Source organism: Leopardus geoffroyi, chromosome B2 (assembly GCF_018350155.1).
Source record: "Leopardus geoffroyi isolate Oge1 chromosome B2, O.geoffroyi_Oge1_pat1.0, whole genome shotgun sequence".
Lineage (NCBI taxonomy): Eukaryota > Metazoa > Chordata > Mammalia > Carnivora > Felidae > Leopardus > Leopardus geoffroyi.
This window is the reverse complement of record NC_059332.1, coordinates 144,195,407-144,314,578: the sequence shown is the minus strand read 5'-3', so window position 1 is coordinate 144,314,578 and position 119,172 is coordinate 144,195,407. Positions and strand designations below refer to the sequence as shown.

The following is a 119,172-nucleotide window of genomic DNA, read 5'->3' as shown; positions in this document are numbered from 1 at the left end:
GGCTGGCTAACCGCACTCCACACTCGCCCCTCTGGGGCCCTGCGTGCCGGGCTGACCTCTGAGGCCAGGCTCAAGCAGCAGCTCCCTTAGCCCGTCCGCCTGGCCTGCGTGCCAGCCCCAGGGCTGCTCTGGGGGCAGGGGCGGGTAGGGGGGGCAGCCTGTGGTGGCCGGGCCCCCCCAGGCCCTCATCTTGGCCCCCTTGCCCTCCACGGGGGAACAGGCTAACCAGACCTTTAAAAGCCTGGGGCACACGGACCGACCAGGGTGGTGGGAGAGCCAAGCTCCCCAAACAAACCCACTTCCCCATCTCCCCGCCCCAACACAGGCAGTTTCCCAGCACCCCATGGGACTCCACCCGGCACCATCACCTGACCAGGGCGGGCTCCCAGCTGCTCGGTTGTAAAACAACCTGACACGCAGGGAACGGGGTCAAGGGGGCTGTCTGGGCGCAGGGCGGGACCCCGGGAGTCCCGGCCAGAACTGCTGACGGAGGACAGCGAAATGCTACCAGACAGGAAACGCCTCCCCCACCCCCCCATGTCAGCCTTGGGAGGGCACAGACATCCAGGGCGGGTCCCTGCATTTGCACACGGGAGAGGCCCTTTTGTTTCTGGGACTCTCCTCTCTCTGCTCCACGGGCACTGGGCGCTGGCTGGTTTGGTAAAATACGGCCCCCCTCCCGGGGGTTGTAGCTCTTGAACCCCCGGCCCCCCGCCCCGCCCCGCCCCGGGCTGCTGCCAGAGGGCTGAGTGCTCACTGGAAGGGCAGGAAGGAAGAAGGCCAGAGGCAAACGTCCCCCAAAGGCAGGACAGTCACACACTCCAAGCTGAAAGCAGTTCTTTCTGGCGGCGTGAGATCGTAGGACACGTGTCCGGGGCTCTGCCCCCAGTTCCTGGCACGGAGCTCCTGAAACCCTTGTAATTTCCTGGGTGGTAGGAGTAGCCTGTGTTCTGATGAGGGGACTCTGGAGGGCTCCCGGTCATGGGAAAGGCCAGGCCATGATCAGAAGCTTGGCACTTTCGGCCCAACCCGCATTCTCTCGAGAAGGGAGAAGGGCTGAAAACGGAGTTCATGATCCATTGAGCCTACACGAGGAAGCCCCTGTGAGAATCCCAAAAGAATGCGGTTTGGAGAGCTTCCTGGCTGGTGAACAAACCCACCTCAGTGGGGATCACACACCCCAGCTCCACGGGGACAGAAGCTCCCTATGCCTGGGACCCTCCCAGACCTCGCCCCATGTACGTCTTCATCTGGCTGCTCGTCTGTGTCCTTTAGTAAACTGGTAAAAATAGGAGTGTTTCCCGGAGTGCTGTGAGCTGCTCGAGCAAATCAATTGGATCCAAAGGGGAAGAGGTCACAGAAGTCCCCCGACTTTGTAGCCAAGTCGGACAGAACTATGGGTAACCTGGGGACCTACTACTTGCCGTTGGCATCTGAAGTGGGGGGCAGTCTTACGGGACTGAGCCCCTAGCTGGGGTTGGCGGGGGGGGGGTTCTGATGCTACCTACAGGTGGACCACCTCAGAACTGAGTTCAATTATAGGACTCCCCGACTGGTGCTCCAACGAATTGCTTGGCGTGGGGCAAAGCCCCCACATCTGGTGACCAGAAGTGAAATGTTCTGGGTGAGCAGCAAGGGAGATACACAGAAGGGAGAGCTGGGTTTTCCCCACCACACGGGAGGAAGACAAGTGGCTTTTTCTAACACAAGCGTGCTGGCCCCAAACGTCCTGGGTGCCCTCTACCTCTACCTGGGAAGCAGCCAGGGAGCAAAGGTCCTGCTTTCGACACATCCTGGGGAGAAAGCAAGGCCCCTCCCTGCCCCCAATTCCCCCAGGGCGGTGCAGGGGCTGGGGGTGGGAAGGCAGCCAGCCAGGCCTCACGCCCCCTGCTCTTTTCTTGCTGGAGAAAGCAATCTCCCTGGCTCTGGGCAAAGGCTTCCCTCCCCACTCCCCAGCGGGCTGGCGCTCACTCTTTCTTTCGCTCAGACAGGCCACTCTGTTCCCATCGCCCAATCCCTGCTTCAGGTGCAAGGACCGGACACCTCGGGTCATCAGAATTGCAAAGGGGAGAAGCGACAGAGTATTGTGGCCAACTGCCCCCCGCCCATCCCCGCCACCATGGGCGCCCCTCCTCCAGCTGCACTCAGGCCTCCTCACCAGCCCTGGGGTTGCTGTCTCCCTCTGTGTGCCGTCAGGAGACCACCGTGGTGGAGGCAGACCTCTCCTCACAGACCTCAACCCCCAGCACCGCCTCCAAAACGGCACCTTCTTTTAAGGTCCTTAAGGGGCGGTTTTAAATTGCACTGAGGAGCGTGGAAACTACCAGAAATGAGGACCCAGCGTGGGAGCCACGGCGAGGCTCCACTCGGTCATCAAAGGTGCTGCCTTCCTTGAGGACCCAGGCTGTTCTCCACACCACGGTCCCCTCCCCGATGTCGGGGCCTCTCTGATGACTCCGTTTGCCCTACATCAAAGCCCCTGACAAGGAAGGCCGCTGGGCAGGCCTCTTCCCCCAGAGCCCGGCCAGAGGATAAGACAGGGGCCTTCTGTCTCCAAACCCCCCGGCACTGGGACCAACCGGACCCAGTGACCTTGTCTGCCCAGCTTGCCCAGGACAATCTTCTTGTCCCCATCCGTTCCAGCAGACACATGACATGGAAGCTACGCATTAAATTCCTCCCTACCCTCCCGGCCTCCAGAGCTCAGAAGGCTGAGTGCACACAGACGTCACCACCGGGGCGAGAGGTCCCCAGGACTAGGGGCCAGTCAGGCACACGGGACAGTGGCCAGGAGCCGAGGGCATCACCTGGCCCCTATTCTCAGTTCTGGATGCCAGAGCCAAGTCTCAGGCAGCCTGCTTCCACATCCTCGAGGTATCATTGTCAAAGCCGGCTCAGCTCTCAATGACCCACCCACCCCGTTCCCACAAAGGAACCCACGAAACCACCTGTGGTTCACTCAAAATCATCGGCCACTCAGTCATCCCTCGATGGGCATGGAGGCAACGACAGGTCACAGTGGGGCAGCCTAGACGAGGCTCCTCGAGCCTCCGCACACAGCCATGGGTCACTCTCGCTGTGTCTGATGACCGCCTGGGCCCTCTAGGAGAGCGACCGGGCCTCTGCTCCCCGGACTCGTGTCTCAGGGCTGCCGGAACAAAGTAGCACGGACGGTCTGGGAGGCTGAAGTCGCAGACATTTATTGTCTCGTGGTTCTGGAAGCTGGAACTCCAAAACCAAGGGGTGGGCAGGGAGGGAAGGCCTCTCTCCTCAGCTTGCAGACGTCCGTCTCCTCCCTGTGTCTTCACATCATGAATTTCCCCTGTTCATAAGGACACCAGTCACAGTGGACTAGGGCCCACCCCCCGACCTTGCTTGAACTTGATCACGTCTATAAAGATCCAGTCTCTGAATAAGGTCACATTCTGGGGTGCTAGGGGTGAGCGCTCCAACACAGGAGTTTTGGGGGACACGATTCGACCCCTGATCATCTCAACACGCCAGCGCTCACGCGTGGAGAGTAACAGGCAACGGGTCAGAAGCGCCACGCCAATGGCCGCAGAACCTGGTCACCGTCAGCTTCCTGGGGAATTGGACCCGATGTGGGGAGCAGTGTTGGGGGGCGCAAATGGCTGGGGCGGGGCCATGGGGAGGGCGCGGGGGGCTTCCCTGGGGAGGGAAGGTTCTGAAGTAGTGTGCACCCGTCTCTTGGGCCCTCACCATTCTTGTACAGAGAACACCACAACTGTTCCGTGCGACCCTCAGGACAACTGTGTGCCACGGTGACAGCATTTCCCAGGGGACGGGCCACTGGCCACCAGGCTCCCCAAGGGGACACAGGCCAACATGTGGAAAGCACTTCATACTGTACCTTCTTGGGAGACCCACCAGCCACATTTTTTTGTGATCTGAGCCGGATCTCAGAGAGGTCTCACAGCAAGGAAGCCTGTCTTCTCGGCATCCTCCTGACCTACTTGGGCACAGACCCTTTCCAGTTTCCGTAGCACATCGACCAAATCAGACGGGGCAAGTGTTCCACGGGGCATCCTTTGGGAAACGCCACTCTATGGCAAGACTTTCTAGTTTAAGTATGATTCTGTTCAACCTGAGGTCCGTCCCCCATGCTTTCCTGAAAAGGAGTCCTAAAACCGCGACACGGGGCAGAGCAGAACAGGGATCCTCCAGTGGGGGGGGGGGGGTGGCCGAGGGGCCTCAGGGTGTCAGACCCCGAGGCGAGGAGGGCAACCTCACGTGTCAAGGCCACGAAACCACAAAGATTGAGGAACTTTCTGGGCTGAAGTGAAACTGAAAGACAGCGAGGTACAACACAGGATTCAGAATGGGGTCCTATTCCTAAAAAGGGCATTGCCGTGACCAGCAGGGACACCCGAGCAGGATCTGAGGCTTAGCTGTTAGGAATGGGCCCACCACCGTGTTCTCGGTGGACGCATCGTGCTCCCGCGGGATGACAACCTGAAGTGTCCAGAGAAGGTGAGGCGTCAGGAAGGCAGCTCACTCTCAAGCGGTTCAAGAAAGTTCCTCGTCCTGTTGGTTCAAAATCTCCGTATGTTCTGATTATCTCAAAATTAAAAAAAAAAGAAACAGAAGCCTGAAGCCGAAGGTCACAAGGTTGGTCTGGGACCTGGCCCTCTGCTCTTTCCAGGGTGCCTTCTGGGGCGCTGCACCCCGTCGTGTGGCTCTCCAGCTCCCCACTCTGTCTTCCAGGACAGTGGCGAGAGCGGCCGTCAGGTCTCCCCAACTTGGCCGCGAGCCCATCCGGGGGCTCCGCGGTCTCGCCCCGTCCAGGGGGAATGACGGACGGGCCATTTGTGCAATCTCGTTTTCCTCTGACACTGTATCAAAATAACATTAGAGGTAATTTTTTACCGAATTTGATTTGCAACCTGGTCAAAACACAAAACGGAACAAGAGGTGAAGAAATGGGAGTGGCCGTTCACCAGCCTAACTTTGGTCCGTCCCCCTCTCTTTAAGAACACAGGGCGTTTCCCCCAGGGCCCCCTCCTTCCGGGCTGGCAGCCTGAGGCCTTCCAGGGTCTCCGCACCCGCCTCCTGAGCCTCCGCGCGTCTTCTTCCTTTCTCCCACCGACGCGGGCCCTTCCACAGCACACGGCTCCTTACTGTGTCGTCCACTTGACACGTTGAGTCACAGGCCTGCTTCGGCCTCGCCTCTGCCATCCGCCCGATCGCCGTCCCTCGGCCTGCATGACCCGGACACGGCGGCCAGCCCGGCACCCACAGTGGCCCCCACCCCGACGCTTCCTGTGGGGAGGGGATCACACACTCAGCCGGCTCTCCCGGGGCGCACGGCTTGCAAGGCTAGCCCGAGGGCGAGGCTCACCCCAACTCAGTGACGCGCACTTGGAGAAATAAGGTGTGTGAAGGCACCTGAGTCGTGGGGGAAGGGGATTTATTTAAATCGAACTTCATCCGTAACCCGCGCCCCCGACACGCTCCCTCCCCCCTGTGACTGTAGGACCTGCATGCCCATCGGTTCTGTGACTCACACAAAGGATCAGGTTCCCCAAAGTACGGTTTTGTTATTTTCTTATTCTGTTTCACTTTATTTCAGTATTTTTACCAACAGCAAAAACAGTCTTACCTTTAGGTGGAATTTTGCATTTATATTAAAAATCTTGTGTGCCGGGGACCTGGGCGGCTCAGTCAATTAAGCGTCCGACTTCGGCTCAGGTCATGATCTCTCGGTTCGTGGGTTCGAGCCCCACATCAGGCTCTGTGCTGACAGCTCGGAGCCTGGAGCCTGCTTCAGATTCCAGGTCTCCCTCTCTCTCTACCCCTCCCTTGCTCGTGCTCTATCTCTCAAAAATAAATGTTAAAAAAAAACAATTCTTATGTGCCAATTAGGAATTTGAAACACTTTTTTAAGTTTATTTATTTTGAGAGAGAGAGAGAGAGAGAGAGAATCCCAAGCAGACCCCGAGCTGTCGGCACTGAGCCCGACATGGGGCTTGAACTCACGAACTGTGAGATCTCGACCTGAGCCGAAATTTAGAATCTGACACTCAACTGAACGAGTCACCCAGGTGCCCCCCTGCCCGCCCCCCACCAGAGTACTGTTTTAAACGCCCAGGTAAAGTCAGCCTTCCTGCAGGGTCGTCGTGTGTGCTGTATGATCTCAGTGGTCGGCGGAGGAGAGCTGGTTTCAACTGTTTTTAAACGTTCCGAGTAAGAACAGACTTCTAGACCATGGATTTTCCTCGACACAAGGTTTGCCTACATCGTGCTCATCCCCCACTTACTCCACTTCTCTGCCATCCTTGGACAGTCTCCAAAGGGCACAGAAAAGTTGGCTGAAAGGACACTGAGTATCAGGGCTGTACTCTTATCAATAAAGTCACTTCTGAAGACATCATAGTTCCTATCTGCCATCAGGGCGCGTTTTCCCGCAACTACGTGCCACGGCAAGGACGGGGACTGTCTTCTGAGCCCAGGGCTAGCTCTAGTCCAGGTTCCTAAGGGTCAGAGCGAATGCCGTCACACACACGGGGCCACCTGTCACCCTCCACCTGCCGGCCACAAGCCACGTGCTCGGCAGGCAGCCAGAGGTACAAAGACCCCTGCGGTCAAGTTCACCAACAGGGCCAGCGCATGACTGCAAGTGGCCTTCCTGACCTCCTGCCCCCTGCCTGAAGTGGGCTTCCTGTGTCTTAGAGGGAGGGGGTGCTGGGAGAACAGCCCTCCGGACACAGTGCCCAAGCACCCGTGACTCCTGGGCGGTAACGCACACTTTTGTAAGACCCAAGCGTCGGTGGCAGAAGAAACGACGTCGATGAACAAATGAGGGGAAGGGAGGGAGGGACAGACGCTGACTCCGAGAAGTCTACTTGCCGCTGCAACTTTCTGCTTTGTCCGCTTTCCCACTAGCGTCTAGGAAGCTCTCGTCTAGTCGGGGTGACGACTGACCAAAGAGAAGCCACCCCCCCACCCCCCCCCGCAACACACAGGGAGGCCCACCCCCGTGCCTGCCTGCAGTGCCGGAAACTGCACTCCCACGTGCTCGCTCCGGGAACCTGGGACTAGCCGGAGGTGCGCTTTCTCGCAAGGAAGGAGGAAATGAGACCTGCCCACCGGAAGGACGCCAGCGAGCGCCCGGTGGTGCTGCACACGAAGGGCCGGGGGGGGGGGGGGGCCCGCGGCAGGAGCCCAAACGCGGGCATCTTCCCCAACGGCACAGAAGAACAGACGGGCAGCCAGGCTCGGCAACGCGCTGGGCAACTTGTAAGGAGAACGCAGTAACACCCGACTAATAATTTATCTTTTATTGAAATTGTTGAATACTTTATATTACAGTAAATTTGATTGAAAAAAAATGAGGAAAGAAATCAATTTTAAAAAATACACTCATGTTGAAATCAAATTAGCCAGCCAAACGGAGTACAAACCAAGGAACCACCACAGGGTGGTCTTCTCAGTACATGAATACCACTGAGTCTATGTACAATTCTAGAATTCGAGAAAAGTCATTCATTAAACACTTCGAGAAAGGTGCCAACAGCGAGGGAAGGACTGCGGCCCCGCCCTCCAGTCCCGCAGCACCGAGAGGCCGACCCAGCACCCCCAGAGCGGGATCCCCAAGTGCAACGCTAGGGCGAGATGCTGGCCCATCGGCTTTCATGCGATTTCCGTAAGTCACGCACTGTGCAAATTAAGGCTTCTTATAGGTCGGATGGTTGATAAACACTTTTTTTTTTTTTTTCTTAAAAAAATAAGCACAGTAAAGGTGGTATCATGAGAACCTGAAGAGGTGAGACCTATCCCCCAAATCTGGAGGAAAGTTCTTTTCTCTGACATCTCAACTCCATCCTCACACACACACAAAAATAATCTTTGGGTGGGTTGTTTGAATTCACCAGCCGGCGAAAGAAATACTGATGAGTGTGCTCTGTGCATCTAGGATTGGAGATGTCATGCAAAACGCTGCAGCCGTTACTAAGGGCAGAGAGCAGGCGAACCCTCCAAAGCCTAGGCACTCGGGGACCCTGCACATGCGTGTGCGCGTGCACGTGTGTGTGTGCGCGCACGTGCGCGTTCCCTTAAGAAACAGGAAGCAAAAAGGAAGGGACAGATTGGAGCATTCTAACTTACAGGCTACATTATTGACCAGTTCAAAATCTCATATGGACTTTCCTAGCACACCGACAGCTTCCCCCTCCGACCGGGGATGAACCACGGTCACCCCCGCTGTCACGAAGAAACTGTTGGGTTGTTTGTTTTTTTTGTTTTGTTTTTTGTTTTTTGTGTTTTTTTTTTTTCGTTTTTCCTTTTTTGCAAACCTGAGTAATTGTCAAAGTCAATAAATAGGAGGAGAGAATTAAATGCTAAAATATAATGGTCAAATACCCCACAGGGCCTAAAGCAGCAAGGGTTTTTCTCGAATACACAGCCCTCTGTTCCAAGATGCGTCTGGCCCGGGCGCACGTTACGAAGCGCACGGCAGCCATGCTTCTGAGGACTGGGGACAAAACCCGGGGCCCTGCACCGCCCCCACGACAGGGGCAGAGCCACGTTCTGAGGACCGTAAACCTGACCTCCTCACCCTCTCCCCCATCACAAAAACTCTTCCCTTTTGAGACAGTTCTTGTTAAAGGCAAAAATGATAGAAGCATCATCGAACTGAAGTCTTATTTGGTTGGAGGTGCTCGGCGACGCCACGGACCCGCGTCCCCTGTAGGCGCCAGGAGACTAGATGTGTAAGAGGTCCTCGTCGCTGTCGTCGTGGAAGGACGCCAGGCTGCCGGGCTGTGCGGGCTTCTGCTGTGCGGGCCTGGGCCTCCCTCTGCGGGCCCTGTCCCCTCTCACCAGCACCCCCGCGCCATCCGCGCTCTCCCGAAGCCCCTTCCTCTGCGCGTTCCTCCCGTGCTGCACGCTCGCTGCCCCGGTCCCCCTGCCCGCCTGCACTTTCACCTCCGGGATGGTCAGGACTTCGTCCTCGCTGTCCTGGTCGTCCCCGTGCAGGGAGGTGAGGGCTTCGGCCTTCACGGACTTCGTGGTAATGTGGCCGTTTTCCTGCCCTTCCTTCCCGGGCCTTGGGGTCACCTGGATCTCTTCCATCAACCACTCGGTTTCGTTCTCATCCGCCTCCTCCTCCTTGTTCACCTGCCAGGGACAAGGCCAGGCCCTGGAGCCCCTCTGAGGCCCCAGGCCACGCCGCTCCTCTGTGACCCTCCCTTCCGTGATCTGCCTGAGTTGGGGAACCCCTTCCCTGCTTCCCCACCCGGAGAGGAAGGGAAGGCTGGCGACCGTCGGCTCCCGCTTGGACCCCACGAGGCAGCTGGGGTCAGGCTGGCAGGTCAGCGGCACCCGGGGGACGGGAGGGGCCGTGCGGTACGAGAAGCCGCAGGGGCTGGACGTGACTGTGTCTGAGCGAAACCTTTGAGGACGCAATCTGGCTGGAGGACCGAGGGCCACGAGCACGCGTGTGCCCGTTACCCGAACAACACCTGTCCGGGGGAAGTTTATCTGAAGGGACTCATCCAGGTGCCAGATGCACAGACACGTTCATTATTTATTTAGTTTTTAGAATAGCCCCCAAAGTAGAAGCAACTGAAATATTAAACGTTCTGAGAAAACCAGCCGCAGCCACGATGATAAAACCTGAAGGCAGAAAGGACACGGAGTGCGCTCGGGTTCAGAGCGACGGCTGACCTTTCCCTTCTCTCCTTCAAAAGGCCTGTGGTGGCGTCTTCCTCGTCATGGGCTGACACCATCAGGGCACAGACAGCTCAACAGTGGGGCGGGGGCGACGGGGGTGATGGGACGTTACCTTCGAGTATTTGTAGGACACGCTGGCACTCCTCCTGCAGCAGCTGCTCAGCCTGCTAACCACCGTCTCCCTGCGGGGCGAGCGGTCACTGCGGGCGGGACCAGCCGGGCAGGAGAACCGGCCGGCCGGCCTTCCCCGCCCCCTCCGCAGCCCTGGCATCTCGCGTGCCAGTCCTCCCGGCCCCAACCCCTCGCAAACCCGCCCCTCCACAGTCCTGGCACCTTGCGCATCTGCTCACAGAGAAGCCTGCAGCCCCCACAGGCACATCCCTCCATGGCATGGGCACGCTAAACCCACAGCAGCTAGGTTATACACGAGTTCAGTGAAAAGAACACTTTGGAACCAGACGGAAGTGGATTCGAAACCTGCTTCCTCTCTCAGTGGTCTAGCAAAGGCAAGTGCAAGCTACCCACCGTGGGCTTCTGCTTTGTCCTGTGTGACTATGACAAGAGCACATATTCCTCCCACCCCAGGACTGCACGGAGACGTGCGCCAAAACTCATGCCCAGACCCTCGGCCCGGATTCTTCGTTCCAGTACCTGCCTCTCCGGGCCGGGACGGCCGCACTCAGGACTTCTGGACGCCCTCTCCCACCTGCCAGGGAGGACCACGCACAGGGCTCATGGGCCCTGTGCCTCATTCACACACCACACGGAAATGTGGTGACAAGCCCTTTTACCCAGAAACCGTGAGCCAAGAAGACAGCGTCACGCCTGGCACATGGTAGGCATCTAGTAAATGGGAGGAAGGGGCAAGGGGAGGACCGTGTAGAGGGGTCAGCTGATCAGAAGGAAGCCTGCTCTTAAAAGGTGCTCATCTGCTGTCTCTTTGGACACATTCAGAGACCAACATCCTAGAAACAGGCCAGGCTTAGTGCCTGCGCGGCATCTCCTACACGACAGGACCACCAGGGCCTGACTCGCACGCCTGGGAGTCAGACGGTCACCTCGTCCCAGAAACGCGTACGTTTACGTGACTTCGGAGACCGTTTCCGTGGTTGCAACACACACACAAACACACACACACACACACACACACAGATCCCAGGACTCGACCTTGAAGCACTGGCCTCGGGGCACACCTGCTCCCCTCTCCTTACCTCCTTTCCTTCTTGTAAAGCAGCAGCGTCAGCAGACAGCCAGTGAGCGCCACGAGCAGCAGGCTCAGCACAGCCCCGACCGCCTGGCTTCTCTCCGACAGCCCCTTGTGCTCCTGTGTGTCCTCACCCGCACCGTCACCATCAAGGCCCACCCTGAAAGGAAGCCACGTCCTTTGGCGGCATGCCATGGCAGCCATAGCCGGAGCAGTTCCCAGCCCGGGGTGTGGAGAACAGCAGGACGGGGTCCTCAACGACGCGGTGGCGGGACCGGAGAACAGGTGGAAGGCACTGCCCGGAGCCGCGCGGGCAGCTCTTACGGAGGAGCGTGGCCTACTCCGTGGCGGCCAGCCCCCCCTCCCTGGATGGCTGCAGGGCACAGAGGCACCTGGGAGGCCACAGCAGGGATAAGCCGGCAACACTCATCTTCCCAGGACCACAGCTCCCCTCCCTGGGGACAAGCAGTCACCGCCGGGGGCAGGCTTCTGTCCCCTCCACCTCGTCTCAGGACACACCGTCGGTGCCTCACGAGGGCTGAGGGAACACGCACGGGACACGGCTGGACACGGCACAGACGCTCCATCCGGGCTGCCGCGTCCGGGAGGCACGTCCCTGGACCAACACGACCGCCCCTCAAGCAGCTAGGATGGCAGGAGTCCCGCCCACGTGTGGGAAAGAGCGGCGTATTTCTATGACCTTAAACGCTCAAGGAAAGTAGTACAAATTGACAAACACAAAGCTAGAAAAACCACGACGGACCTTCTGCTCAGAGAACCAGATGTCCATGTAGTGACTGGACACTTCCGACCCTTCGTGCCTGCACTCAGGGCACCCACAGTAACAGAATCCGCTAACAAAGTTCTTCCCGCCCTGGGAAGGCAGAGAGGCAGGCTACAGGGGCTGTATGGGCTGCTCGGGAGGAGAGAGGGCAACTGATGGGCCACACCCGTGATGAACTGGAGGCTACAGGTGCAGATACGGTTCAGAAAACTTCTTGATTCAGACTGGGTCGGAGGGCAACCGACGGCTCAACTGCGTGAGGACAACTGCACCCATCAGCATTCAGCCTGAGCCAAATAATCCGGTTCCAAACCGGACGATGACCTCAGTGTTCTATTCCAGCGTGGAGGCACTGGTTGCTGTGTGCTCGAGCGGGGACGCCCCCACACCTGCTCTACGGACCCCGAGGGACAGGAGTTCGTTCAGGAGCACCTGGGACGCACCTCCGCGTCCCAATGGGAGAGGCGCATCGTCACTCACTTCTAGGCCTGTCCTCACTGCTACTTTTGGGTTCTCCTGGGAGCCAGGAATCATTTTCAAGCGTGTTTTAGTTTGCAAATGTATTTCTATTTTTCAGTTAATTTCTCATTACTGGTTCTTCACTGTGTGTTTTGCGTTTTAATTTTTTAATGTTTATTTCTGAGAGAGAGAGAGAGAGAGAGCGCGCGCGCGCGCATGAGTGGGGGAGGGGCAGACACAGAGAGGGAGGCACAGAATCTGAAGCAGGCTCCAGGCTCTGAGCTGTCAGCACAGAGCCAGATGCAGGGCTTGAACTCAAGAATCTCAAGATCACGACCTGAGCCGAAGTCAGATGCTTAACAACACAACTTTGTGTGTGTTGTTTATACGGCACCAACATCTAGAAATTTAAGACTTGCCTTGCGTTCACGTTCCTGGAAAACTTCAGACATAGCTGACTCTTTTTCAAAATGAAAACTCATTTAAGATCTAACAGATGTGATCTGGGACTCCTCCCACTGTTCCTACCACGGTTTCTAGGGACTGCAGAGAAACATTCCTTCAGGACATAAAGGAAACCAGTGCATGGCAAGAACTCCTTTTTCTCTTGATTGTAGTCTCAGACAGAGACTGAAAACGCTTCTGTAAGAGAAGGACCTGGATGAAATGGGAAGAAAACAAATCCAAGAGGAAAGCAAGCTGTAGCACTTTGTTCCAGATGAAGGTCTCTAAACCTGACAGTGAACTGGGCAGAGGAGCAAAGGCCCTGGGGCACAAGAAGAGAGAGTTCCCTGAGGCCACACAGAGGCCAAGATCACCCTTCCCTCGGCACAGAAATGCACGTTCCCACATGCGCACGCAAAACCTGGGCTATGCCTGATCTTCAAACTCTGTAGAACAAGTCTTCCTTCGTCCAAACATAAACACTACCTCGCTCAAGGTAAAGCCACCTTTACCATATAATAATCTGCACTGGAACCCAAGGAAAAATGCGCTAGGAACACAAAGACGAGGCTCAGCATCGGCCTGCCGTGAGGCAGCATGGGGGAGGCCGGAAAGAAAGCGGGCGCACTCGGGCCTCGTGCGTGCCTGCCGGCAGACGGGGGTGCCCTGGGAATGGTGGGCGGTGGCGGTGGGGGAGCAGACGAGGGGCGACGCTTGGACAGCCAGTGAGGCCGCGTGCTGGCCGCGTGGGGCTTGCCTCTCCGGTGTTTGTGCACGCTTGAATATCCCCACACCAGGTGGGGCAGAACACACACAAATACGTGCTCGAGCTGAGTCAGGGGAGAGCGGGTCGGCGTGCGGCTGGTGAGCGTGCAGAAAGGGGAAAGTGGCCCGGCCCGCGCACTCACCCTAGGGGACACACGGCAGAGGTGTACCAAGAGAAGAGATACTGGCAGTCGGCGGTCTCGTGGCTGAACTCGGGGATCCCGTCCTTCACCAGAGGGTCGCAGTGGAAGAAGATGGTGGAAGACACAGACTTCGTCTTGTCTTTTCCGCACTTAGAGGACGAGGCAAACACCACATCTAGATCCCCGTCTGTCAGAAAGGAAGTAGGACACAACCACACAACGTTACCATCGACGTTTCAATAACGTCCTCGTGGTCTGTAAAACGCCCGCACAGACTTAAGATCTCACGTAAAGGGCCTTCTTCAAGGTCTCACATGTGCGTGTTCTCACAGGCCACCTCACGCTCCTTACAGGGCCCCCCGCCTGAAGTCCGGGAGCAGGAAAGACTTGAACCTTGACCCCAGGAGAGGTCCGGCCTTTGTCCTCAGTTCACAGTCGGATGCAGAATGGGGACTGGCCACGTGGTACCCGCTCATCCGGAGACCGAGATGGGGAACCAAGCAACCGGCGGGCCAACCAAACGAGCCTCTGTGACGGAACCGCAATAAAACCCCTGGACACGGAGACGCGAGCTTCCCTGGTTGGCGACACTCTGTGCGTACAGTCGCAGCCTGATCCCACAGGAAGCGGGCGACGGAAGCATCTGGCTCCCTCCTGGATGTCACCCTGTGTGCTTCTCCCCTCCACCAACTGTCATCCTTAACGGTGGCAGTAATAGCTCTCAGCGAGTTCTGAGTCCCAGCGAAGGACCAGACCTGAGGGTGGCGGGGGAAGCCCCCCAAAACTCCCACTTGGTGTCAGAGGTGAGGGAGCCTTGTGCGGACGCTGCCCTCCCCAAACGTTGCAGGTGGCTCAAACTTCACAGCGAGCCACCGCTGGAGAGCCACCGAGTTCCGTGTGCAAGGCAGTCACGTCCACGCACAGGGAGCCCTGAGCCCCACATGTTCTCACGCATAACTGGCTGAGGCAAGGCCTGAACGGACCGTCCCACGAGGCCGGCACGCGGGCCCATGTCCACAAGCTGATGGGGGAGCCCGTGGCAACTTCCTACTCTTGCCGTCTCGAATGGATGAAGACTTGGGAAGAGATTCAATCTGCACGTCTTCATGCAACACAACGAGTGGTCTTAAAACCAAACTTCCTTTCTAGCGCTGGTGAACGCAGAAAGCGACAAGGTCTAAAAGGGGTTCAATTAACCCCGAGTAAGTAAATGCGCACGACGCGCACAGGTACGAGTAAATCCAACCCAGAATTGCTAGAAAAGAGAACCGCGGGGGTTACTGCTCCTTGGTGTGGAATCACGAAAGCAAATCAGGCTGACGTGACGGGTACCTCTGCCTTGCCCGTCGGGCACGGCCAAGTGCAGTGACGCGTGCACTCAGCGTCCGAGCGCAGAAACATGCCCTTGACCTTTTAAAGAGTGTTTATCCTTTCTTTTCATCCTTCTGACAAATGTAAAATTTCTCATCCTTGTGTAATAGCATCTGAAATTGCGAGGTAAAGAACATGACTAAAACCACATCAAAGGCAGTTCTGGATGCGCACACTTCACCTTCTACACCCCCACCTCACGCCCCCTGGCGCAGACCAAGTCTAAGGTGAATTTTACCTACAGTGAAACGTTCATCTTACACCTGTTCGATCCGTCTTGATGAACACGTATCAAGACACAGAATCAGACCAGGGCTTCTGCTTTAAAATGTGGCATTTCAACGGAAGGGTGTTAGTTCAGGGAAAGCGTTAATGGAAACGTTTATTTCCAAGGAAGCGGGACACGGAACGTTAATGGAAAGCAATTACCTTGAACATAGTATTTGGTTTTATCAGAAGTTCCAACTTTCCTGCTGAAGTGTTGGTCATTTGGTTTAACCTGGCAGATGTTGGCCCCAGAGCACGCCGGGTTTTTGGAGCTCGTGATGGAGGAAAGCTGGATTTCATACAGGTACTTGTCCCCATTTGTCCTCATGTCCCCAGAGGCACTGAACAGCCTGAAGAAATGGAAAAGACAGCAATGGCTCCAGTCCTTCAAGAAACCCATTTACTAGAGACCCAGACGCCTGTGAACAAGCACAGGGCCGCAGGACACTGCCCTTCTCCACCTTGGCCAGCCTGGGAGCCCACGAAGACCCCCGAGGGCACCAACTTGCCTCCCGCCCTGTGCTCTGAGCACCGGTGCGCCCTCCTCAAAATGCGCTGTTCCCACAGCACACCTGCTTCGCTTGCCACAGGTGCAGCCAGCACATACGGCCACCTGACCTCAGGAACGGCTCCGGGGACACTGCTGGGACACTCTATTTTCACAAACCAGTAAGCCCAGGGATTCCTGATCAAAAACTCTTTCGGGTTTCAGCTTTACCCCCTGGGCTTATCATGAAGTGAAGGAGAAGGGATGACTTTATTTTTACACTCAACAGAATTCACCACCTTTGGTGTTAAAACTTCATAGTTGAGTAATGCTGTCCCCCAGTTTTAAGCAAAATAGGACATCTACCTAGCAACAGTAACTAACACACGCAGGCCCATTTATCTTGCAGCTCCCCTCCTCCACTCTCCCCCCCACCCCCCGCACCAGGAAAGATCTAAATTGGTTTAATTTTGAATACAGTTCAGTGCTCAAAAGGAAAACGTTTCACTTACTTAAAATAAATATCTCCGAGGCTGAAGCTCTTGCCATTTCTAGGGTTGGTGATGGTCCCGTTCACCATCCGCACCTCCTGGGGCTTCACGGCACAGGCAGCCCGAGAGTCCCAGCTGAAGTAGTAAGTGCAACTGTCCAAGTCGAACCTGGAAGGAGGGAGCACGGGCTGCGGTCACGCCCAGCCACACGCGGGGGCGGCTGCGACACCAGGCCTCTCGTGCCGGGAAGAGGCTCACTGGCTTTCAGGGGTCCGGTCAGTCCTGAGCCCTGGGTCCCTGCAGAAGCACCCCGCCACCGAGCCCTCGCCGCCCCCACGATGGGTGCAGGCAGCTCTGGGCTAGCGAGGCTCGCAGGACTTTTCTCAGCAGCCTCACAGGAAAGATCCGGGAATACCAGCCTAGTGAGGAAGATGTTGTGTGGCCCTTTGGCAACGTGACAATGTTGGGCACCGTTCAGCACGTTTTTTTGGTGTTGTTAAATTCAGAAACTGTAAAACATCCAAAAACTGGAAAAATTTGCTCGTAAATTTCTGAACTTTACTTTGCAAGCTTTTTCAACTCATACGTTGATTCAATCCTCATACGATTCCTAGGTCCTGCCTTTTTCAAGCCCAGCTTCCGGAAGAATCATTTGTTCACAAACAGCAGCTCATATGCTCCCTCTGTTGGCCAACTCCTCCTAATGCTAGTTGCAGAGTTGCCTGGAAAATATTAGTGTCATCCAAGAGCATCCCCTGTGCCAGTCCCACGTGCCTGGGGATCTCAGACAGGCCACCCGGACAGCTGGACTTAAGGTGGCGCCAATCGCTGCCCCTCTGGTCCTATGACGATGCTCAGGGTGGAGGCCGGATGCCACCTTACTTTGTGGCTTTAGTCAAGTGACCGTGTGCCCCAGCCCCCTTTCCAGGAAATCCCTCCTGGTGCAGAACAGCCCCGCACGCTACAGGACATCGAACAGCCCCCTCCCCACCGTGGCCACCCAAACACCCTCTCCCTGCACGCACGTTTGCACACCTGCAAGTGAAAACCATGGGGAAAGATGCTGATAGGCCCCCAGTGCACTCTCTGCACAGCTCCCCCGTGAGGCCCCGACCCTCTCTCTCACCTCTTGAACGAAGGTCTGCCCACTGTCTTTGCACAGGTCAACTCGATGACGGCAGAGGCGGTCTTATTCTCCCCACACTGATAACCTTTTGAATAAGTTACGATGACTTTGTCACCTGAAACACACAAATAACAGAAGTGGCGTCATTCCTGGTTATAAAGAACGAACGTCCGGCTTTCTGAAGACTCCTGAGTCCTCCACCCCGGGTTCCCAGCTCCGCCAAGCTCGGTGACCGCCTCCCGGCTCACAACACACCTTGTGTGGCTAGAGATGACCTGGGTCCAAACCCCAGCCTTCCTGCTCACTGGCTGCCTGACTCCGGGCTGCTGAGCCTCTGAGCCTGTCTCCTCACCTGCGCCACGGGAACACCTTCCAACGAGCAGCCGGGTGCCCGGCGCCAGCTGCTCACAGAGCAGGACCCCAGGGGCAGCGTTCGCCACTGCTCCAGTTCTGTACCACTGCAGGGCTGTTCTAGGCGCCTTCCCGACACATCCCCCCGTCTCGGCACCCCAGTGGTAACGGGGCAGGTGCCGGACCGACAAGCACAACGAGGAAAACCAGACCCAGAACAACTCTGTTCTTCTCGGGTCTTCCGGCTCTGTGTCCAATCTTTCGACTGCTGAAAGGATCGCGGATAAAGAAAGTGACGAGACCTTGACGAGCAGGGTCTAAGAGGAAAGCGAGCGCTTGCATTCGGCTGCCAGTCGCACAGAAGGCAGCGTGGCCGCCAGTCCAAGTCCCATGCTGCTGCCAGCTACCACGTGTGGCTGCCCAGGGCAGCTCAGGGTGGCGCCCGAGCCCAGCCTGGCTCGGCAGGCAGACTGTGGCTCAGGGGAACCATACACGCTGTACCCCGGACCCTCACCCACGCGAGGCAGGGGACACGGAGGAAACGTGGACCTCGGCACCAGCTTCCCCCCCCCCCCCCCCCGCTCTTCCACACGCAGGGGCCCAATCACTCGGCCAAAAGCCCAGGGCCCTCAGCCCTGCCCCGATTCAGAGCTGTTACTGGATGGACTTGTATTAAACACTGAGCTTCTGTGCTAAATAGTGGGCTCCTGTGTAAAATTTTGGAAGAAAGAGTACTGCTTTAAAGAGAAATTTTTTTTCTTTCTCAATTTTTTTATTTGAGAAAGAGAGAAAAAAAAAATAACACGAGAGTGCACACGCACGCAAGCGGGGCGGGGCGGGGGGGATGCGGTGGAGACAGCAAGCAAGCGAGCCCTAAGCAGGTTCCACGCTCAGCACAGAGCCCAACACAGGGCTCGATCCTACAACCCTGGGATCTTGACCTGAGCTGAAATCAAGAGTCAGATGCTTAGCTGAGATGCCCAGGCGCCCCTTGAAGAGACATTCTTAAACTGCCGGAGCATGAGGCCAAACAAATGCACATCTTACTGTAGACACCCCACACTACTGGGCGGTACGCTTGACCTCCCACACCTCATTGCCCAACTGGTGACACGAACTCTAACCCCAACCCCACAAAGCTGCTGAGAACTACACCTGCAGACAGCACAGTTGTAGGTAACTGTTAGCTCCTGGGACAGACGGCCCATCTCCCCGCCCCAGATGGGTGCAGCCCCTAAATGAGGGTGGCAATCACTGTGTCTGCCCTTGGACAGCTATCCTGTTGGGACCAAAAGGGAAGGTCTTACCTGGCGGGCTGGGGACCAGGACATGTCTACTAGCTGAACCTTCAGTGAGGGCTTAACTATTCAAACCTGTCAGCCAGCTGCGGGAAACTCAGGCGAAGGCTGCTCCGATATCCGCGTACAACCGCGAGACCACAGAGCAATGAGCCACCCTCGGCCCCCTTAGGGAGCCGTGGGGAAACAGCAGTGAGTCATGGGACGGCTGGCCACTCCAGGGGACTCCACCAACCTGCAGAATCTGGTTTGCTTCTAAGACTCACAGTGGCTCCCGCAGAATTCCCTGCCTCTTTTTCAACAGCTCACACAAACTCGAGTCACCCTGTGATTTAATCAGGACAACCCGGGGACCCCTCTCTAGTCCAACAAGATAAAGGTATTTTTCTTTACTGGTCCCCCTAATACACCCCAACTGACCCCAACTGTATCTACCTAAGACAAATCTACCTTCTCCTTTTATTTTTATTTAAACGTTGATTTATTTAGAGAACACACACGTGCACCCGTGGGGGAGGGGCAGAGAGAGAGAGAGAAAGAGAGAGTCCCAAGGAGACTCTGCATTTTCAGCACAGGGCCCCCCACGTGCGGCCCAATCCCCACAAACCCACAACTGTGAGGTCATACCTGAGCTGAAATCAAGAGTCGGATGCTTGACCAACTGAGCCACCCAGGCGGCCCTACCTTCCTCTTTTAAATTTTTTTTTTTAATGTTTATTTATTATTGAAAGTCAATGAGAGAGTCAGAGCGTGAGCAGGGGAGGGACAGAGGGAGAGGGAGACACAGAATCCGAAGCAGGCTCCAGGCTCTGAGCTGCCAGCACAGAGCCCAAAGCAGGGCTCGAATTCACAAACCACAAGATCATGACCTGAGCCGAAGTCGGACGCTTAACCCACTGAGCCACCCAGGCACCCCAGCTACCTTCCTCTTTTAAATAACGAAAGGTAGAATCTTTCACTAAACAACCAGTTGCAAGATGAATTTTCTAGAAACACTATTTTAAAAAGCTTCATTATTATTTGTTATTACTTTTCTAAACTGTTAAGACATTACAAAAACGTACCCCTGAATTATCTTTGCCAAGTTCTTGTGTAACCGTTCAGCTCTTCCGAATAAATGCTTGCACGTGTTTATGCAGACTCTGTGCTCAGCCCAGAACTGGAGCAGGGATTCAGCAGAACCTTAACCACTGTGACCCTCTTGGGTGGGGAAGGATGTTCGCAAGAGAGCCGAACCCTCTTGAACACACCTGCCAGGACGTGCCACCTCAGAGAATGCAAAGCGGTGCTTACTCTTATGTTCCAGCAGTTACTGGAACGCTGGACAACCATTGGGAATTCTACCTGGCAGTTTCAACTGAAGCCCGTGCTGAGCCTCCTGGCCTACGAGGATGCCTTTTCCTTCCCAATTCTGAGGAGACACCTGTAACCATGCACAAGGACCCAGGGCCTTACCTATGACATCCAGCTTCTGTGTGTGAACGAGCCCCAAGACCTGGACGACACCAGATGCACTCTTTTTGCAGATGCTGGCTCTGTCCGAGCAGTCGAGGGGCCCTTTATATATTTTCTGGCACAGATTGATATAGTACCTGTAGAACAACACAAAGGGATGGGGGAGGGGCGCAAGGTTAGTCTGCCCTGGCACACTGGGGTGCAGCTCCGTCCGTCACTTTCAGAAACGGTAATCGTTGTGATAACCAGGTATGCCAGAGCACCTCTGAAGACGGCACTGAGACAGAGACTATCCGGTTACTGAAAACGGGAGCGTGTCAACCAGGCCAGTGGGGGTGGACCCTGAGACGGTGCGGTTTAGAAGGGCTTTCGGGTCGGGACCAGCTGCGGCCCAAGTCCACGCCCCCGCCCCAGGCTGAGGACTTCCTGATCTGGGGGTGCCGGGCAGAGTGGGGGCCGTGCACAGAGCAGCCACCACGGCGCACGAACCCCGAACCACACAGCCCAAGGGGTTCGTGCCAAAGAGTTGAGAAAATCAATGCACCCCCGCCCCCCCCCCCCCCACACACACACCCCCAGCAGCAGACAGAAGCCCCTTCCAAACATGATGCCAATCGAGACTCTGTGTCCGCCCAACTGCTGATCGCCAGCTTCTGGTTCCAAAGGCTCCCTTTCTGTCCTCCTCTGCCTTCCAAAGCAGCCACGCACGTTAGGCCAGATACCAGCGGGCTGCTCCCTAGAGCCCAGGGGCATTCAAGCCACCACAAGCACCGGATTTCCATGACAGCCCCAGCTCTGGGGGGACACGAAGGTGGACTGCCATGTGCCCATCGCCATCAGGCCCAAGAGAAGGTCACGGCTGACAAGAGGTGGCAGGTACTCACGAGACTCCTTCGTGGACAAAGAACCAGGAGCCGGTGAGCGAGGACAGCAGCCTTAAGTCATAGGTTTTGTGCTTCTGGATGAACTTGCACTCCATCTTCTTTGGGGGGCACACAACTTTCGTTTTCCACTCAAATGTCACCTCACAGCCACGAACTTCACTGAAGACCTGTGGCCTCCCGATATCAGCGTCCTCGTCACACTTGAAGATGATCGCGGACGTCCGGTGGCTGTTTGCTGGGGGCGCAGCATGCGGGAAAAGTCAGACCGTGGCCTGGTCCTGCATCGGCTCCTCCCCTCCTCCCCCCTCAGCTGCGTTGGCCGGCCGCTGCCCACACGCCAGGGGCAGAGCCCGTCCTGTTTCGTTCACCCAGATCCTAACCCGAAACAGACCAAGACCCCTCGAGGCACAGGGTCCCTTCCTGGGCTTCGTGACCCCGCGGCCCAAGCTCAATTCCTCGTGGACGGACGCTCCACATTCGATCACACGTGGGTGAGAACAACAAATTAAAACAGCAACAAGATACCTCTAATCACCTAAAAACGTGTCATCCAACAGACCAGGAGAAAGATCCTGTTGCAACAAGCCTCCGAACAAAACTGTTATCAGTCCCCTCATGAATTTAACACTTAACGCTCTCTGTGTAGCATCTTGTCCCTGATCACTCACGACAACTGATTTTTTATGCATTTTCTCATCACTTCCTTTGAGAGATCACATCTGTGCCACACACGTGAGCAGGGTTCCCACATCCCTGGTCTCCAAGCATCACCAGAGCAAGGCTGCGATGTCCGGCTCATGCTGAACCCCCCGCCCCTGTCCTGAGCCTGCCCCCACCCCCAGCAGACAGCCAGTGGAGGATCCCCACCCCCCGCCCTTTCTGATTACTGCCACCCTGCAGACCTGTGACAGTGGGATTCTAATAAGCACGAATGTGCATCATCAGTGCTGAGACCTGGTCCACGGACACAGATCCCTGGAGCGAGCGGGCCTCAGTGGCCCCCGACACCTGCACGTCAACTGTGCTCTACTGAGGTCCACATGCACGGTCACGTAACATGCCCCTGGAGCAATGAGACACGTCCTTTCTCTATGGGAAATAGACCCGATGTGGAAAAACTACACGCAACAAAATTTCTGCATTAACTTGGACACCCACAAAGGCGCAGGCACGACGCGAGCCTGGGAAGGACACTGGCTACGGGGCAGCCTGGGCCCAGATGCGTGCTCCACTACGTACAATGTCTGCAGAAGCCCCACTCGTGGTCTCTGTCGTAGTCCGCGGTGGTGGAGCACCAGAGCTTCGCCCTGCCCTCCAGAACGCACTCGTCGTAGCTCTTCCCGTTGAATATGAAGGGGAACACACAGGGGTCACCTTCCTCGGTTTCTGGAACAAAGAACACCTGTGAGACCCTGATGACCGGCACGACCTCGGCTCCGCTCTCCTCGCTGGGCACGATCACCTGGGGATGCTCAAAAGGATCTCTGACGGGAGCAGTCACCCTAAACCAACACGAGGACCACAAGGTGACAAGCGGCTCGCAGGCCAGAGTGTGTTCAGAGCCCAAGCGCTCACACCCAGGGCTGCCCGGGTGGAACACTGCGTGGTCCAGGCCAGGGGTCAGCATTCACAGCATCTGGAGCTTCGTGCCTCAGTTTCCTCCTGCTGCCAGGTCTAACACCACATCTCCCAGGACCGTCAAATGCATCCCGCTACGAAGATTTACCTGGAGGACAATTATCTCCATTGGCGTAACTTAAAATGACAGCTTCGTCCTGGTGCCTATAATCCAGTCTCATCGACGCCAGCCGTCCAAAAGATGCCCCCTTGGTCCCAGAAAGCAGGCAGACACCTCCGTCCTTACAGCCTCCTTGCTCCGGGCCCGCCGCCGCGGTGCATACCCCCACGCTGTAGGTGCGTGAGTCCCGAGTCACCTGGACAGACAACACCACGTGTGGCTATCAGTGGCTCTCAAGACAGAGAGGAGCCATCGCTGCGGGGAGGTGCACTCGTGCAAGAAAGCAGGGGCTGCCTGTGGGCTCTGCATGGGTGCCTCAGTGCTAACCTTCCTTCTCTCCAATCCTGACCTCCCCGCACAGGGCAATGCCTTACCCGCTGTCTGGACGTTTCCCTCCAGCCACTGGAAGGACCCACATCTCCCTCCACTCCCAGGCCCAGCCTTCCTCCTCCTCCCGCACACGGCTGGCTGTGCTCCGCAGCCGGGCCTCTGGCAGGGAGCCATCCAGAAGACCGCGGGGCTGCTCATCCTCTTCCCGAAGCCCCAGCTCCCTGCCCGCAACGCGGGAACGGTGAGGACTGAGTTGATGGTCACTAAGTGGACACGGCGTAATTAAATATGTATCTTGCCTTCCCCGCCTGGCCCCCACCTGCACACCTGTCACACCTGTGTAAGGTCTCCATTACAGGAGCCAGGGCCCTGGGCTCACTGCTCACCAGCGACCATCCACCGCCTGGGAGGTGCTGGGATTTGGTCGGCATAGCCGTCAGTGTATGACTCGGTAACATCTAGATCACAGGCCTAGAGATGCACGGTCCTCCAAACACCAGTGATCCAAGATGCCCATGGCCCCGTCAACATCAGGCCCACGACACACAGGCCAAGAGTAAGATAAGCCACCCCCTCCCCCACCCACGCAAATGCATCTAAATCAGGGGGACATCCTAGCTCCCTCCGTCCATTACCTCTGCCATCAGTGAAATAGCTGCCTCTTTATCTTGAAGCCAGGTTGCAGGGAGACACGAGGGAAATTCCACGTGGCCTCTGCCAGGTACACTACACCTGGCCCCGGCCCTGGCCCTTATGGGGCACGTGGTCACACGCCCATCCCCAAGCAGCCTCCTGATCTCCGTTGTGTCCTTTCATCTTGACAAAGCCGTAAGGAATGAAACTCTGAACCATGGAGCACAACTCAAGCGTTAGCCGTGACTGGTTCGCTACACGATCCGGAATCCCCGACAGGCTAATCCTGTGCATCCACGAGCGGCGCTGAGCCCACTACCCACCCCCGCCCCCCAACACACTGTGCCTCGGTGGTCACAGGTGTCCTGTTACTTAAAACACAAGTGGCTGTCGGAAAGAACCCCGGCCGCCATGTCCCCAGGGCCGCCGGGCTCTGGCTGAGCCGCCTCACCTTGAAGGGCACCTTGGAAAGGCTGGACAGGTTGAAGCTGTAATGCAGCTGCTCGTCCGTCAGGGAGCAGCCGTCCACCCGCACTTCGTCGGGACAGACCAGTGGGGTCTCCCACCCAAACACAAAGTCACAGTCACTGGTCCTCAGCAGCATGGGAACTCCCTGTTCAAAAGGAACGCCACCAGAGTTAAGTACAGCATCCCCCACACGGCTCTGTGCCCCAGCCAGCGCCAGAGAGAGACTCCTGCTTCCGGGGGCTGCAGGCACCACCCCTGCCCCCCACCCCAGCCGCAGACGCGGCCGTGAGGCCACTGGGTGCTCTCGGTGACCCACAGGGGCTTCGCTCCAGGGGGGAGGGACAGTCGCCACCACCAGCTGCAAGGGACCACGACTCTGCCCTCACAGCACCACCGGGCAGCCGTGCCCACACACCCAGGCCCCCTCGCGACCTCCAGTCGCCCCGCACTTGGAGACAGTCTCCGTGTCCCCACTAGCAGTTCTTCCGATGTCACGGCAGAGGAGGGTGTGAAACAGACCCTGCCTGCGCAGAGGAGGCCGGGAGGCGCTCCAGTTCGCTCGCGAGCAGGGTCTCTGCTCCGTGTGTAGCAACTGACAGTTTTCATCCTGAGGGCCACACGCAACTCGGCCCGACTTTCCACAGGCCAAGTGTCCTGAACTGATGTGTCTATGCCCTCCCTCGCTCAGCAACAGCCACAAAAACACAGATGGGGCAGCTGGTCAGGAATCCCGGTTTTAGTTGCTGCCGAGCATCTGTTTTTCTATGAACATAAGTGGAGAAAATATTCCCGTGAAAGATAAAAACCACGGGGGAAGAAAATCTCTTAAAGATCTTTCCAAAATCGAATGCACATTTCGTGTGAGATGCCTTGTTTCTAAAACCCAGTAAACACTGCTCACTTTCAACCCGCTGCTGTTCTGAGAATCGGAGAGACCCCCGTGTGTGCACTGGACCACGTGCATGCAGCTTCAGCACTTAGCCGTCACACGTTCTCTACGTGGCGTGTGAGATAACCAGGGCTCCTCAGGAGAGGTGGATCTTCAAAAGACCAATCCCCTCTGAAGAATGAAATACCAAAACTGGAAGCCTTTCTACAGAGTAAGCCACACTGCCTTCATGGCAGGTGCCTGTTGAGACACGCCCACACACCCTTGTAAACGCACACAGTATGAAGAGATAAGAAGGCTTTGTTGATCAGAGCGCCGCCCTGCCTTGAGAACTCAGGATTACCCTGACAGTCGAGGGACAATCTGTGAACACTGACGTGTCCCAGGGCCCCACAGTGCTTTGCGGCACCACATGGAGACGGCCCAGGAGGCAAGGTTTGCTTCTTCTCTCTCAGTTACCACACTGTCCCTCCTCATCAGGCATTCAGGCCCCGGCCACGTCACTTCCTACCGCTGTCAAAATACCTATGTGGCAGCCAGAGCTCTCTTTCCCTTACAAACCTGCGACAGGCTGAGAAATCAGAAAGGTATCCTACTGAATTTACAAGACGCATTCCAGAACCATAATCCATTACCTGAGCTGCTCGGGGCAGATGAGCTTTATAATTCATCGGCTTCAAGATGTTAAAAAGCGATTTCAGACCTTTGTTTCTATTACCTACCCCCCACACATACACACAGAGTACTAGAATCAAGCACATGAATATTTCTGCAGCAAAATGTATGAATATTCTCCTTATGTGGACAAATACCACAAGTAGCCTCCCCCCTTCACGTGAGAGGATTGGGAATTTTCTGAGCTCTACAGACTTCAGAAGCACAGATAAGGGGCTGTGAGGCCGGGCTGCCTACAGCAAAGAGCTCTCCACCTGAGCAGAAGGCGGGGGTCCCAGCGGCCACTGCAGGGCTGCGGGAGTCAGGCAGCTCTGAGTCACTATGATGGAGCCATGATCCATCCATTTATCTCCTATTCGCAGGTAGAAGTCAAGGGTAAATGTATGCAAAAACCCTGTGCAACAAAATGGTACTCGGGGTGGAAGCCAGTCTCATTTTTAAATGCATGTAAAACAAATCAATAACCTCCTTAGAAGTAACACCTACAACTCTGTTACAGCTGTTGTGATTCCGGAGATCTTATGTTTGCTAACTTCTAAATTTGGGGTCGTGTCCTGAATGATTACAGCCACTAAAAGTCTGTCTGACTTCCCAATGAGAACAAAATCACTAATGTTACAGTTTTTAAGAAGGAAAAAGAAGCTGACACTTTTACACGCTGGTGGGCCAAGTTGAATGCCACACATGCACTTCATGTTTTTACATCACAGTGAGCTCGCTGGGCAGTCTGCCCCGTTCATTCAGGATGGGCTTACTCACTGTTAAATTAACGGTTTTAAATTATTCAAGGCACCACTGACTAACCTATGACAGCACCCATTTTCAGTAGGGACATCCTTAGCTCTGCAGCACGCTTTCGGGACTTGCAGCTCTGGTTCACTGGTCCAAGCTTCAGCCCCCAAATTGTGAACAGGTGCACACTTACCATGCTTACGCCTCTCTTACAGTGAAATGCGATCAGGGAGGTGTAGTTGAAATGCTTGTCTGCTAGGCAGGGAGTACTACTTTCAAAATTCAAGTAAACTTCATTAGCTATGGGGTTGAGTATCGGAGGTCCTGTGACTCGACCAATATCCTAAGCAAAGAAAAAAAAGCAAACAACATTTCAGGAAATTGTTCCCCGTGTTAGCGGAATAAGAGCTAATACAGAACTGCAAATATACAAGCTCATCTGTTTTGAAACCGAGTAGCATCTAAAGAAACTCAGTTAACGGCAACTCACTTGACAAGTCTTGATAATAAGCTGCTTGGCAGAAACTTCAGTTGGCCAGCGGTTATCAGTTTCCATCCTATAGTTTATAACATGATTCTATTTCTTCTTTTTTTTTTTTAAATGTTTTATTTTTGAGAGAGAAAGAGAAAGACAGTGCCAGCAGGGGAGGGACAGAGAGAGAGGGAGACACAGACTTCGAAGCAGGCTCCAAGTTCCGAGCTGTCCGCACACAGCCCGATGTGGGGCTCGAACCCACGAATCACGACATGACCTGAGCTGAAGTCAGACACCCAAGCAACGGAGCCACCCAGGTGCACCACAACGATTCTACTTCTAATCACGGTCAATTTTCAAAGACTCCAGGCAACAAGAATTTCTCTCTCCAGTCAAATCAAGAATGCTGCACCGTCTTCTATCACCTGATGGTGTAAGGCAGAAACCCACATCTCTGCCCCCAGCTGGCTCATCTCATGCCCACCACTGCACTGGGATTGCCCGTTTCCTCGGCAGTGCCCCTCGGTACGTCCTCAGGGAGGGCACAGGAGTGTGCCTCATGACACGATACTGCTTAGCACAGCATCTGACACACACTGGCTGCTCAATAAATAGTTCTGAGCAAATAAACACATGAACGAAGGAAAGCCGAACAGCCAGGAACGGTGTGTATGTGCGTGATGAGTGTGTGAGCGAGCCGCGATGCTCTCGTTGACCACCATGGAGCACATTCAGGCCACAACTCCTGCTCCACGTACAGAACTTACTACAATTTTTAATATCTGAAAAAGGGTAGCCAAGCAGGAAAACACAGCAGATCCGACCTCTCAGAAAGTGATTCACACAAGGGTACCGATCTGTACCGATCTAAGATTTGGTTCACCCAGGCCCAACGTTTGTCACAGAGCTATGGACTTTGTGTTAAATTCGTATCACGGCCAATTTCCCCCACCTGCTCCCGACATTTCTTCCCAAGTGCTGCAGATACCATCCATTTTTAAAAGGACATTTATGTATCTTACAACAGGACTATGTAAAGCATACAGATAAAAGTATAGAAATTGACCCTTTTGAGATGCATCTCAAATAAAAAAAAATATATAGCAATAAGGGCTCCTGGGTGGCTCAGTCGAGGGTTTGACTCTTGATTTTGGCTCAGGTCATGATCTTACAGTTGGTGAGTTTGAGCCCCGTGTCGGGCTCTGTGCTGACAGCACGGAGCCTGCTTGGGATTCTCTGTCTCCCTCTCTCTCTACCCATCTCCCACTTGTTCTCTCTCAAAAATAAACAAGCACCAAAAAAGGTAGCAAGGATTTGATAAAACCTGAAGATAATTCATGCAAGTAATTTTTAAAAAGCCAAAGCAATACTAAAAAGGGCTAGTTTGAGACCAAAACTTTCAAGGCAGGGTGGTATCCAGCAATTAGCAAACCTGCTCTTGCCCTGAATAATTCATTTTCCAAAAAAAGCACTCACAGGTCATAAGCATGTTCTTCACACAAGACGTGCACTTCAAAGAAAGAAGCCACGCCTTCTCCATGTTCTTTCTTGCCACTTTACATAAAAGTTTCTCGACCAGGGTCAACCCGGAGACTCCCAACACGATATGAGCAGCCCGTGTATCCCCATGTTCACGCTGTCTTCCACAGCTCAGAGACTCTCTGGCCGCGGTCAGCAGCCGCCAGCTCAGTGCCCAAATCCTGACATCACTCTTCCCCTGCTGGTCCCAGAACACACACAGCCCCAGCTCATCTCTCCATTCTTTCTGCGTAACCCTCCACTGAACACAAGAAACACGACACGGCAGTTACGGTTAAAACTCTCGCAAAGCTTGTCTCCACCTTGAGTTTCCCATACTCACTATGGGGGCACCGTCAACGGGAACCTTGCACACAGCTGCCCCGGCAGGACAAGGCACCCCGTGCATGGGGTTCAGAGGCTGGCAGATGTTGATGTAGAAATCGGGGCCGGTGTCAGAGGTGTCGTCCTCGCTCTCGTCATACGCCTCGTAGCCCCCCGTACGGTGGATGAGTGGGGATAGGTCAATAATGGAGCTTCCGTTCCTCACAGAACATTCCGTCTGTCACACAGGGAAGACCTCGCTGGAGTCTACAGTGACATTCTCCTAACCTCCACTCAGTTACCCACGGGAATTTAAAAACTGAACAGAAAAAGCATGAAAGATGGATCGATGTCCCCGAATTCTCGGTTATAGAACACTGGGCACCTTCAACTGTTCACTGTCACGACGACCACGGCTGGATAAAAGATGCTGGGTACCCACGGGGGGGGAGGGGGGGGGGCCGGGGGGCGGTGAGCCGCAGTGGAACTCGTGACAGAACCGGGGTCCCCCGGGCTGCAGGCAGCCCCAGGCATCAGGCAGGCACTTCTCAGAGGCCACACGTGCCCAGTCCCAGACTCACCACCTGCTCGCAGGCCAGAGGCGTGTGCCAGGAAAAGAAGAGCGTGCACGTCTGCTTGTCGAGAGAGATAAGCATGGGCCGGTTGGTGGGCCCGGCCTCAGGCCTGCACACGAAGCTGATGACGCTCTTGTAGGTGAGGCTGGATTTGGACGGACAGGGCGACCCGTCCTCGTACACCAGCTGTAAGACCTGGTCCACGTACGTCAGCCTCTTGTTCGCCTTGCCCACGCTGATCCTGGTCTGCCCAAAGCAGGCCCCTGACCCAGACGCAGAGGGGGAGGAAAAACACACCATTAGGGATTCAGATGACCGGCCTTCCGAGGACCGCTTTCTGCGAATGCAGATGCTTAAATCGGAGCTAACGCTCAGAATTCTGAGCGTCCAATGTGGTTTCGACAGGTGTCACGTCTCTAACATGCTGTCACGTGGCCACGCGTTTCCCCCACGTGAGCGGACTGTTACGGCAGAGAAGGTGATCGACCTTCGGATCTACTCCTCTCTTCCGGCACAGGAGTGTGGAGGTCGGGACAACCTCCGGGCAGGGACAGCCGGGCCACAGTGGGAGGCCGCAGCACTTACCCACGCCAGGAGAGCAGTTCTCGTTCTCCCCGCACACGCTGATGTACACGAGCCCCTTCTCGCTGTATGCGGCCGTGTACCCGGATTTGCCACTTAAAGAGCTCAGGTCAAACAGATGTCCTACGAGGGAGAGAGGGGACGGACGCGGTGACGCCAGGTCGCGTGGACTCAGGAGGCCCGCTGCCAGCTTCCTCACACACACATCACGGTGGCCATCGGGGCTTCTGACGTCTCTCCAGGAGTCCCCTCCGCCCCCCTCCTCAATCACAGACGTGGCCCTAAAAGTGCCCCTGGCCAGCTAGGCTGGATCATGAGGCTGCAGTCCCCAAGTTTATGGGATGGCTCCTCTTGACCCGGAAGACAGCAGCTCCATAGCCTCCCCCTCCTCCCCCCGGGCTGGGCCACAGCAGCCAGTAGGGTTGTGGTGGGATGTGGGGGGACCTGATGGCACCCCTCCCGCTGCCAATGAACCCACACCTCTCTGGGGCCCAGGCACGGACATTCAGTCGAGGTCTCCTAGCTATCCCCACGTTACCACTGGAAGGTTAACAAGGAGACCGACTCTGACAAATCCGCAAGCCTACAGCTGGTGTGACTGGCACCCTGGGAAACAGGAGTCACGGACCGCAGCACGGCTCTCAGGGAGAGGGGCTGATCTCCTCACCGAAGGAGAGCTCCGAGTAGACCCAAGGGGGGGAGCCCAGACGCCAACGGGTACGCACACGACAGAATGCGGCTGCCCAAGGCTGTCTGGCTCCCTGGCTTCAGGTTGGGTCCCCCACTATGGGGCACTGGTGACTGGCAGTGTCCCTCCCTGTGTGGGTGGGTGACTGACGGGCGGCGTCCCTCCCTGTGGGGGTAGGTGGCTGATGGGCGGCATCCCTCCCTGTGGGGGCAGGTGACTGACGGGTGGTGCCCCTCCCTGTGGGGGGGTTGGTGACTAGCGGTGTCTCTCCCTGTGGGGGTAGGTGACTGATGGGTGGTGTCCCTCCCGATGGGGGTAGGTGACAAGCGGCATCCCTCCCTGTAGGGGTAGGTGACTGACGGGCGGCGTCCCTCCCTGTGGGGGCAGGTGACCGAAGGGCGGCGTCCCTCCCTGTGGGGGCAGGTGACCAACGGGCGACGTCCCTCCCTGTGGGGGCAGGTGACCGACGGGCGGCGTCCCTCCCTGTGTGGGTAGGTGACCGACGGGTGGCGTCCCTCCCTGTGGGGGCAGGTGACCGATGGGCGGCGTCCCTCCCTGTGGGGGCAGGTGACCGACGGGCGGCGTCCCTCCCTGTGGGGGTAGGTGACCGACGGGCGGCGTCCCTCTCCCTCACTGTGGGGGTAGGTGACCGATGGGCGGCGTCCCTCTCTGTGGGGGCAGGTGGCCGACGGGCGGCCTCCCTCCCTGTGGGGGCAGGTGGCCGACGGGCGGCCTCCCTCCCTGTGGGGGCAGGTGGCCGACGGGCGGCCTCCCTCCCTGTGGGGGCAGGTGGCCGACGGGCGGCCTCCCTCCCTGTGGGGGCAGGTGGCCGACGGGCGGCCTCCCTCCCTGTGGGGGTAGGTGACCGAATGGCCGCGTCCCTCCCTGTGGGGGCAGGTGACCGACGGGCGGCGTCCCTCCCTGTGGGGGCAGGTGACCGACGGGCGGCCTCCCTCCCTGTGGGGGCAGGTGACCGACGGGCGGCATCCCTCCCTGTGGGGGCAGGTGGCCGACGGGCGGTGTCCCTCACCTGTGGCAGGGTTGGTGACCTGACAGTTGTCGTGCACATTGCTCCTCACAGGACAGGCGGCGGCTGTGGGCCAGGAGAAGGTGTACTCACAGTCCTCCACCGCGCTGATGAACATGGGCCTGGAGTTCTGCGAGCAAAGGACAGAGCGTTGCCAACAGGGCAGGTTTTCTACAGGACGTCAACCTACGCCAAGCAGCAGCTTCTCCGCAGCACCACGCAGGACGCGCGGCAGCGTCTGCGTGGGGTGAGGGCACATTTCGGAAAGCCAAGGGTGGAGACCCGTTCCTGGTGTTTCACCGGGGGCTTAACACGTGCAGAGCAGGTGAGACGGACCCAGGGCTGGAAATCTGCTAGGGCGCCCATGGACACTTCCCCACAGCTCGGGCTGGGAAGGAGGGGCAGAGGCCTCGGCGGGCGAGGAGGCCTGCAGGGCTCCGGTGCGTCAGGAGAGAGTAAATAGCTGATAACGTCGTGAAAAGCAAAGGACCTCAAAATCTGCTACTGGAGGCAAAAAAGCCCGCCAAAGAACGAGCCATTTATCTACTGACCCGCCGCGCATCCCAACACTTCTGCCGCCTGGCCACAGCCCACGCGCAGCACGGGGCACGGCCTGGGCCACCGCGTGCACAGCCCCTCGCGGGCCACCCCCGCGTCCCCACCCCGTGTCCATCGGCTCTCTTCTCTGCCCTGAGCCTCTGCCCGGTTACGGAGCTGAGAGTATCTATCAGGGCCCGGGGGGTCCAATCCCGGTGGCTCACGTGTCTGGTTTCCTGAGGAGGAAGCCTCGGCTGCTGCTCCCTTAAGAGGGCTGACCTCTGGCTCCTGGGGCTCCCTGGGCTCCTCCTATCGCTGCCGGCCAAACAGCTGAGAGAGTGGGCGCCCCGTCCTAACGCGGAGTGTGCTGGTCCCGCCTGTCCTTATTCCTAAACTGTCTACAACCCTAGTCTCACACAACAGCACACGGGGCTTCATCTTGAGCTCACGTGTGGAGACGTTCCCGTGGCAAGAAACAGTCCCAAGAAACCGTTCATTCAGCCCACACCTGCTTACCTACACACAGCAGCCCATCGGAGACGGGCACGGTCGGCAGAAACGAAGCCGGCCCCCCTCTGCCGTGCCCCTACCGCACCCCAGCAACGACGCGCGGCACCCTCTTACCTCCTCCAGCTCACTTCGGTTTGGCAAGATGGGAATAGCTCACGTTATTAATGGGTAAACAGCTTAGGATGGTTAAGTAATCAAGCAAGTTGCACAGGCAGGAAGCGGGCGAGCTGCCCTGAACAGAGTTTGTCCAACCTTCTGCTTCTCCTGAGCCACGTCCGTGAAGACACAGGGTGGGCTCTCGAATACTAGTTTTCTCCACAGCCTTTGGGGGACCTTTGGGGAACCACACTTGAAACAGAACCAACCAACTCTGAAACTAGAAATGCCAGGTCAGGCATGCCAGAAGCCAGAGGAGAGAGGTGCCCCACGAGCCGCAGGGCTAGGGCAGGGCTGCCGGCACCCACTGTTGTGCGGGGGCAGCCTGGGCCCTCTGCTCACATCCCAAGGGCAACAAGACAGTCTCACTGGCCCTTGGATTCACGCTGCCAGCAGAGCACCAGGGACTGAGAAAGCCGTGTCACTTACGACTTGGCTCTCACTGCAGGTGAATCGGATGGTGGTCGACTTCTTCCGAATCTGGTCTGGACACGAGTCCCCATCAACGTACTTCAGGATGGTGCTGCCGTCTTTCCACTGTGGCCCGTCCCTCACCCGGCCGAGGTTCACGGGCTTGGAGCTACCCAGAAGACACACGGCCGCTTCCGGAGGGCATGGCTCTGTGAGACAAGACACAGGTAAGAGTTACCTCCCGTGATTCTCCCGTCTAGAATTTATCAGGCAGGTAACGTCAGACACGCCACGTATTTGATGCTAACGGTGACTCCAGAATAGCTCTTTCTCTTTCACGTAAGTGACACAACAGCGGTATCACAGGACTTCTCAGTTAAATGCTGTTTTACCATAGATGGAATGGGGAGGCATGTGGTGCAGGGAGATTCCAAGGTTCAACAGCCTAAATTATTTCTGAACCCCAAATACGATGCAGCTGAACTATCTACATGAAGCCAACAGAACATTTTTGACAGCCAGCACTCATATACCATCTTTAAGAGTTACCAAGAACTCTGCCAATTTCCCGGTCCCCAAAATGTCTGTGCCATCTGCCCAGGTAAAGAACTAGTCCCACTTCCTGGACTGGGAGCCACACAAAGTGAGAAGGGGACCCATGGCCTTAGATGTAAGGACCACCCACCCACATTCCTCTCAAGAAACACAGAAAGCACACACCCGATCTCTGTTTCACACCCTGTGTCTCCTACCCCGCTAGGAAATATCCGCCACCATGACCATCTCCACCTACCTCTAACCCTTCACGATCAAACAAAATTAGTGTTCCCAGCAGAGTCTCCAATGCTGATTTATCCTGGACCACCCCAGGGATCAGTCATTAGCCCTTAAATAATTCCTCCTGCCACCCCATGGCCAAAGCACTCGCGTGATGTCAAGGGGGATGCACTTTCAAAGATTCCTGCTCCCATTTGATCTTCCCCCAAACCGACCACAGGCCAACAGCCCACCAAGAGTCGTCTCTCACCCGAGCCAGCCTGGGGCGACAGAGACTTGCAAACGTTGATGAGGTAGTGCTCAGTGGCCCCTGTCCTCGTGACGGCTTCCCAGTTGTCACTGTACCTTGCCAGCGACGAGAGGTCGAAGGTGTTGCCAGCCCCGTCTCTGGAGGGAAGAGAGCACTGCCATTAGGCTCACGTGTATTCAGGGTGCGCACTGAGCACTCGGTCTGGAAAGGACCAAGGATCCAAGGTGCGGTCTATGGCTGACGTCCCAGGACTCCGATCTCACCCCGGGACAGAACTTCACCCTGGACCTCTCCCACCACCTCGTTCAGCAAAAGTCTGTATTCACCCAGAAAAGAGCAGAGACCAAGCCTGAGAAGTGCTCCCCACGCTCAAGCCAGTGAGAGGACAAGAGCAAAGAGCAGGCCACTCAGAGCTCCCTCGGGGCCAGCTACCTGCGGTTGGACCCCGAGGAGACCAACGGCCACTGAAATAAAAATGAACTGGTGTCGACACTTCTCGGGCTGAACGTTTACTTACTACACAAATCCCAAATAGAACCGTTACTGAGGGCCAGCCCCACACCGGTACAGTGTTAATGGTGAACAAGACACACGCTCTGTCCCTGGGACACACCAGGGCTGGGTGAAGACAGAGACGCGGTCACAGATGGCACTTGACGAGGACTCAGGAGGTAAGAGAACGGAAGCACTCATTCATTCGTTCAAAAGACAGGTGCTAAAACTGAGGGTACTGTACTGAGCAAAATGGATGAAAACCACCTGTCTTATGACACAGAAATTACCAGTAGAAGGAAAACACGATAAATTAAATTAGAATTTAAAAAAATTTTTTTTAAGTACACAGTATATCAGATGGCAATTAAAGCCGAAAAGAAAAATGAGGCAGGGAAGGGCGATGTGAGGTTTGGGGCCGGTGGCAGAGAAAGGCTGAGGTTTTAGACGGCACGGTCAGAGAAAACCTTATTGACAAGGTGACCTCCTTTTACACGTTTGCGCTCCTATAAATTCGTTACAATATGCACGTATAAACTTCCATTTTAACCGGCGATTCCATTTTCCTTTGATTTCATTAATTCTCTTAAAAATTGTGCATTGGGGCAGCAGGGTGGCTCAGCTGGTTGAGCGTCTGGCTCTTGGTTTCAGCTCAGGCCATGATCTCACGGTGCGTGGGACCAAGCCCCGCGTTGGGCTCTGCACTAACAATACAGAGCCTGCCTGGGATTCTCTCTCTCTCCCCCTCTCTTTGCCCCTCCCACGCTCAGGCACTCTCACTCTTTCGAAATAAACAAAAAAATAATTAAAATAAAAACTGAGCATAAAAATATTTGGTGGGAAAGGTTTCATGCACAAAAATAAGACTCTTTGTACACAAATCTCAGAAAGCAGAAGACAGTCTCCAGTGGCACAAAGAGAATAGCTGAATGAATTAGGCCTATCAGAAGGATAGTTCACGCCCATTAGAAATGAGAAATGCATTTGTTTCATGTGAAAATGCTTAAGAAACATTAGCTGGAAAAGTAACATTACAAAACAAATTCTGATTCAAAGTTGCTGAACAGGGGCGTCTGGGTGGCGCAGTCGGTTGAGCGTCCGACTTCAGCCAGGTCACGATCTCGCGGTCCGTGAGTTCGAGCCCCGCGTCAGGCTCTGGGCTAATGGCTCAGAGCCTGGAGCCTGTTTCCGATTCTGTGTCTCCCTCTCTCTCTGCCCCTCCCCCGTTCATGCTCTGTCTCTCTCTGTCCCAAAAATAAATAAACGTTGAAAAAAAAAAAAAATTTAAGGGGCGCCTGGGTGGCGCAGTCGGTTAAGCGTCCGACTTCAGCCAGGTCACGATCTCGCGGTCCGTGAGTTCGAGCCCCGCGTCGGGCTCTGGGCTGATGGCTCGGAGCCTGGAGCCTGTTTCTGATTCTGTGTCTCCCTCTCTCTCTGCCCCTCCCCCGTTCATGCTCTGTCTCTCTCTGTCCCAAAAATAAATAAACGTTGAAAAAAAAAAAAATTAAAAAAAAAAAAAGTCGCTGAACACATATTACTGAATGTATGCTTTCCCACATTACTAAAACTTAAAAAGTTGTCACTTTACCCAGATAAAAGGAGAGAACACAACAAAACAGGGAAGGAAAACATGGAAATGACTACACTTTCCCCTAGGGCTGGATGCTGTAAGTCTGTGACCCTTTTCAGGTGGATCATCACAGAGCAGAAGTGACAGCACGTCCCCCAACCGTTGAGAACCACAGATGAAACCTCCAGGGACGGGACACAAGATGCCTATTTTGCAATAGTTCCAAGGGCAACCGCTGAAATGCACACACAGTAGAGGTCTCTACTTCACCTCGGGAGCTGCCAGTCGCCCAGTCCCAGGAGCCACAGGCGACAGAGATCAAAAGAGCCACTGACAGCCCCTGAGAACCTGCAGTCTGGGCACCCCCGACTGTCTCCAACGCCCCGGCCTCTGCACCTCCGCCCTCGTCCTCTCCACGCCTTCTCCCCGCCACACAAGCAGCGTGCCAGGGTGGAGCACGGGCCAGGTGACGTCCCGCTCACTCTACTCCACTCACACCATGAATCATGCAAGGTTTTTCTTCTGTTCCAATCGCAATCACTTCCCTGTATGCATCTCAGCACAAAATAATCACCGAAACCCAAAGCTGTGAAGGGATCAGGAGTTGACCTGATCCAAGGACTTGTCTGAATATGAAGAGATGAAGGCTTGGAGGAACCACCTAAGCTAACACCCTGTCCCCTGACCACGAACTGTTAACACTGCGCGTTCACCAGCCCGTCCAAAGGGGTCAAGAGACACGCGGACTTACTTGAACGAACACTCGGTCACGTCAAAAGGCGCGCAGGCGTACTGTGTCCGCCACTCGAACACGTAGGAGCAATCCGAGGTCTCCCTGAGAAATACCGGCTGGAAAAGGGAAGAGCGACATATATGTCACGTGGGACACTTCACGTAGTTTATCACACTTTGAATCTTCAGAATGGAAATAGTAAAGAAGCTGATGTCCCTTAAAATCCATACATGCTGATCAAGGTTTCGACCCATCTTCCGTAACTACTGCATTTGCGGGCAGCTGACCAGGGGCCTCTGAAACGCCGGAGCAGAGGCATCTCTCGAAGAGCGGGGCAGCCACGCCCGTGGGCCGTGACCACACTCACCCTCTGCGTGCCACGGTCGCAGTAGAAGAAGATGGTTGTGGAGCGCTGGTACACCTTGTGGCAAGTGTCCCCCCCGGTGTAGTTCATTTTCAACAGGCCGTTCTCATAAGTCAACTTCTGAGTGAGGAGGCCTGTTCGGAAATGACCGGATTAAAACGAGGTTTGGGGCCCAAAGTCTCCCAGCCACGTCACGTCCCCCAAATAAATCGCCACAAGAGCACGTGTGTCTGGCCTCCCAGCACCGGAGCCTACTCCCTGCCCCACTGCCCCGCAGGAGGAATAAAACCCGGCCTCCTCTTGTCCACAGTTACAGTGTTCTGGTCTCATGGTGGGCACAAGCAGCACAGGGTCTCATCACTAAGAGGATGGCCCTAGGGGCTGCCCACGCACTCACCACCACGTCGCATACTTCTTTTTTTTTTTTTACGATTTGAGAGAGAGCGAGCGTGTAAGCAGAGGAGAGGCAGAGAGGGGGTGACAGAGGATATGAAGAGGCTGACAGAACAGAGCCCTATGTGGGGCTTGAACTCACAAGTGACACCATGATCTGAAGTCGGACATTCAACCGACTGAGCCACCCAGGCGCCCCAGCTACTCCTATTTAAACGTTCTCAAACTAGTATTACTTGCCCAGCTGCTGAGACGGCATCATGACCAACGGCCTACCCTGTAAGTTATAGCCACACCCTATACTAAATGCATCTCCGCTACCTTGATTCTAGAAAGCACTGGCTACTTCAGCGTGCCCCTGGGTTGCAATAAAGAATCGATAGCTGGAATTGCTAAGTAAGATCAAAATAAGCTCTAGCGACATCTGTCACGATGCACTCTGCTTAAGAAAATCAAGTGAAATCGGAAACGTGAATACTTCACCCAAAGGCAGCTTTCTTCCTAGTCTGGAAAGAAGAAACCTTCAGCATGAACCTTAATATGTGATTCCATTCTTGCACAAAAGCATAAGAAAAACCCACGGTACCTGCCACTTTGTGAAATCCCAGGGCTCCCCGCTTTTCCTGACACGATGAGATCACCTTGGACTTGTCATCCGTGGAGCAGACGTCTGACGACAGCTTTCCACAGACCCGGAAATAATAGGTGTACTCCCCAGCACTCACGACCGTGTCATTGACGGCCAGAGGCTTCAGGTCGTACAAGTTGCCATGCCTCGGGTCCTTCACCTCACAGTTGTCTCCTTCAAGAACACACGGGAAGCGAAGGACCATTGCAGTTCCACACGCACTCACTCTCTCGGGCAAAAAGTCTTACAATTTTTAATCACGTGAATACGGTCTTAAAATAAGCATTAAACGCCATTTCCACATCATCCCATCATGCTTGTAACATTACACAAACTGCCTGTCAAACAGCGTTCTAGAAAAGCCTGGGTCACAGGGTGAAGGTCCACTTAACCACACAAAACCTCAAGTTACGGTTCTCACAGATGAGAAGCCAATAAGCCGTCACTCTGAGTAGGTGAGGGAAGATGTCCCTGGTAAAGCTGGCAAGGCAGTGGAGTAAAAAACTCTAAGATAAGAAATTATCCATCTACTAACAAGCATCTCACGGCCGTGCGTGTGGCCATCACCACGGGGTTTTGTACCCAGATGCTGGTGGGAACGTCTGCCCCTTCATCCCTTTGCAGCATCAGTGAGCCGGGCCCCAGGTCTTACCTTCCACTCTGACGACAGGACAGGCTTCCACCGTTCTCCAGACGAACACGTACTCACAATCATCCAGAAGCTGAAATGTTGGTGATCCCTATAACAGAAACCAACAACTTCTGTTTTTATCTTTTTTTTAAGCCAAAGATAGCCACAATTAATATCCAACCTTCAATCTCCATGAGAAAAATACATGAGCCTTATTAAACGTGTTAAGACCCAGAGAAAAACAGTACGTTCTAGTCAAATGCTACTGAAGGCCTACAACCCATGAAAACACAGCCAAGGGTGAAATCAGAGAGAAGGTTCAGAGGCTGAAGGGAAACAGGAAATGGAGCCACTGACAAGCAGGCCCAGTCCTCACTGACGAGCTCACGCACCGAAGTCTGAGCACACTCGAACATTATCCTGGTCGAGAAGCGCTGGTTCCCACACCTGTCGCCATTGACGTAGACGATACTCAGAGACCCGTTGGCTGCGGCCTGAGGGCTGATCTGTACCACGCCCAAGTTCTGGCTGTTGTCTTCTGATACCAGGCAAGACCCCACTGCGCTGCCTGAAAGAGCCGGGAGTTCGTCCGTCTGGGGCGGGGGACAGCAGGAAGGCAGATGTGACTCGAGTCAAATGCTCACTACTCACCATGACATTCGGGAATATAAGGGAGGGGAGTGCAAACGCTCAAATAGAAAGTTCTCTTTCTTCCATCCGCAGAGGTGTCTACAGCCGCCCAGGGCTTCCTGACTTGGCTTAAGCCGCTCAGATCGTACTCGTTTCCAGCGAGGTCTGAAATACACGGAAACACACGAGCTACCCCCCCTGCTCTCTTGCCAGCGTTAGTACACCGGCACACTGAAGACCGATGATGCACGAACTTGACGTCGTTACTAAGGAATCAGAAGGGCCCCAGGAAGCTACGAGGCTTTTCCAAAGACACATACACTGGCTCTGGCCCTCGGAACTGCCCTTCACAACACAGTACCACTGACGTGGAGGTGCAGGGACCCTGCAGAGCAAGAGGCGTCCTGGGGACACTGCTCAGCTCACAGAGCTTTAATGCCTTTTAGGTCCTCAAGTAAGAAGCTCTGAATGTATTTTACTTTCTTCCCCTGCGTTTTCTTCTGTTCTTGAGCAGCTTCCGATTACAAAACGTAGCTTAAAACTCTTAATTATATACCCAGATTCTCTTTCAGAGAAACACCGCAAGTGTGGGTATCAAAGAAGCACAGAACACAAACATGCTGCCTATAAAACACACCACACACGCACACGTGATTACACTTACGCACACATACACACACCCTTGTTCCTGGTCCTCTCGGCCTTACCCGTGACCTGGCAATCCACTGGAGAAGGGACGCAGGCCAGTGCGGTCTCAAACTCAAAGAAAGTATCTCGGATTCCCCGGCCAGAGTCAATGTCCTGATGCAGGAACTTGGGGATTCCTGGGTAGGCATCATCGTTGCAAACAAAGCGGATGATAAAAGCATCAGCAGTCCCTGGGGAACAAGGGAGGCCAGGTTTTAAGAAACAGAGCAACAGGACAATGCCCCCACTGGGAACAAACCTCACAGCCACGCTCTCAAATGATGACATCACAGCACTGGGTCTGTCTCAAGGGGGCCTGATGTCAACTACACAGTGGCCGTGTTCACTGCCACAGTGACCCACACGACAATGGGTTTACAGGGTGAGCCTGACAGTCCTGCGGTCTCATATTCTAGAAAATAGGCACATGCAACATCCTTTCCTCAACCCCAACGCTAGCTAACATCACCGGCTTATTCAACACCACTCGCTAAGTTCCTTCCACACGCAGGAGTGAAAGAACCAGAAGCGATCCCTGCCCTCCCAGGAGCTTACACTCCAGCCCGGCGGCCCCAACACAAAGCACGTGGAATGCAGTCTAGGGCTCGCCAGACGGCGGGAAGTTGATGGAAGGAAACTGCAGCAGGCCCAGACATGAGAGACCCCCAGGTGGTGGGGCTTTTAAGGCGGGGGCTGGCCTCACTGGGAAAGGGACCCCTGAGCTTGATACCTGAAGAAGGTGAAGAAAGGGACCCCAGGGCCATCTTAAGGGGGCAGCACCTTGGGCAGGGGCAGGAGCAGAGACAGAAGCTCAGGAGGGGAGGGTGGGTGAGAGGGAGTCTCCATGGTTTCAGAAGCAGGAGGTCGGCAGGACTGAGCAAGGAGAGGGGATCCCGTCCCGCAGCCTCTGTGACAGCACTGGCCTCTAGTCCGGGCGCAAGTGGCTGGGAATGGCATGATCTAAACACTTGAACCATCACTCTGTTGAACACAGAGCGCTCGGGGGTGGAGGGCGGGCGAGGGAAAAAACAGGACGACCACCAAAGGGCTCCGGCAGCGAGGGGGACCGAGGAAGCGTGCAGGCCCAGCGGCCGCAATGGGTGAAGACCCCACAGCCACCAGCACGTCATCTCCTGCAGCCACCCACAGAGGTGGCAGGTAAGGTCATCATCCCCATCTGAGACAGGAGGAGACCGAAGCAAAGAGGCTACACGACAAGCCTGAGGTCACGCGGCTTTACATCCCAGAACCGCCAAGGGGCCTAACGTTAGGAGCCTGGGGTACGGACAGGCACAGGGACCGTCAACAGTGTGGTCCCGACACTTAACAGGATCACACGCGAGGGGCCTGGCAGAGCACAGAGGACTCGTGTGCGCGATGCCATGGCCCAGAGGCTGGAGGGCAGGGGAGGGCTGCATGGTCGCATACCCTACGCGCTCAGGAGGTTCACAGACACCCACAGAGCCACCAGGACACGCGTTAGTGGCAAAAATAACCTGGTTCTGAGCTCACCTGTGGAAGGGAAAAGAGGCCCCTTGTAGGTCAGAGTTATAAAGCCCTCGGTGGACAGCTGGAGGGTTTTCTCGAGTCCAACCTGCCTTTCTGGCTTCAGATCCTTCAGGTCTTTTGTCTCGGTTTCCGCCTCACAGCCAGAGGCTGGTTTTCCATCGAAGGTGCCACAGGCTGGCATTGTGCCACACACGTTGAACTGCAGGCCGGACAGCAAGAGCCACACGCGTTAACACAGGCCATGTAACTCAGCACAAACAAGAGCCCTAGCAAGTCAAACCCTGAGAGGCTAACTAGTTAGTATTCAAGTTGCCAATTTACACGTTTGGGCACTTAAATCCAGAAGTTAGTACGCAATGCAAAATTCAAAATCCAAATGGCAACATGCATAAACTGCTTCTAGGGAATAATAAACACATATTTATTTACACAGCCCCGTATCTCTAAATGCCAAAGATGCATTACACAGAACAATGCCCCATCTACAAGAGGGAACATATACGTAGAGCAGACTATGACACCATTTTCAATATTAGAGAAACTGTGTAGAGTTGAAATGTCAGTTACAAGGAACCAGGAGCAAACATCCCCTGTACTTCTTAAAGACACCGGTATCATTCTATCATGCAAATGAAGCTAAATATGTTCTGTGGTACGAAGATGCAGAAAGGAACGACTTCTCTACATCTGTTAAGTGTTCACGGACAACGTGCACAAAATCAAGGTCAGCTTTTCTTAAAAGACCAAAGCTTCCTACTCAGGAAACGGCCCATCGGGACTACAGCCAACGCAGGTGCTCAGCAGCCGTGTGGGCCGTGTGCGGGAGGCCGTGGTTAACGGAATTTGGATGTGGGTTCCCTTTGCTTTCCGTGGACTTGCCTGCAAGTGAACCACAGACCTGAGAGAAGCTTGGGCTTGCTCTGCCAGGCTGTGGGCACCGGCTGTCCTGCGGGCCTGCATCCGTAGGCCCCTCTGATCGGGGGTGTTCAGGCACCCTCGGAGATGTCGGCAGCTTCAGCAGCGTGTGGAGGCCGCTGGGCATATCCGGGGGCCACTGAGCCCAGGAGGACCGGGTGGCAAGGGGACAAAGCCGGGTAGGCGGCTGGTGGGTGGCGCTGGCCTAAGCAGATGGTTCTCCTGGTGGCACCCAGGAGCCCAGACACAGCTGGCACCACCCAATGCCCCTGCTAGCGCACACAAGGCAGAGGCTCTCTGGGCTGCTTCTAGAGTGTTCTTTATAAGGGTTACTATCTTCCAGCGTGTCCTCTATGTGGGTCGACAACGTTCTTGTCTGCTTCTCACACTTACAGGTGGCCACATATACTCACACCTATTACAAACCTATTATAAACCGAACTCTGTAGCAGCAGTTTGGGAACTGGGGGTGGGTAGATGACCAGCCCAAGTGCTGCTGAGGGACAAACCCTGTTCGGGTATCCCCCCAGCCTGTGGGATAAGCTGTACGCTCTTCTACACCGACAAATTCCCCTCTGTGTCAAATTCACGTAAGACATCCTTATCCCAACTTCCTGTTCTCAAAGGGTATTCTCTCCTTCCCATGTGGCTGTGCTGCAAAAATTTAAACACATATATCTACGTACATATATACATATACACAAGCTAACATATATACACGTGTATATACACACATACGTATACACATATGCACGTATATATATACACATACACGTGTGTTCTTTCTTTCCAGCAATGCTTAGTTCATAACAGAACAGCATTACGTGGGGCTTTTCCACCTTGCTGCTCCGGACAGAATAGCAGGGCTATCACTGAAGGAAGTGCTCTCAGAAGAATCCAGAACACAGCCACCCCAGGTTGTTTCCCTTTTATAGGGTAACGTAAGTACCATTTCCTCCTGACTGGTGGTTCTGACTCCAGTGGGCATCAGAATCACCTGGCAGCTGGTCAAAAGAAACTGATGAACCCACCCCACAAGAATTTATATTTCTAACAAATTCCGGGGTGACGCCAATGCTGCTGGCCCAGGACCACTGCTCTAGACACACAGCAACAGATTAAGAATTTCTTTTCTGAAAAATGTCACCCTCATGTCTGTACTACAGCAGTGAGTGGAAGTTTTACCTCCCTCTCCCCTCAAATCTGGATTCTTTCACCTCTTCCTGGGTAACGGCTGCCATCACACTGCCCTGGACCATTCCTAAAGACACCTGCCACCAGCATGCGCCAGCGGCAGATGACTTACACGCAGTTCTCCTTGTTTCAAAGTAAACTAGATATTCATCATGTAACTCTTACCACAAAAGTCTTTCCAATGCCTAAGAGCACGTATCCTTGGGTATTGTTCAGTGGGTTAAGATCAAACACAAACCCACTGTTCGGGTCCCTTATAGAACAGGCCTGCAGAAAACAACAGGGGAAGAGATACATTCAAACCAATCCCACAAGAACACGGCCAATATGGAGCGCCCTCGCAAACCTGTGTGTATGGACCTCACAAAACATGTGCTTCTCCACTGACCTGAAACCCCTGTCAGAAAAGCGGCCCCATGCATCCGTCTGCACCAGCCCCTTCAGATACGGCCCCTGCGGTCTGCCCAGGTGTGACACCAGGCTGACAAATATTAAACTTACCTGAAAGCCCTCAAGGCTACGATATTTACCTAAATAAGGAGACCATCGCTGACCCTCGAGGGAAAAGTTAGTTAGAAACCATACGTAACCCATAAATAATTTAAAAAAAGAAAAAGAAAAACTTTAGAAAGTTGGTTTAAGTGTTCCTTTTTCTATTTCAGGCATTCACTTAAAGACCACGATAACGGGAGGCACGATGAGGTACCTCACCATCCCTTCTCCTCTAGGAGACGTCATAAACCTTACCCTCCCCCCACGTCTTTCTTCTGCACAGTCCGCCAGTTCAGGGGAAGCATTGGTGGTCCCAACCCCAGAGAGCATGACCGAGGACGCAGGGCGGCATCCCACCATCCCTACCCTTCCCTGGCACCACAGGCCCAGGACCCTGTGGGAACCTTCGTTTAGGTGGGCCTGGGCTCTACTGTGAAAGCAGAGCTTTTAGAAGGGGAGGGAAAGGAGGAAGTCTGAGCACAAGGAACACAGCCAGCGCCGTGAAAACAACAGGTCACCAGCTCGCGGCTCTGCTCTGCGGCGGGGGCGGGGGGGGGGCCCACCCAAGGGCAAGAACACAGGCCAAGGCCAAAGAGCAGGATAAGCCAGGACGGCAACAGGCACGTAGAAGCAACGGCAGTAACAGGGCCGGGATCGGAGCTTGAAAACCGTGAGCATCACATTGAAACAGACAGGCCAGATCCTGAAGATGACGGGGCACTGGAACGTTTTAGGTGCTGCAGTGACAACCCCCCACATCTCTACGGTGATGGAGAACCCCCAGAGCCTGCTAGGGTGCCACCACAACACAGAAGGGACAGGGCAATGGAGAAAAAGGAAGGAATCTATAGTAATCGGGAGTAAAGCCCAGGGTCTGGTTCTCAGCCCAGCATCTGCGAGCCGGGGTCTCGGGGAGAGCAATGCGGGGGGACGCCCAGATGCCTGATGCCAAGGGGCGGGAAATGGAGAAGCCAGGAACAGGTTTGGAAGCACGAGGGAAGGGGTGGGCGCAGAGCGGGGGCACCGGGGTGGGCATATCCAGGAGCAGGGCAGCGAGACAACCCGGGACAGCACGCATACCTGTTTTGTGTCTGTCATGATTTGGATGGGACAGGCGGCCTCTGTGTTCCACAGGAAACTAACCACACACTCCCAACTGAGAGAAAATATGGGGTGGGTATTCTGAAAGGTTAAATGCAGAGTAACAGTCAGTATAAGGAGATGGAACTCGATCTCACCAAGGGACTACTAGCCTAGCACATACAAAGAGCTAAAGTCTAGTGAACTTAGTTTAATTATGCGTCAGCGACAGACTAGGTGCTCAGTGCGCACTCCCTAATTACAATTTCATGTCCTATTATTCCCACTAAGGACATACTACCTCTCGTGCTCAGATGTCAAGAAGTTTACCCGAGGTCACGTGGCAGTGAATGGCAGAATTGGGGTCCAGATCTGGGTTTAAGTCCACGCTGTTGAAAAACACTCCACACCAAGAGTACGGAACGTAAGAAAGACACAAAAGACCCCGGCGTGGGAGATTTTACTGACAGAAGCTCAGAACTGGGGACCGAGGGTACAGAGGAGCCTGGAACGGTCACAGGGAGCCTCGCGGGCGCTGTGAGCACTGCCACCGTGTGGGGTCTGGCTGCAAAGTCCTGCTCAACGCGTGAGGGTTCACCGGCTGCCGGTAACTTACAATGTGTGCACTGTCCTGGGTGTGTTTCAGCGAAATGTTGCCCAAACATGCGCCGCACCGCCTCCTGTGGGAGCTCTGCCTCGTTACAGGGAACAGCAGCTTGTGCTGAGAGAGCATTTACCACTGTGCTGTTTCATTAGCATTTCTCAACAGAACCTCATAATGACCTGGGAACCAGGTTCTGTAATCACCTACCATCTATACACAGGTGAGCAAACAGAGGCACAGAGTCAGGACACCTGCCCAGGCTCACAGGAGGACACATTGGGCACCTGACGGTGAGCCCACACCTTACCCACCAAGCACCCTCTGGCCTGGAAGTGCCCCCCCCTCCCTGCCCCCCTCAGCCTCAGCATCTCTAACAGTAAGATAAAAACACGTCTGTCCTGGGGCGCCTGGGTGGCTCAGGCGTTAAGCGTCTGACTCTCGATCTCACAGTTCGTGGGTTCGAGCCCCGCCTCAGGCTCTGTACTGACAGTGTGGAGTTTGCTTGGGATTCTCTCCCTGCCCCACCCTCTCAAAATAAATGAAGTTTTAAAAATCCTTAAACTGTGCCTTCTGCCCTACACTATGGTTGTGAAAAGGTGCTGCTTTAACAATGAAAGTTCTGAAAGTTCTGTGACTTGCAGAACTCTGCGACACGACCTCCGTTCATGGTCTCTGGGGCCCACAGTGTGTACCAAGCCCCACACAAGTACTCAGAGATACAGTGACGACGCAAAGCTGCTCTGAAGACTGCAGAACGCTGCCCGCATGAGGTGTCACAGGGAAGCTGAAAAACTAAGGATCCCAAAGAACCTCCTGGAATAGTCCAGTATCTCCGTGGGAACAAGAAACCGCAGTGAGAAGGGGAGGTGGGCAAGGCTCCAAGGAGGGGACACAGACATGCCCAGGAGGTGGCGAGGGCTGGGCTGGGCAGCCAGGAGTTCTTCCTGAGACTGAGGAAGGAAACAGCCAACCCATCCCCGGGCTACTCAAGGAGCACGCTTACAGTTCAGTCATGGAACACCTTGCACGACGTGGGCCCATGCTCGTCCAGCTAGGGATTTCATCCCCTTATCAGAGACCCCTCCTTGACCTCTGAAGAAATCGTCTCTCGGAAAAAATCACGTGTTGGCAAATGACACTGAGAACTTGGGGTCTGTGAGGCAACTGGAATGTATGTGACAAAGTCCAACAGACTGCTGAGGACTGAACACATTTTGCCGTTCGTTCCAAAGAAACTACAGGAAGCTGGAAAAGACCCTTAAAATGTGTACCTGACCCTTTATTTGATAACAAACGTGAATTCTGTTACCTCCACTGTGCATTCACCTAAGACTTTGAATAATTACTCAAAAAACACGTGACCCAGATATAAATGTAAAACTCCAGGTAAAAAAGCAATTGGATTTGGGATAGCCACGTTCTGGAAATGAGTGCCAGGGATGGCGCGTAACATCGTGCATGTATCTAATGCCACTGAACTGTATACCTAAAGGTGGTTTAAATGGTACCTTTTATGTTATATGCTTTAAATTTTTTTTAATGTTTATCCGTATTTTTGAGACAGAGAGAGAGCATGAGTGGAGGAGAGGCAGAGAGAGAGGGAGACACAGAATCCAAAGCAGGCTGCAGGCTCCAAGCTGTGAGCATGGAGCCTGATGCAGGGCTTGAACTCTTAAACCTGAGCCGAAGTCGGACGCTCCACCGACTGAGCCACCCAGGCGCCCCAATTATGTTATACATTTTTTACCAACTTTTTTTTTTAGAAAAACAATTGGGACGGTACATAAGCATCTTTATTTGGAGTTTCTCTTCTATTCTACCCTAAGGAACTCAGGGCCAAAAGCAATCTCTATCACTTTCTCTACTTCCTAGCCTTAATTTTTTATCCTTGATTGCCCACGTTTCACACATATGATCTTCATTTATCCGTGAATCAGAGCGGCATCGTGCCCCAGCTTCCTCATCTATGAATGCTGGGGTTTGGGTGAAATTGTCTCAAAGACCCTTCCTGCCGCCAGGATTCTCAGATCACTAGCTGACAAGAAGTAAGGGACAGAATGGAGTCCACACAAGCCAGAGACAAAACTCCACTCGAGACTCGCTCATCTCCACAAGAGACACGTCAGCTGGTTCTCGGTCACAAAAGACCCAAAGGAACCAAGGTCGTGGGCAACGCACAGCGCCTTACCAGGCTGCCCCTGGAACAGACGAGATGGATCCTGGTGGTGTAGGTGGTGAGCCTCCCGTCGCTGGTGGTGCACGCTGAGCCGTTCACGTACTCTAAAAGGAGGCTGCCGCTGTCCTCCACCATGGGACCCGTCTTTGCGACCCCCAAGTTGCTGATGGAGACAGTCTCAGAAAAGGAACCCTGCAAACAAATGTGCCTATTGGGTTTTCCCTCCAAAGAGAACACAGGACTTCACTACTGGTACATGTGATTCTCGTGTCTATAAAGTCACCACAGACGCTGAACCATCATTCCAAAGGGCAGGTTCTATTTTCCTTATTTTACAAAAAAGGGAAAGGAGGTTCAGACGTGCTAAGTGACTTGTCTGAGGCTGCCCGGCTAACAGGCATCCAAGGCAGGACTCAACCCTTGTCCACCTGGCCCAGAACCAGGAGCTTCTGGTGCTGCCCTTCCCACCAGCCCCCGCCCCTCGTGTCTCCGCTCCACTGTTGTCTCAGCAGGAGAGCCAACAGGAGACGGTGGACGTGTCCATGGATGACCAGAAGCACGGCCAGATTGGAGTGTGGGCCACAAATCCGTGCAGGCAAGTGAGTGAATCTCAAATACAGAACCCGTGAACGAGGAGGACCGACTATCTCCTGAAGTCACTGCTCCAACAAAGCGCGCACACACATATGCACACGTGTGAACACAGCAGGGAACTTCACTCTCGACCACCAGAGTGCGCTCCCAGCTTCCTGGAAAACCCCTCCAAGCGGCCATGTAACATGTGCCAGGAAAAGCCCATTCCTGACGTGCTATTTTTAAGGAAGCACACGTACATCTTTATTTCAAGATTCGCCATGTCCAAGGAGCACAGGGAAACGTACTGAAACTCTGGCAGTAACTGCATTCAATCGATGATGCAGCACAGCCTGGCGCCCCAAGTGAGAGCTCACGTGTGGATCTGTTCGGCCACGGCAGCTCTCCCAAGCCGGCTTCCCCCTCGTGAGCTTTTGGAAGCAAAACTATTCTTTACAGACATCTACTGGCCTCAAAGACACTTTTGAACTCAGGCTGGACATACCATTAGGAGCGTCCTCTGCCCTGTACGGAGATCAGAGGTCACCAGCACTGGGCATTTCGTGCAGTTCTAAATCTGAACAATGACTCAAGCACGACCACATCGGTGGGAGGTGGGGGCGGATGAGTTTACGCTGGGGCCCCACTCCTGCTCACAGGGCTTCACTTCAGCAGCCAGGCCTACTTTGATCTGGAAGTCCCAAAATAACCACCTCCGCCCACTGAGTCATGTGCTGGGGGCGGCGGGGAAAACGAGACTACTGGGGAGGGCAGGCTCACCTGATCGTTCTTGTATTTCATCTGGCAAGCCGACGCATATCGATCACAGCCCGGCACCGGGTTCAGGGGTCGACACACATTGATGTAGTATTTCCGCCACGTGCTGCGCTCGCCCGCATTGTCCATGGCATACCAGTTTCCTCCACGACCACCTTCGGATTTTGCTAGGCTAAAATTTCAAAGCAAAATGCACGCTTTTAATGCTAACGGATTTCAGCCTGACAATTCATTTCTAAGTGGTCGAGGACACACAGAATGAAACATGCCCTGCCATTCAAACTATGGAATTTAGCTCACCGTGACTCATAACACCCACGAGTATCTCGACTTTCACTGAAGTCAGTATTCAGCAGACCGTGCACTGCCCCCCTCCCCCGCACCTCTATACTGACAATCCCTGTTTCAAACCATGCAGCTGAAGACTGAGGCTTTGCTGTGGCAAGGAGCAGTGGATGTCACAAAGCCTACCACACCACTGTTAGAATTCTTTCTGTTTAAAACTCTCCATCTTGGTCCTGCACCCCCACAACCTACTTGACTCCCCGTTACCAACTCAGCTACGTGCTCACCAGCAAAGCCCAAGCCAGCTTAGCACTACGCTGGACCCGGGCCAGGGCCAAGGCCAAGGCCAGGCTGACCCTGGCCTCACCTGGAGAGATCATACTGCTCCAGCGTAGAGGGGTCGGTCACCACACACTCCAGGGGCTCCTCCGGGCAGGCGTAACTGGTGTACCACCGGAAGTTGTAGGTAGAGTTGTCTTCCTCCTGGTCACATGACAGGGAGAGACATGGGATGGCAAAGAAAAAAGGGAATGTTATTAAAGCCAGCATTTACAAAATGACGGGCATTTTCCGTCGGTAAGAACTATAGGAAAGACGGTCTACTTTGTCCATCTACGTCTGTCTTACTGACATGAAGATCTCCCAGGAATAAATTAAGATGGAAATCTACCCTCTGCCAAGTGGCACTGAGGGCTGATTTTTGATATGAGTTTTGTCCCCAAAGCCAACCGGGTGGTGGGTTACCATTGAGGTACACAGCCCACTGAACGAATAAACAGCTCAGAAAACGAATACTGCCTACGTACCCTGGTAAATCTAAAAGGATTAATTAAAATCACAGGAGATGATGATTTGGCCAGGACACCAGACTAATAATAGCTCTGCGTCTAAATAAAGGGCCCACGATAGGCTCCTGTGTAGGCATCAGGGAGCCAGACGACGTGATGGTTTATCCCCAGGAAAGCCCAGAGCTCACACCTCACCTGTGGTTAGAGCCTCATCCCACTCCAGGAAAGTCAGCAGCCCTGTCCCACCCACCGCCTTCTTTTCCCCCACCTCAACGGGACTGCCACTCTCTCCCTCTCGGCTCTCCTCAGCGATGGACGCCCACACACCGCACAGTTCCTACCTGATACTCAGGGAGACCGACTCCCACGTCCCGGTCACAAAGGAAGGTGATCAACGTGGCTCTCGGTGTATGCTTTTCGTTGTTATAGGGCGTGCCGTCTCTGTAGTTCAACTGGATCATCCCGTTGTAATAGGAAAGTTTAGCATTACTCAGTCCCAAGTTCCAAGCCTTGTTATCACTAAAACAAGCAAACAAACGTCTCTCAGAAAGGATACCAAGGCCAGAAGCATTGCAGTGCTGGAACACGGGCGAAACGGCCACCGAGCAGTGTGGTGGAGGCAATGTCCATGCTCCAGGGCTGCAGATCACCAGGGTCTGCGGTGGGGCAGAGGGCAGCCCCACCCCCATGCCAGGACCCAGGGCCACGCTCAGCACGCTTGGTTTAACGTATGACGCCTCACCTGAACCGATACCACGCCCAACGGAGAACCGTGTGCTAACTATCTCACAACCCAGAAATGCAAGCGACTCGGAAGGAATTATGTAAATTCCAAGGGCGTGGCCTGCTCCTCCTTATCCAGGATCTCAACCTCCTAGCATCCTCTGGTGTTTAGGTTTTTAGGCCAGGGCTTCTCAGTGTTTACTATTCCTTGCAAAGCAATGATGTCAGTAGAGAACACACCTGTCCCTGAATATTTGTTAGCGCAAGATACCTAAGGAAAACCCGGAACGAAAAATAGGTACACTTGCCTTTTTGAAACTTGACAGGCTCCGGAGTCCGGCTGGCAGAAACTCACAGACACCGCACCACAAACATTTATGTAAAAGTCGTACTTCTCGGTCTCAACTTTATAGGCACCATTTTTCTTCGTGAGAGGTGATAAATCAAAAGAAAACCCTAAGGAAGAGTAAAAACAATGCCAATATGTAAGGTCAGTTGGACCACAGTCAAGAAGGTCAGCTGGGGGGGCGTCTGGGTGGCTCAGTCGGTTAAGCGTCCGACGTCGGCTCAGGTCATGATCTCACGGTTCACGGGTTTGAGCCCCTCTGTGCTGACAGCTCAGAGCCTGGAGCCTGTTTCAGATTCTGTGTCTCCCTCTGTCTCTGCCCCTCCCCTGCTCGCACTCTCCCTCTGTCTCAAAAATAAATAAACATTAAAAAAAAATTTTTTTTTAAAAAAAGAAGGTCAGTTGGACCACAGGGGCCCCAAGTTGGGCCCCAAGCCCGCAGCTTCAAAGAAAGTCTCCCCAGGAACCCTCTGATGAGGGCAGGGAGATGCAAAATGGCAGAAAAGATGCTTTCCCCTCCAGGCCACCAGAGCTGCACCTACGGACATTTCCCCTGCCCATGGATTCACCACCACCAAGCCCCTTTTACTGCATTAACCTAAAAACCCAATTTGAAGCCCCTGGCTGGCCTCAAATGCTGGCCGAATAAACCACCAGTGTGTTCAAAGCTGTATGACCACAACACAGTGTGCCCTTCTTGAAAAGTCTAAGGTAGGTTTCTGGGTCACTAAACTTCTGCAAAAAGCCTTCACAAACACGGTTCTTTTCTTGGGATCTTCAAGTTTTGCATTCGGCAAACCTACCTGCACCATGATTTAAGAGGTAGGTTTTTCACGATCTCAACCTCAAATGTCCAATTTTCAAAATTTTCAGCATTAATGTAATCCTGAAGCAGGTTATCTCTAAAACTTTCCTAGGAAATATTTAAGGAAGGGGCGCCTGGGTGGCTCAGGCGGTTGAACGTCTGACTTTGGCTCAGGTCATGATCTCACGGTCTGTGAGTTCGAGCCCCGCGTCGGGCTCTGTGCTGACAGCTCAGAGCCCGGAACCTGCTTCAGATTCTGCGTCTTCCTCTCTCTCTGCCCCTCCTCCACTCACACTCTGTCTCTCTCTCTCTCTCTCTCTCTCTCTCTCAAAAATAAACTTTAAAAAAAAGAAAAAATATTTAAGTTAAAAAACGAACAAACAAAACCTAAGCGGTTCCAGGTGACACCAAACCACCAAAGGTATTACGTGGGCACACGCACCTGCCTGGGAATCAAAGACCGTGCAGTTCTCGCCCTCTGTCTTGGACAGTACACAGGCAGCAGCCGTGTGCCACTCAAACTCATAGAAGCAGCCGCCATCCCCAGAGGTTGTCAACACTGGAGCGCTTTCTAGATCACCTGTCAACGAGGAAGAAGAATGATATCGCTAATCATTCCTAGTCTAAAAACAGTCCCACAAACACCGTGATTCTGCTTCCTTGAGGTCCTGAGAGCGGTCAAACCTACAGAGGCAGAAAGAAGGGGGGTTACCAAGGGCTGGGGCAGGAGGGGGGGCATTAGTGTCCAGTGGGGGCAGAGTTCACTCAAGAAAATGAGAACGTTCTGGAGACGGACAATGGTGATGGCTGCACAACACTGAATGTCCTCCATGCCACTGGACTATATACACTTTAATAAATGTTAACGGGTGCCTGGGCAGCTCCATTGGTTCAGCGTCCGACTTCAGCTCAGGTCATGCTCTCACAGCTCATGAGTTCGAGCCCCACGTCAGGCTCTGTGCTGACAGCTTAGAGCCTGGAGCCTGCTTCAGATTCTGTGTCTCTCTCTCTCTCTCTCTCTCTCTCTCTCTCTGCCCCGCCCCCACTCACACGTGCTCACGCACTCTCTCTCTCTCAAAAAATAAATAAATGTTGGGGCGCCTGGGTGGCGCAGTCGGTTGAGCGTCCGACTTCAGCCAGGTCACGATCTCGCGGTCTGTGAGTTCGAGCCCTGCGTCAGGCTCTGGGCTGATGGCTCAGAGCCTGGAGCCTGTTTCCGATTCTGTGTCTCCCTCTCTCTCTGCCCCTCCCCCGTTCATGCTCTGTCTCTCTCTGTCCCAAAAATAAATAAACGTTGAAAAAAATAAATAAATAAATAAATAAATGTTAAAAAAATTTTTTTAAACTTTAAAAAAGTTGAATTTCACATCATGTATTTTACTATAGTTTCTTAAAAATGCTAAATTTCACATTATGTATATTCTACCACAATTTAAAAAACACTCAAAACCAAAAAATAGTCCTAGCCCTTGACCTTATCCCACAGCTGGGCATTTATCCAAAGAAAATATTGCAGCAGGAGGTAGACAGGGATACGCAACAGCACCATCACCCACACTGGAAACATGCAATTAACCCAACAATAGGGGAAATGCTTAAAAATAGTAAGACCAAACCATTATCAACGAGGGAGTCCCTAAAAATTAGTAATATAAACTGTGAGACACAGAAGAGCATTCACAAAATACACGTTTTGAGGAACATTTTCCAGAAACGCATGACTACATATAGATTTGACCCCGTAAAAACAATGTAAACCTATAAATACAGGCGGGCGAAGGAGAGCATTGTGTTTAGATGTGAGATCCTGGACAACACTTTTAAACCGCGTACGGTCCCCCGCCTATGGAAGAAGGTCAACAGCCAGCATGGCGACTCTCGGTATCAGTCCTCAGGAAGAGGAAGCTGAGCCGAGACCCATAACTCATTTGGAACGCTGCAACACAACTCTCTCGACACCATATGGTTTATCCATTTCTGGACTGGTTTGGGGTGGGGGTGGGGGATCAAATCCAAGAGACCACCACTAGAGGTTCTAGAACCTGAAACGCTCAGCACAACCCCTTTCTACCTCAACCTCTTGGCAGCGGCCCAAGAGAAACAAAGAACGCAGGCACACCTGTGGCAAAAGCCACTAAAACATCCCGCCTTTTCCCATTAAATGTTTTACCTGGCTTGCACACAAGTGTTATGTTGGTTGTTATTTTCTTATGGCCACAATCATCACCGTCTGAATACGAGAGTTGAATGTTTCCTTTCTCTTTTGTAGGAGAAGAAATAAATTTGCCTAGATTTTTAAATCCACTCTTATCTGGAAAAGAGGAACGGGGAAAAAAAAAACAAAAACAGGACACGTGATTAAAAATGATAATGATGCCGATGAAGAGGTATATAAAAATCAGCCAGGAACCACCAGCAGGGGCGCCGTGGTCCATTCCCCAACCGCATAACCTGGCCCCATGGTGGGTGGGTTTTTCTTGAGTGACAGGTTTGGCCAGGCAATGGCAGCCACACGGGGCCACCTCCGGGCTGAGTAGGAAAAGTGCAGCAACGATAAACAACGTCCTCCAGGGGCAGGCAAGGAGGACAGCAAGCTCTCGTGTCACACCATCCAATGAAGCAACACCGTTCCCCTATTTTCAGGGCCTCGGCTCCCCCCGAGACACAAGGCCTTTTGGAAGCACAGCCAAGAGACTAGAGTCTGTCCCATGACCAAAGCGGAAACTAACTGAACCCGTTCAGCAAGCCAGGCAGGGGACTATTTCATTCCTGGTTCAGTTGACTTTGACTAGGAAGCATTGAAATTGTCCCCCGTCCTTCTTAAACAGTGGCAGGGGCACACCCAGACCTGCTCCCAAGGACACATCACCAATTCTGGAAACTGGGGCAATCCCGAACACCCGACCTGAGTTCACAATTCCTTGTCTAAGGTTAGTAACAGATTTTGATCCCTCTCCCTGCCTCTCATCTTCAGGGCGAGTCTTAAGGGACAACGAACATGCTGAAGATCTGCATCACAGTGAGAAGTCTCCTCGGGAAAGCCGGACCAACAAAACTACTGCAAAAAGAACCCTCGGGTGGGGCGCCTGGGTGGCGTAGTCGGTTAAGCGTCCGACTTCAGCCAGGTCACGATCTCGCGGTCCGTGAGTTCGAGCCCCGCGTCAGGCTCTGGGCTGACGCTCAGAGCCTGGAGCCTGTTTCCGATTCTGTGTCTCCCTCTCTCTCTGCCCCTCCCCCGTTCATGCTCTGTCTCTCTCTCTGTCCCAAAAATAAATAAAACGTTGAAAAAAAAAAAAAAAAAAAAGAACCCTCGGGGATACAAGTACTCATATGAAGAGAACAATGAGAGCTCACTTGCCTTAAGGCCTAACTTACTAACAATTACAGGCAGTCAAGCTGTTAAATAAAAAAAAAAAGCCTCAAAATCAGTTTTACACAAGTACTGGCAAGGTTACTCTTCAAGCTGCAAAGTGAAGAGATAATCCAGTAACTCCCAGCGTGGTTCCTTCTGTTCCCGGCTATGGTGTCAGCCGACATCAGGAGGCTCTGGCCGACGTCAGGACACGGAAGTGCTACAGCTGCCAGGGCACAACGAGCAGTTACCTACATTTGAATCATCACCTCTTTTTATCACCCTGTGGACGCTGAACCGAGACAGAGGAGATCTGCATAAACCACAGGAAGATTTCCTAACTGGCTCCGAACTGGATGCCGCCGAGCTCCACACGCCTGCAGGGAAACCGCCACCGCGACCCCTGCTCTGGGCACACTCACCCACAGAGCACACGGCCGCGTCCTCGGGACAGCCTCTGGCCTGGCCTTCCTGCAGCACTTTGTGGCAGATGTTAATGAAGAAATGCTTCTTGTCCGTTTCTCTCTGGCTGCCATCCACGGCTTCCCAATTCCGTTCCAGTTCTGTAATTTAAAAAGAAAAAAAAGAATCTGCTTTTAGCCAAAGGCTAAAAGTCACACCGTAAATAGTGATTAAGCCAAAGGAAAAGGCCCAAAGCTCACCGGACATGAAACTCACGTTTCTGGACGCGGGCAGACGGAGACACAGAGACTCACCGAGATTCTCAGGCTTCTCACTTAATGTGACGGAAACAAACCTCCTCGGAAGAGCAGGCTCAACAGAAGTAGGCAGAGAGTGTGAAATCAGAAACGGAGAGCAGGGGCACCTGGGTGGCTCAGTCGGTTGGGCGTCCGACTTTGGCTCAGGTCGTGATCTCAGGGTTTGTGGGTTCAAGCCCCGCATCAAGCTCTGTGGTGATAGCTCAGAGCCTGGAGCCTGTTTCGGATTCTGGGTCTCCCTCTCGCTCTGTCCCTCCCCAACTCACATTCTGGTCTGTCTCCCTCTCTCTCTCTCAAAAATAAACACACACACACACACACACACACACATACACACACAAAAGCAAATCAGGACGGCAGACCGTGCTTGTAAGGCAGAACACCATGCCACTGGTAACATGCCCTCCTCCGGCCCCCAGGAAGGCTCAAGAAAGCTGCCACGTCTCCCACACCAGCGGACCGAGTGTGGGGCATGCTTGCCTTCTGGGAGATCACAGGACACCAAGGTCCCTGAGCTCAAACAGCTCGTGATGTGCTCCTTTATGAGCAGGATCAGGACTCCATGGAAGGTCGAGGGAGCACACGTGAGTGCTGAGAGCAAGCCCACAAACCGACGGTGTTCCCAGAACAGCCGCCGAAGGGGTGAAGGAGAGCTGCGTGTGAAGGGCGTACAGACACCGGGGTTCAGAGGGGGAAGCCCGCCGCCCGTCGGAAGTAACACAGTTACTCTGAAGCTCTATGTGCCGCTGTCGACAACCCAGAAGAACCCACAGATGCTTGCACAAACACAAATGAGGACAAGGACACAGGGAGCGAAGTGGGCTGACAAGCCAAAAGACAGGAGGACAGTTTGAAGCCGGCAAGGAAGGAGCTCGGCTCTTGCTCGAGGCAATCCTTAGTGGTCTGCACGAACTCCCCAGAAATACCCGTGTCCCAGGAGAGCCCGCGTGGCGGCCCACGCTGGGGGACAGAGTGCACGTATCTCTGCGTCCCGCACAGGCCCCTGGCCCCATGTGCATCCCGCACACAACAACAAGGCTGAACAGAGGGACCTAACAGCACCGCTCAGTTTACCGCAACACAAGTGAGGCCCGAGGAGGCAGGCAAACCGCTCACGTACACACAGCTGGATGCTCTCCTTCCACCGCACAAAGCCTGTCTCTTCCCGAACACACACGCACCACAACTTCCCCATGGCACCCTTCCCAGCTTAACGGGTGCCGAGCTACTAACGCACAAAGGACATTTGCTTCCGAGGCAAACGCGCCGACACTGAACATTTATAGACATCTCGTGTTCAAAAAGAAGCTCTCCAGCACTCCACAAGAGAGGAATCCCTTTTTCTAATATTATACTGCCCAAACCAGATGGGGACTCAGAACACATGAGTCATCGCTCCTACTGCATGGGCGATTCTGGGACTTGAGGCAAGCCGTTCTCTCTCCGTTAGGTATTCTCTCTATGCTGTTCGCTTCTACAGATACTGAATTCCAGGGCTGCCAAAAGGGTAAAACTAAAAATGTCCTCACTGGATTCCGTCTCCCTGATGGGAACCCCCATTCTTAGTCCTCAATCTCCCAGCCCTCTGGGAAGTTATGGGAAGTTAGAAGGCCTGGGGCAGGCCTGGGGCATGCTCACCAGGTTTGCTCCTGTGACCCCAGGACCCTGTCTGGCACCTGCCACGTAACCAACGCTCAACACCACCTGCTGTGCAGACTCGTAACACCCATCTTGGCCAGTGTTTACGGTGAAGCCAGGCCTTGGTGACAAAGCTCCTCACACTGATGGAGCAAGAGACATGGCATCCACAGGCTCCCGCACCCTTTCTCCCTTCAGCCTTACAAGAGCATCTGAGGGTGGATGGGGATTGCCGACCCCGCTTTAGAGACAGGAAAGCATGGTCAAAGTACAGCTGACCCCGGCCCCACCGGCCCTCACACGCGGTGTTCAAGCCCGCAAGCCCGACAGTCCAGGTGCGAGGCGGAAACACTACCTACTTGAAGGCTGCCTTAAGACTCTAAATTCTGCTTTTATTTTTTTTTCCAGAGACATAATCGACACACAACCTTGTACTTGTTCTGCGTGAACACAGTGTGCATCTGCTATGAGAGCATCACTACGTTGCATTAACGTCCAGCACCACACGCACAGGCGCGTGCACGTGTGATGGCAACTTTCAACATCTACTTCCTTAGCAACAAGAATAGAAATCTAAAATAAAAGACGTTCTAATCACAAAGCACAAGGCCTGGCCCTTGGCGGTTCTGCCTCAACTCTCCCAACCGGATGAGCAATGTCAACCTCGAGCTGAGATCGTCTGCCTCCTCATTCGTTCAGCGTCACGTCTAACAATTCGTGCCGCTGCACGAGAAGGGGAGAAAGGCCAGGATACGATTAGTTGACCGTTGAAGAAAACAGTAGGAGCCTCTCAGAATGCGTTCACGGTTAAGAGACGAGAGAACGCCCCCCGCCAGCTCACGGACTGGCCTCCAGGGCGCACGGGAGCCCTACCTGAGTGCCGAGCCAGCGCAGACAGGTCATAGCGCTTCTTGTCCTCGGTCACACTGCAGAGGAGGTCCTCCTTCTCCTTGATGCAGGCGTACTTGGTGTCCCACGTGAAGAAGTAGGTGCAGTCTACCTCCCCAGTGAAGATGGGCGCTCCTTTCCCGTCATTACCTGTGCCATTGGATAAGGAAGAAAAGCCACCCGATTACGTGACCAAAACCTAGGGATGTCAGCCGACAAGGACACCAGCACCAGCTGGGCAGTTAAACTCCAGTCCCCAAGCCCAGACATCAGAGGCGCCGGAGATTCGAGAGGCTTCTCTGGAGTTTCCATCATCAGCCCCTCAACGGGCCAGTAGGCTGTTGATAGCACATTCACCAAGGCCATGAAAGGGGTGCTGACGAGGACCATGTAAGCCACCAGGCAGGGCTTGCTGCGCACAGGCTGTGGTCAGCCCCCAACGGGCTCATGAACATCCTGAGGGCTCTACGAGCACCACTGGCTTTCTGATGTGGTTTCGGGCAGGGGGAGTTCCCTGCGATCCAGCCCTAGACCGAAAGGAAAGAGTCACAACGGACAGCTGCCCCACGGAAGCGTGCGAGGCCTACACAGCCTCACAGCTCAGAGGCACGCGTCCAGACGCCCCAGTATCCTCGGCCCTCAGGCCCCCATCACATGTGTATGCCTCCAACACCCTACCCTAACCGGTGCTCTGGTCCCCACAGCTCCAGGGAGCTCCGACAGGTCAGCTCCGGTCTGAAAGCCAGCTCTCCGTGGGCCACTTCTCTGATCCACGTAGCCTGGGATTCGGTGAACTTTGGTAATTTTTCCCTTACTAGAAATACTATCCCCTCGCCTTTCCAGGCTGGTCAACCGCTGGCACAGAGCTCTGTTTTCCACCCCTTGATGGTTTAATAATCTTCCTCTGGACCTCCTACATGATGTGCCTTTCTTGAGGTTTGGGGTGCCCTGAAGTGCACAATGTTCTAAAGGAAAGGGAAATAATATTTTGTACCAAAGGCAAATGATGTTTTGATTGCAATTTCTCTTGAATCTTCACTATTATAAACATTATAATTATAATACCAGCAGGAGCAGCTAACCTGTACTGAGCACAATCTGAGCCAGGCACTGAGCATTTAAGTGCTACGGGGGGATGGCTGCAGAAAACAAGTTCCGGGTTAAGTCCTTTATATACGTCGGCACGTTTAATCCTGAAACCCTGTGGCACAGGTACGGTTGTAGCCCCGTTTCTACAGGTTAAGGGGGGCTAAATAATTTGCCTATGGTTTCATAGCTAGAAAGCAGAGGAGCCAGGATTCAAACCCAGACAGTCTGGCCCCAGAGCCAGGCTCATAACCATAACCACAAGGCAATACTTCCCCACACTCCTGTGGGGTTTTTTTTCCTTCTCTTTGAAACGTACACACTTTAAGCCGTTCTTTTTAAGCAGCAGCGCTCCCAGCTTCCCTTTCGACGAGGAGCCCACCCCCTCTAGTCAGCACCACGGTGCCCTCCCTCCCTCCATTGTGCGGCCCACCCAGCAGTGAAACTCCTTTGTCTCTTCACCCCACCCACAAGACTGCCGCACAGCTTACTCCTACGGGATTTGTATTTCACTGTCTGGAAAAGATTCGTGTTTCCCACATTTCTCTTTTACCAGGTAAGTTTACAAATCGTTAAACAATACTAGGAATGGTTCCGGGATCCATCCCTACTCTGGAGCTGGTTCTGCCTCTGAAACTTACTAATAACGAGGGAGAGCCAGTTTTACACAACCACCGGCCTGCATCGTACCTGTATTCTTATTAATTACTCAGTGAATTTCAGAAGAACGGTAAGCTGCGACTGCCCAGCTTAAAGCAAAGTGGATTTCTCCAGCGGTGCCGAGTTGTTCTCTGCCTGCAGCACCATTTCACGTCACACTATTGCAAAGACAAAGCCACCTGCTCACCAAACTGGCTTAGTTTTCCTCCCAGGTGCACAACTGAGCTACATTTCCCAGCCCCCCCTTGCTTCTGAGGTCGGGCCATGCCACTTAGCTCTGGCCCATAACAAATGCTGCTCCCATTCTGCAGAGTCCTTCAAGGCCAAGTGTACAGACAGCAACGACCGGATGGGAGACACAAGACGACCGTGTGGAGCAGAGTCCCACATCCAGCCCCTCCAATGACCTGCTCTGAATGGAAGAAAATACACCTTTACTGTAATGAGTCAGTTAAATTCGTGAGTAGCTATTCCAAGACATTGCCCTTCGAAAAAAAAGATTTAATGTTCTTATCTGACAAGATGACTGATAATAAGGAGCACACTGCAGCAAACGAGATGTAAGTTACTAAAACAAATGGTTGTGCGTATGCGTGTGTATGAGCGTACACACATAGAGGATAAAAGAATAAATTTATGCACCCATGTGTCATGAGCATAAACGATTCTTGGAGATCCCAGTTAAACCATAAACCACATTGTAAGACATAACCAATTAACACCCATTCACATGCAAAAATGATGTGACATTTATCCAAATAAAATCCACAAAGGAATTTTTCTCTGAAAATTCTACATTTAAATTTGAATGAAGCAATAACGAAGTCACCACACAGTCCACAGTTTGCTCTCAAGTTTGAAGTACCGAATCACAGAGCTGAAAGGAATCGGAAATACTTTATAATCCAACTCCAGCACGAGAACGGACTCAAAACCCCTCACGAAACATCTGGCATCTCCCCCTCTGGTCTTTCCACCACCAGCCTAACCAACACAGGCTCGTAAGACACTGGGTTTTGGGCATCAGGGCATCTCCGTCGACCCTGTCAGCTCTGATGAAGGCTCTGAGGTCACGCGAAGGGAGGGCGGTGGGTGGCATGCTAGGATCCATCAGCAACACACAAAGCAAATTTGGCAAAATATTAGCAACTGTTCAGTAAAAAGTGGCGACTGTATGAGTTCTCACTGCAATATTCTTTCTACTTTCACATTTGGAAGTGAAGAAAATAGAAGAAGACAGAAGAGGAGAAGATGGCCACTAGGATTCTTTTCGAGCCCGACTCACTGGGGCACTGGCGCTCGGGCGCGAGTCCCTCCCCAGCAGCTCCAGACTACGTGCCCTTCTCAATATCCTCCTCACCTGCTGGGATCTTTTCAGATCACGACTCTATCCTCCCAGCACGCCCAAGTGACATCAGTGCGCGCATAAAGATCTCAGCCAAGTCGTTTATAAAAAGCCCAGAACAGAACAAGGTCGGAGGGAGGCTGGGACTACTGGAGTCGGCCAGCAGGGGAGGGCGGGCGCCCTGGAGGCCTGCGGGCCTGGGGACACGGAGGAAGAAACAGGATGTGTTTCCAGGCCCTGGGACACAGAGTAAGAAGGGCTGGACTTCAGAGACAGGTCCTAAGAGGTTGGAAGAGGTAAAGACGACGGAAGAAAGACCGGAATCTGGGGAGAGGTGAGGACGATGGAAGGAAGTCGGGAATCTGGCGAGAGCAGCATTCAAACCACACGGAAGACGTACCCACAGGCCACACCCAAACCAGGCTCGTCCACCCCCCACCTCCGGTCCTTGGGACTCCACGCTGACTTCCGGAGAAAACCCAACTCCTCTGCAGGACATATGAGCTTCTCACTCTCCTCTCTGGGGTCATCTGTAGCGGTGTTCTGAGGCGGCAGCTCTGACCTGCTTACACCTGCCCACATCCAGCCCTCGGCAGAGCTGCTCCCTCTCCCTCTGGTCCCCACGGCCACCCTACTGCTGCGCCCGGCTGACTCCTCCCGCGCACCCTGTGGGGCTCACCAGGCAGTGCCTCCTCTTTCCCTAGCCGCCCTGATCCTCACAGCTTCCCGCACCCCAGGCCGCTCTGACGAGGTCCCGGGCACAGTGCGTGCACGCGGCCCAGGTCCAGCCTACACGACCTGTACCATGGGCACCGTGCTCGCTCCCGCTGCATTTCCAGCCTCAACGCCAGGCAAATGTGTGGCCATCACGGCACCGCAGGCCTCGCGGGGTCTAGACATATGATAAGGACGAAACGTGTGTTGGACAAATCCACTTGAATATGGAAGTTCTCAAAAGGGACAGCAAAGAGATTCTTGGGCGAGACCGAGGGGCACGGGAAGACAAGAGAGTTAGCGGCGAGGGGACAGGGTGGTACTTTGACTTGAAGCCTTCCCATCTGCTCTACCCCGGGCTCCCTCTCCGCTGCGCCCACGGCGGCCTGCGAGAGCCTGGTGCCGATCACAGTCTCCCCGCCGACCTCCGTCACCATTGCGGACACGAGCTTCTGGAGCACAATTTACGCCGGGCACAGCTGCCTCTCCCAGAGCCCTTGCTGAATCACACAGGAGCCTACCTGGTGACCAACGGCCACAACTCTGCCATAGAAACACACAAAACAAACAGAACAAAGAGCCAGAAAGACCCCTGGGGGTGGAACAGCCTCGAGAGCTGCTGCGGCTGTAAGCCGACTGGAACCAGGCCAAGTCCAGAATGAGAGCTCTGTGCGGGGGCTCAGTCTGCCTGCGTGCACCTGAGTCACAGCCCGGAGGTCAATGGATAGGACGGCTCTTCGATGGTGATGGCATCCCATCAACTCCCTACAGATGCAAACCACGTCCGAGATCTCCAAGATATAGACAGCAGAGGGGTGCCTCGGTGGCTCAGTCAGTTAAGCATCTGACGTCAGCTCGTGTCATGATCTCACAGTTTGTGAGTTCGAGCCCCACCTCAGGCTCTCTGCTGTCAGTGCAGAGCCCATTTTGGATCCCCTGTTCCCTTCTCTCTCTGCCCCTCCCTTGTGCGCACCCTCTCTCTCAAAAATAGGCACATTTTGGGGGGTGCCTGGGTGTTTCGGTCGGTTGAGCATCTGACTTCAGCTCAAGTCATGATCTCGCAGTTCATGAGTTCGAGCCCCACATCGGGCTTGCTGCTGTCAGCACGGAGTCCGTTTCGGATCCTCTGTCCCGTCTGTCCCTCACCCACTTGCGTGGGCGCGCTCTCTTGCTCTCACTCGCTCTCTCCAAAATAAACATTTTTAAAAAATGGAAAATAACATTTTTTTTAATTAAAAAAAAAAAAAAAACCCGATAGTAACGCAAGTTTTTGAAATGCCAGTGCCATTGTGACTTCAAGAAAGCTCATCCTAACCTCTCAGGAAAACCAGACATTCTGTTTAAACTCGCCCTGGGACCTTTCTCCACCCCCATGTCCAGCCTCTACCGCAGAGCCACTATTTGCAGAAAGGGTCGTCTTGAATCTTACTTCCCAAGAGAAGAGCTCTTTGTGACAACCCCCCGAGGGTGGTGAGCAGACCCACCCCTGCCAGACCTGCACACGCTTCGGTGCGAGCCAGAAGTCAGGACAGAAACGCCTCCCCAGCAAGCCCCGTGCTGGGCCCATTCCCAAAACAAACAGAGAGCAGAGGAAAATGGAAACAGGATGTGTGTGTCACTGGCGGCATGGGATGGAAGGCGTACTCCTGCCCGCTACAACAGAAAACCCCAGTCTGGGGACCAGCGGTGGCCGCGTCCGACGGAGAACGCCTGGCTGGTCCATTCGGCATTTGGCTCCCAAGAACACATATGTCCCAGGCACTACGACGAGCAAGGACGACCCCCCGCCCCCGCCCCCGGCACTCACCTGCAGTTTTATTGCACTCAAAGTTTATGACAGTCATCCGCTGGAAGCCTGAGCTGCATTCATCACCTCCAAAATATATCAAGGTGAGGTCTCCATCGGAGTATCTAGAGGTTTGCGAGAAACACACACAGGTTTGGTAGAACCAAGAAAGAAACCTGAATTGTTACACGTTTCCACGTTAAGCCTTCAGCATACCATCAACAAATCAGTCCTGACAGAACAGCCAGCTCTCCGGGCAGCTGGGAAAAAAACATCTAAAGGAAATGAGTTCCAAATGTATGGGCCTGTCCTCTTACTTCAAAGTAATAGCTGGCTGGAAGAAAGCACTGAAGGTTTTGCTGTGAGCATGAAAACTCTTCCACTCTTGTTTCGGATTCTGTACAAAATAAATAAGGCCCAAGGAGCACGCGGTTTGTCTGGCGACTGCCACGGCACAGTCTTACCTGAGGGATCCCTGACCATACTTCTTTGCAGAGAACTACATTTTCGTAATGCTTTTGTGAAGGTAACTACCAAGTTAAGGGCCACGGGAATCATACTGAATGCATTTTCTTAGTGGTTTCAAACTTTTACTAATGCTAACGGCATTACAGACTCTCGAGCTGCCAGAGAAAAATCAGAACTCCTCAGAAACACGCGTTGTAAAATGCAAAGGCCAGAGCAACGGTAACCAAATTCAATGCCTCTCCGACAGGGTGGTCCCTTACAAACAACAGACGATAAATCGAACAGCATTAACAGAAACGGCCTTATTGGAAAGCCAGGATCGCTGACAAATGGCAGCTCTCCTCAGTCAAACGGGAAGGAACGCTGGCTTAACGGGCCTGTGTGTACTTTACAGAAAATGGAAGGAGGAAGAAGATAAGGCGAGTCAGCTCGGTCTCACAAGAATAGACACAATGCACTCGAAAATGACGTGAAGGCTGTTTACACACCGGAGGGTCTGATTCTGGTATTTTCCTGCTACTTTGACTTGAGTGGATTCGGACTTTTTCACTTGGCAAACGGCAGCTTCTTTCTTACTACAGAAAGACAATTCAACTTCTCCACAGACGTTCAAGTAAAACATATATTCCTTTCCGTCGGAAGCGTAGTAAGAGGAGGATGAAGCTAAGGAAAGGGGACGAGAGGAGGAGAGACGCTGTTACTGAGCAGGTGCCAGAAAGCGGGGGCGCTACCCGAGGCAGGCCTCACCCCTTCCTCACACACCCACCCCAGCGGCGGAGGCTACCCCGGCCGCTCGGCTCACGGTCCCCCTCCGGCTTCTCTTCAGAGCACCCTCACCTCTGTCCTGTCTGAGTGGCTGGAGGTCGACGGTGACCTCGTGCTGCTCGCTGCTCAGAGAACACGTTCTGCTTTCCAGATAATCTCTGTGGCATGCGTACTCAGTGACCCACTCGACTTCATAGCGGCAATTGGATTTTGCTGTGAGCTTGGGAATGGTGCCCTATCAGGAACGGTTTGAAAAGAGCAAAATTAACGTTTTTACATGTCGACTTTCTATGTTTCTCAAAAACCCAAAGGTATGTTATGGTGTTGGGTTTCTACATTCTTCTGTTACTGTTTCTGAACAGTTCGATCACTTGGCGAGTAATAACTGTCTACCTGCGACCATTCTTGTCCCTCTCAGAGCCACGCTCAAGGTTCGGCCACTGCGACCGCCCCGAACTCAAGGTCGCCTGACAGCCACAACCTCCACAGGAGGCCGTGACTTGCGAAGGCACGCGGTCTGTTTGCTCCTCTCGATCGGAGCTGAAAGGAGCAGGCCAGAGGAACCCCCGAGCTGAGCGGAAACCGCCGTGTATGCGCGTGTCTGGGCAGACGATCCGTGACCCCTGCCCTCAGGTTGTCAAAGTGGTCTTGGGCACACCTCACCTGCACACGAGTCGGCTCCCATCCCCGGGGGGAAGCCAGGGCATCACCCCCCACAAGCCTGAATTCTGCCACTTTGCAGCCCAAGAGCTGCTTTCACAAGCGTAACCTCAGCCGCTCTCTTTGGAGTGATGCGGAAGGCTGCCACGCCCCTTCCAGGCAACAGCACCCCACGAACATTTCCCGAGCGCCTGCCACGTGCCAGGCACCGCACGAAGGGCTGGGGCTACACACGCAGGTCGCAACTCCATCAGACGTGGAGAGCTGTGAGTCCAGCTCTGTCCGTCCAACTCAAAATCGAGGCTCCCACCACCTGGCCTGGGGAAGCCGGACACTCGTGACGGGGTGCCGAGGGCTAAGTGAACGAAGACGGACGCAGAAGGCCCCAGCGTGCAAGGCTCGCGCATCGGACAGGCGCAGAAAGGGCCAATCACGGAGGCAGAAAGTCGACTAGCAGCTGCCAGGGCTGGGGGAGGAATGGGGACTGAACACCCACCAGGCCCAGGCTTTCTTCTGGGATGACGGAGATGTCCTCACGTCCCACTGTGCCAGAGACTGCACAATTCTGTTAATGTGCTAATAGCCGTTACGCTGTCCTTGAAACAGGTTAATTTTATGCTAAGCAAACTCAGTAAAGCTTTTTTTTTTTTTTTAAAGATCCATATGACAGGATGAACATTTACTAAAAGTCCAGCTCCTAGGTACATTCCGTGAGCCTGCGTAAACACTTAAAGAGACCTTCAAGAGTAAAGGTGTCAAATGTCACCCGGTTCTGTGTGGTGAACGGTGCAGCTGGGAACGGACTCTCCCTCCACTAATAACAAACTGGCCTCCTTTCCGAAGGCCACGGAGTGCCTCGTATCCATGGAGGCACGGATCCGTATCCACGGAGAAGAAAGGAGGGACACTCCCGATTCCCTTCGCTATGGTGGAGGGAACCGTTTCTCACTGAAAGCCCCAGCAGGAAGGGGAAACACGAAGACCCCTGCCAGCTTAGACTCCACTTCACACCCGCAGGCACCAGTGGAAAGCGCACACACTATTCCCCAGCGTTCGCCTCCAGCACCAAGGTCCGCTGCCGGCCAGGCAGGGCTCTCCCAAGCTGACACCACGTGGCCCTGGAAGTCTGGGGACACAAAATGGAAAGCTGGCCCGGACTCCACTTTTGTCTCCAAATCCCACACACACAAAACGGGCCGGCTGCCAGCCCAAAACCAGACCAAATTCCTCGTTCGTTTGTGGGGAGGGGGGAGCATGGTTCCCTCGCGAAAGAATTCAGCTCCTCCCCCTTCATTCTATTATGAGGAGACAGAAATAAATGAGAGGAAAGCCCTACCCTTCCTCCCCGGGGGCTATCTCCCTCCATCAGCACCCCGCACCTGCTAGGACACTTGAACGGCAACGGACGCGTGCAACGCCACCGGGCACGGGCCCAAGGACAAGCAGACGTGGGCCCTACCCTCAAGGAGTTTACGAGTGTGCCAGAATTGAGGACCGGATGACGGGGTCATCGGCCGCGTGAGAGTGGGGGAGGAGGGGACGGAAGGCTTCGCTGCGAGGCCCTAGGAATAAGAACCTTCCTTCTGGCCACGAGTCTCCTACCTCCTTAGCCCCGCAACTCCAGCCTCTGGCCTGCACAGCCTCCGCCACGTCTGCAGAGCATCTGTTCTCATGCCTTGACTGTTTCTACAAACCAATTAGCTACTTTCACCTTGTCTCAGCCTAACAAATAATAGCCAGGGAGTCACAGGTTTGAGACTATACATGTGGCCTTTCAAATACTCGTTCCAATCAGCGCTGCTATATAAACTTAAGAAATCTCTCCACGAACCGCTTAAAATCATCTCACACAAACTAGAACAAGACGCCTCCCTACATCAACACGCCATCCTACGTCGACATACGCACAGGCCCCTCCAGGCTGTCGAGAAAAAGCGAACACCAAGCCATTGTCCCCCTGAGACCCTCACACATGCAGACGAGAGTCTGTCCCCACAGCCGTGTCTTCCCGGATATTCCACTGATGCATCTTTTCCCTGCCGGCCATCTCCTGCCCCCGGACCTGCCGCCCTGGCCCGCCCCGAGATGTGCTTGCTTGGCTGGTCCCCACTGACACGCGCTGCCAGGAAGCCCTCCGAGGCAAGCCACTCACCTCTCTGCGCTCCGACGGGCAGACAAACGTGATCGTCACCGCCGGGCTGTGACCATCACAGAAGTCTAGCTCCCCGGCCTCTTCTTTCATGTAACTCAGGACAAGCCTGGACGACACACGTTTGGAAAAGAGGGTTGTGAAAGTATGAATTAGATTCACATTAATCTGCTTCCCTGAGTATTCGGCACGCTCCTTTGGGGGAGGGGGGAACAGAAGAAACACTGAAATATAAAGGAAACCACAGCGCAAAATAACTCCAATCTCCATTCTAAAAAACTGTTTTACTTAAGTAAACTTCAGTGAATACTGTTCTCTTTTTAAAAATAAATAAAATGACTGACGTGTAAATTTAAATACTAAGAAAAGCCAATTGAGTAAGACAAACAAGATGAGACTATAAACGATCTGAGAAAACAAAACAAACACAGCCGAGCGGCCGAGTGCATCTCTGTCCACGAGGCTGCACGACCACTTCTCGACACAGCAGCTTGTCAGTGCAGGCCAAGGTCTCTTCTCCTCTAACCTGAAGACGGCCAAGTGCCGCAGCTGTCCTGCCCTCCCGTGGCCAGGTGAGCCTGGGCCACCGGTCTGTGTGCTGGCCTCCCCGCGGGATGTGCCCGCGGCTCCAGGGCTGACGGTCACAGAACACCCGAAAACAGATGACCTTCCTCTTCTCTGAAAAGCTTCAGCTTTCATTCAATGCCCACATTTTACAAAGTCCCCTCTCCTGCATGAGGAGTCACCCACCTGTCACTTAGGACAACGGGACGGGCTGAACTGTGTCCCTCTAAAATTCATATGCTGAAGCCCTAATCCCCCAGTGCCTTGGCATGTGACTGTATTTGAAGACAGGGTGAGTAAGTTACAACGAGGCCACAGGGGGGATGTGAGGAGCTAATCAGACACGACTGGTGTCAGTATCAGAAGGAGAGACCGGAACACGGACACAAAGAGGAAACAACCAGGTGAGGACACAGGGAGAAGGCGGCCGTCTACGAGTCAAGGAGAAAGGTCTCAGAAGAAACCCGGCCTCCCTGCACCTTGGATCTCCCAGCCTCCAGAACTGAAAGGAAACTGGTTTCTGTGGCTGAAGCCAGCCCACGGCACGCTGTCGTGGCAGCCCTGGCAAACTAACACAGACACATGTACAGAAACCTCCCAAATGTTCTTAAACTTAGGTGATGCTCCGACATTTTCTGTGGACAGAAGCGCCCGCCCTGACGCACCATCAGTTCCATGCTAGAACAGCCACGAGGAGCCATCTACCAAAGGCCCCTGGAAGCCAAGACATGATCTAAGCCGTGGTCATGCGGGACACACTGGAGAAAAGCCTCTCTCTGCTAATTCAAGGCTACGAGGGCAGTAGAAGCCCACGTGCAGAAAGCACGGCTTCTTGCGAGAAACAAACCACCCCCCACGGGAACTAGGGTGCTCGCCGCACCCCGGTCAGGAAGCAAGCTCCGCACCCCACAAGGACACCAGCAAACCTCCCCTCTGGGGAACAGAGGACTGTGGGCGCAAAAGCAACGTCACGAGTGATGTGACATGGAGAATACCGGAACATCAGAACACGCGTTAAGGTAGGGGTTATTTCGTGAACTGAATACACGTATGGATGTGTGCCGCATCGTGATACACGTTTTGGACGACCCCAGAGACAAATGACCAGAAAACCGGCAAGCAGACCAGCCTGCGTGATGCACAGCCATGACCAACGGCTCTACGAGCACACACGAAGTAGCAATCTCGCAGGGACCTGCGGGGGTTACGAGCACCGAGAGCACACTCACCTGTCCTTGCTCACGAGCTTCAGGCCCTCCTTGGGCTGGCCGACATCAAACGCCCGGTCCCCCCTCACCAGGCAGGCAGCAGTGCCACGGGGACAGCCACGCAACTGTGGACTCGAGTCCCGTAGGGAGTCTGTAAAACATCACACGTGACGCTGAATCAGGCTGTGCGTCAGGACTGATGACCACGCTTAACCTTAGGCACAGGGTCCCTTTAAAAAAAAAATTATCAAATTTTTGAAAGTCCCCAAAGTAACATAAAGTAGTAGAGGTCTGGAAACAAAAAAGAGCTAGGACCGAACCCCATCCAGAGACCGTGGGCGTGCCACTGACCACTCTGGACACGTGGAGTGAGAACAGCATCGCCTGCCCGGCATGGCTGCCGGGACGTGCAGGGAAGGCGCTCGCGCTGCACCTGGCAAGGAAGAGGTGCCCGAGGAACGGGGACTATTGTGTCATCTGTACTTAAGGACCACCCCCCCCCCACCCTTTCCTAAAGACACACCGACTGCAGCGTCATCCCCTCCTCCAAGCTACGAACAATGCAGAAAATGCAGACACCCCAAGGATCAGTGGGAAGATGAGGACACTGGTGGGAAGAACCTACAGACAGTTCTGGTTCAACTCCTAGATCCACCACTTGCCGTCTCTGTAACTTTGCTCTCGTCACACAACTGTCCAACTGCTGGGGCATCTCCCACAGGTCCGGGGAGGATTAAAAAACGCCCTGATGTACCTAGAACACCGCCCAGACTTCAGCGGCTACTGCCGCCACCCTTTCCCATCCTACAGCTTTTCCTTCACCGCCACGGGCATCTCACACGGCATCGGGTTTACACGCTTACCTCACACATGCCCCTGACCATAAGCTCCATCCAAGGCTGGGACTCAGTGCCCAGCACGGGACAGGGGTTCAAATTTCCCCCGTGAAGGAGTAAATAAGGCCCAGCCTGGTCTTTAACTAAAGCCTGATCAACCAGAGGGGGGCCCTTGCCCCTTCTTCTCCAGCGTGACGGGAGGTGGCGGCGGCTGAGGAAAAGGTAAGCGCGTCGTCAGGCTGTACCGTGAAACCTCGCGAGGGGACGGTTTTAGTCCACGTCAAGTCCCCGTGGTGTGGCGGGCTCCCTGCCCGCCCCGCATCAGCAGACCCGCTGGTCTACTGAAGGCAAGACGGGACACAGGTACCCTGAGTGTGCACAGGCAGGCACACAGCAGCAAAGCCACGGTTGCTCATGAGCTTTTCAGGGTCACTGTCAAACAAGGCGTGGGGCCCAGGGCAACTTCCTGGGGATGGAGGGCGTCTGGACAATAACCGGCAAATCAATTGTTTTTTCATTTTTAAATTTTAAATTCAAAAAACTACTGTGAGTCAAAGTCACTGAAGGCCAATTCAAACTGCCAGGAATCAAAAAGAAAAACAAACTTTTGGGGCACCTGGGTGGCTCAGTCAGTAAGTGTCCGACTCTTGATCTCAGCTCAGATCTTCATCTCAGGGTCATGAGTTCAAGACCCACGCTGGGCTCCACGGCCAGTGGAGAGCCAACTTTAACAAAAAAAAAAAAAAAAAAAAAAAAAAAAAAACCTTTCATAAGAATATCTCTACCGAATTCAGAGAATCCTCAAAATGATAAAAAGACCAGGAATCTAAATGTTTTCTAAACTAAGATGGCATATTATTTCAGAATTCAATAATCTGCAAGGCTCGTCAGCTTTATAATCAAATTTGAGTTACAGACCCATTTAAGACAAAGACTCTATCTGGCTTTTTCCAAAAGAACATTAAAAGCTGTCTTCAGAGAACAAAAGAATGATATAAAAGAGCCTGACATAAAAAAATCTAAAATTATCACTAGTCACTTCTAGTGAACCACGTATGTGGTATACTCACTTTTTAAAACTGTTTGAAAATAATCAAAATGGGGGGGCACCTGGGAGGATCAGCCGGTTAAGCGTCCAACTCTTTAATTTCGGCTCCGGTCGTGATCTCGTGGTTTGTGAGTTCGATCCCTCACATCGGCTCTGTGCTGACAGCGCTGAATTCTCTCTCTCTCCCTCTCTCTCTGCTCCTCCTCCCCCTCCCTCTCTCTCTTTCAAAATAAACTTAAAAAAAAATCAAAATGGTATATAACGTATTTGTACAATTCAAAGAATAACTGTAAACTCACGTACCGACCACCCAGCCACACCCTCATGTTCGGAGTTTATTTTTAAATTTTTTTCCGAACGTAGGGGCACCTGAGTGGTGGCTCAGTCGAGTTAAGCGGAAGACTCTTGGTTTCAACTCAAGTCAGGATCTCAGTTTGTGGGATCGGGTCCCACACCGGGCTCCGTGCTGACAGTGCGGAGCCTGCCTGGGGTTCTCTCTCTCCTCCTCTCTCTGCCCCTCCACCAGACACACACGTGCTCGCTCGCTCTCTCTCTCTCTCTCTCTCTCTCTCAAACTTAAAACATTTTTCGAAAATTCAAAACAACTAAAAATTTTGTCCCGAGCTTTCCTAAGGCCAAAGTCCCACGTACTATGTGAAAAACAGGAACTTAAAGAAAACACTAAAAACGATCTTAATTTGATTAGCTAATTACCAGCAAGATTTACGGGTGCACAACTACTGCTGGCACAGCAGGAAGACAAGTCTCGGCCTTCGGGACTAACACCTCCTCGCCCCTGAAGAACGCACAGAGCTGGAGTTTAGAAATTGCTGACAGAACAAAGGTTTATTAGTAACAGTTCTCAGGGCCCCATTTAGATAAAGGCCATTTACAGCCTTCAGTTAACTGAGCAAAGACACCCACGCTTCTCACACTGCTTCTGGCACCTGTAGAGAAAGCCGGGCAAGAAGCCGGCTTGGGCTAAGATACGCGTCACGACCAAGTTCCCCAGGTCACTTGGCTGTCCGTCTGTCCCTTTTGCCCAGCCTGCAACACAAAGCCGACAGACTGGGGTACACACAGCTGGCTAGAGACCCTCCTCCCCACAGCCCTCCCAGGAGGGCTGACTCATCCTGCTCCAGCAGATCTCGGGGCGCCCGGCACACCCACCCTATCCGCCCTCCCCACCATCTCCCTGGAAGTCAGCTATGGGAGAATCCTGGAACCAACACGTCTGGCAGAGAGAACACACTGGGATGGACCAACAGTCTGGACAAGATCTGCAACGGAATCAGAACCGACTGGGAGCCCGGGGGTGAGGTTACGCACAACATCTTTCCGGTAGGTTCCTCAGGGGGCCTACTCAGTGACACCGATATTCCAACTAGGAAGAACGGCAGAAGCGCAAAGATACCGAAGCGTTCTGAGAAATCCTTCACCACCAACCCCCCCAAACCTACCTATGTCTCTACAAACGTTGATGAACAGAGAAGTGTCCGGGTCAGAGTCATCCACCAAGTAACCTCCGCTAATCTTGATCAGTGGATTTAAATCGTGCTTCTTGAACTCTCCATCAAAAACGTAGCACGGCACCTAGAAGAGAGGAAGAGAAGCGGTCTTGGACACACAGCTTCTTCCGCTACCGGCTGGGTGGGGCCTGTGGCCAACGTCTCCACTGTCGGGGTCCCCGGCGACAACAGGAACAAAGCAAAGGTCGACAAGAGCTTCAGCGGCTGTACATTTAGCACCACCAACTTTCCCTCACTACTGCCCAATCCCAGCAGCACGCTGCCGGAAGCCTCCCGCTTCCTTTTTCTTCATAACGCTAACGTGTATTTCCGGGCACTTCCATCTGCTGACTCGCCAGCTTTCTCCCACGAGAGAGGAAGCTCCCTGAAGACAGGGACTCTGTCACTGCTGTGGTCCTAAGCGGGAGGCTTAGGATGACGCCTGGAACCTAACGGGGCCTCCCGAAACACCTGTTCAGGAACGTATGAAGACACGTTCCTCCTCTGCGCATCTAATCCAACGCTTCCTGGATTCTAACCTAGGCCCTCTCACTCATCTCTAGGAACTAATGTCCTCTTATTTTTAAAATTTCAAGGAACCCACTAGAAGACCCTGCGCTTTACAAGGTCTACCTATTTCTGAAGGCAGAGCATTCAAGCCCAGAGATGCGCCCAAGAATAAAACAGGCCCTGGTCATCTAACTGACATCATGTACCGCCACGTCATCTTTACGGAAATACCCCTTTAATCGCCCTGCCAAAGAATGCCCCAAAATTCACATTCTTGGCAGTCATTTTTCTAACGTTTATTTCTGGGAGGGGGCGGGGAGGGAGAGGGGCAGAGGGAGAGGGAGACACAGAATCTGAAGCAGGCTCCAAGCTGAAAGCAGTGAGCCCAGTGCAGGCCTAGAACTCAATGAACCACAAGATTATGACCTAAGCCAAAGTTGGATGCTCAACCAACTGAGCCACCTAGGTGCCCCTCGGTGATCATTTCAAAGTCATCTGCTACATCACTCTCAAAGGATGGTTTTCCTAAAATTGACTGAAAAAAAGACTGAAGCTATTCACAGGCAGATCTATATAACAAAAACTAACTGCTTACTATTTAGCTAAAAAATTATTCTTAGAAAGATGCTATCAAACCTGCAGGAATACTCTGACCTACTAACCCTTTTCCTGTTCTCAGAGGACTGTTCCCAGTCCTGTTCTCAGAGATTCAGGGAGATCTAATGGATCAAATCAAACAACCTCAGGGCACACAAGAATTCCCTTCAGCCAGACCCCGAAAGCAAACTCCCCCAACGCCCACAGCATTGATCGGGGGTCTCTCTGATGACTGAGGGGGCCGGCGCCTCCGCTCCGGGGACACAGGCACACCAAGCCAGCAGCAGGGTCGGCAGGCCAGATGCCAAGCCTAACGCTGCATCCTGCACAAAAGTGGCCAAAAAGAAAGGTACTGCTGCAGACGGTGACTAGGTTTCCGTGAGAGCGACCACGGCGTCCAGAATCCTACAAACCGACAGCCCGTCATCCTCCGGCAGGTTAATACAGAAACAGAACTCGAGCAGGGAGCGAGCCGGCTGGTGAGACAGGGAGCACCTCTCTAGTGACCAAAGGAAGGCCTGGGAACGAAGGGAGCAGCCTGGAACACGGCGGGAAGGAAAGCCGGGGCCATGTGTGAAAGAACTCGTAGTTCCAAACTAGCTCGGTTTCACCAACAGACTCGAGAGATTCCAGGAAGCGAGGTCCACAGACACCCAGCTCAAGGCAGTTTTAGCAACTTCTGGCCGGCTCGCTACTCCAGGAAGGAACAGAAGACACGCCTAACACAGCGCCCCACAGAATTGGAGCGTGCATCGGAAAAACAGTGAAGGCTCCTGGGGAAAGTCCTCCCCACTTCCTGCTCCACTGAGCAGAGCAATGGAGACATTCATAAGAGCAGGAATGTAGTCGCCGGGAAGGAGGTCGCTTGCCAGCTTCAAACACCACACAGTGAATCAACCTTGTTAGCACCATACGTATATTAGCTGTATTTATGTAACTCTGGTAAGAACACTGGCATGCCAGTTCTGAATTTCCTGTGTTCCCAAGAGTGCCACGGTAAGGGGACGTCCGTCCGTGATATTTTAAAGAAATTATCTTAAAAAAAAAAAACCAACCAGGATCCACTAGACAAGCATTATTCCGCCAGCCTGTAGAGCCAGTGTCTGGAACTCCATGATATTTGCCCACCAAATTCTTCTAAACCTGACAAAGCAAAACTGACAGCAGAAATGAAATGTGAAAACCAAATCTGGTTGGTTTGTTTCCATGAAACATCTACTAGTTTTTGAAGTGATACCACAGCCCATAAGGTGTAATCAAATCTTACCAAAAACAGAGAAGAGGAAATCTACTTGATTATGATTTACTAACAGCAACGGCACTGCTTTTTGGCGGCCACCGTCCTCTTCCATGCTTCCTGCCTCAGTTTACCTGTACCTGAGGCAGGATGAACCCAGGTCATGAATGAAGACACGCCCTCCGCACCACAGGTCTATGGGTTCTCTGAAAGCAAGAACCCTTTCAAAATTTAATGAAATTCCTACTTCTTGGCCCACGACAGGGCGTCGATAAATGAAAACTGAATGAATAAAGCTCCAGCTACCAACCAGACCTAAAGAGAGTATCACTGAGGACAAACTGTATGGTGCTCATGATCTTTACGTCAGCTTCCAAGAGAAATGAAATGTCACCGTTTTGAGAAAAAACGAGGGCTATACCTCTCCCTTAACATACCAAAATCTAATTTAGAACAGGGGCCCACTCAATTTCCCATAAAGGGCGACAGAGCACGTTATTTTAAGCTCCGTAAGTCACATAGATCTCTGTTGTTGTTCTTTGCTTTTTTTTTTTTTTTTTTTTAATCCTATAAAAATGTAAACCCTGTTCTTAGTTCTGAGGCTGCACAAACACAGGCCAGGGGGCAGGAGTTGGTCCAGGGTCTGCAGCCTGTGACTTCTGACCTGCACCATGAAGAAAACAGAAAATAGGTTGCTATTTATGTATTTATTTTGAGAAGCGATTTTTCCCCAGGTGGTGGGAGACACAACTGTCAGCTCAGCAAGGCGAGGTAACAGGACGCACAGGTAACACTGGAAAAATGGGCAGCACTTTCAGGCTGGAAAACCAGAGCCCCAGAGGACATGTGTGGGGCCCAGAGAGGTCTGAGGCCCCAAAGAGAGCAGGAGGCATGTGTCTCTGTGTCCCTGAGATATTTCTCCACCATTCACCAATATATATTGGCAAAGAGCTTAACCTAAGTGTTAAAATTCAAGGTTTAAATGTGACCCGGTCTCCTCAATGTCAGTGTCATTTTCTTAGGCATTCATTCTTTTCCACAATGGAAACTGCTTTCTCGTTGAGTATTCCTTACGCTCCTCTCCAGGAGGCAGCATTTTCCCTCTGCCACTTTCCTATCGGACTGTCTTTTCTTTTAAAGACTGCCATATTTGAAAGACCACTGATAACTTATTCTCTTTAACTTAATTTGGCTTTATTTTCAAAAAACAAACATCTCTCTTTTCACCCTCCTTCAACGGCACTATCTTAGGCCATCACGGAAAATAACAGATGGCCCCCCATCTGTCAGTTCCTAGAACCTGAGAGAGTCTGTGAACCGAATCCTTTGGAACACACAACTAACGGAGACACGTGAGAGTAATAACCCACGAAGGCTGTCGTCTAGGTGAGCATAGGACACCACCTTTCAGACGCGGGATGGTGAGAGGGGAGGAGCAGCAGGGGAGTGCTGTCTGCTCTCAGTGGAGCCAGCTTCAGAGTCTCTGGGCTCAGGGAGAGGATGCTTCATTAATCACCAAAAATGACTTGAGCAAACACCAGGAAAAGAGTGGAGGGAGTGACAGGAGCCATCTAAGTCTCTGAGGTGAACTGGCAGAGAACTGAGGGGCTAGGAACGCCTGGCCTGGACTCGGAAAGCGTCCAGAAGCCGCCCCACAGTGGGGGAGAGATGGGGCCGGTAGGAAGAGGGAATCCGCTGAACACAAGCTCAACCACGTTAGTCACCAAGTTGCGCAGCACCAGAAACCAAGAACTAAGTAACCAACTGAGTAGATGCTGAGCCAGTCCATTTCTAATCATATCCTGTGATGTTTTAAATGCCCTGTTCTAAAAATAAGAACCACCCAGCCTCATTTTAACAATTAAATCATACGGTTATCTTTGCTCAAATGGAATCCGAAAACTAAAAAAGATTTTGACCCCAAAAGGTTTGCGCCAGTATCTCAACTCTTAAAGGTCCCAGAACGTCAAGCACGTGACCTTGAGCCCCCTCGTTACCTCTTTATTAGCTTTAAATATGTCTTTCTTGCAGGCTGCAGTGGTCCTCCACTCGAAGTAATGCACACAGTCTGTCGCAGTTACAAATTCAGGAGTTCCCTATTTTTAAAAAAAGTAAAAATAAGTTACGATACTGCATGATGTAAGGTTTTTTTTTTTTCTCCCTTAAAGTTAGAAACAGTAAAGGCTAATGAAAATTTGAAAGCAGAAAGAAGAGGGGGAGGAGGGAGGACACAACTGTTTTAGTTAATCAAGGTCATCAAGAAGTTCCCAGACGCAAAAATTATGAGACAAAAGCTTCATGAAATCATGTTGGAATTTTGGTATAATCGGTCCAAAACTGTTCTACTGCCCCAACTATGCAAAGCACAGTAAACTCATGGGATGCAATCCTCAGAGCCCTTCCACTCTCAAACTCCAAATGTTCTCTTAACCAAATGCCAACAAAATCAAAGCCAGAAAATGTGACCTCATACTTCCTGTAAGCTGAGGACGGACGCCCATCTGGACCCGACTGAGTTCACACACCAGCCTTGCTTCAGACACCCCACACTCAAGGGCAGCCCCTCCTAAGAGACTGCAACCAAGGTGGACTCCAAAATGGTCAACCACAGCGCTGCTGGGTGATACGTGATACTGAATTTACCTCCATACGCCCACATGCAAATCTAGGGAGTTCTTCGCAATTCTGGTTCTTGTACGGTGAACTCAGAATTCTTGAGGGAAGTTAGTTAAAATTAAAGCAGCAGCTAGCTTATTCTGTAGCACAGACCTCCATATTTCATATCACTGCAAACAGATCTTTTTCCAAGGTTTCAACATAGACAAGAGTGCAACTGACAGGCTGGTCCAAAATTAACAATGTAAGTTCTATTTTTAAAGTTCTTCAGAGGAGACATTATAGGTCTGAAGATGCAGGAAGTCACAGCACCAAATTCTAAAATGATACTTTAAAGCAAACTGATACCCACATGAGTTTCACTCAACCTTATTTTTCTAAATACTTGCATTCTTACTCTGATTAGAGAACATTCATAAGACTTGTATATAAATTGCTTCTCCTACGATGAGTACTGGGTGTTGTATAGAAACCAATTTGACAATAACTTTCATTTAAAAAAATAAGTAAATAATAAAAATAAAAAATAAATTGCTTCTCCTAAAAGCTAGCAATTATTCACTGACAGTCCCTTTCTGAACACTAGAGATTAACAGCAAAAACTCGCATGCAATATACAGAGGATAAGAACAAACATCATGCTTTAAATAACTATTTATGTCCCCTTTCGATACTAGCAATACTTGAAAAAGTGATATTAGTGGCCATTGTCTGCTGGCCAAGGCTTCTCCTAGATAGATGTTGGCCTCTCCAATTTAATGTAAATGAGAAAACAAAAACCTTTTTTAAAAAAATAAGTGCATTGCCCTAAAAACTACCATAATAAAATGCTATGAAAATAAGTTTTAGAAAAAAAATTATGCCTGCAATTTATGGGCATTATGCTGAATGTAAACGTTCAGCAGTGTTTCGAGTTTAAACATGCTAATCACCTTGAATTGTAGTTTTATACAGGATGTAGGTCAAGTTTCGCTTAAAAGTTGTAACTACAGGCTAGGGTTTGTTTATGTATTGGTTCTTAATGGTGATGGCGTTTTGGTTGGGGTTTTCAGTTTGTGTTTTTAATTTTGCTCACTTATTCTTCCCGGAATGACACTGTAGTAAGAATGTCCAACAGACAAACATTTTTAACAAAAGGAAAGAACATTATAAAGTGACTGTGCGGACTCACCAAAGTTTTCCCACATAAGAAGGTGATGCTAGTCTGGATTTTGTGATTTGCGTTTTGCTTACAGGTCTCTGTTGTATTGAATTCCAGAAGAGATCTGGTTGCAGTTTTCAAAGAAGAATCACCTATTTGGAAAGGAAAGAGCATGAACAAGCTATAAAACATTCATGACCATAAAGCCATTTCCGAGCATAAGCAAATTAAAAGTGGTACCATAATTCATCTGAAAATTCATAAACTTACAGGCTGTCCCTTCCCCAGAATTCTCCAGCTGAGGAATGGCATCTCCATCCACCCAGCTGTTCAAGACCCAAACACATTACATGAGTCCCAACTTTCTCTCATCTATCACATTGAGTAAGTTGGAACACTCTAATGGTTTTCCCTCCATCTCAAATCCATCCGCTACTCTCCACCTCTACTACTGCTGCTACTAAAATCACTACCATCCCTCACCTACACTCTGGCAGCAGCATAGAATTGGTCCCCTTGCTCCACTCCTGACCCTCACCATCCTCCTTCCCCATCCACCTCGACAGATACAATCTCCAAAAACATAAGTTAGAAGGGGCGCCTGGGTGGCGCAGTCGGTTAAGCGTCCGACTTCAGCCAGGTCACGATCTCGCGGTCCATGGGTTCGAGCCCCGCGTCGGGCTCTGGGCTGATGGCTCAGAGCCTGGAGCCTGTTTCCGATTCTGTGTCTCCCTCTCTCTCTGCCCCTCCCCCGTTCATGCTCTGTCTCTCTCTGTCCCAAAAATAAAAATAAACGTTGAAAAAAAAAAAAAACATAAGTTAGAATATACGTATAACTCAACTGCTCAAGTTCTTCAATAAATTCCCATCATATATACTATCAAAACAAAATTTTTTTCTTTCAAATTTTTATTTAAATTCTAGCTAGTTAATGTATAGTGTAACATTGGGTTCAGGAGTAGAATTTAGTGGTTCATTACTTACACAGAACACCCAGTGCTCAACACAAGTGCCAGCCTCAAAAATCAAAATTCTTTAGAATGGCCAACAAGTGGAGTGATTACATTTCAGTTTTCCCAGTATATTACTGTAATAATCCAGAATAAAATGTCTATTCCATACCAAATACTGATAATTGGTATAAGCAGATTAGGACAAAGAGCACAGACAGATATGTGTGAATCAAACCTTGATATGTGACAGAGTAATAGATCAGTGGGCAAAGAAGAGACTTTCAATAAATGGAACTGAAAACAAAATGGAAAAAAGATTAAAACTGGATCCCTACCTACCACTGTACATGAAAATCAACTCTAAAGGAATTAAATAACATCAAACACCAAACTTCAGATAGAACTCTTGGTAGAAAACATAATTACCTTTTAGATCTTAACGTAGGAAAAATATTCAAAAGCATTAGCTCTAAAATGTCAATATATTTGACTTAGTAAATTTAAAAGTTTACATTCACCAAAAAAAATAGCTTAAGGAAAACAGAAACAAGTTTTAAACTGGGAGATATAAAAAAAGTAAAATAAAAAATAAAAAAATAAACTGGGAGATACACAGAACTGGCAAACTGGCAAAGAATTGGCATCAAAAATATATACATTCACACACCCAAAAAAAAAAGGAAAGGAAAAAAATTTTATAATCCTAGAAAATGAAACAAAATAACCTCTAACTGAAAGAACATACAAAAAGAAGACAATGAGGAAAGACCCACACCTAGTCATGTCATGGTAAATTTTAATATCAAATGTAAAAATTCTAAAGCTTCTAGAAAGGTAGAATAGGTCACATGCAATAAATAACCCAATATAAAATGAACCAGATATGACCAAAGGGAAGAAAACCATGTCAGTAAATGCACGAAGAGATGTACAACACCCCTACTGATCAAGGAATTACATATTGAGAACACTTGGCATACTGATTACAACCATCCCATTGACAAAAGTTGAATACCAAGTGTTGGAAAAGAGATGGCCTAGCATGCCTTTGTTGCCTCCGCATGGCATTATGTCCTAATATCCATGTATCCTGTGACCTACATATTCAACTCTTATGCTCTTGTGTATATACACAGAAGAAAACCATACACATATACGTATAACAAGAAACAAATGAAAGAACATCTCATGTTCCTCACACTAGCAAAACTGTGGAAACAACCCAAATGCCCATCAATAGAACCATGGATAACTTACCTTTGGGAGAGCCACATAATATCACAAAAGTGTTAGTAGGAACAAACCATGGTGAAAGATAACAATTACATATAGCATGATCTATGCTTTGTATAGAGTTAAAAATATCGGGCACGTAAACACACACACACACACTTTTGAGAGGCAGAGACACAGAGACAAAGACAAGGAAGAAAAATTTAAATATAGGCTAATTATTACTCCCAGGGAAGGGAAACGGTGGCGGGGGGGAGGGGTGGTGAGGAAAACACAGAGACAGTGGTTATTCTCAGGTTCCTGGATTCTGTTAGAGATGGGGTTCATTACATTATCCAAAACAGAAATTAATTAATTAATTAAAAAACAGAAAAAGGTTACCCACGGATTAGTTATGACTGCGTATCATAAACTCAGGATTATAACTGGTCCATTTCGATACAAATACCTGATACCTTTTTTTGAAAAGAAATAAAGGAGGAAGAAGAGGGAGAGGGGTCAAAATTAAGATGCCAGTGGAGAGGATAATGGATTTCAGAGCTGCCCCCAGAGCACCAGGCTCACAGTACATTGGTTCTTTCTCCTGACTGCCTGCCCGCCTGTCTTTGTGCAAAGGTCCACCCGAATCACTCTCTCCCCTAAAATTCCCGGGATCCGTCCGAAAATCTTTTTCCTCGACCAAAAGAGCACACAAGCCCAGAGGAGTCTCCGGGACCGAGGACAGCGCCCCGTGGACAGCGCCCGTAAGCCCCGCCTACGGCAGGCGGGTCTAGGGCCGGGAGACGGGGCGGGGCTTCGACGCGCCCCTGCAGCGCTGCGCTCCAGGAGACACGGAGGGCGGGCAAGGACCACAGGAAGCGGCAAGCGCTGTGGCCAGAAGGGGGCGCTCACAGGCCGCAGCCCCCCCACCTTGAAGACCCTCCCCCGCGCCTCCTGTCCCCCCACACAGCGGCCCCTTCCGGCCCTGTGCCCAGAGCTCCCGGGGGCTCCTCATAACAGCTGGGTCCGCCCTGAAAAGGAAACGCGGAGGGCCCTGGCCTCGGGCTGGGAGGGATCCAGCCAACCTCTGCCGCCGCGGCACTGGGCACCAGCATCCCTAAGCGCCAGGCCCCCATCAGCATCGCACCCGCCTGTCCACCTCGCCTTCTTCCTCTGCCCACTCCACCCGGTGGCCGGGACCGGCTGCCAACCGGGGCACTCGGGGAGAGGCCGCAGCGAACCGCGGCAGACAACCGCGGCAACCGGCCAGCCTGGCCGTCCTCCCCGGACGAGAGCCGGGTGAGGACTGCGGGGCCGCGGCCAGCACGCCAGGCCCACGGCCAGCTCCCGAGGACGGCGCCAAATGGGCTGGGCCGCGCTCGCCGGGCCCGCCAGACCGCGCCGGGTCCTCCAGACCGCGCGCCGGGCCCGCCAGACCACGCTCTCCAGGCCGGGTCCGCCAGACCAGACCGCACTGGCGGGGCCCCACCAGACCAGACCGCGCCGGGTCCTCCAGGCCGCGCTCTCCAGGCCGGGTCCTCCAGACCAGGCTGCGCGCGCCAGGCCCGCCAGACCGCGGTCTCCAGGCCGGGCCCGCCAGACCAGGCCGCGCTCGCCCGGGCCCGCCAGGCCGCGCCGGGTCCTCCAGACCGCGCTCTCCAGGCCGGGTCCGCCAGACCGCGCTGGGTCCGCCAGACCGCGCGCTGGGCCCGCCAGACCGCGCGCTGGGTCCTCCAGACCGCGCGCTGGGCCCGCCGGACCGCGCCAGGCCCGCCAGACCGCGCGCGCCAGGTCCTCCAGACCGCGCTCTCCAAGCCGGGTCCGCCAGACCAGGCCGCGCTCGCTGGGCCCGCCAGACCAGGCCGCGCTCGCCGGGCCCGCCAGATCGCGCCGGGTCCTCCGGACCGCGCCGGGCCGCGCGCGCCAGGTCCTCCAGACCACGGTCTCCAGGCCGGGTCCTCCAAACCAGGCCACGCGCGCCAGGCCCACCAGACGGCGCTCTCCAAGCCGGGTCCGCCAGACCAGGCCGCGCTCTCCAGGCCAGGCCGCGCCGGGTCCTACAGACCCTGCGTACCAGGCCCGCCAGGCCACGCTCACCAGGGCCCGCCAGACCGCGCCGGGTCCTCCAGACCGCGCTCTCCAGGCCAGGTCCGCCAGACCAGGCCGAGCTCGCCCGGGCCCACCAGACCAGACCGCGCTGGCGAGGCCCCACCAGACTAGACCGCGCCGGGTCCTCCAGGCCGCGCTCTCCAGGCCGGGTCCTCCAGACCAGGCTGCGCGCGCCAGGCCCGCCAGACCGCAGTCCCCAGGCCGGGCCCGCCAGACCAGGCCGCGCTCGCCTGGGCCCGCCAGACCAAACCGTGCTTGCCGGGCCCGCCAGGCCGTGGCGAGTCTGCCAGACCTCGGTCTCCAGGCCAGGTCCCCCAGACCGCGCCGGGTCCGCCAGACCACGCGCTGGGTCCGCCAGACAGCGCTCTCCAGGCCGGGCCCTCCAGGCCGCGCTCGCCCGGGCCCGCCAGACCAGGCCGCACTCACCCGGACCCGCCAGACCAGGCCACGCTCTACCGGCCAGGCCGCGTCCGGTCCTCCCGACCCTGCGCACCAGGGGGCCCGCCAGGCCACGCTCGCCCGTACCCGCCAGACCAGGCCACGCTCTACAGGCCAGGCCGCGCCGGGTCCTGCAGACCCTGCGCGCCAGGCCCGCCAGGCCACGCTCGCCCGTACCCGCCAGACCAGGCCACGCTCTACAGGCCAGGCCGCGCCGGGTCCTGCAGACCCTGCGCGCCAGGCCGCGCTCACCAGAGCCCGCCAGACCAGGCCGCGCTCCAGGCCTACCAGGCCTCGCCTGCAACCCTCGGCGCCCCCGGCCGAGCCCAGCCGAGCTCGCAACTCGGCCTCGCTGAGGCCGCAAGCCCCAGCGGTCCCAACTTCGCAGGCGGCCTCAGGGCCCACCGCACGGCCACCGGGCCTCCCCAACACCTCGACCAGGGCCTGTCAGACAGGCAGACAGCCCTCCCCGTGCTAGTCACCAATGTGCTCCAGCAAGGCTTCCCCCGTTACCCACTTTCCCTTCTTTATCGTGTCGTGTCCTTCAACGTGTACTGTTCACGTGTCCTTTTCACCAAACGAAGAATCCCCCTCGCTGCCCGATTTTTCCCTCCAGCTGCTGCCTCATTTTTCTGCCCCTCTTTGTATTAACACTCTTCAAAAGAGATTTCTATTCTTGCTACCACCAATTACCCTCCCCTCTCTGATACTCCCCCCTCCGTCCCTTGCACTGGCTGCTCCCCCAGAGCCACCTGACTCCCTCAGCTCCAAGTCTTTGCTTAAATGTCACTTTCTCAGCGACACTTACCCCATTTAATATTCTTGAACACACACACTCCCGAGACCTCCAGCACTCCTGGCTGTCCCTCCTTTTCTTTTTTACATCCATCATACTCTAATACGCTACCTAGCCAGTGTTTGTGTTTGTCTCCCACTCAACTACTAGTATGTAAGCTCCACAAGAAAAGGGATTTTTGTCTGTTTTAGTGACTGAGTCATTCAAGTATTTGTTACAAATAAATAAATGAATATTAAGTGTTGGCTGTTTCAAAATATAATTTATACATATATCTTTTCAGATGTGACTTAACCAAGTAAATCAGAATAAAATATACAACTTGTTCAACTATCCCCATATAGTTAGGGTGGGCCAGCACATTTGCCACAGTTAACAATGCTACAAAAAAAAAAAAAAAAAAAAAAAAAACTTGTACAAAAAATCTGTATACAGTACTAATTCCTCTACTGGTTAAGATTTACAAAAGTAGGTTATGGGAATCTGGGTTTTAAAGTCTAACAGATATTATTGCCAGACTCTCAGGAGAGGCCGTAAGACAGAAACAGGAGTTCTATCTAAAACTCTCCCAGATATCATCTTAAATATCCAATAGAATTATATGTTTTTTTAAAAAAGGAAAGAATACAGGGCTTAAGAAAAAGAGATTCTCACATCTTAGGAGTCAATGATGCAAAATTCAGTGCAGCGATCAACCTGAATGACTGTCATAGATTTCCCCCAGTGCGCACAAGAATCAAACCATCCAACTAGCATCTGAAGTCAGGGGCCAGCCTCCTGAGAGTAAAGGAAGTCACTTGATGCAGCAACTACAACCGGATTCACTGTGTCCTACCCAGGTCACCAGCAAGAAGCCGGTCAGAATCCGAGGCTTTGACGGTAAGTAACCGCAATTACCACCCTTCCCTGGTGGGTATGTTACTTCAGCTACATGTGCTAACAAGTTTCCTGAAGTAGATATACATAGTTTTTTAGCCCTCAGAAAGATTATCTCAATTAAGGCCAAAGAATTAACATTTGGGATGTCAGGAGGAATGTGAGCATAGTATTTCTACCTACTTGCAATGTTCAATGTTATGACTCCAACCCACAGGTTACAACTGAGTCGCAACTGATTGAGACGGGTGACACAGTACTAGAACTTAGAAATTCTAAGAGAATTTCAGGCTTATGAGAAGTTTCAACTATTAAATTTGTAATTATTGTTAGTGCCTAAGTTCTAACTTTCAGATCAGACATCTGAAGTACTTTAAAAGGAAATCAAATAGGTGAAACGTATACGTCGTTTTAAATTGTGGTGAAGGTGGTTCAACTAGTTCGTAAACAGAACCAAATGTGGTTCACGGGTCCCCTAAAAATGGCTGCTGAACTCTGCTAGATTTATATACGTAGCAGTACCGTTTGCCTAAGAAAGAACTAATGCAAGACTTTTTAAATCAAAACTGATGTAGTGTTGTTTAAACCAAAGTTGACGTCTTACTATCCGTTTCTAAGAACAGAAACGGCCTTTGTGGGCACTAACGCACATCGATGATTACCTTCCCAAAGGGTTACAGAACCACCATCTTCCTGTTTAAACTTCTGCACATTTGATAGAAGAAAAATGAGATTTCATTATTGCTTTGATTTGCATTTATACCTGGCTTACGAATGAAGTTGTACTGAGCATCTTGGATTTCTTCTATTGTAAACCGCCAGTCTTCAGACTGCCATTTTTCCTTGGGTTCTTGGTCCTTCGCCTGCACCCCGCCACCGCCCCCGCCTTTTTTTAAGTTTATTTACTTATTTTGAGGCAGGGAGGGGCAGAGAGAGGGAGAGAGAGAATCCCAAGCGGGCTCTGCACTATCAGTGCAGAGCCTGACACGGGGCTTGATCTCACAAACTGTGAAATCATGACCTGAGCCAATACCAAGAGTCGGACAGGACACCAAGAGTCACCTCGGTGACTGAGCCACCCAGGTGCCCCAGGCTGTGTGTTTTTCTAATCATTTATTAAGAGAAGCTCCTACCACCCCTAGATTATATATCTATTTTGCTACATTTCTTCCCGATGTTCTAATCATTTTATTTTAATTTTAACTGATCTGTAATTTCTGTTATAGGGTACGAAGGAGAGGTCTAAAGCTGTTTCCTAACAGATAAATTGCTAAATTACACCCAAACTTTTGGTTATACATTAACTTCTCATACATATTTTGATCTATTGCTTTCCTAGCTTTTCTGTTCTCCTACCTATTGGGAGCTCCAATTTTTGTAGCTGTTTTCAGAAGTCACATTTTTTTTTTCCTTTCTAACAAGTTCATAGGGAGTTAGTTTCTCAGCTGCCCTCTCAGAGCCGGGAGTTCAGACTTCCCATCGTGGTTCCGCATATTACCTCTCGAACTGTCTGATGTGACCCTATGACTCACAAAGCAACACGGCCTCAAATAAGGACACGGGCTCTGGAGCTTGCCTGTCAGCATTCACGTCCATAATCATGCAACCTCTGACAAGCTCCTGTATCTATTTTGTGCTTCAGTTTCCTCATTTATAAAATCAGGGAAATGGAGTCACCTACTTCAAAAAGTTGCTGAATAAGCTAAAGAAGATATTTTACTTAAAAACATAATGCCTGGCACATAAGCACGTAACAAATTTAGTTATTATTTAGTTATGAAACCAAATTTTTTAAAAAATTTTTTTCATATTTATTTTTGAGACAGAGTGTGAGTGGGGGAGGGCCAGAGAGAAAAAAGGAGACAGAGAATCGGAAGCAGGCTCCAGGCTCTGAGCTGTCAGCAAAGAGCGCAACGTGGGGCTTGAACCCATGAACCATGAGATCATGACTTGAGAAGTCGGACACTCAACTGACTGAGCCACCCAGGTGCCCCAAAACCAAATTTATAATAACACAGTCGGTTATTTCTATTATATAATACAAATGAGCAGAACTAGATCTGACTCAAGGTTATCTCGGTGCTAGTGTGAAAGTCATTTGCACCCGCTTTTACTAGTTTGCTTTCTTGAGGTGAAGGACAGGGCGATGCTGAATGTCTCCATTATCCGGCGTATGTCCTCTCCCTCTGGGAGTGTGAAGTTCAGGGGAAAGTATCTGTCGTGTGTGTCTGGGAGTAAAATGAGACCAGAAACTGCAAGTTTGTATCTTAATCAACCTGTAACTTGGCTTTCAATTCATCTAGTTACCTCTGGCTTCTCCCCTTTAACCAACCTCTCCTATTCCATTGGGCCCAGCTTCCTAAAAATGCATTTTATCAGATCACCTCCCCCATTACTGTCACACAGCATCTATGATGGACCCACTACCAACATCTCAGAAAAGATCGACTCTCCCGCCTGGTTTTCAAAGCCAACTCAACGTGGTCGTTGTCAAATTCTGTCCAGCCAACCTAACTTCACAAATCATACCTCTAGCCATTTACTTGTCTGTGTCCAATATCCATCCGCTGCGCTGTATTTCATCAGTCGGAAACACTGTAGTCAAATATTATAGTGAAGTCAAGAGGAAAACTACCTTTCCTTTTTCTGGAAACCTGAGTAACACTGACCAACAGGCCCAGTAGTGCCCTCCTTCATGAAGCATCAAAACAGAACAGCAGGAAGTTGGCCATATCATTTGCAAGTTTTTAAATCTATGAGAAAATACAATTTGTCCAACCCACGACTTCAGAATAACATGGCGCTTTCTCAGACCTCTGTCCTGAGCCTCAACCCCCTCTTACCAGTGTTTTCAAACTAGACAGTGTCCCCGTCCGAAGAGAAGGAAACTAAGAGAGCTGCCTCTACCAGCAGACCTCACAGACCTTACTCTTATCACTCTAAACATTACTTTCTAAAAAGCCCTTTTAACTGTGTTTAGGCGTTTTCATTAAAAATGACAGACGGAGCTACCACGGCAAGCTGACCCTCCCAACTGCAAACACCTGAGTGCCCTCTCCCAGCGACCACCCTGTCCCCAGTCATATGCAGGCCTTTGTTTCGTGACTGTCCTTCACAGTCACATCGCACTGTTCGAACTGTGTTGGTCGAAGGTCACTACGGACATCCATGGACCAACCAAGAGAAAGGGCTGCCGTGTTTAGCTCTGCCCTGCGTCTCTTCCTTTAAGCCTCCCCCCTTTGCTGTTCCATGTAACTTGGTGGGGCGGCTGCTGTTGGCCACCTTGGGCCCCTCATCCTCACCAGTAAGAAAGGGATCCTAACCCCAAAGGAGGCCATTTGGGGAAATGAAATGAGTCCTGGGAAAGAAAAGTCTGCAATTCTTGCTCTTGGATTGGTGGTTCTCAGGACGATTTAATTTTTAACATAAGCTGAAAACTGGTGACCACCTCTTGTCCCATGTGAATACGGACAACCTGAAGGGTAGAAGCGGGGTCAGGGGCTGGGCACCAGCTGGAAGAAGTAAGTGTGAAGCAGGGAGAAAGTAAAGATGGGGTTTAAGAGAAACATAAGAAGGCAGAGCCATATAAGAAACATCCTTCTGTATCAATAGATACAAATGTGCACAATTCTTCGTGACAATAGATACAAATGTGCACAGTTCTTCATGATTGGCCAACAGTATCCACTAGATGGAAGTAAGCTAATCTGATCTCACACTGGACATCTAAAATTGTTACCACTTTATTATAAAAGATAAAAAATGTGTATAAGCACATATAAGCATACGTGTAGACAGCTCTATGTACATAGTCATTTTTGCAAAACTGGGATCCCACACAACCAGTAAAGTAAGGAGAACTTTCTACTTACCCACAGAGTGATAGCTGCTTGTCTTGGAGTCGTACATACAAACAGCACTTGCTTGCCCACACTGGGCAATATCCAGATTTCCACAGATGCTGATCTTATAAAGCATGTTATTTTTGGTATCAACAGCTTCCCATGTATAACTAGAAAGGAAGAAAAACAATTTGTCACTGTCACTGATCTGCCAATAATTAAGCTTCTCCCTGGCTTCACATGCAAGCCACATTTACTTAAGACTGCCACAACCTAAAAGACACACTTTCGTTAGCCAAAAAATACTAAAGTCAAACTATGTTAAGTTGAACAGAAGCCAGGGCAGAAACCACTAAATACCACCTCGCGCTGGTTCAGTCCGCCCTGAAGCTGCCACAAGACTGACCATCATCAAAATACTTAAAACTCTACCATTAAACAGTATCAACTCACATAAGTAACTGCCCCAGAATCATGTTGAATATTAAGATCGCAACCTTTCCAATCAGCACTGGAATGCTGAAGAGCCAAAGAATTGTTTTAAACTTTGGTTATTCTATATAAACACTAGCGATGGCATGAAAGACAGTCTCGGGTTTTACCTTTTACGGCTACAGTTCACATCCAAAGGGACAAGACAAAGTGGTGCAATGAATCAACTATTGGCTTCAAAATCAGACAAACTTTACTTAAGCTGGACCCACTACATCAAGCATTTGACAGGCATTAAAACACTCTCCGTTCAAACCTCTGCCAAGTAAACACCGAGTACTTGTTAAGGAGTCAATCTGCATACGTGGGACAAAATGATAGCTTGTCCGTTCTGTCAAAGCAATTATTCTCCATTCTCTACTCTTCCTGGGGAGAATGTTTTGTCGTTTTTGTAAAACAGGGGTCATTTCCTCAGCAAGGCTAAAGACAGGAAATGAGGAAAGCAACGAAAAAGTTCCTTGCAAAATGCAAAGATACTGTATTAATTCAACAGTCGCTGGAGAGAAGGCTTAGGAGTTGTTGGGGTGGGGGGGGGGACACCTGGAGGTCGCTGAACCCTGAGACCACTGAGGTGTAGCCAGAGCTGATCTCCCCAAAGCAGCACCTTGATGACAGAAGGCACTCACTCACAGAAGTGGCGATGCACTTCCCAGAGCCCCCTTCCGCCGGGCCTCAGGACAAAGACTCCACAACCCAGCAGGCAACATGGCCCTCCCCTGCAGGGATGTGGGCCCCCTCTCCCCCCCCCAACCTCCAGCAGCCCTGTCCAGTAACAGACGAGCCCCAAGTGTGGGGTGGTGGCAGGCAAGGAACCAAGCATTCTCCCGAACCTAGGTGTGGGGACTGACCAAAATTTCCGTGCCAAGAAGCAAAGGGACAGGAACACCCCAGAGTGCTCCCCTAGAGGTTCTGACAGCCAGCTACTGGAAACCTGAAAAACAGGCCGGGCGGGCGGGAGGTAAGGCCAGGCTCAGAAGCAGTTACCATTGAACTAAGCTTCTTGTTTTTATTTTTTATTTTGTATTTTTATGTTTTCAAGCTTAGTTGACACACAATGTTAATTAGTTTCAAGTGTGCAACATGGTAATTCATTCTCTCTCTTCCTCAGGCTGTGCTCACAAGTGAAGTTACCATCGGCCACCATACAACCTGTTACAATACCGTGGACTTTATTCCCTGTGCTGTGCCTTTTATCCCCGTGCCTTGTTCATTCCGTAACTGGAAACCTTTTCCTCCCTCTCTCCTCCACCCAAGTTATCTACGCCCCCAGGCACCCCCTTCCCTCTGGCATCCACCAATATTGAACTCAGAGACTTTATCAGTAACCCCTTAGAGTTATCTCCTAAAGTCATGAGGGCTAAAGACAAGAGAAAATAACCCAAGTATGACCAGGCATGAGAATGTCATCAATAAAGGCCTGTTTCCTTTGACCTTCACTAGCCTTTCTTTATTCATTTGCTTCAAAAATATTTCTTAAGTACTCACTGCAGAGGCACTGAGGGGTGCAGCGATGATCAGAGACCAAAAGCCCCCTGCCCTCCAGGGGAGGACAGAACATAAATGGGTAAACAAATACACAGTAAACAAAAATAAAATGAACAGGTAAGCCATTTCACAGGCTGGTAGGCCAAGTGCAATGACAAAACAAACCAGCGTGGGATAGGAAATGACCAAGGGCGTACCTGAGCCTGGAAAGTCTTGAGATAGTGTTTTCCCTGGGACCCGAACAACAAAAAGGAGCAACTCAGGGGAAGATATGGTGGGAAGAATATTCTGGCAGATGGACCACTGCTAGGCCCCGAGGAGGGAATGAATTTAGCACCGCGACAGAAAAGGAAAGAGGGCAATGAGGCTGGAGGGAGACGGGTAAGCAGAGCAAGCAGCAGGTAAGGTCAAGGACATGGCGAGGCTGGCTACACCGGGGCTTTGCTTTGCAGAGTAAACAATGTCGTTTTTGATCTAGTACTTGAAACAAAGGAAGGCCACTCAAAGACACTATGGATCTTTCCTTAAAATTTTAAGCTAGTGTTTTTATTTTGCAGAGTATTAGCAAAACTTTCCTACTAATTACAGTTAATTTTTAAAAAATGCTAATCTTTTATTCAAGAGCAACGGCCATGTTTTTCTGGGATACTAACACATCAAATCTAAAACCTTAATAGTGGTATCATGAAAGTGTTTCACAATCCTGAGTATACGAGCCAGGTACATAAAGGTATCATTTTAGAATGAATCAACTAGTAGGAATCAACTCTAAAGCAATCCACACAGCGCCTAAAATGCTACGCTTTTCTTAAAAACAGAATTCCGCTGCTGGTTTCGCAGAGGTGATATTTAAATAAGGTAGTTGTAAAAAGTGTGTGTTTAGGGAGCAGAAAAGAGATGGGGGGGAAGAAAGCAAAATGGGGAAGATTGTCTTGATTATCTGGAAATCAGTGTCCCTAGCAAGAAAACTGTTGCTCTGTCCCATTTTATTTCTTTTCTCCATTTGCATTTCCTATTTGCTCTGTCAAGATTTATCAAAATGGTAAGTGGCTATGGGAGTGAGGGGCAATGAGGACCCTATGAAAGTTCTTGGGCGCTGGCTTCTTTCTGGGGGTTGCCAGAGCCACCTACCACAGGGCAGCCCCTCCAGGCTGGCACCTTCAATGACACTCACAAACCCAACCTGAAACACCCAGGTTCGAAGACTCCTTGGCCACGCCACTTAAAAACGACGGAATGGCCACGGCATGTTTCTAATCTACACTACCAAGCGTCTGGAAGAAAATATTTGCAAGCTGAGCGGAAATGCAGTCTACACACACACATACACTTGCGCGCGCATCTTGAATACGTCTGCTACACAAACATCTCCCACGAGACGGGTCTGAAAGCCTGTGGGCGTCTCCTTGAATCTCTAACACCCCAATCTGCATCAAGTCTCCCAGGTCACTGTGGCTTCTACCCTATACACCACTCCCACCCCCACCCCGAGGGAAAGGACGGGGCACGAGGAGGTGTAACAAGGGAGAACCACAAAGGCCCAAGGAAGCAGTTGGTCAATGGGAAACAGCACCAGCAGCCCTGCCCGCGGTCCCAGCCTTGCGACATTCGGCCAACATCCTCAGAGGAGAGGACGCAGCCGATTCCCAGTGAGAACTGCTCTTCTGGACACGTCTTCTGTGTGAGAACCTTGGCTTTGAAAAGTTAGCAAAAGCAAGCAAGACCCTTGCCGTTCTACCTCACTTTCCAGAGCGTGAAACGTAGTCAGCCGACGTCCCCCTCCCACTCTCCAAAAATCCAAATTCATTTCCATGCAAACCTGACGACTCTAGATACGCACGTAGGCACAGTAAGTCCTCTCGATCCACAGCTGTGACGCCAGCACGACTGGCAGTGCCCACCATGCAACGCTGGCTCTCGGTAGGCGTCCCCAGCCGCATGGCTCCTCAGGGTGGTCCCGGCCTCCCCTCCCAGAACGATGATGAGCAGGCCCAGGGCCGCCGGGAACAAAGCCGTGGGGGACCAGGGCGGTGGCTCTGCACACCTCTCCCAGCAAAGCCACCGTCCTCCCACGGTCCCGAGCACCCTGGCCTGGGAGCCAAAGATCCCAAGGCACAGAAGACCAAGTCCCCCGCCCAAAGCCACAGAGCCATGAAATGTGCCTGGTCTACCTGAGCTCCAAGGGTAAGTGCTTAACCACTCCAGCGAACTGCTTCATTTCGTTTCAATTTTCAAAAGCGTTTTTAACTTCGCAGAAAATAGTTTCAATTACAACACTGAAACTGACAAAATATTCCACAAAACTTTAGTTGAAGTCCTGTCGCAATAAATGCCTCCAAAACGACAGATTCCGTCCGTACTGCGTGGGCTCCCAGACTGAGCGAAGCCACAGTGAGCCCGTCGAAGACCCAGGCTGCCCCATCCACGGTGGCCCACAGACCGTGCATTTGCCGAACTCGAGCTCCCCCCAGGGTTTGCACTTCTGCTCTCGACCCCCGTCCGCTTCCACCGCTCTTCAGCACAGTCTGAACTGCCGAACCCCAAAGGTGCCTTCTGCAAACTCTTTCCTCACTCACCCAGTGGTTCCTGAAGAAAGAGCATCGATCCCTGAGCCCCCTACCCACAGCTGCCCTCGCCCCCCTGCGTATCCAAGCTGGGTGAGGACGCCACTGAGAAGGAGATGCATCTCACACTCACTCTCCTTTAAAACATGTACTTGGCTCAGCGGAGAGCTGCCCTTTGAAACCCCAACCAAGAGTCTCACAGTGTCACCAGGAACTCGGAAATATCCTACAATCACTCCTTCGTATCCAGCAGGGAATGGCGGAGGGGGCAGAAGTCACACACAAGGCAAATGACTTTGGACAGCTCTGATTTTAAAGTGGATCCTGCTCCTGAAATGTGCCGCGAACATGGACAATTTCACCATAAAAACCGAGCACACAGGCCAAGCCCTTCCCTTAAAGAAAGCTCAAAACTGTCTGCCCCTGACTGCAATCCCACCGCCCCTGCTGAAAGTGTCCTGGACGACCACAGTCAGGCCATGTGTCTGTTCGGTGGACAGAGGCTCCATTTTAATCTCATTTGGTTTGAATTTCATAATATCCTGAAAGGTGTTGGCAGATTACCAGTGAGAAGGAGGCACACAAGTAGCATACTGTCAACCAAGCCAGAAGCAGGAAGGCATTTCCACTTTCCCAATAACGCTCCAGCAAATGCCACACGCAGGGCCCGTCCTGGTCAAGAATAAACCAATCTAGGGGCAGCGACGAAGAAGCAAATCCAGCTGGCCAAACACAATCGCCTGTAGCTCAGAAAGCTTCATGAAGAAACACAGAACCATCTCCACTGACTGAGGTCTGTCCAGAAGAAAGAAAATTCAAAAGGAAAAGCCACAGAGGTACACCTGGACAGTAGGCTTAAACTATTTGAACTTGGCATCTTACTGGGACAAGTAAGTTTTCACATCTGTCATCACTGAATACCTGCAAAACCGTGGTATCTTGCAAAACGGAATTTGAGGTCCTTACGTTTTTTAAAACAACTAACATTTTAAAATCAAGTACATAAAATTCAGTTACGAAATGTAGGATATGTGGCGCCTGGGTGGCTCAGTCGGTAAACCGTCCGAATTCGGCTCGGGTCATAATCTCTCACGGTCCGTGAGTTCGAGCCCCGCGTCGGGCTCTGTGCTGACAGCTCGGAGCCTGGAGCCTGTTTCGGATTCTGTGTCTTGCTCTCTCTCTGCCCCTCCCCTGTTCACACTCTGTCTCCCTCTCTTTCAAAAATAAATAAACATTAAAAAAATTTTTTTAATAAATAAATAAAATGTAGGCTATGCCCAACGTCTTAAAGAAAACAAAAAATCTCAGGAAACTGAGTTCCTTCCCTCCAACACAAAACAGGTCCATGAACCCTCACCAACTCTTCACACGTAGTGCCACACAGCCACACTCCTGAAATATACCTTCGTTCCCTCACGCTCTATGAGTCAGGGTTATGGTAATGGTCATGTAGCCATTAAACTTTTTATTACTGGCCTACAATTAATTATTGGTATAAAAAGCAGTATACGGGTATGATGGAATCAGTAATAAAATTAATAAGCATGTGCAAATCTATAATTTGGTTTCTTTTTTAAAAAAGAACAACAAAGCTCAGTAATATACATTCTAAATTCACAGCACACAATAACTGGCTTGAGGAATGTTTCTCTGAATCTAGAGTGAGCAGCAGATCTAAAATTTGGGGGACGAGGGGGAAAGTCTTTCCAACCTGAACATCAAAAAAAGATTTTCCTACTTTTGGCCTGCATCCAAGTCCTCTTGCAGAATATTCCGGAAATCGTTTGGCTCACTTCTGCCCCTTATCATTACCAGATAGTTTCTCAGCTCGTATATCCAGCTCGCTAACCTTCAAAAATCTGGAACGGTCTCCTAAATTTAAGAAGGGGGAGGGGAGGATGCAGGGGAAAAGGAGGGCGCGGAAAGAGGCAGGGTTTCCAAAATGGACATTTGCAGGAGAAGGACAAGAGCTTGCTGTAACCACTGTTGTCGACAGCTCTCTGCGGCTGACACCAAGGGAGAAGAATCTGATTTGGCACGATAAATCTGCACCCCGGTCTGAAGGCCAGGGGACACATGAGTTTGACACAGCATGGCAAAAGCTTATATAGGAAGTACTTCACTTCCTATTCTAACAAACCCACAAAGCTGTGGATAAAGATATGAGGCCTGCACCAAAAAAAAAAAAAAAAAAAAAAAAAAAAAAAAAAGGCAAGAAAGTGCCAGACGTCAGCTTTTGGTTTTCCCAGGTAGTTCCGCAGGGTCTGGGAGCGAGAAGCCAGCTGGCTAGAGAGGCACCCGGCTGGAAGCAAGGCTCTGAGACGGCACCAGAGCCTAAGGCGCCATGGGATGGGCTGGGGGGGGACGGGGGGGGGGGGGCAGAGCTTTAAAACAGCGCCACGAGTGACTAACAGAGGTCATGTGAAATAGGGAGGGAGGTGAGCTGCACTTGGAAAGGTGCCAGGGCGAGTGGAGAGAGCCCACAGACCTGGCTCCGACTCCCGCCCCACCCTGCCCAGCTGTGTGGGACATGCTTGATCTCTGAAGCCCCAACTTCCTCATCTGCAAAACTCAGCTGCCACACAAAGTCACCCTGAGGAAAATCATGACTAGGAACGTACAACTTTTGAGAGACTAAGATTTAAGGCTTTCATCTGGTCAATAGAAGGCTTCGGGCAGCTTTAAAAATGGAGTTTACAAAAAAAGGTACTTTGGCTTGGAGCCCTCCTAAAGGAATGTCACGTAACACTGGCCAGGAAGTGAGAGGGGCAGGCCCTGGTCTTGGGCCATCTCCACAGAGCTGGCAGAGCTGAAGACAGAGACTGGGGGGTGGGGGTGGGGGCCTTAAGGCGCGCGCACACACACACACCCCTCTGCTGCCTCCCAGGATCTCTCAGGACAGGACAGCCACTTTGGGCCTACCCACGCTAAGGCCACAGGGCCACCAGCTGCCACCAGAACAGAAGTCTGATGCATCTGAAACTCTGGCAGAGCAGCAGAGGCAAAGGACAGGACGGGACACAGTCTTCCTAAGGAGGTTCCAGGGCAGTGCAAGGTGTGGGATTCTCAATAAACTGGCAGGGGCCCCTTTGCAACACGAAGCTACCAGAAAGGACGGCCCGTCTTTCCTCTGCTGCGCCTGTGGCCTTTTTGCTCAGGTCCACTCCATATGGTAGCAGGATGCGGGCCTGTATTTCAACCCTCAACCCTGCTCTGTGAGGACTTCTTTAAAAATCAGAGTAATCACCGGGATGCTCGAATACTTTGTTGCTCCTATGCATAAAGGAGGCTTGGATTATGGGCTAAACCTCCCTCATTATACAGATATCTGAATTTGACTGCTTTTAAAGTCAACCCACCAGCGCATGGCATAGAATTCAAACCCGAATGTTCCGCCCCCTGGTAAGCTGTCACCGGTGTCCCAGAAAACCCTCCCAGACCCCGTGCCATTCCTTCCGAGCCCCAACCACAGGGACGGTCTGCCCTCCTGGGTGCCGGGCAGTCAACTCAGCTGCGGGACGGCAGTGAGGCCACTGTCGGGGGCTCATTCTTCACTAGGCCGGCGAGGTTCACACGGGAGAAAAGGCTCTGCTTTGAAGATGCCGGGCTCCAACGTCAGACTGGCACACACAGCTCAGCAGGACCTAACACCCAACCGGGAAAAGGAACCACACACACACAGGGCACTCAGTCAGTGCCGGGGTGGGCATCGCCTCCGTGAGATCACTTAAGTAGGTCAACGCTAGCTCATCTCGGCCTTACGAGCTCTTAGAAGAACAAGGGCAAGTCTGTGGCCCACACTTCTGCTGACCGGTCTGCAAACACCATCACTCAACTTCACCCAATCCGTCCAGGCCCCCTGTCCGTGCTGTGCCCCCTGCAGACACAGCATGATGGCCCTTTGAGGTCCATGACCTTGCCTCCTGTCACCAGCTCAGGAAGTGGCTGAGCCAGCCCTCCAAAGAGGCCTGTCTGGCCTTGGAGCACAGGCCACCTCCGCCACAGGGCCACAGTAAAAGCGTCACCGACGTAAATGTGACCTGAAGAGAAAAGGCCGCTGTTTGCTTAACTGCTACCCTCGGCAGAGATCGTGCTTCTTAATTCGCTGTGGAAGTTAAGATAGAAACTCCCATGTTTCCATCAAGTCTACCTTGATGGCTTACCTGCATGGTCCTCACACATTGTGCCTTCCCTCACCTCACTAAGGCCCATGCTTCACGGCACCCTGGCCACCAGACTCGTCCCCTACTTGGGGACAGCACCCCGAGTTTTGCTTCCTCTGTCTTCTCCTTCCTTCTCTCCCTTCGCCCTGGGTCACCAACCTTCCTGTCCGTGATGGACCACTCCCTTCAGCGTACAAACCTACCGTGCTACACCCCACCTTTTTAAAAATTTTTTTTATGTTTATTTATTTTTGAGAGACAGAGAGAGACAGAGCATGAGTCAGGGAGGGGCAGAGAGAGAGAAAGAGAGACACAGAATCCGAAGCAGGCTCCAGGCTCTGAGCTGACAGCAGGGAGCCCGACGCGGGGCTCAAACCCACACACCGTGACATCATGACCTGAGCAGAAGTCAGACACTTGACCGACTGAGCCACCCAGGCACCACTACACCCCACTTTTTACGACACTCTCCCTTGATCCCACAAGCCAGAGCAGCCACCAGCCACTGCTCTGATCCCTTTACAGCAAACTCCAGACCTACTGTCCCCGTGTCCTGTGCTCACATTCCCTCAAAGCCAACCAGGCTTTCACCAACACCTCCATCGTCACCAAAAAAGACCTCTCTCTGTGCTGCCAAAGCCAACGGTCACTTTTACGCCTTTGTGGTAGTCGGTGCTCCCACCTGACAGGCCTGACCACTTCCTTCCTCCAGCCTGGTCTTCCCTGGCCTTCCAGGACATCGCGCTCTCTTGGTTCCCATCCCAGGCCCCTGGCATCTCTTCGTCAGCCTCCCCGGCAGGTCCCCCAGCATCCGTACCTCAGACTCTGCCTCCACCACTGCCTAAGTACTCTCCAGTGCTCCCGATACAGTGCTCCTGATACGCAGTGGCCCCCAAACAGACAGCCCCAGCCCGAGGGACTGCCCTCGCCCCGAAGGCACAGCTCGGAGGTCCACTTGAGCTCCACCCTGGATGCCAGGAGGCATCCCCACAGCGACGCGGCCAAGCCGAACGCCCCGTCTTCCCCGTAGAGCAGCTCCACCAGCTCTCCCCTTCTCCGAAAACAGCAACTCCACCGCAACACAACTTCCAACTGCACAGACCGAACCTCTCTCTCTCTCCTCGCATCCCGAAGCCATCATCAGCCCCACCTTCAAAATATCCAACTCCCACCACTTCTCACTACACCCTTTGCTACAACCCCCATCCGACCTGCTCTAACTTCTAACCTGGTCTATCAAAAATCCCAGCTTCCCCCTTTTGGACATCCCCTATGTCACTCCCGGGCTCAAAATCCTCCCAGGCCCCGCCCCCATCCCTCACTACAAGGGCCTATGGGACCCGGTCCCCAGCTACTTCTTCCTTCCAGTCCTCTCCTGCTCCCTCGGGCACTCATGCTGCTCCGGCCCCAATGGCCCCTCTGCCACGCCCTAGCCACGTCAGCCGTGCTCCCCTCCAGAGCACCCGACACGGGGTCCCCCGCTCGAGGCACTTCCTCCGCGCTCTCCGCTTGCACAGCCTCTTGGAAACGGCCCCACCCGCGGCTGGTCCCTCCCCCAGTGTCAACCAAAGTGACAACCAAAGGGCCGACTCTAGAAGACAGAAAAGAGAAGCCACGCTGGCTTCCCACTGTGCCTGCAGTGAGTAAACATCTGCGGCAGGGCAGGCGGCAGGTGGAGGAGGGTCAGAGGAACCGCAAGGGTGACTCAGTGGAGACGCACCCTTGTCACTCGTAGGAACCCACTTCTTCAGGACTTCCATTCTGGTGGTTTGGTTTTCTGTTTTCAGACAGGGGGTGAAGAGCAGGAAGTCTTGGGGGGCAGACTGTTTCCAGGACAAGACATCGGTGTACAAGGCGGAGCTGGTTTCAGAGCGAAGCTGACGTCTGACGCCAACAAATGAAATTCACACCCGGTCCAAATCCGCCGGGCCCGTCTACGCCTCAGTGGGCTCTCCACATGCACAGGTTAGTACCACACACGCACGGGTGTGCGGAGAGTATTTACGGCACCCAAGCACGAAGGCTCCGATTGAAAAGACACCTCCTCAACCTTCCTCCCAGGCCACCCACCGGCAACCACATCTCAAAGGCCACTTGTCACCGCTCCCACATTTCGTAATCTCTCCGTCCATACCCTGCACCAAAAGTAAGGTCGATACCGTCACAGCCTCTCTAATTTCCACAGGTCCCCTCGCTCGCCGTGAGCCGAAATACTCAGAAGAATCTGCTCCCTCCGCCCAAGCAGGCCGCCCTCCCTCCCTCGGTCTACGGTCTACTCGAGGGCACAGCTGCCCCAGGGCATCTAAAAGCACACAAAAGTGAACAGGAAAATCCCACCAAAGATCTCTGGCTGATCTGAAGGGCAGGTTCTGTGCTCGCAGGAAGGAGAGCGACTGGCATTTCCGCCACCGTGGCCCCCCGCACCCGCTAACACAAGGACGAAAACAGGCAGATGACACACGGCTCGGGGCACCTCAAGGACCCAGCCAGCAGCAGCCGTTTTTCCAGCTGTACAGCACAGTGGACTTCAGGAAGTGCTCTCCCCTCCCCCACCCCGGCCCGCCGGCTGGCTCCCCGCCCCCACCTACAGCACACAGCCTGGGACCCAGGGCCCACCCCCCCCACCCCCCCCACCCCCCCCCCCCCCGCCCGGGCACCACCCCCTCCCGCCCTGGCGGGAGTCAGCTGGGCCTCTCACCCCTCCAGGAGATGGCCGGGGAGGCCGGTTCTGCACGGCTGTGGCCGCCCCCGCCCCCCGGGGAAGGCAGACCAGCCAAGGAAACGGCAGGGGAGGACCCGGGCCCGCAGGCCATATGGCATCTGCGTCGGCCCAAAGCCCACACCTCCTATCATCAAGCTTCTCCTTGTCCGAGGGAATCTGAGTTGGGCTTTTCCCCAACTCACAACTGAAGGAATCCTGAAGGATGCATACTTCACAACCACAGAATTCTGGATGCAAAATGGACCCCGAGAATCACACAGTCTCATGATTTTTCAACTTCTTCAAAGGATGGAAACATTTCTTTCTCAAAAGGACTCTTCAGTGGAGCGCCACTGTAGAAATCGGCTACAGAAGAGATGCTCTCTGGTTGAGGCAGAAACCCCACGGCACTAACGGAGAACCTGGGGCGGGTGGGGGGGTGAGGGGGGTGCAGAGTAAGAGGCTAAAAATATCATGGAGACAATGCAACGTTAAACAGACAAAACGTAATCACCACCGCCACCGTTTCTGAACACTGAGGAGGGGGCAGGCACTGAAATTCTCTAATTCTCAAACCAGCCCTGAAAACTTGTCCAGCACCCTGATTTGGCACAAAAGGAAATCAAGGTCTGTAAGGATCAGTGACTGGCCTGAGACCTTATAACTAGTAAAGAGAGGAGTCCAATTTCCAAACCAGGATGGCCACTTTCAGGAGGAACGGCCCTCTCTTGCAAAGGAAACTGAGATCCAGAGAAAAGAGATCTGCCACAGCCAACTCCGTAATCCAGCTCCTAGGAGAACACACTGCACTTGGCCAACAGCAGTGAACACAGGGTTTATCAGCTATCTCCTGGCAGGCTCAGGCTGGGGGGGGGGGGGCGGGGGGGATACCTGGGAAGGCAGAAATTCCCGAGATTTGAAGAGCAGACAGGGAGATACAGCAGCCAGAGGCCCGCCCTGCCCATCCCCCAAGCTCCCCCCAAACCACTCAGAGCCAAGATCCAACAACTGCTGAGCCCTACCCTGCACAGCTGCACTAGGACAAGCAACAAATGTCCCAAAGGAGACGTACTGCAAAGACCACAGTCAAGAATCACCAGTCATCAGAAGGGCACCACCATGGAAACGAGAGGGCAAACTCCAGCAGAGGACCCAGGGCCCAAGGAAGGAGAAGTGACAGAGCAAGGAGAGCACAACTTTCCAGCCCATCTTCCCAGAAATGATGAAAGCTGCAGGGCCGTGAAGACAGGTGGGGTCACAGGCAGCTCTGGATACATATCAACTGGAGACCTTGTTAAAATGAAGAATTAAAAAATTAAAAAGTTTAAGAACCTATGAGCAACAGATTGGCTAAACTGGGAGACAGGAAGCAAGACATTCTTCTGGAACTCTGTTCATAGCAGTAGCCAGATACAAAGTATAAAAGACCGGTGGAGCAAGACAAAGAATAAGTTACAATAAAGAAAAGCTGAACAGCACAATAAAAGAAACTTTGACCCAAAGGGAGAAGAGTTGTTCCAAACACACAGAACACTCCCAACTTGACTAGGTGCTAGGCCACAGGGGAAATGTCACTAAATTCCACCACGTTTACTAGCCACAGTGGGGAAGGGAGGGGGGGACGCGAAGGGAGCGGGGGACAGGGAGGGGAAGGGGGAGGCAGGGCGGGAAGGGGGAGGGAGCCATTTACCTAGGGGAAAAAGATTCTAAAAAATTAGTGGGTCCAGGAAGTTGAAATAGTTAAACTTTTGCATCCTGAAAGAAAATATTTAAAATTTAAGGATAAAAAAAAATATGTAACAAACCTCTGAGTGGTACAGTCCTCAGAACAAAGAAACATATAGCTTTAAATTCATCTCATGTTACATAAAATGATTTAAAATAAAAGATCTAAGCTTTTCAATGAAATTACCAATAGAGAGCAGAAACTAATAAAATTGAAAATAAATGGTGAGAGAGACGGTGAATGTAAAACGATAGTTCTTTTAAAGACTGAAAAGGGTAAACAAATCTTTAGTAAGTATGAAGAAAAAAGTGCACAATTAAAATCAGAATATTTTTTAACTTACCTAGAGATACAAAGGGTTATTGTCAAAACTAGGAGGTAGCATGCTACGTTTTTATATACGAATGTGAAATTAACATGACAACTTCCTAGAAAATATGGAGTTTCGGTCAACTGGCTCAAGAAAAAGTTGCAAATCTAACTAGCTAAATAAAGAGGATAAAACTGAAACCATAATCAAAACTCCTCCCCCACTGTACTCTACCTCCTCAAAGACACCAGACCCAGAGAGCTTTACTGGTGAGTTCTACCAAAATTTAAGTAAGAGAACATGCCCATCTTACACAAAACTGCTCCACAACATATAAAATACTAAAAGCTTCCTAGCTCTTTCCACAAAGCAAACATGCTCTCGATGCTAAACTCAGCCAAGAACAGCATGGCAAAGAAAATTACAGTCCAATCTCACTAAAACACAGCTATAAGCATCCTATATAAAATACTAGCAAACAGAACTAGATGCATTCATGGAAGAAATAAACGTTCACCTTCTCCTCACACCATACATAAAAATTAAACACCCCCCAAAAAAAAAACTGATCCTAGGGCTAAACATAAAAGTTAAAACTATAAAACTTCCAGACAACCATAAGAGAAAATCTGTTTAGTAGACCAATGGTTCTCAACTGGAAGTAATTTTGGCCACCAGCAGCCATTTAAAATGTCTGAAGACATGTTGTCTGTCATAACTGGGAGGGCGGGGGAGGGAGGGGGGTCCCTCCTGGCATCTAGCGAGTAGAGGTCAGGGATGCTATGTAACATCCTATAATGTACAAGAGCCCCCATGACAGAGAATTACCCAGCCTAAACGTCAATACAGTTAAGGTTGCGAAACTTTAGGGCAAGTAAAGATTTCTTAAGCTGCAAAAAAAAACAAAAAACAAAAAACACAAACCATTAAAAAAAAAAAAAAAAAAAAGATAATGGGAATGCAAGCTGGTGCAGCCGCTCTGGAAACGAGTCTGCAGGTGCCTCAAAAAACTAAAAATAGAACTACCCTACAACCCAGCAACTGCACTACTAGGCATTTATCCAAGGGATACAGGTGTGCTGTTTCGAAGGGGCACATGCACCCCCATGCTTATAGCAGCACTATCAACAATAACCAAAGTATGGAAAGAGCCCAAAGGTCCATTGATGGATGAATGGATAAAGAAGATGTGGTATACACACACACACACACACACACACACACACACACACACACACACACAATGGAGTATTACTCAGCAATCAAAAAGAATGAAATCTTGCCATTTGCAACTACATGGATGGAACTGGAGGGTATTATGCTAAGTGAAATTAGTCAGAGAAAGACAAATATCATATGACTTCACTCATATGAGGACTTTAAGAGACAAAACAGATGAACATAAGGGAAGGGAAACAAAAATAATATAAAAACAGGGAGGGGAACAAAACAGAAGAGACTCATAAATATGGAGAACAAACTGAGGGTTACGGGAGGCGTTGTGAGAGGGGGGATGGGCTAAATGGGTAAGGGGCACTAAGGAATCTACTCCTGAAATCATTGTTGCACTATATGCTAACTAATTTGGATGTAAATTAAAAAAAATAAAAAATAGAATTAAAAAATAAATAAAAATAGATTAGCAAACAAAAAAGATAAATTGAAGTTCATCAAAATGAAAAAATATCTGTTGACAAAGTATACATTAAGAAAATGAAAAGGAAAGCCAAAGACTGGAAAAAATATTCATAGTACACAATACACATACCTAAGGACTTGTACTCAGAATACATAAAGAGCTCTTAAAACTCATTAAGATGACCACTGCCCACCCCCCACCCCCACACACACACAAAACTTTGTCAGGGGGGTGGGTGGTGACAAAAGACTGGTTTTAATAAAGAGACATTGCTGAAGGCCGTCCAAATGGTCAATAAACACATGGAAGATGTTCAACATCATTAGACATTCCAATAAATACGAGGAAAGATATCCGACACCATGAATCGGGGATACGGAAATTAAAACCACACTGAGATACACTGCAAACCCACCAGAATGACTAAAACTAAAACTGGTGAGATCAAGTGTTGACCAGGACACTGAACTGGAACTCTCACACGTGGCCTGTGGGAATGCAAAATGGACACTCACTTCTGAATACAGCTTGACAGCTCTCAGAGTGAAACACCATACGGTGAACCATTCCACGCCTGTGTATCTACTCAAGAGAAAAATGAATGCACAAGTCCACACGGACTCGTTTGCAAATACTCAACAGCTGTATTCATACTAGCCAAAAACCAGTTAACACCTAGATTTTTCCTAAACCAAAGAGAAAAATCAAAACTAAGATTACACTATTTAAAATTAACAAGAACAAGGAGAGAAGGGTGTGCATGGTTGCTGCCTCCCTAGGGAGAGCAGTCGTGGCCAGCACAAACTTCTAGGATTCCGATGCGCCACTCCATTTGTGGTGTCTCCATTCCGGCTCTGGCTCCTAATTGTCCCTCTGCTTAAGAAATTACTGGAAAATAACTGAATCCTGCGTCACCTTGCAAGGATCAAACATGAGGAGACACAATCAGCATAAGTCCAGGCCTCTGTCCCTCACTGGTCATGAGTCAGCTATGAGGAAGGCACAAAGGGGCCACAGGTATTCCACCTTCGCATACACCATCACTGGCCAGTGGGGGCATTACCAAGAGATAGACCTCTGTGGCTAGGACAACAAAAAGGAAGAAAACAAAAAAAGAAGTAACCAGCAAAGTAATGAGGTACTTTCTGCCGCAAAATCCCAGTTCTGATACCCTACTGAATCATCTGCCCAGCTCAATACAGTTTTACATGCCAAGATCAAAATACAGATGAGAACATCTGAATCATTTTTCTCAGCCTCATCTTTTAAAACTCTTTCTATGAAACACTGATAAAAGGTGGGAAATCCAATCAGGAATTCATTTCCTGGGAATCTGTCAGGACGCTGCTCTAAGAATCAATGCATGAGGTCTAATGTACCCATAATTTAACCATCTTGGGCTTCTCCCCACACTTATTGTTGCAAGAAATCTACACACACAAATGCATGTGGTCCAGGTTTAACATGTGGCCCAAATTAAGCATACAAGCATTGTTCCTTCAGAAAAATCGCAGGAAAAAAAAAATCTCCTTAGAGACAGCAACTAAACCAACCCCAACTCCCGGCTGGCCTCGTTATTCTCTTGTTCTTGATATAATAAAAACTTTCCAGCATTTGTACCCAAACAACTGGGAGGAAACTTGTTCTGAATAAATTATAAAGTATTTTACTTAAATCATGCAACCCAATGCATTATTTTATAACTAGTACAAACTATTAAGACCTCACTTACTAAGGATGTTAACACCTAAACAAACAGGAAACTCACCTACTACATACGATGCAAGACGGCATTTTACAAAGTGTAAATCCCACGGCGATGAGTAAAGCTACTGACGAGCAGAGAGCATTTTGGTCACTTTGGGTGACTTCTGGCGACTCTGCAAGGCCTGGCTTCTGCCCTACCCCCCCTTGTTCTCACTGTTCCAGCCCTACTGACCTCCAAACATTCCTCACCAGCATTAACACTCCTCCTTCCTCAGGACCTCTGTACATGGCCAGACCCACAGCCACTCACACCGGCCTCGGGAAATGCCTTCTTTCTGCTAGCACACTGCCTCCCAAAAAAACAGCTGAGTGACTAAAAATCACCAACTTCTTCCACAGCACAGGACTCACCCGGCATGGCAATGCTCTCGAGTCTTAGAAAACACACGACTGACTTGCTCTAACGAGAAGCACATTAAGCACTGCGGAGAGCCAGACACACTTCGGGAACATCGCCTTTTTCGTCCCTGCTTTCCAGTGCACAACTCACAGAGACCAGTTCTGTCCCCCAGGTGCACAGATGCAGTTAAAGATCCTGCTGAAATAGCTCTCTGTGTTGCCGGCATCCCTCCCGGTAACTAACTGCACCAGGGACGGGACCCCTGCCACAGCCTTACCCCAGGAGAGAGCAGGGCCGCGGCTGGCCCCAAGCTCTGCCCTCACCCCGGGGGCCTCACCAGGTGACCTGCAGGCAGCCCTGAAGCAGACTCAACCTCCCTCGTGTTGGTTCTAAGGGACTGCAGATGAAAAGTGCCTTCTCTGGTTCTAGAGAGCTGGGCTTCACAGAAGTTGCTTCCCAGGATCCAACTCTATTATTTCGAGATGATGAGAATTTACTGCAGGGCTCCAGTTAAAGCTGTACAGTGTCTGGGCACTCCCCACCTGTGGCGTGGATGGTGGGTGTCTGGGGACTGCCCTAGGCACCAAGCCACCGCGAACAAGACAATTTCCAATGGAAAACTGTGTTCTGTGTTGCGAACAAGCAATTTACAAATACTTGGAATGTAATCCTTGAGTCTACTGGGGACGTCTACCTAGGGTCTGCTATCACTTGACCAAGCTACGCAAACAGTAATACTTGGAGCGGTCTAGTTTTCATACTCCCTACTGCAGATCTGGGTGGGTTATTCACATTTCAGCCAATGGACACCCAGAGATGGAATAAAAAGGCAGTTGAACACACTCTGCTTTGGTGATACTTAGCAGAACTTTTCATACTGGATTAAAAAAATCATCAGCTCTGGGGCACCCGGGTGGCTCAGTCGGTTAAGCGTCCGACTTCAGCTCAGGTCATGATCTCAAAGCTTGTGGATTGGAGCCCCGCGTTGGGCTCTCTGCTGCCAGCACAGAGCCCGCTTCAGATCCTCTGTCCTCTCTCTGCCCTCTCTCTGCCCCTCCCCTGCTAGCGCTCTCCCTCTCAAAAATAAAGACATTAAAAACAAATTATCAGCTCCCATTCGTACTCTTCAAATATATGCTAGAGTCAAGGAACTTTTAGCCAGTGTTATCTCATAAAAATACACAGATTTTTTACACACACACACACACACAAAAGTTGTAACAAGCATTTAAGCCAAGATACTCATTTAAAACAGGAACAAATAGGAACGTTTTCATTTGGCAGAATATGGAGTTTAAAGCTGAGATTATGCAGGGCTCTGGAGAAGTCTCAACGCAAAACCACAGAGCGGTAACAGGGAAAAGAAATGTGTGCAAGCACACCCCTGAATTAACTGGGAGATTTGCTGTCCTACAGAACTCTGGCAGAAAAAGTAAACACGCCAACTTTAAAGGCATTCTGAGACTGCAGAGGACACATTTATCACACTAACAGCGCACATCACCCAAGAGCACTCTCTAGCATTCGCTAAGTTAAAGATACAAAGGCCATTGCCTACTGGACCCAGAGGCCACGTTCCACTCGCAGATGAGGCTGTGAGGACTAACGTGATGCGAAACTAAGGGCCCCTTGCCTCAGCCACTATGTATGGGTCTGCGCTTGAAGCCAACTTTAACCTTAGCTCTTAAAAGATAAATTCCAATTTGCTAACAAGTCCAAGACTTCAATACCACTAGCCCAGCTGAGTTAATTTCCTATGGAGAGGGCTGCTCACAGCAGCCATTATTCCAAAACCTTCTTTAAACGCAAGCTGCAGCCTGACCTTGCAGAAGCTGCCCCCCTTTTGTGTGTACCACGCACCATGCTGATTACGGTGTAGTATGTATGTGAGGAGGCAGCCTGCCTAAAAATGAATGTGCAGTGAACCCTCCATCCGACTGTCCCCCCCCCACAAGAAAAAGGGAAGAGAAATAAAGAACACGGCCCTTGCACAGAATTCCTGTTGTGAGCTCAGCCTCAGTCTCCTAAGAACAAGCTCTAACCTCAGAGGTACGAATGAGACCATCTCTGACACAGGGGAAAAACCAGAATCCCATAAACCACACCACAAACTCAAAGTTCAGTTCAAAGCAGGTTCAACTCATTCTGAGAAGGAACCTCCTAGTGCCACTGGCAGCTCTTTGACTGTTTGCTGGTCTTTCTGAGCTCTTCATCCTGCTCCCTTTTTACCAAAGTTTAAAAAATCAATAAAAGTTGGATTTTCTGTCATCCTAAACAGCTCAGAAAAGGTTGGTCAGAAAATCCTCCTAACGGGCAGTTCCTCACCCCCCAGGACTCCTGTCCTAACCAGCACAGGGCACTAACAGCCCTCGACGGGTCTAGCGATTATACAATCATGATTCCCAGAGCAAAAGACTCCACTAGAATAATCCACCCTGGAGACAATGACATCATGTGAGCAACTAGACAGGAAGTTAGGCTCGGAGAAGTGAAGGGTAAAGTCTTGAAAGCCAATACAGGATGACCACCCTCCATTCCCTCGATCAAAAAAAAAAAAAAAAAAAAAAAAGTCACCTTCTGCAGAAAAGCTACTTTAAAGAGAACATGGAAAACCTACAAGCAGGAAATCAATCAGCAAATGAAACCAACCCCTCCCACCCCAGTAAGGCCATTCGTGTGGGTGTCCTTCCACACTAAGGGGCCTCTCCAAAGTCCCGCTGGTGGAACTTTGAGAAAAACGTGCAGCGGGAACAAAGCAAAGCTGTAGTTCCTGCGTCCTCCAACTTTCGCAGGCGCACCGCTGTGAGAGGGCAGGCGCTGGGCGGAGGGCGCCCGCAGCGTGTCACCCGGTTGAGTCGGGGCGGCCGGCTGCTCGCACACAAAGCCGCCCGGACTTAGTGACAGCCACAAGTGGCGAGACAGCGGCCTCCCCCCACCCTGGGCCAGTGCCAGGACGGCGAGAACCCCGCGCCCCCCGCCCGCGCGACCCCTCGGTCTCTCATCCTTCGCCACTCTGAGGGCAACTTTCCCTCGGGGACGAGGGAACCCAAACCCGGGCTAAAGGAGACTCGGGGAGCCCAGCCCGTCCGCAGAGCGCCCCAGCCCCCCCCCCCTCACCACCACACACCAGCCCCGCTGCGCGCCCCGGGCACCTCGAGCGAAGCCTGCGCCCGGGCGGGCCACCCACCTGCACAGCTCGGGGAACTCGGCGCCCTGGGCCCGCGCGGCTCCCGGGGCCAAGACGAGCAGCAGCAGCAGCAGCTGCAGCAGGAGCAGGGAGAGCAGCGGGCAGCCGGAGGGCGCGGGCCCCAGGTGGGAGCTCCGGCCGGCGGCGGCCCCCATCGCGCCCGGCCCTGGCTGCGCGGCGAGCGCGGGGCTAGCGGCGCGCGGCTGCCGGGGGCCGCGCCCGGGACATGGTCGCGCCGCCAGGGCGGAGACTGAGGTGGAGACGGAGAGAGGCGCGAGACGAGCGGGAGCGGAGCGGGAGCCCGAGGGGCGCACGGCTCGGCTCGGCTGGGCTCGGCGGCGGCGGCGGCGGCGGCGGCCCCGGAACCGCGTCACGTGACCGCGCCCGGCACCGCCCCCTCCCCCGCCCCGCTCACATGACTCCCTTGTTCAGGTGATCCCCGCCCGCCCCGGCTCCGCCCAGGCCCGGTCACGTGAGCGCGGCACGCGCGGGGCAGGAAGCGGCGCGGCGGGGCGCGGGGCGCAGGTGCGTGGCGTGGGCCTGCGTCCCGGTGGCGGCGGGGACCGGTGACCCGGGCCTCGCTTAACTTCCTGCGCACACTCTGGGTCGCGTTGTGCGGACTCCCCAACTTGGAGTTACCGCACCCCAACCTCCACCGACGGCCGGGGAGGGGAAAGTAAGAAGGCTCAGACTTTTCGTGCCCAGCCGTAAATGCCATCGCTCGGCAGCGTTGCTTCGGATCCTTGAGTGGAAACGCACTTTTCCGCTCTGCGGAGCCAGATCGCGGAGCCCTGCGTGGGGTTCCAGCGTTTGTCCGGCAGAGCGAGTTACACGACCTTCCCTGGCAATGTTTTTCCCCAGCATGGGCTTCCTACATTAAGGAAGGCAGCACAAATATGGGCCCGAAGAATATGAAGGACGCAAAAGTGTAACTGAAGCGAGTGCCACTTAACAAGACTTTATTAATTCCTCTATTCAAGTAATCTGTTGAACCCATACGGTGAATGGCTCTGAGCTGTGCACAGTGAAAATACGAAATCTGAAGATTTGAACTCAAAAAAACTGACCTTCTCTTAGAGCAAATAAAAGCTACAGACTAACCACAGTGGTGACGTTCGTCTTTCCTTTAATGCTTACTCCATGCCGAACACTGCTAGCTAGCACTTAAGCATGAATCTGGAAATTGTGACATTGGCACCTTGTTGTACAGGAGGAATAGACGCATAAAGATGTTAAGTAACTTATCCAAAAACACTTTTGGGTAAGTGGCAACGCTGGGATTCAAACACATGCAAATAATCATGACCCAATAACAGCTAACATTTATTAAGCGGGTAACTGTGTGAAGTAGCATTTTGGTGTTTTGACTCAGCTCATTAATCCCAACGAAATCCTGTTTTTAAGGTACTTTTATTGCACCCATTTTACAGATGAGGAGACTGAGGCAGAGAGAGATTAAATAACTGCCAGTCATGCAGCTAGTAAGAAAAGGCCTGGGTTTGAGCCAGGTCAGAGAGTGCCAGAATCTGTGATTTAGTCACCATACTATTGGAAGAGTAATATAACCCAAGAAAGGAAAGTGTTGCAGTGGCTCAACACTCCACTGGACATCTGGGAGAGCTCAGATATTCAACTGTGGGCATCTAGAAAGGGCTCATATTTTGCAACTCCAGTGTTATAATCAATATAGGCAAAGATCTTCAGGGGATACTAAAACCATCAGGTGAAAAATTATTACAACTGGAATATTCACTTTGTCTCAAAATAATCACCGTCAAAGTGTATTTCCCTAATTAAAGGAAAGCTTATCTTTACAGTGGAAAGATCTGATAGAACCACCTTAATCGAGTGATTGAAATGAGTGTCACCAACATTTGGAGAAACTAACATTTTCTGTGTCCTAAAGTGATGCGATGAAAAATACTGCTAAAGGGTGATATTTAAAAGACAGTATAATTATCACTCAGATGCAGATATAAAATGAACATGTGTCAAAGATATTATTTAAATCATTAATTAACATGAGAACTAATAGCGTGTTACAACTGGCTCAAAGGAGAATCCAAAGAGAGTCCAACACGTATATAGGCTGTCAGGAATGCTGAAGTCGAGTTGCCCAATGGGCGGAGGATTGTTCAATGTCCATAAGGCAAAAACCAGTTGCATATTCAATGGACACAATGTGCATTTCTAAAGACAAGAATCATAGATATTACCATCGGTATTCTACAATCTTCCAAGTTGTGAAATAGCTCAATGACAATGAAAGGCACAAAACCCCTTATAGAATCAGATAAGTCCAGCAGGGTGCTTTAGATGATGCCTAGCCTTCCACTGAAGTTGCTCAATATTATTTTTGGTCCATTTCAAGGTCTTCCGTAATTTTCCCTGATAGTAAACAATATCACTTATTTGATATTCTTATCAAGATGTTTAATTTGTTTTAAGTTTATTTATTTTGAGAGAGAGAGAGACAGTGCAAGTAGGGGAGGGGCAGAGAGAGAGAATCCCAAGCAGGCTCCGTGCTGCCAGCACAGAGCCTGACACAGGGCTCAAACTCACAAAACCGCAAGATCATGACCTGAGCCGAAACCAAGAATTGGACCCTTAACTGGCTGAGCCACCCAGGCGCCCCTTAAGATGTTTAATCTAAATCTAATCAAAATACAACAATTGACTCCAGATTGTGGAACATTCTGTAAGAAAATTGAACTAGACAATTAAAAAATGTCAAAGCTCTGAAAGACAACCCCCTCCAAAAAAGTCATCCTACTATTCCAGATCAGGATTATGAATGACAGCCGAGGGCCAAATCTGTCCAGAGATCTCTTCCGTAAACAAAGTTTTATTGGAATATAGCCATGCCCATTTGTTTATATACTGTCTATGGCTGCTCTTGCCTCCAATGGCATCGAGCAGTTGCAACAGAGCCCACAAAGCCTATTCTACCAACTGGCCCCCTATGGAAAAGTTTTCCAATATCCATTCTACATCAGTGGTTCACAAAAGTGTGGTCCTTGGACCAGCAGTTTGGACATCACCTTCCCGCTTGTTAGAAATGCCAATTCATGGGCCCCACTCTGACCTACTGACTCAAAATCTTTGCTGATGGGCCCCCGGATAATTGCTCTCCAGGAGATTCTCATACACATGAAGGTTTGAGAACCACTGTGCTGAATTAAAGGAGAATAAAGAGGCAAGACAACAAAATGCAATACACGACCCTTAATTGGAGACTGGACCCCAAAAAAGGAAAGCATAAGGGACACTTGAGGATAATTGGCAAAGCTTGAATGTAAATTTTATATTAGAAACTCTAAAGTCAAATGGATAGAGCATAATTCTCCTGTATTTCATTTAAGCAGCAAACCTTTGAGAAAATGGAAACTCCAAGGTGTTAGCTCAAGACCCCATGTTATGAGTTGAATTATGTCCCCTGAAAAAATATGTTGAAGTCCTAAGCCCCATTACTCCAGAATGTGACCTTATTTAAAAATAGAGTCCTTGCAGATGTAGTTAGTTGACCGTAGATCAGAACGGAGTAGAGTGGGCTCAATCCATTAAGACTGGCATCCTTCTAAGAAGTGGAGTAGAGGGGCACCAGGGTGACTCAGTCAGTTGAGGGTCCAACTTCAGCTCAGGTCATGATACCGCAGTTCCTGAGTTCAAGCCCCGCATCGGGCTCGCTGCTGCCAGCCTGTCAGCAGAGCCTGGTTCGCAACCTCTGTCCCCCTCTCTCTGCTCCTCCCCCACTTGCACTCTCCCAAAAATCTAAGAGAAAGAAAGAAAGAAAGAAAGAAAGAAAGAAAGAAAGAAAGAAAGAAAGAAAGAAAGAAAGAAAGAAAGAAAAAGCAGAGTAGAGACATGGAGACACGCAGAGGGGAAGAAGGCCACACAAAAATGGAGGAGTGAAGCATCTACAACAAACGACACCAGGAATTGGTGGCACCACCAGAAGCTGGGAGAAAGACAAGGAACACATTCTCCCCTAGAACCTTCAGAGAGAGCACGGCCCTGCTGATGCCTTGATTTTGGGCTTCTAGCCTGCAGAACTATAAGACAACGCATTTCTGTTGTTTCATTTTGCGGTACTTTGTGTTAAAAACAAGACAGCAGGCCGAAAATGGAATCACTTGGGCTGAGCTCCATGCCACCAAACTGAGACTTAATTACAATCTGAGCCTCTCCCAGAAACGGAATCTTAAACCAGTCAGTCAGGAATCACCAGGTCAACACGAGTGAGGTACTCTGCTTGAGAGACCCCTGCCGTCTCCCGTCTCCCGAAGGAAAGTGACCTTGACTGACACCACCAACCTACTTGTTGCTAGTATGACTTCCCTCTAGGTAACTCTCTCTTTGCTAGTATAACTCCCCCTCCTCCCTTCTGTCTATAAAAGTCTTCCACCTTGTACTCAGAACTCCATTCTGTCTGCTAGAAGAGATGCTACGCCATTCCTGAATCATTGACTAAAGCCAATAACATCTTTAAAAATATACTCCGTTGAGGTTTTGTTTGTCACAGCAGTCTTAGAACACACATACACCTTGCAACTAACAGGACAGATTCAGGCTTGGAATCCAGGTGTTCCAAACACGACACCATCATGAAGTCTCAATCTTCTTGCACCTGACACTTGGCCTGGCTTTGGAGACACAAGTTCAGCTGACAGACCATGGGAAAACATATGCTACTGCTGTGGGTTTCCCTGCTTGGTGTCTGAAAGAGTAGTAGCTGCAGGTAAAGCCAGTGGGGGCCCCTTTGGAACATAAACCACAAGTTATCAAACCGATGGTGCTCAGAGGTCTCTCTGAAACTCAGGCAGAAGCATGCCACAAAATTCCAGAAACTTTTCTGAATACCCAGGAAAGGGCAAAATTGTACTACGAGATCCTCAAGTTACGTTGTCATTTCTATTGGATGTTTCCTGATCCCTACAACAATAAACAAAGTAATCTGTTTTCCCAGAAAAAAAATTGTATGGTAAATAGTATTAAGGAATCAATGCTAAATTTTGGGGGGTGAGATGATGATATTGTCATTTTGTAGAAGAACGTCCTTGTTCTTACGTGACACATGCTGAACATACCATGCGTGCTAAACTACATGCTAGAGTCTCATGATGTCAGCAACTTTTACATGGCTCCAAAAGGAAAAGATATATGTATATAGATAGAGAGGAGATGTCCAACATATTAACAGTTGCTGCACGTAGATGAAGGGGGTATCAGTTTTCCATACTATTTTTTCAGTTTTTCTAGAAGCTTGACATTTTTCAAGCATAAGTTGGGAAAGAGGTCCCATCAGCGAAGCGATTGCTTCTGAGGTGAGCCTGAATCGCTTCTCGGCCTTTTGGCTAAGATCAAGTGTAGTATCTGAGGTGAGCCTGGAAGGAAGTTGGTGGCAGCGGGTGGTAGGGGTGGCTCGGAGAGTGGACACAGAGAAAGGGCATTGCAGACGGAGGAGAGCAAGAACAAGGCACAGGTAGAAAAAGACAAAAGCTGGATAATGAGCAAGACCTTTCGCTTGAGCGAAAACCACATGGGAATAGAGAGAAACTACTTTGGCCAAGGATTGTGCTAGACCCTGGCCTTATAAAATATAATCCTTCCCAGTGGGGTGCCTGGGTGGCTCAGTCAGTTGAGCGTCCGACTTCGGCTCAGGTCATGATCTCGTGGTTCGTGAGTTTGAGCCTCGCATCGAGCCCTGTGCTGACAGCTCGGAGCCTGGAGCCTGCTTCAGATTCTCTCTCTCTCTCTCTCTCTCTCTCTCTCTCTTTCTCTCTCTCTCTGTCTCAAAAATAAACATCAAAAAAAAAACCTAAAAAAAAATTATGAGGAATTCAGGCATAAAAAATTAAATACCTTGCCCAAGGTCATGCAATTAGTAAGAGACAGAACTTCAATGTGAGTTGTATGATCTGGTACAAAAGTCCACGATTTTAACTCAGAAACTGCCTCCTCAGTGAGATATTTGGAGCCTGAGAGAGAGAGGTTCACATTTAACTCTTCAAGAAATCCGTCTGGTTTTACTGACTTCAATAAAAGCATCAAAATTAAGGTGACGAAAGGGACAGCAGGAACCCTTTTGTCCTTTGGCAAGAACTGGTTAACACCTGGCCAAAAGTAGAACTCAGGACTTGTCACTAATCAGGGCACCTAGGTTCCTTAAGACTACCCAGGGGGAGGGAGAGTGGGGGAGGAGGTGTGAGGCAGCTAGAGTTGCTGTCTTCCTGTAGGCATTCCCTTCCCTGCTGGCAAAGCCCACCTTCCACTGAAGCTAAATACCATGCATCCCAGCCATTCTTACCACCAGAGGGAGAGCCTAAGATCCAATCCTGACAATGGAGATTGGTGAGAAGTCTCCTAGAACCTTCTGCAAGATGTTTTCCTCCCCAATAAAAAATGAAGCAAAGGAGGAAATTCACCACCCCCTTTTTTTGGTGGATGGAGTACTTTCTGTATAAGGCACCTGTAGCTTTACCTGGAGGGAATATATGGCCAACACAGCGGGAGAAAGATGGAAAACATCAGGGGCTTTGATGACATTATTGACCACTTCAAGGAAACCCTGGAACTGGCCAGTATCTCATCATTTACTTTGTGACACAATAAATAAATTTGCTCAAGCCATGTGTGTTAGTTAATAATTTATTGCCTCTCAGCTCCAAATGCACTCTCTAATATATGTTCTGTGATAAAAGAATTTTTTTAAAGAAGTTCCTTTTAAAGTGAGCATGTGGAAATGCAAGCTGGTGCAGCCACTCTGGAAAACAGTCCAGAGGTTCCTCAAAAAACTAAAAATAGAACTACCCTATGACCCAGCAATTGCACTACTAGGCATTTATCCAAGGGATACAGGTGTGCTGTTTCGAAGGGGCGTATGCACCCCCATGTTTATAGCAGCTCTATCAACAACAGCCAAAGTATGGAAAGAGCCCAAAGGTCCATTGATGGACGAATGGATAAAGAAGATGTGGTATATATATATATATATAATGGAGTATTACTCAGCAATCAAAAAGAATGAAATCTTGCCATTTGTAACTACGTGGATGGAACTGGAGGGTATTATGCTAAGTGAAATTAGAGAAAGACAAAAATCATGTGACTTCATTCATATGAGGACTTTAAGAGACAAAACAGGTGAACATGAGGGAAGGGAAACAAAAATAATATAAAAACAGGGAGGGGGACAAAACAGAAGAGACTCATAAATATGGAGAACAAACTGAGGGTTGCTGGAGGGGTTGTGGGAGGGGGATGGGCTAAATGGGTAGGGGCACTAAGGAATCTACTCCTGAAATCATTGTTGCACTATATGCTAACTAATTTGTATGTAAATTTTAAAAATTAAAAAAGGAAATTAAAAAAGGAAAAATAAATAAATAAATAAATAAAATGAGCACAATATTAAGGTTTCTGAGTAGAATGAACTCTGGAGTGGCACTGGGCGAGGGGACAAGCTTCTCCCATCCTTTCCAGCACATCCATGCCACTGGTTGCTGATCATGTGCTACCCTCCCCACCACATTTCAAAGGGGGACCTATTGCAGCTGCAGATCAGCACCAGCCTGGCCAACCCAGAGAACTTCTCTACTCTTCAATGACCTGAATCCTACCCTCTCTGATGAGATCTGAACCCCTCTCAAGGCTGCCCTTCCTTGGGTCCTCTCCCTCAGCCCTAGTGTACTCTATAGACTTTCTTCATACCTTGTAGTTGCTCTCTTGTCATAGCTAATAATTTTCTATATTAAACATCCCTGTTTCTGTCTTCTGGTTGGGCCCAGATTGCTATACCATGTTCAGTTGGCTTTTATATTACTTGTAGCCAAAACATACCAACAGACTCAATGCAACACTTAGCAACTGGTTGGGTAGGACAGACAAGGAAGAAGACATCAGTGACTATTAAAGTTTCTAGATGGGAAGGCTGGTGCTTCCAAGAACAGAAAGAGGGAACAGAAGAGACATGAACTTGAGGAGAAAGATGCGAAGTGTCTTTCTGTGCAAGAGCGAGTCTGAGGAATACCCAGAGAGAGAAAGGTGCCCAGCAGGCAGCTGAAAGTACAACACTGAACATGGAGAAGAAGCTGGAACTGGAAGAAATCATGGGGGGGAGACACTTACAAAGACATGAGAATTGGTGGTAGGAGAGATAACTGGACATC

The 119,172-nt window shown here is 51.7% G+C and overlaps 1 protein-coding gene and 1 long non-coding RNA gene across 2 annotated transcripts; one reads left to right on the top strand and one right to left on the bottom strand.

Moving 5' to 3' along the window:
- Positions 1 to 7,283: 7,283 nt before the first annotated feature.
- IGF2R (insulin like growth factor 2 receptor) lies at positions 7,284 to 111,403 on the bottom strand. Its single transcript, XM_045500202.1, has 48 exons — positions 111,005 to 111,403; positions 90,661 to 90,800; positions 80,435 to 80,556; positions 78,645 to 78,743; positions 74,256 to 74,388; positions 70,933 to 71,062; positions 69,143 to 69,248; positions 66,403 to 66,565; positions 66,054 to 66,228; positions 65,119 to 65,222; positions 59,492 to 59,656; positions 56,684 to 56,824; positions 55,080 to 55,220; positions 53,352 to 53,489; positions 52,067 to 52,214; positions 51,377 to 51,554; positions 50,615 to 50,730; positions 49,966 to 50,134; positions 48,625 to 48,804; positions 45,833 to 45,934; positions 44,426 to 44,527; positions 42,155 to 42,350; positions 40,663 to 40,833; positions 39,977 to 40,120; positions 39,718 to 39,893; positions 39,347 to 39,434; positions 38,653 to 38,868; positions 37,677 to 37,807; positions 37,328 to 37,425; positions 34,515 to 34,651; positions 33,506 to 33,696; positions 31,877 to 32,003; positions 30,162 to 30,281; positions 29,583 to 29,839; positions 29,021 to 29,239; positions 26,878 to 27,027; positions 24,372 to 24,533; positions 22,946 to 23,153; positions 22,459 to 22,605; positions 21,220 to 21,454; positions 20,336 to 20,472; positions 17,232 to 17,346; positions 16,127 to 16,273; positions 15,290 to 15,477; positions 13,490 to 13,676; positions 10,902 to 11,054; positions 9,803 to 9,872; positions 7,284 to 9,135 (listed from the first exon to the last, which is right to left on the bottom strand). The coding sequence occupies exons 1-48, from the start codon at positions 111,157 to 111,159 to the stop codon at positions 8,722 to 8,724; spliced, it is 7,491 nt and encodes a 2,496-aa protein (XP_045356158.1). The 5' UTR covers positions 111,160 to 111,403; the 3' UTR covers positions 7,284 to 8,721.
- Positions 90,107 to 92,558, top strand: LOC123609256. The gene is made up of 2 exons (XR_006717699.1): positions 90,107 to 90,309; positions 92,231 to 92,558. It is a non-coding gene; the product is annotated as an uncharacterized LOC123609256 (long non-coding RNA).
- Positions 111,404 to 119,172: the final 7,769 nt, after the last annotated feature.

What these genes read in the sequence shown, in the direction of transcription:
- IGF2R (XM_045500202.1), bottom strand. Translation starts at nt 111,159, where the DNA reads ATGGGGGCCGCCGCCGGCCGGAGCTCCCACCTGGGGCCCGCGCCCTCC. An exon ending in TATTTAAAGCTAATAAAGAG is followed by an intron (nt 74,389 to 78,644) that starts GTAACGAGGGGG and finishes CCTCTCTTCTAG; the next exon opens with GTGCCGTGCTACGTTTTTGA. An exon ending in TGGAGATAATTGTCCTCCAG is followed by an intron (nt 22,606 to 22,945) that starts GTAAATCTTCGT and finishes TCTTTGTTCCAG; the next exon opens with AAACCGAGGAAGGTGACCCC.